The sequence below is a fragment of the Copadichromis virginalis genome, linkage group LG18, assembly GCF_057382275.1.
Source record: "Copadichromis virginalis isolate Kocher_CV1m ecotype Utaka linkage group LG18, C_Virginalis_male_GT1.1, whole genome shotgun sequence".
In the NCBI taxonomy this organism is placed as follows: domain Eukaryota; kingdom Metazoa; phylum Chordata; class Actinopteri; order Cichliformes; family Cichlidae; genus Copadichromis; species Copadichromis virginalis.
The window spans coordinates 1,966,849-2,110,475 of record NC_140635.1 but is presented as its reverse complement, the minus strand read 5'-3'; the positions used below and the strand labels follow the sequence as shown (position 1 = coordinate 2,110,475).

General features: G+C 45.9%; 3 protein-coding genes across 11 annotated transcripts; all 3 read left to right on the top strand.

Annotated features, from left to right (window-relative positions):
- The first annotated feature begins 766 nt into the window (after positions 1-766).
- Positions 767-22,464, top strand: LOC146686886 (uncharacterized). Of its 2 annotated transcripts, XM_085440187.1 has the most exons (4): positions 767-912; positions 2,976-3,082; positions 9,170-9,279; positions 17,768-22,464. In XM_085440187.1, exons 3-4 carry the CDS (start codon positions 9,183-9,185, stop codon positions 21,361-21,363), a joined length of 3,693 nt encoding a protein of 1,230 aa, XP_085296313.1. In that variant the 5' UTR covers positions 767-912; positions 2,976-3,082; positions 9,170-9,182; the 3' UTR covers positions 21,364-22,464. The 2 variants fall into 2 exon arrangements, with proteins under 2 accessions (XP_085296313.1, XP_085296314.1); XM_085440188.1 differs by lacking the exon at positions 2,976-3,082.
- A 204-nt stretch (positions 22,465-22,668) lies between these two features.
- Positions 22,669-24,304, top strand: LOC146686885 (uncharacterized). The gene has a single exon (XM_085439452.1). It carries the CDS (start codon positions 22,669-22,671, stop codon positions 23,932-23,934), a length of 1,266 nt encoding a protein of 421 aa, XP_085295578.1. The 3' UTR covers positions 23,935-24,304.
- A 20,905-nt stretch (positions 24,305-45,209) lies between these two features.
- On the top strand, positions 45,210-143,124 carry dlg1b (discs large MAGUK scaffold protein 1b). Of its 8 annotated transcripts, XM_085440199.1 has the most exons (27): positions 45,210-45,957; positions 49,396-49,527; positions 66,803-66,966; positions 71,309-71,380; positions 105,142-105,306; positions 110,374-110,520; positions 126,340-126,435; positions 127,072-127,125; positions 127,818-127,868; positions 128,864-128,988; positions 129,671-129,840; positions 130,310-130,446; positions 131,443-131,587; positions 133,179-133,308; positions 133,517-133,673; positions 133,895-133,997; positions 134,386-134,500; positions 134,584-134,760; positions 135,154-135,220; positions 137,419-137,515; positions 139,528-139,569; positions 140,679-140,729; positions 140,838-140,939; positions 141,021-141,193; positions 141,286-141,395; positions 141,472-141,563; positions 142,220-143,124. In XM_085440199.1, exons 1-27 carry the CDS (start codon positions 45,939-45,941, stop codon positions 142,324-142,326), a joined length of 3,000 nt encoding a protein of 999 aa, XP_085296325.1. In that variant the 5' UTR covers positions 45,210-45,938; the 3' UTR covers positions 142,327-143,124. The 8 variants fall into 8 exon arrangements, with proteins under 8 accessions (XP_085296325.1, XP_085296331.1, XP_085296332.1 ...); XM_085440205.1 differs by lacking the exon at positions 71,309-71,380 and having other exon boundaries at positions 45,211-45,957; XM_085440206.1 differs by lacking the exon at positions 126,340-126,435 and having other exon boundaries at positions 45,211-45,957.
- The last annotated feature ends 503 nt before the right edge of the window (positions 143,125-143,627 follow it).

Here is a 143,627-nt window from a genome sequence, read left to right as displayed (position 1 = left end):
TATATTTGTTTTTATTATATAGGTTTTTATTTGTTTAAATACTAATGACAATGAAGTGACCAGTGCTGTCAGCGTTGATCTCATCAAAATGACGTTAACCCCATAACCACATTAACGCGGCAAATCTCCGGTAGCTCGTAAACGCGTGAGCACCATGCAGCCCTACGCATGGGGCGATCCACGTCAACTTGCTTACGGATATTTGCCGCGTTAATGCGGTTATGGGGTTAACGTCATTTTGATGAGATCAACGCTGACAGCAATAAATCAACCTCACAAATGTCACAGATCAGTCAGTAGGGCTCCTGAAAAGTCTGTGACACATCTGTGTGAACATCACCAGTTAATTTGGAACACTGGTCCCCTGACACAGAGTAATGTAGTGTACAAACAACCTCTTGCAAAAACAGCTGGCAGAACATAGAAGAGCTCATTGGTCCAGGACTCCACAGTCTATTCACACCTACAGGCTAAAATTCAAGTGTTGCAGCAGCTCAGGATTACAAATAAATCTTCCCTAGTTCAAAATTAAAAAGTTAAAGTTACAAGTCTAAAACAGCAAATACATGTGTGTATATTCATATAAAACTGAACTTTAAATTGAAAAGAGTATGAGAAAGTTTCAAGAATGAGACATGTATATGTATGAACTAAGCATGAATAAATTTAAACTGCAATAATACAGTGTGGGTGCTTAAGCTGTTCTCAAAAGTCTTTTTCTTTCCTTTTTGTAAATCCTGTATAACAAGTGTGACTTGTGGTTCTCCCTGTTTACAGAGGAAGCAGGTCACACATTCCTGAGAAATCAGTCCCTCCTCTCTGTATGTCCTATAAAAGCCAAAGGTGGGCAAAGTTTGTTCCTTACAGAGACGTCAGAGGCAGAACAACCTGAGAGACCAACTCCTGTGTGCAGTGAGTACTGTGGTTACATATTTTATTTGCTTCCTGACTGTAGTTATCTTTTGAATAAACGCTTAATCAGTATTCATATCAAGTCAGTATTTTTTTTCTTATAACAGAAAACAGTTGAAACCTTTAATTTTCTTACTAAAAATCATTTACCTTCATCAGCTTTTTCAAATAATCTCACTTTGTCAAATCACAACAACAGTCACATGACTGTTGTTGTGATTTGACGCTATATAAATAAAATTGAATTGAACCTTCTGTGAATGGTACTCATGGCCACTGAAAACACAACAGAGTCAGCTGTTACTAACTAACTACTACTAACCCAAGTTGCCTACCGATGCATCCATCAGAGCATGAATGTGTGTGTGAATGTTAGTTAAGAAGCACTAGCTAACAGCTGAGGAAAAAGTGCTTGTGCAAATGGGAGTGATTGGATGACTGTACGAGTTCTGTAAAGCGCTTTGAGTGCACATGATAGAGTAGAAAAGTGCTATAAAAGAACCAGTCCATTTTCCATTTATCAAAATCTCATCTTTAAGGTCTCACATTCACAGGCAGAGTTAGACCTAGATCTGCCTTCTAAGTTCTCTGCTGTTTTTCTGCAGTTTGAGCCTGGGAATTTTTCAGTCTTAAAGGAAGCAATCGACCATTTAAGACCTTATAATACTGGTGGATGTCTCTGTCCCACTGCAGCCTTTGCTTAACCGGTCTTTAACATCATGTAGACAGTTATCACAGACCTTTCTCACCCTAAACGAAAATAAGACTGAAGTTATTGTTTGTGGAAGTGATGCCCCTTTGGATAAGTTAACTGATACGCTCGGTCCTCTTGCTTGTCATCACTTCCACACTGTAAGAAATGTCAGAGTGTTTTTAGATAGATCTTCAAATTAGAGAAACAAGTGTCCACAGTTGTCGAAATCAGTTTGTATCAGTTATGTGAAATTGCCAAAGCGAAGCCTCATCTTCCTCCTAAAGACCTAGTAAAACATTTATGACTTCATCACCTCTAGACTGGACTACTGCAATTCTCTCTACTTTGGTCTTTAACACTCATCTCTCCATCACTTGCAGTTCGCCCAAAATGCTGCTGCATGTCTTCCAACAGGTGTTAGAAAGTCTGAACTCATCACTCCAGTTTTAGCAAATTTACACTGGCTCCCTGTAAAATATTGTATTGATTTTAAGATGCTTTTACTTACTTTCGAAGTTTTAAATGATATGGCGAGCAGTTACTTAAGCAAATTCCTCAACATATATAACCGCAATAGAGCACTGAGATCTTAGTACAGCCCAATAAAGGAGATGGGGCCTTCACAGCTGCAGCGCCTAGACTCTGGAACATCTGCCACTCAATATTTGTACTTAAGAGTCTATACAGCGTTTCAAATCACGTTTAAAACTCACTTTTTATGCTGGCTGTTAATTCAAGTTTGAGTTCCATCAGGTTTGTTTTATGTTTGTTTTGTTTTTATGTTAAATATGTTGTCATTGAAGAAACTGTTTTTACCAGAGACCAGACTGCATCAAATTTATTGTTCTGAATATTTCCAGTTTTGTTTTTGGAGGAACTAATAAATCTGCAGGTTTCACCAGAGAAGCTTCTGTAACTGGTCATTAACAGCTCTGTGGGAGTCAAGGTGGTGGAACGATATCGCAGACGTTCAATTTCAGAATTGTTACAAACCAACAGGATACACATGCAGCCCATGCAATAATGTTACTTTAAAATGTTTCCACCTCAAAGGGCCGAGGGAAGCTCAATAGGTGAAATTTTATATGAATCATTTTCTGAAGCAGTTGAAACATAGTAAGAACTGAAATATATTTAAGAACTAATTCAACAATACTTTATAAGTAAATACTTCACACATATAATTTAATTGGTGTTCCTTAAATACAGTCTTAGTAACATGAATAACCTCAACTTGCTCTCACAGATTTATTTGTGTCCATCGTTGTTAGTGCACGTCCATGTTTTCTAACATGTGGAAGGTCCTGAGTGTGAAACCAGCTGCTCTGTTTGTAAATTTCTTTTCTCTGGTTTTCCCTCCTGGTTAAAGCTGCAGCATAAAGCTCAGACTATTTCTGAGAAATCAGAGTTCTTCCTGACCTTCCCAAAGGAACAATAGCTGGTGGAGTGTGTTCCTGTCAGGGACTTCATTCTGCTGTGAGTATGTGGTTTGACTTGTTTTGTTTGTTTTAGATCTTCCTGATTCCTCATTGCTAAGATTTCTTTTTATATTTTTGTTGTGAGTCACAAGGCATTTTCAGGTTATTTCCTGTTCAGACATTTTTTTAATATAATTTGCATATTACGTTCGTACCACAAAACTATATCAGCCAAATGAACTCTGAGCTGTTGTTTTATAAAAGAAATGTCCATCAGCTGTAGAGACGCTGTAGCTTAAACTGCCTGTTGTCATTCTTACAGTTTCAAATACTGTCTCTCTCAATCTCGGTGTGGCTGTAACTCAGGAGGTCACCGACTAATCCGCAGGTCTGCATGCCAAATATTCTTGGGCAACATCAAGTTGCTCTCCAATGCATCCACTGGAGTATGAATGTTAGATAGAAAATACTTGCATAGAAAAAAAGTGCTTGTGCGAGCAGGTGAATGAGACAAGTTGTGCAAAGCACTTTCAGTGCTCAGAATACAAAGTGCTGTATAAGAACCAGTCAGTTGGCAACCTTGTGGTTTAGAAGAATCAGAATCAGAAAGGGTTTTATTGCCAAATGTTGAGCAGGTTTACAACATTAGGAAATTGCTGCGGTGCTTCAGTGCAAACATACTGTCATAAATTACGTTTAAATAGACATGAAAATAAAAATAAGAATAAGAATTAAAAGTGCTAAGTAGATAGATATATACATGATATATACATGAGTGCAGGTGGTGATCAGTGCCAAACATGGAATGATGCAGTGAACACAGCGTAGGGTCATGTGTTAGTGGTGGGAACAGTCATATGGTTATTGTTCATGTGTCCAACAGCAGAGGGAAAGAAACTGTTCTTATGGCGAGAGGTTCTGGTGCGAATGGACCGGAGCCTCCTGCCTGAGGGGAGCAGGTCAAACAGACTGTGTCCAGGGTGAGAAGGGTCAGCTGAGATCCGAGCTGCACGCCGCAATGTCCTGGAGGTGTATAGGTCCTGCAGAGATGGGAGTCTGCAGCCAATCACCTTCTCAGCAGAGCGCACAACACGCTGCAGTCTCTGTTTGTCCCTGATAGTGGCTCCAGCGTACCACACGGTGATGGAGGAGGTGAGGATGGACTCGATGATTGCGGTGTAGAATTGCATCATCGTCCGTGTTGGCAGGTTGAATTTCTTCAGCTGCCTCAGGAAGTACATCCTCTGCTGGGCTTTCTTGATGACGGAGGTGATGGTGGGCTCCCACTTCAGGTCCTGGGTGATGGTGGTACCCAGGAAGCGGAATGAGTCCACAGAGGTGATGGGGGTGTCAGTCAGGATGATGGGGGGGAGTGGAGCTGTGTGCTTCCTGAAGTCCACAATAATCTCCACTGTCTTCTGGGCATTCAGCACCAGGTTGTTGTGGCTGCACCAGGACACCAGACGTTCAACCTCCCTCCTGTAGGCAGACTCGTCCCCGTCAGAGATGAGCCCAATAACGGTGGTGTCATCTGCAAACTTGATTAGCTTGACAGACTGGTGGGTGGAGGTGCAGCAGTTGGTGTACAGGGAGAAGAGCAGAGGAGAAAGAACACAGCCCTGAGGGGAGCTGATGGTCCGGGAGTCCGAGACATTCTTTCCCATCCTCACATGCTGCTTCCTGTCCGTCAGGAAGTCAGTGATCCACCGGCAGATGAATCACTGACTTAGACCACTGAAGCTTCAGCTTTCTGTCTTCTCACCAATGAGAGGAGCAGTGTGAGCGAGAGTGACTCACACTCTCCTTTGATTACATTTACTGGACTATTGTTATATTATTGTGTATGATATGTTCGCATCAGTGTTGAAAAGATATGCACATTATATATTTGTTTTTATTATATAGGTTTTTATTTGTTTAAATACTAATGACAATGAAGTGACCAGTGCTGTCAGCGTTGATCTCGTCAAAATGACGTTAACCCCATAACCACATTAACGCGGCAAATCTCCGGTAGCTCGTAAACGCGTGAGCACCATGCAGCCCTACGCATGGGGCGATCCACGTCAACTTGCTTACGGAGATTTGCCGCGTTAATGCGGTTATGGGGTTAACGTCATTTTGACGAGATCAACGCTGACAGCAATAGTTTATACACCAGAGGGTCTGATTGTTGGGTTTTCTCTGTATTATTCTGGTCTTTAGTGTACAATGTAAAGCACTTTGAAGTAACTGTTGTTGTGATTTCGTGCTATATAAAATAAACTCGATTTCATTAAAAAATATTTAGATTAACAGTTTTCTGGAAATGACCTACTGCCAACGTACGATACTCGTGAAGAAAAACTATACAAAATGTGTTTAGAAGCATTTCAAATGAAGCTTTGCAGTAGCTGTGGATCAATAAAGAGTTTTAATGCCTGAACCTGCAGCTGTTTGCTTTCCAGTGGATCCACAGCTGTGCAGGATCACCATCTACTGATGTAATAAGGTTTTATCTTAATATTGTCGTGGTTTTAGGCAAGGATTCAAGCGACACCTTGTAGAGCACTCAAACTCCGACCTTTATTGTCTACTTCCTGTTTCAGAACCCCCTTTCACAATAAAACAGGTTATACTCAAACAGATTACACCACATCCTCCTTTCGCTGAAAACATCAAACTTACAAGAACATTTACAGCATATATGAAAACTGTACTCTCTTTTTTTTTTTCTTAGAACCTTTCATAGAAACTTTTCTTTCTCTTCAACCTTTTTTCCTTTACTTTTAAACCCATGTTTTTCTTTTTTGTTTTGTTTATTTTCACAAGTCCAGTCTTTGTGGTTTTTTGACAACCCTGCCAGCCCTAGTTCTGACAGGACCTGGGTCTTCTGTCTTAGGAGTCAGAGTTGTAGTCGCCGATAGGTTTGAAGCAGGCAGGGCGTTCTCTGTTGGACTGAGAGGCGTAATTGGGGTTTGTAACTTTGGTGTGGCATCTGGCAATGGCTGGAGGTGATGCCTATTTCTCCTGATGGCTCCTGAAGGGGTCTCGACAATGTATGAGCGGGGTGTGGAGTGAGAGGAGATGACAGTCCCTTCACGCCTAGTGTCTGTAATCCACACTGGTTGTCCCGGTGAGAGTGGAGGAAGTTCTGTCACACGATGTCTCCTGTTGTACGCAACACTGTCCTTCATCACTCTCTCTCTCACTTTTGTCAACACTGTAGCCTTGTTGGGCAGGCTGGGATTGAGCAAAGAAGGAAGCTGGGGAACTGACGTGCGCAGTCTTTGTCCCATTAGTAGTTGCGCAGGGCTATATCCATTAGCCAATGGGGTTGCTCTGTAAGCTAGAAGTGCAAGATATAGATCTTTTGTTTTCTTTAGCAGACTTTTCACAGTTTGGACATGACACTCAGCCTCACCATTGCTTTGTGCAAATCTTGGACTGCTTGTTACATGTCTGAACCCATAAGCTGCTCCAAAGTCTTTGAACTGTTGGCTTGAAAACTGAGGTCCATTGTCACTGTAGAGAAACTCTGGAATCCCATGTCTGGAAAAGATTGATTTTAGATGCACTATAACATCCTCCGATCTTGTGGGAGTAAGTTTGGCTATTTCCACAAATTTAGAGTAGTAGTCCACCAGAAGCACATAGTTGCTGTTGTTAAACGTAAAAAGGTCTGCTCCAACTTTTTGCCATGGTCTCTCAGGGAGTTGGCTTGGCATTAAGGGTTGCAGGAAGCATCTGCAGACAGTTTTAACTCTTTGTTTGGGTCATAGAGTGCAAGAATGGGAGTTGACGTCAGATCGCCTTTCAGCTGATTGAACGCTTTTTGCTGTGCGCAGCTCCAAACCCACTGATTTTTCTTCGAGAGCAGGTCTCTTAGGGGCTTGTCTTTTTCGGCCAGTCCTGGGATGAATTTGCCTAATTGGTTAAGCATCCCGAGAAAGCTGCGCACTTCACTGGCGTTTGACGGCTCTTTCATTGCTGTGATCGCTCTAATTTTGTCTGGGTCTGGCTGTACTCCCTCCGCAGACAAAACGTGTCCGAGGAACTTCACTTCCTGTTTGCTAAGGTCACATTTCTCCAGGTTTAGCGTGACACCGGCCTCTTGGAGTTTATTGAGCACTATGTGCAGCCTGGCGTTGTGCTCCTGCTGATCCTGTCCCCAAATGAGGATGTCATCCATGTGACAAACCACACCTGGCAGCCCATTAAGGATCACTGACATTCTACGCTGAAAATGTTCTGGGGCTGACGCTATTCCAAAGGGAAGTCTGTTAAAGTGGAAGCGCCCAAAGGGTGTAATGAATGTTGTGTAGTGTGCTGACTCTGGTGACAATGGAACCTGCCAGAAGCCTCTGTTTGCATCTAACTTACTGAAGACTTTTGCTCCCGCCAGGGATCCAAGTGTCTGTTCAACCGAAGGCAGGATGTACTTTTCTCTGCACACTGCTTCATTGAGGTGGGTGAGGTCAACACAAATACGCACAGAGTCGTTTTTTGTTGGCACTGGGACCATACCTGCACACCATTCTGTTGGTTCTTCAACTCTGCTGATTACTCCCATGAACTCCATTCTTTCCAGTTCCCGTTTCACCTTTCCTAACAAAGGGATGGGGACCCGTCTTGGTGCGGCCAGGGAAGAAGGCACAGCATTGGGTTTCAACTTAATCGTATAAGGTTGTTGCATTAAACCTAATCCCTGACACAGCTTTGGGTAGTTCTCATTCAACACATTCATGTCAATACTGTCAGCTCTACACACAAGGTTCAGCTTGACACTTGTTGGCCTGCTTAACAGTGCTATGTGCAAATCTTTGATAATGTAGACATTTTCCTGTATTTCCTGTTCACCTTTGCAAATTGTTTCTCTGCTCATACCCAACACATCAAGTGGAGTACCACCTGGACCAAACAATGGTCTATCTGGTTTACATAACTCTGTCTCATTTTGGTTTATGCAGTAATACATCTGGGCTGGGATAACAGAGACGTCAGCTCCTGTGTCCATCTTAAATCTAACTTTGTGGTTTCTGATAGTAAGGTCTGCATACCAAGGATCTGAACCTGCGTCTACAGAACCAAGAAACACGGGTGTACCATCACTTTTCTCTGTTTCTGTCACATGCACAGATTTAACAGATTTACACACTTTACTGAAGTGTCCTCTTTTACCACATGAGTGACATGTTGCATCTTTTGCTGGGCATTGTCCTTTACCATGCGCAGGGGTTTTCCCACACCTGTAGCATGATCTCCCATTTGGTGTTTTGTCCTTTGTTGTGCATTTACGTTCTCTTCGGGGTTTGAATGTTGAATGCCTTTGTTCCCTGTGCTTCGCTGTCACAGCATCTATTTCCATCTTATTTTCCCCTCTGATGTCTGTCTGTTGTTTTTTGATGACTTCAGACTGCCGGGCCTGATTAACCGCTTTCTCCAATGTCAAATCTCTGTCGATTTGAAGTCTCTCCGCTAAGCTGATGTCCCTCAGACCCACGACGAGGCGATCTCTTATTAACTCATCGTGCAGTGCACCATAACTGCAGTTTTCAGCTAAAGCATAAAGTGCGGTGACAAACGAGTCAACAGTCTCATTAGCTTGCTGTGTTCTTTGATTAAAGCGAGCTCTCTCATAGATAATGTTTTTCCTGGGAACAAAGTACGTATCCAAAGTGTCTCTTACAAAGGCAGCAGTACAAAGCAGTATGTCCGATAAAGGTTGCCCTCGGAGGATATCATCTGCTTCATCCCCCATGCAGTAGATGAGTGTGTTCACCTGGTTAGCCTCTGAGCTAAGGTGCAGGTTGCTTGCAAGTCGAAATCTTTCAAACCTCCTTATCCACTTTTCCCATTGCTGTGGCTTTGAGAAATCAAACAGCTCGGGAGGCTGGATGGTGAATGTGGCATTCGGGGGTAAGTTGGCGTTAGCATTATAGCTGCCGTTAGCTTGCTGGTGGGGCGGTGACGTGCGAGGCTGTGTAGCTGTTGCGCTAGCTCCCGTGCAGCATTTTACAACCTACTACACTGTCACTGTCTCACCCAGGAGGTGCCAGGTGGAACTATTCCAGATGTTGTCAGTTATAGTAATGGGTATAAAAACAAACAGCTGGACAGCAGAAGAACCAGAAAAACATCCTCAAAATTTTTCTGTGTTTTCCAGGTTAGACTGAAGAATGGACGGTACATCAGGTGAGATGGAGGTGGCAGCGCTCGGTCGGCCTTTCAGCGTCGGGATGTTGTACGACTGTCGCAGTGACTCGCTCGTCACTGGTAAGAATTCACATGTAAAAATTCTTTATGCATCACAAACTTTCGTTTTTTAAAGCCAGTCGACTGTAGAATAATATATATATAAGTCTGGCCTAAGTCTTCTGTTGATGACGGCAGCAGTCCAGGACTTGAGTTAATTTTCTTTAAGTTCCACAGAAGAATTGGTTACATCAGAGCTTGCCAGGCTTAATCCAAATGCAGTGCAGCCATACGTGAACTTACAGTTGTAGAAGATACGGTATATGTGACTAGGAGCATGGTTTTCTGGAAACAGAAACAGGCAATTCTGTAATCAGTAGAGTCAAAAGTAACTAAGAAACAATCACAACACATCATCTACTCAACACAGAGGTATTTAACAATGTCCACAAGGGGTCACTGTAGACCATAAAGACCATCAGCTGAAGCAGCAGATGTGAGCCCAAACAGGTTCCCATCACTCCAGCCTTTCTGCCAGTAAAAGTAGCCACGCCCCTAACTCCAGTATCAGATACGTGTTATAAAATAATTCACCCGTGGCTACTTTTACTACGGACAATACCTACAACCACGATTACCGACACTAACAAGCTGATCTACAATACAATACTAATAACCAATAAAACAAAGTAATAACAAACCAACAAACACGAAAACACCAGACATTATGATACAGACTTATAGTTTGTTTTTCCTCGGTGCGCCTGCTCGCTGCTGAAGTCAAAGTAAACTTTATTGTCATCTCCGCTACATACAGTCCAGTAGATAGAGAGACGAGACGACGAGGCTCCAGTTACAGCAGTGCAAGTAAACAAACAATATATATAAGAAGAGTAAGAAAATAAATATACACTTTAGGACTCGGGGTAAAGGGATCAATAACAATTTAAAATGTATAATTTATAGTTTGATGATTTAAAGTCTCACACACAACCCGTGGAAAGGGGAGGGGGCCCTGCTGCTTCCAAATAGAGCACATTTCATTCATACTGTTGTAAATCCAAGCTCATTATGGATTAATGATTTGAATCCTGGGTTCAAAGCCATCAGGTGCTCAGTTTAGAAAAAAGAGAAAAGAAGAGGAGGAGAAACGAGCAAAAGATGCAGGTAAGCAGATGTGTGATTGGATAATGGCAGCTCATCCTGAAACAATCAGAATCAGAATACTTTATTAATCCCTAAGCAAATTATGTGAGTTACAGTTGCTCCAAGAAGATATGGTAAAAATAGCAACAGTAACAGACTAAGCTCCAAACAATACATTATGTTACAGATTTTAATATTAATTAGTCATTGTCAGTTGTTGATTTGTCCTGTTCTCATTGTGTGACGAGTTATGATGGCTGTCTGGTAGCTGTTTGCATACTGTAACATTCACAAGAACCAGACGGTTGGGTCTCAGTTTGTCCGTTTATTAGGCACATAAGCAAGCGGGTTGCTAACTCAGGGGAGAGCGCCCTCGTGCTACACCTCTCTTCAGCCTGGCACACACACATAACACCGAACAACCAGGTCCCCCCTCCCCTTCCTCTACACCACCCTCCCTACTTCCTGCAGCACAACCAAACATGAATCTTAAAGGAACAACAACAGTGTGCAGAGATAACCAACATGTCACTGTACAATAACACTTAACCATCATTACACTGCCCCCCCAGCAATAAGTTCCTCATCCCCGAGGGAACGACACAGTCTCTGAGGCGGGGTGGTAGCCTACGTTCCCTCCTTGACCTCCTGAGCCCCTGAGGTGGACGCGGAGCTTCGGGGCTTTGGGGTGAAGAGTCCGAGGGAGGGGAACGCAGCCCCGGTCGGGGGCCCCTCTGAGCAGGGTCATGGACGCTCTGTACACGTCCCTCTGGAAAGGAGGGGAGGGACTGCCCTCTGTAGGGGGCCATCCGGTCTCTGTGCAGCGCTACTATCCTCCCCCTAGGAGGCAACTGCACCCTGTAAACAACTTCCCCCACTCGCTCTAGGACGCTGCAAGGCCCCACCCAGCTGCTATCCAGTTTAGGACACCGTCCCTTCCTCCTCTTTGGGCTGTAGACCCACACCAGCTCCCCAGCACAGAAGTGCCTCCCCTTAGTGGTGATGTCGTAATTCCTCTTTTGGCGCAGGCCTGCCTTCGCCAGCTGCTCTCGGGCGTAGGAATGTGCAGAATCCAGCCGGTCCTGCAGCTTCATTGCGTAGTCCCGGCCCGGTGGTGCCTCTGGCGCGTCCGGGGGCTTCCCAAAAGCCAACTCTGCAGGAGTTCTCAGCTCTCTCCCTAACATGAGCAGGGCAGGCGTACATTGGGTGGAGTCCTGCACTGCCGACCTGTAGGCCATGAGGGTAAGGGGAAGATGGTAATCCCAGTCCCGTTGGTGTTCTGAGGTAAGGATGGCTAGCTGCTGGGCCAGCGTCCTGTTAAACCTTTCCACCAGCCCATCGCTTTGGGGGTGAAGTGGGGTGGTGCGGGTCTTCTTAATCCCAAGGCGTTCGCACATGGCAGCAAAAACCTTGGACTCAAAGTTACGCCCCTGGTCACTGTGGAGGATCTCTGCTGTTCCAAAGCGGCTGAACATCCCCTCCACTAATACATCAGCGACAGTCTCAGCCTCCTGATCTGGGACGGCGTATGCTTCCGGCCACTTGGTAAAATAGTCCATGGCCACAAGAACATAGCGGTTTCCTCTGTCTGTGCGAGGAAATGGGCCCATGACGTCCACAGCTACTCGCTCCATTGGGGCTCCTGCTGGTTGCTGCTGAAGCTGAGCCCGGGACTGGTCCTGTGGCCCTTTGTGTGAGGAACATGCATCACAGCTGCGGCAAAAGTCCTCCACATCCCTCCGCTGTTGACCCCAGTAATAGCTCTGGCGGAGGCGGCGGAGAGTCTTGGAGACCCCAAAGTGGCCGGAGCCAGTGCTCCCATGGCAGGCTTCCAGCACAGCTGACCTCAGCGACCTTGGCACCACAACCTGCCACCTCTCCTCCCCCGTGGCAGGATCCTTCCAGGTACACTCCAACACCCCCTCCTTCAACCTGAGAGCTGCAAACTTGGCCCATAGCCCCCTGGTACAGATGGAAAACCCAGTGACCTCATCCCAAAGGGGTTGCTCCCCCTTCTCCAGCCACTGCAGGACCGGCAGCAGGTCCGTGTCTTGTTCCTGCCATGCCCTCCACTCCGCTGCATCCACCACCAGAAGAGCCCTGCAGGCGAGCTGTGCTGCTCCGTCTATTGTCGTGAGTTCCCGCTTTATTTCCTCTCGCTTCTCACAGTAACGGCAGCCAGCTGCAGCACATGGGCGGCAAGAGAGGGCGTCTACGTTAGAATGGTGCGTCCCTGCTCTGTGCTCCACGGTGAAATTGAAGGCTTGGAGCTCCTCCAGCCAGCGAGCCACCTGTCCCTCTGGCTCCCTGAAAGACATCAGCCACTGAAGGGCAGCATGATCAGTTCTGATAACAAATGCTGTGCCGCACAGGTAGTACTTAAAGTGTCTCACCCCTGCCACCACAGCCAACAGCTCTCGTTGTGTGACACAGTAGCGCCGCTCACTCCTGTTCAGGACCCGGCTGAAGTACGCCACCACCTTCTCCCCTTTCGGCCCAACCTGCGACAACACCGCTCCCAGCCCCACATTACTTGCGTCAGTGTCCAGGACAAAAGGCAGGGTGGGGTCAGGGGGGGCAAGGACTGGGGACTCTGTCAGCGATCTGCGGAGGGTGTCGAACGCCTGCTGACAGTCCTGTGTCCAGATGAAGTCACGGTCCTTCTGCAGCAGGTGGAAGAGTGGTGCGGTTATGGAGGAAAAGCCCTTCACAAACCTCCTGTAATAAGACGCCAGTCCTAGGAAGCTTTTGAGCTGTTTCTGGTCTGCTGGTGTGGGCCACCCGGTAATGGTGTGAATTTTTTCCTCCAAAGTGCTGATGCCCTCACGACCCAGCTTGTGGCCCAGAAACTCCACCTCCCTCCTCATGAAGTGGCACTTGTCGGGATGCAGCTTCAGGCCTGCAGCCGCCACCCTCTCCAACACTTGTCTCAGGGCATCCAGGGCAGCATCAAAGGAGCCCCCGTGCACTAGAAGATCATCCAGGTAAACCAGACACCATTGCCGTGGGACGCCAGCCAGCACACTGTCCATAAGCCTCTCGAAGGTCGCAGGAGCGTTGCAAAGACCAAAGCTCAGGACTTTGAACTGCCATAGTCCCCTGTTAGTGCAGAAGGCTGTCTTCGGTCTGGATTCCGGGGACAGTGGCACCTGCCAGTAGCCACTCCGCAGGTCCAGGGTGGAGAACCAGGAGGACCCGGCTACTAAGTTGAGAGACTCATCAATCCTGGGAAGGGGGTAAGAGTCCTTCTTCGTCACTTTGTTGAGTGGTCTGTAGTCCACACAGAAACGCATCCTAGGACTTTTTTTCTTAGGCACCATCACCACCGCGGAGGCCCACGGGCTATCAGATGGCTCTATGATGCCCGCCTTCATCATTTCACACAACTCTCTGTCCGCAGCCTCCTGATGAGCTAGGGGCAGGCGGCGGGGGCGCACTTTAATAGGCTGGGCATCCCCGGTCTCAATGACGTGCTCTACCAAGTGTGTCAAGCCAACACCACTTTCTTTCAGGGCAAAAATGTCACTAAACTCTTTTAGTACCTGCCATAGACTCTCTTCCTGCTGTGGAGTCAGCCCCTCACAGTTCTTTGACCAGATACTCCTCACTGCTGAGAGCCTCTCCTCCTCCTCCGCCCGCTGTTCTGCTGGCGGGTCTGTAGGGGTCTCTGCGGTGGAGGTGGACGCCGCGGCAGATGCTGTGCAGACCGGGGGAGGAATAAGCGGCACCTTCTTCCCATCAGGGAGTACGAGGAATCCTTTGCCTAAGTCCAGTACACCACCAATGGCTCGTAAAAAATCCAGCCCAAGGATGCAGGCGTCCTGCACGTCAGCCACCCAGGCAGCATAAGACACACCGAGGTCCCCCACCTTGAACTGGAACACTCCCCTCCCTCTCATTGGGGCCAGATCACCGGTCACAGTCTTAAGTTGCACATTAGTCGGTTGCACAGCAGCTCCGGTTGGGACAACATCGGGTCGGACCAGCGTTGCATTGGACCCCGTGTCCAGCAGGGCCGTACAGGACACCCCCGCAATCGTCACTGGAACATGGCAAAAGCCGTCAACCTGGGTCCAGCCCACAGCGATGGCCGCACCGGGTGGAGGTGGTGTGGGGATGTCGTTCTCCCAGGCCCGTGTACTTCCACCTACACGGGCCCGTGGGCGTTTCCCTGAACCGCTGCAAGCTTGGGGCACTGCCTGATGAGGTGTCCGACTTGTCCACATCCCCAACTGCACAGGCCCGCTGGCATCTCCATCTGTTCCACAGGTGCTGACACAGCCCTCACCACGTGTGCATCATCAGCGCCCCCAGAGGATCCTGCAAGCATCTCCCTCTCCAACGCTAGCTCCAGGGCTGCACTGAGTGTGGCCGGCTGAGCAAGCTGAGTTTGCATACGGAGCTCTTTAGGGCTCAGGGCCTGCAGGAACTGGTCCCGAGCTAACTCCGCCTGCACTGATGGTGGCATGCTGTCATACGCCCTCTGGCAAAGGCACTCGACTTCATGGGCCAAAATGCGGAGGGGCTCACCTGGCAATCTGCGTCTGTTGTGGAACTCCGACCTCAGCAGCACTGGTTGGTTATACTGCCCGAAGCGCCTCTGAAGTGCTCCGACCAGAGCATTATAATCTCCCCTCTGCTCCTTGGTCAGCAGCAGCAGGCATGCAGCTGCATCCTCACACGGCACAAAGCTAATTGGAGAGCTTTATGTTCCTCAGACCAGCCAGCTGCAACAGCTAACAGCTCGAACTGTGCGATAAACACTTCCCATGGCGTCTTGCCGCTGAACTTAGGCGTTTTTATATTCGCTGCAGCTTGCTGGGCGCCGCCATGTTTGTTTACATCACGTGACGGCGCGCCAAGCGAGGTCGACTCCTTCCCGCTGGAATCGCGGCCGCTGTGCGAACAGTTCCCGAGCCTAGTCAAACCTGGAGAAAATCCAGCCTCGGCAGACAGCCGCAGCGCCGTTTCCCTCACTCCATGGGCGGGCGCGCGCGGACGAACCTCCCTCTCCTCCCTCTCCTCCGTCTCCTTCTTAATCCTGCCCGGCAACATCCTCGTCTCGTAACGGCAAGCGTCGCCAGCAACAGGGTGTCGGGCGTTCTGGGGTTCTTTTTTCTTTCTTCACTTCTGACACCAATGTAACATTCACAAGAACCAGACGGTTGGGTCTCAGTTTGTCCGTTTATTCGGCACATAAGCAAGCGGGTTGCTAACTCAGGGGAGAGCGCCCTCGTGCTACACCTCTCTTCAGCCTGGCACACACACATAACACCGAACAACCAGGTCCCCCCTCCCCTTCCTCTACACCACCCTCCCTACTTCCTGCAGCACAACCAAACATGAATCTTAAAGGAACAACAACAGTGTGCAGAGATAACCAACATGTCACTGTACAATAACACTTAACCATCGTTACAATACAATGCATACTCTCTCTCTCTTCATATGTGTGTGTGTGTTTCTCTGGTGAAATTCAGTATGGTTCCGACAAAAGTTCTATGTTAACCCTCTGGGGTCCAGGGTATAATTGGCTGTTTTTGACTACTTTTGATTTTACCTCTATATTTCACCTTTAAAATATGTTTTTCTTGCCTTGTTTGGTATCATTGTTTTCAGCACAACCTCAAATATCTGAAATTTGAGTTATTTTTTCATTTTAGTATACTATATTAGCACAGTTGATCTAAACTCAGACAGGAAATTCTAAATCCGAGTAAAAAAAAGTTATATTTTTTACTGTAAAACCCACAAACATGTTTAACGAATCATTTTCATAGCTTGAAATGCAAATAGAAATTGTACATTTCTAAAAAATTATGCACAAGTTTTGCAAACAACAAAGTTATATGGTACTATTTACCTAAAAATGCAGCCAAGACCTCAGGCGTTTTTTATATAACCATTTAAATCTATTTACTGAACAATCAGGTGTGCTGCATCAAAGAAGAAGGCACACAAATTATTTGTGCCAGTCCAAAAAATGTAGTTTGTGTTCAGTATAAGACAGAGGAGAACAGCACAGGCCTAAACCCTGCAGGTCTGACAGCAGGAGGTGCATCAGTCCAGTTTTCCATGTGGGAACAGCGTTTACACTGGAATCTGCCTTTGACGGCTTTTTTAGAGCAAATATGAAATTCAGCAGTCTAACTGACACACAATACAAAACAATAACTACACAACACACTAACTACAGCCTCCAAACACGCTAAACATCACTAATGTCTCACATAGTGATACCCGCTTTCCGTTGTGGGTGTCACTCCTAAAAACTTCCCCTTCTCCCTAAACAACCAACTGGCGCGCCAGAGGGAGTCTTCGCCCAGGGCGCCAAACAGGCTAGAACCGTCACTGTCTGTTGGGACTAACTCCCTTTTGGAGCCTTGTGGCACCCAGAGGAACTGTAGTGTTTAACATTTCCAAGTTTCAGCTCCACAGGTTGCCTCGTGGTTTTAACTGCACCCAGTTGTGTTAAAGTGATCCGGACTGTTCCTTTGTCCTGCTAATTTTTTATTTTTATAATTCTCAAAGAAGGTTCAAACTGAGCCTTCAAACAGAATTAAAACCTGCTGCTTGCTCAAAGTTGTTGGATTCTAGCAGATTAGTGTTTGAAGTCCTGTGGAAACAGCCAAGGTTTTATTATTCCTGCTTCTGACTTCTATTTATGCCTTTTTGTAAAAGAAAAAACAAAACAAAAACAAGCTCTAACTAGCTCCTGTAATCAATGTGCAACTGACAGGGCCTAAAGATAACATAAAGATAAGAACATCTTCCCTGATCCTCATGAGTAAAGTCAGTCACTATTAAAACAAGTTGGCAGCCATGATGCAACACCTGGAAATCCGCTCCAACTCTTAGAGCGCTTTTCCATTTGGAGCTACTCAGGTTGGCTTGAGTCAACTCAGTCTTTACGATTTCATCATTAGCTGGTAATACCTGGTACCAGATACTTTTTTTGTACCAACTGCATGTCACTGATTGGCTGATCAGTGACATGTAGTCTTTTGACAGTGGCGTCACTAAATTAGTTATTAGAACGTTTCCCTCAAGGAAATCCAAACTGCCATTTTTGACATTATTACTGTCATTATCTTAAATACTGAAAACTCAGATGCAGAGCCTGAACTCTTCATCTGGAAGAACTCAGTTAATCTGGTTCATCCAGACAAACAAAATATTTGTGCTTCATTTACTATTTTTATTTCATTTTGGTGAATATCACAAAAAGAGATGAAAAAACACAACAAGGAAAGTCGTGAAAAAATCAACAGCAAAAGTTTGACAAGTTTGCTCATAGAAACACACCACTCTGTTTGTTTATTTTAAAATTCACATTTTTTAAAATCATTTTTTAACATTTATTTTAGAATGTGATTTAATTGATGGAGTCCTGGTAGTACTTTTGTTGCTTCTTCTTTTGCAGGAATGACTCTGTGGGATCGTGATGACCTGATGAAAGATGTTGGAGAAAGACCGCAGGCCTCTAATGATTTTGAAATTGTTGCATCTGAATCAATTTCAGACAAATCTTCAGCTCTGAATGTTGAAGCTTCACTGAAGGCAAGTTTCCTGGGTGGACTGGTTCAGGTTGATGGATCTGCCAAATATCTGAATGATAGTAAATCTTCCAGAAATCAGGCCAGAGTAACACTGAAGTACAAGGCAACCACAAAGTTCCAGGAGCTGTCCATGAAACATCTTGGAAGAGGAAACGTGAAGCATCCATATGTTTTTGATCAAGGCTTAGCAACACATGTAGTCACAGCTATTCTTTATGGAGCACAAGCTTTCTTTGTGTTTGACCGTGAAGTTTCTGAACAGGAAAATCATCAAGATGTTCAGGGCAACTTGAAGGTGATCATCAAGAAGATTCCCTTACTTTCTGTAGAGGGTGAAGGTTCCCTGAAGATGGAAGACAAGGACAAAGAAAGTGTTCATAAATTCTCCTGCAGGTTTTATGGAGACTTCTGTCTTCCAAAACCACCAACAACCTTTCAAGGTGCAGTAGAAGTCTACCAAAGCCTGCCAGGATTACTGGGAGACAAAGCTGTACCAGTGAAGGTCTGGCTGCTGCCACTGACAGCTTTAGATTCTTCTGCTGCTCAACTCGTCCGTCAGATCAGTATAGGATTAGTTCAAGAAGCACAGACAGTCCTGGAGGACTTCAGTGAGCTGGAAATGAGGTCCAATGATGTACTGGGAACCAGCACTGCACAGCAGTTCCCACAGATTGGTAAAAAAATTAAAAGTTTCAAAGAAATGTGCTCTGAGTTCAAGCTGGAATTCCAACAAACTTTGGCCAAGAAGCTTCCATCAATCCGAGGAGGAGGAGAAGAGGAAGCTGAGCTTGCAGAGATCCTGAAGAAGAGACATTCTTCACCTTTCAGCAGCAAAAGCCTGAACGAGTGGATGGACTGTAAAGAGAGAGAAATCTACACTTTAATGTCTTTTACCAGGATGATGAAAAACACCAAAATCATCTCGTCTCAAAATGATCTGTACAAGGAAAGTCTGAGTGCAGAGCATGTTGTGTGTTTTGTTTTCACCTCTCTGGGAAAGGATGAACCGTACCTCTCAGCTTTATCAAGATACTTAAGAGGAAAAACCAAGCCAGACCTTCAAGATCCTCACACTCATGATGTAGAGAAGGAACAATGGTACGCCTCAAAAGAAGTAACAGATGAAATGAGGAGAAAAGCAAAACTCTTCAGTGATTTTGCAGAGGCCAACAAGGAGAACAAGAACATGAAGTTCCTGACAGTGGGGTTAACTAATGAGACACAGGAAGGTTCCAGCATCTACCTTTATGAAGGTGGATTTACTGTCAGTGAGAACTTTGAGCCTCCTTCAAAGCCTGAAACTGTGACAGCAGCTGACATAAACCACAACAGTGTGACACTGAAGATTTCTCCACCCAGATTTGGAGCAGAGAACATCACCTCCTACTCTGTTGAGTACTGTGTCAGTGGAGAGGATGGATGGCAGCAGAAGACAGAAGCAAAGGCTGAAGAAGTCACAGTGAGAGATCTGAAGCCAAACACAGAGTATGTGTTCAGATGCAGAGCAGTGACCTCAGCAGGTGTCGGACCAGCTAATGTAATCAGTGATGCCATTAAAACTTTACCCTGCAGCCCTCCTGGAAAACCTCAAGCTCAGCCATATTCAAGTGAGATATCAGTGAGCTGGGAGAAGCCTGTTGAGCTTGGAGAGGATGTGCAGATATTGAGTTACATGGTGGAGTATTCAAAAACAGATGAAAATGAGGAAGCTCTGCAGTGGAACCAAACAAAGTCAGCAGGTGAAAATGTGATCCTTTCAGGTCTTCAGTCAGAGACAGAATATGCAGTCAGGGTCAGATGTGATTGTGGTTCAACTGGAAGAAGCAAAGAAAGCATCACTGTTAAAGTCTGCACAACATTTAACCGCCTCGCAGAACTTCTCAGGATTAAAAGTGAAAAGCTCAAATCTGATTCCCCCTCAGTTTACAAACTGCCTCTGACAGAAGAACACATGAACATAGATGGATGCAGGAAGTTTAACTTTGGAGAAGAAAGCACGAGGCAGAATCGTACAATAATGCTTTTTGGAGCGACTGGATCAGGAAAGTCCACTCTGATCGATGGGATGATCAACTACATTGTTGGTGTCGAGTGGGAGGACAGTTTCAGGTTTAAATTCATTAATGAGGATCAGCCAACATCACGAGCTCACAGTCAGACCTCTGAAGTCACTGTTTACAAAATCAACCACCAGGATGGATTTAAAATCCCGTTCTCTCTGACCATTGTGGACACTCCAGGCTTTGGAGATACAAGAGGCATAGAAAGAGACAGAGAGATCACAGAGCAGCTACGTAATCTCTTCACTTCCTCACATGGTGTCAGTGAAATCGATGCTGTGTGTTTTGTAGCTCAGGCTGCTTTAGCACGACTCACACCAACACAAAAATATGCGTTTGATTCAGTGCTCTCAATCTTTGGCAAAGATGTGGCAGAAAACATCAGGATCCTGGTGACATTTGCAGACGATCAGAGACCTCCAGTTCTAGAGGCGATCAATGCTGCAGGAGTCCCATGTCCTAAAACAAAAGACGGACTGCCGGCTCACTTCAAATTCAATAATTCAGCCTTGTTTGCAGAAAATAAATCATTTGAAAGAGTCAGCAGGAGTGATGTTGGTAAAGGAGGACGTTTTGATCAGATGTTTTGGGAGATGGGGGCAGAGAGCATAAAGAGCTTTTTTGCTGCTCTGAATCTCATACAAACTAAAAGCTTGACACTGACAAAGGAAGTCCTCAGAGAAAGAAAGCAGCTCCAGATTTCAGTTGAGAATCTGCAGGAGCAGGTGAAACTTGGGTTAGCCAAGCTTGAGGAGATAAAAGAGACGAGGGAAAAACTTAAAGAACATGAAGCAGAGATCAGCAGAAATGAGAACTTTGAATTTGAAGTTCCTGTCAAAAAGCCTGTTCAGGAGGACCTTTCTGGCTCTGGAAACTACAGCACCAACTGTCAGCAGTGTCATTATACCTGTCACTACCCTTGTCCCATACCATATGGTGCAGATAGAAGTAGCTGTGTAGCAATTGGATCAAATGGATATTGTACTCAATGTCCAGGAAAATGTATTTGGAATGTACACTTTAGTCAGACGTACAGATGGCGCTATGAACGTTTTAAAAAAAAAGTAACAAGAAAAGATCTGCAAGAAAAATATCTCAAAGCCACAGGAGAGAAGATGACTGTCCAGAAAGTGATTGATAAACTGAATGCTGAGTATAAAAGTTTGCAGGCTGACGTAGTGAAACTGGTGGAGGAATCTTCCAAGTGTCTGAACAGACTCAAAGAGATAGCACTGAAGCCAAACCCTCTGTCCACTCCAGAGTACATCGACATGCTTATTGAAGGAGAGAAATCTGAGGGCAAAGAAGGCTGGAAGCAACGAGTTGAGTCTCTGATGTTCATGAAAGAAAAAGCAGAGCTCATGGCTAAAATAGAGAAAGGCGAGAAACTCCTTCACTGAACATTCATGTGATCACAAAGAAGAACAAAGAAAAGGTCGAGACCAGTTTGAACTGAGACGATAAAGATCTGAACTCAGTCGATGAAGACAAACAACACGTAAAAAACCTCATATTCACTGTTTGCTGCCTGATAAGATCTCATTTTAAAACTGATTTATCTTTAACATAGAAGTGTGATTATATTTTATTGGACTTTACAATGTTCAACTTTTTACTTTTTACTTTCAGCTTCTTTATATTCTTTAACTTTGATCTAATATTAAGTTTATTTTCTCAGTGACTCCTGATGTTGATGTTTATGGAGTTTTTATTGTGTTGATTTTTATGCTTTTATTTAAAAAGTGTAATTTTACTTTTTGTTTACTTTCCTGTAATTTTTCTGGATTTTTCTGTAATTTAGTTGCTTCATAAAACACAGTAAATGTTTATCAGCTATCAGGGCGCTGCTAGGATCAGAGCTTTGAGGGTGCTGAGCACCCAGAGAGCTGACCAGCCAGGCAACAAACTTTACTCGGAGGAGTTTGAGACTTCGTCCCCGTCTCTGTCAGTCCCTGCATCCTTAAGTGTCTCCAGTTGTCCTGAGTTCCCTCTGTCTGTCTCCTTGGTGCATTTAAACCCCTGTTCCTCCCTGTCCTCGTCGTCTGTTGTCTTCGTCTCCGTTATCAGTCATCATAATTTTACCATCTCTGTGCAAGTCTGCAAATTTCTTTATTAAATCATAAGATTCTTAAATTCATCAAGTCTCTCTGTGCCTCGGTCCTCGTCACAAAACATGACATCACTGTTTTGTACATTTTAACACAATTTAATCCCACATTTTGAAAAGTCTGTAACAAAACCATCAAATCTGATAAAGGTTATTTAAATGCTGCAAAAGAAGAATGGATTGGAATAAAAAAATATACAAATCCTAACCTTAATTACTGGGAGAATAATGAGTGATGCTCACAGTGAGTCAAAAGTAAACTGAGTGCATTTTTGGACAGTGTGACGGAGTCACCCCGTCCCGAGCCGCCGACAGCTGATCTGGGCGCATACACGCACCACCACCATTAGTTTTTACAATTACCGGGGCTGCGCGGCTTTTCGGCGACCGGGCAGATAAACAAAAAGGGGTAGTGATGGGACGTTCTGTATCGAGGCTTCGGAGCGTGTGTCGAGTAATGGAGGGGGCGTTTCCGCGAAGCGCGTATCGAGGCTTGCTTCATTTATGGGAGGAGCTGAAAATGATGACGTCCGAAGCCTCGCTGCCCGGCTGTACCACGTGACTGGTTCATGAAGTGGTTCGAACTTTGCCACGAGCTATGACAGTCACTGTTTACAAAATCAACCACCAGGATAGATTCAAAATCCCGTTCTCTCTGACCATTATTGACACTTCAGGCTTTGGAGATACAAGAGGCATAGAAAGAGACAGAGAGATCACAGAGCAGCTACGTAATCTCTTCTCTGCTCAGCGTGGTGTCACTGACATCGATGCTGTGTGTTTTGTAGCTCAGGCTGCTCAAGTGAGATCCACAACACAGAAATATGTGTTTGATTCAGTGCTCTCAATCTTTGGCAAAGATGTGGCAGAAAACATCAGGGTCCTGGTGACATCTGTAGACGGTCAGCGACCTCCAGTTCTAGACGCAGTAAAAGCTTCAGGTGTCCCATTACCTACAGCTGATGATGGGCTGCCTGTTCACTTCAAATTTAATAATTCAGCCTTGTTTGCACACAACAGATCATCTCAGAATGACGACACTGTTGACGAAGATGAAGAAGAGGAAAACTTTGGTCAGATGTTTTGGGAAATGAGCACAAACAACATGAAGAGTTTTTTTGATTCTGTAGAAGTCACACAAGCAAAAAGCTTGAAACAGACCAACGAGGTCCTCAATCAAAGAAGGCAGCATGAAATAGTAGGACAAGCTTGGTGGAAATTAAGCAGACTGCGGTCAGTCGGGCTTCGGGAGCTAAAAGAGACGACTAAAAAACTAAGAGAGTTTGAGGCGCAGATCAACAAAAATGAGAACGCCGAGTTTGAAGTTACAGTCATGAACCCTAAGCAGGAGGATGCTGGTAATTTCAGTACCAACTGTAAGAAGTGTGAGTTTACATGCCATTATCCCTGTCCTGTGAAAAAGGATGCAGCTGAAAATTGCTGTGCTGCAATGGATTCAAATGGATGCTGCACTGTGTGCCCAAGCAAATGTTCGTGGGAAGAGCATGTCAACGAGAAGAAAAAATGGGAGTATAAAGAGGATACACGGAAACAATCAGTCAGAGAGCTGAAAGAAAGCATCGGTGTCACCGATGATAAGATGACTGCTGAGGCTCTGGTTAAAAAACTGGAAAGTGTATTTTCTGATAAACTGCCTGATGTGACGGAATTGGCGAAAATGTCATGTAAGTGTGAGGACACGCTTAAACAGATAGCACTGAAGCCAGATCCTCTGTCCACCTCAGAATACATCGACATGCTGATCGAGGAAGAGAAATCAGAGGCCAACCCAGGCTGGGAGAAACGAGTGCGGCACCTGCAGGGGATGGGAGCTAAAATACCACAAACATGTGCAATACTGTGATTGGTCAGAAAAACAGAAACAAAAAATCAAATGTGTGCAAGTCTTATTGTTCACATGATTAAGAACAACAAGAATAACGCCAAGTAATTCTCATGCACTCGTAAATATTTACTGCATGGACATAAATGACTAAATGAAGCAGTAGTACTGGTATTAGCAGAGCTGTTGATCATATTAATTTACATAAAAGATCACAAATCCTTAAGTTGTTTTCTTTTTACCTAATTATTGTTCAGAAGATAAGACAAACTGACTGATTGGAGACTTATTTAACTAAATCATGCTGCACCTCTGTGCCTCACATTAATCAGTACATATGATTGTAATTTGTTGAACAAAATCAACTTGAGCGTGGATCAGGATTTTACGATTGTATGAAATCTGATCATTTAATGTTCAAGTTAAATTATTTTCATTTTAAGACTTTCACTCCAATTGTTCTTTCTTAACTGTCAATGATCATTTATAAACTTGACTGCAATGAGAATTAATAACCAATAAATAAATTGCATTATCCTAAAGTGTTATCGTCTGTTTTTGCCTCTAACTGTGAACGTCATTGTTGTGGTAGAAACAGAGGTGGGAGGGTTGTTGTTCGATGTGAAGAAACTGTCTCATTGAAGACCTTTTACACTCTTTTTTTAAATATTTTTGGCCTTTTTCAGCTTTATTTGATAGACACAGTGACGAGACGATAGGAAAGCGGGGGCAGAGAGAGAGGGGGGCAGACATGCGGCAAAGGGCCACAGGTTGGACTTGAACCCGGGCCGGCCGCTCTCAGCCGTATGGCATGTGGTCGCCTGAGTTAAACCGGCGCCCTTTTCACACTCTCACAGACATACATGCCAGCCCTCACGATTTTTCCGGGAGAATCCCGAATTTCAATGCCCCTCCCGAAAATCTCCCGGAGCCTCCATTCTCCCAAAAATGAAAAACCATATCGCAGAATTCATGGCGTCTCAATTCCAGTTTCCAAAAATGGCGGCAGCTATTTAGTTTTAATATTACTCTTATTACTCTTTCTGGTCACAAAATAAACTTTTAACATATTTTCAGGCGAGAATGTAGCTGTGTAAACTTTAAATATCTGAGCCAGCGAGAACAGCAAACTCCCGGCACATCGTTTTCAAACCCCCGCAGTCTTTCGCTACTCGGGTTAAACATGATATATAAGTCACTTTGATAACTTAAAATGTTCTTGTTTGGCTTTTCCAGTGTTTTACTTGTTCGTGAGTAAATCGGTTTGGCTGAGATTAAAGTTATTAGATTAGCTTAGATTAAATAAAGCTTTATAAATCATCGGGTGGGTTCCTCCGGGATTTTCACACAGCTGAATAAACGTCAAACACAAAACTGATTAAACAGAAGTGTGAGACGGTCGAGAATCTACGCCAGCGTCCGGTTATATTTTAGATAGCGAGGAGCAGACAGCCGAGTTTCACTCCACCGAGACAGCTCGTGACGTAATTCTGAAGGCGAGATCATCACAGTCGCTCACTTCCAGCCTGGCTTTCGGAGGACCCGGCCCACTTAAAATTATTTCTTTAAAGTAAGTTAAAGTAAATAAACACTGTAAAATTGTGTCTGTAAGGTCGGGGGGGGGGTCCCATTCCACTGCAGGGCAACCTGCATGTGGCGAATAAAGCTTTGATTGATTATAATTCCACTATTCATTCACTCTCACATTCTCACACACTGGTGGAGGCAGCTACAGTTGTAGCCCTGGGGTAGACTGACAGATCGTGCCATCGGCCCCTCTGGCCAACACCAGTAGGCGGTAGGTTGCCCAAGGACACAACACAATGACCAGGACAGAGCCCGGGGATCGAACCGGCGACCTTCCGGTTACAGATGCGCTTAGAGACTGTATCACTGTTCCTCCGCCGCGATCCACTCTGACTATTTTCTGAAGGATTTGCTAGATTGTTTGGAGGATGTTAAGGCATGTATGGCATTAAACTTTCTTAACCTAAATGAACAGAAAACAGAGGTGATTGTGTTTGGTCCCTGTGACCACTGCGACTTTGGCCCCTTAGAAATTTATTTAAAAAAAAAAAAAACCTTTCGCGAGGAACCTACGAGTGATTTTTGACTCTAATCTAACGTTTGATAAACAGATTAATGCTGTAATCAAGACCAGGTTCTTTCATCTTTAGCTACTTGTTAAAGTGAAGCCATTTCTCTGTTTTAGAGACTTTGAGAGAGCTATCCACGTCTTCATTTCATCTTTGCCTCGACTACTGTAATAGTCTTTACTCTGGTGTTAGTGTCATCAGTTAGCCACCTGCAGCTGGTCCAAAACGCTGCAGCACGGTTACTAACTGGCACATGCAAGCGAGAGAACACATCTCCCATACTGGCATCATTACACTGGCTGCCAATTAGCTTTAGAATTAATTTTAAGATTTTATTATTTGTTTTTAAGGCGTTGCACGGGTTAGCACCCTCATACCTTTCGGATCTTTTAAATTGTACACTCCTACAAGATCACTGAGGTCTGTGGATCAAATGCTCCAGGCTGTCCTGAGGTCCAGATTAAAGCACAGAGGAGATCGGGCCTTTGCTATAACTGCTCCTAAACTGTGGAACAAACTGCCCCTTCACATCAGGACCTCCCCAACACTGGACACTTTTAAAACCTGTCTGAAAACACACTTTTACTCCATGACTTTTAAATCAGAATGAGTTTGTATTCTGCATCTTAAGGTCAAAGGTCACTCTTTCGAGGATGCCAATGTTCACATTTTGGACAGAGAGGACAGATGGTTTGAAAGAGGAGTGAAAGAAGCCATCTATGTCCACTGTGAGCGACCATCTTTGAACAGAGGCGGGGTTTACGACACCAACTCTCTGCCATCTATAATCCAGTTTTGAGATCCTTCCCAGACGCCTTAACGCCCACTCACATCCTGGGCCATCTGATCTCAGGAAATCACATGATAGGGTGGGGCCAGGTTTCACAATGAACACACCCGAAACTCTGGCTGATTGGGACCCACACCCAGTTTCCCACCTTGGCTCAGGCGATTAGAGGATCATCAGGGGGTCCTTTTGTCCCTCTGTGGGGGGAAACTCCCACTAGGTTTATATCTGGGACTCCCCACCATTTGACCTTAGAACTGAAGAAGCTTCTCGGATGAGAGGTGAAACGTCTTCAAGTAACTTAAAGAAGTCCAGACGCTTTGCAAGCTCCTTTGACCATGTCTCCCTATGTTTTTGTTTCTTTTGATCATCTTAATTGTCAGCACCTTGGTCAACATTTGTCGTTGTTGACTTACTCCCAGGTTTTGTTGTATTCTGTCTTTTGATGTTGACTGCGGCCTGTCTCTTTTAATTTAAATATTATTAAAATGTGAGTCGTGCCGACTTGTCTGCTTTTTTCCCCCCATTCTTTTTTGTCATTTCTTCACATCACTGATCTTTTAAATGAGTGTAACAGTACCTTAGACTTCCTAAGGATATCATCTGATGTGATGTCCATGAAAGCAGACACCCACGAATCCACAAAAATCACCGTATAAAAAAAACACTTGAAAGACAGCAAATATTTTACGTATTTTTTGCTGTAGTTTTGCTTTTGGACCAGCAGAGGGTGCTCTTGAATACAAATCCTCTGTTGGTCTGTGAGTTACCTGACCGCATCGATAGAACTGTAGCTGTAGAGTACAAGGACGCAGGATGCTACAACTCTCCAACCACAAAGACTCACCTGATGATATATCTGATAATATCATAGATCCCTGCAGGTGATGCACAGAAACACTCCAAAGCCAGCAGCTCAAACAGAAAGAGTCCTGGAAAATCATCAGTCTGTGTTTGGCTTGTGTCTCTAAAGCCATATGGATGTTTTTCCCCATACAACATAAATATAAGAATTAAGCATGAAACCAGGTTAAAAAAAAAAAAGCAGTAAGTATCATAAAGGTTTTATAAAACCATAACAGTCGGTGGCTGTGTTTCCATCAGTCAGCATAACGGGCACGTTGTACACGTCCTCATATGAAGCGACAGGAGGTCAGGACGTCTTCAGGCGTCCCAGATGCTGACTGAAGGTCTTTCTGCCTCTTTCAGGCTTTTTCATGTTATTCTGAAACCAGAATTATAGCAGAAGTGTTCATTAAAAGTTAGTAAAACTCTGGATCCTCAGATTGTGATGTTTCAGCTCAGTTTATAAAAAAATGTAACCTAAAAATGTAAAACTTACTTTAATTATGTGAATTAATTAAGACCTGTAGGAATCTAACCAACCTAGCTAATTACCTCCTGGTTATTATAATAACTTCCATCACTCTATACATTGTAATCAGAGACAGTACATTATCTAATGGATTTAAGGTACAGAGAAATGTAAATGTAAGACATCCAACCATCAAACAACACATGCTGCTCATGTCTGAACGAACAGGTAAAGACTTTGACCTCCATTCAGAGGTCAAAGTAGGTAAAAAGTCTGATTCGGATCACTCAGCTGCACAAAGGACGAGGTCAGAGGTCAAAATATTTCAATAAAATACATTTTTGCTTAGTGCAAGGGCAGAAATAACAGAGCTCCTAAACGCAAGCTAACACTGACTCATTGCATTAACTGTATATGGCTGAGCTTGAAATAACAACACATTCATTATTTATAACCAATGTTTCAAGGTCAAATTAATCACAGCTGTTTACTTTGTTAAACAACACAACTCGTTTCATTGAAAACACCTTTTTCATTCACAATAAAATAATATCTTCATACCGTCATCCTGTGTCCAGCTGCTCTCCTGCTGCTACATCTGCTCGTTTCATTCATCCAAATAAAGTTGATCGATCACCAGCAGACTTGCAGCCTGACTGTGTGGCTCCCCCTGGTGTATATACTATATGTATATGTATATATATATATATATATATAATGTTCTTCCTCTACACCCCCCCCCCAATTTTTGCACATGTCGAGGAGCGTGTCAGGCTACATTTCACTGTGTGTTATACTTGTATAACTATGCATGTGACAAATAATAAAGAACCTTGAACCTTGAACCTTGGTGGTTGTGTCCTCAAACAACCACCGGGAGTTTATACCTGCTGCTGACCCGTCCCCTTTCATTAAGGTCACAGTTTCGTGTCACCTCGCAGGTTTTCTCCCACTTTAGCTGATGAGGGTGATACGATACTGATGGATCAATGAGGCAAAAATGTGAACTGACAGCGTTTGATTAATGTGGCAGAAAATCAGGTGAACGAGACGCTTTTGAGTAAATCGCTGACAGCAGAGCTCGATGCTGCAGTACAGTTAATATTAATCATGTATCCTGCTGTCTGGAGACAGTTTGGAGGATTTGAAGAATCACAGTTGGAAGATATTTTTTAAACTGAAATTTTAAAGCTATATTTAAATCGTTTGTTCCTGCAAACCTGTGAAAAATCAAAGGTTTTAAACGCTGAGCAGCTTTTTGTCCTTGAAGCCGTCACATTTAAAAACATCCAGGAACAGCTCGAGTTTGTGGAAGTTGACCTGATGACCTGCTGGTTGGTGTGAGCTGTGAGTCATGGTGCTGATCTGGGTCCTGGTCCTGGGGTTTGGTGGTTTTTGGTCCCGACCTTCTGTTTTAAATTCATATTTTTAACGTGCCCTCCACAGATGATCCGTACGGTCTGAGACTCACCTGCAGGTCCATCAGATGGTTTCGTTCCTCGTGTCTCTGCAGTCTGTGTTCTTCTCTCACTCTTCACAAACATCTTCTGAGCCGAGCGTCCTGAAACTGCCCGACGCTTCAGCGTAACAACATCGGTGTAGTCTGAGGATTAAGGCTGGTGACGTTACCGTCGCTGGGACTGAAGTTTATTTTAAGCTGTTTCTTTTTTCTTCTCCTTCATATCTCTGAAGTCTGTTTGTGTTTGTGAGCCTTCCTGGAGCAGCAGAGGGAGCTCGGAGCCTCCACGTCTCCTCCGGCCTGCAGGCCTGAACTTTATTAAATTGCTGTTATTTGGTGCAGGAATTTCCTGCGATATCACCCAGTTTCCCAGACCTGGATTCAGACTGGTCCCAGACCAAAGGAAGTTCACTGAGGATGTCCGAGGTAAAAAGACTTCTGCCTCTGAAACAGGTTTAAATGTTTACGTGCTGGATTCGCAGAAATCAGCTGAATGAGATGAAATTCAAACCCGCTGCACGGCACAGAAATAAAATCTAATGAATCAGGTTCAATGATGGAAACAGAACTAAACTGATGAAAGATGGAAACGAGGATTCAAACTTGTAAAACTAGACTCAAGTTTAGATCTTTAGAATCAAATCTGGTTTCTTTTAAAAGTGAAATCAAACATGTTTATACTTCTGTCTCCAAACAGTTTGTAAAGTTGTGAACGTGTTGTTGTTTCAAACACTCAAAGCAGAAACTGATCCTCTTCTTCCTGCACGAGCAGATAATGACCGACAAACAAAACGCCGCCATCGCCACACAGCTGCCTGACCCCCACGCCCCGCGGTGTGACAAAGGTTTGTGGTGTTCAGGTGACAATGGGATTAACGGACGATGCTCTCAGCGAATCTGCAGCCCTGGCGAGAGAGACACAGAGAGCGAGCGAGCATGGTGATTCTAGGCGGCTGTTCGTGTCGTCAGCGGTGACAAAAGCGTCGTTGTTGATGCTCCAACACGCTGACACAGCGATCAGCTGACACAGGCAGGGCTTGTTTAACAACACACACTCCATACCCACGACGCACACACAAAATCAAATCATTCGTATAACGGGCCAGTGTTGGTTTAGAATGTGTTGATTCATCTGAACCACAATGGTACAACAGTGTGTGTGTGTGTGTGTGTGTGTGTGTGTGTTCACACTGAAATTTACTTTCAAAACAAATAACTTAATAATAAAAATGAATAATGACAATGAACAGCAGTGGAGGAGACATTCAGGCAGTAAATGCAGTAATACCACAATATAGAAAATACTCCAGTACAGATAAAAGTCCTGCATTAATGTGACTGTATGTTACTGCTGAACATGTTGCAGGTCGTTCTCCTTGTTTAATAATCAAAGTGTTTTTATTGAGTTTTCAGAAAGCATATCATTTATACAAAAAAAAAGCTCGAACTCAAGTCCTACAACACAGTGTAAGACAAAACTATACCCAGACAGAGAAAGGAGAAAGGAAAGAAAAAAAAAAGACTTTTTCACAAAGTCCCGAACCTGGAAATATCTAAAGTAATTAGTCTTGGAGGAGATTCCATAGTCGTCCTCCAGTTGAGCAGCAGACATAAAAGTACCATTTTTAAAAAGATGTTTGACACATTCCACCCCAGCCCTATGCCATTCCCTAAAGGCTGTTCCCCCAAGGGCTGGGGGAAACAAGTGATTTCCATAGATGGGAGCAGATAGGAGGGCGGTTCTGTTTTTAAAATGTGATCTGAATTGAGTCCAAATTTTCAGAGAATTAGATACCACCGGGTTGTTTGTGTAAAGACGTTTGCTCAAGGGTAGAGGAGCGCAGACCAGAGAGCGCAGGGACACTGGGCTAGAGACATACCTTTCCATATGAACCCATATTGGGGTTTCATCCTCATCTAACTCTTTGACCCAAAATAACAACTTATGTATATTAGCAGCAAAATAATAGTGCATATAGTTCGGCAGAGCCAGGCCTCCCTCTTCTTTCTGTCTCTCAAGAAACTCCCTTCTTATCCTGGGGACTGTTTTTTTCCAAATAAAGGCAGACGTACATTTGTTCAATTTTACTTTGTCCAGTGCAACTTTAAAGTTATAGTCCAGTAAATCTTTATACTTACTAGTTACAGTAACCCCTAAATATGTGAATCTATCGTTCTCCTTGTAAACGCACTGTTGTGTGCTCTGATTTACAGCCTCAGGTTCAATATTTACACATTCTCATCTAACTAAAGTAAATGCAGTGCAGCACAAACTGAATTTATTCCTCAGGCCGAGTCAATAAAAGTTACTTTCACTCACAGAACTTGAGTAAATGTACTTGTAGTGTTATTACAGTGAGCTCAATGAAAATCCAAACTATGTAGAGCTGATGGGTTTTGGTCAACCCTGAGGTCACAGTCACAGCGAGGGGTGCGTTCGTTTCCTGACACTGGGATGTCTGTATGACACGTCCAGCTGCCTGCTCATAATAAAGTGATGAAGAGAGTGAAACTAGCAAAGCTGAACTGAAAACTGCAACTAAACCTGCTGAAAAGCCCTCTGCAAACCCACTGCACCTGCTACACACCAGAGAAACAAACGATGATAACTGTGATGCAGTGACGACGTGATGAAGCTGTTTCCCGCAGACTCCTCTGTATCATAATTCATTAAAATGATAAACTATCATCAGCCTGCCCAAACTCAGCAGCTGCCTCGCGTTTCTGCGCATGCGTGTAAGAATTATAACCGATCTCATTAAGTGGAAGCGCGTCTGTGCAAATGCTTTGATTGTTTTGCCACTAGCACCCGGCATGCAATGCGCGAAAGTCACGTGGTCTGTGCAGCTACCGTTCAAACCGTTCAAACCTCAGGGAATTATCCACAGTGCGCATGTGTAGAAAATTCAAAAACCGCTCCTCCGCTCTTTTTGACACGCTCCAGCCTTTGCTAACGGGACAGTGGCCACCAGGCACGTGCAGAGTGGGGGGGCTAGAGGGGCTTGAGCACCCGCCCCTTTCCTGATGGGTGCCCAAAGTGCCCTTTTGTTGAGGCAACTTTTTAAAAAAAAATTATTATTTTTTTTTATGTGTGTGTGCGTGCGGAGTCCTGTCTGTGCCCCTCAACAATAATATTTAACTATTAATCACAGTTTTGCTAAATAAAAGGATCTGGCTTGCATCAGTCACATGATCACATTTAACCAATGATCGCCCTCGACGGCAGAACGCGCTGGTTACGAGCCGGGAACGAGCTCACAAAGAGCACGCGCATTTTTAGCGTTCCGGAGCTGTAGGAGAAACACAAGTTAACTCAGAGACACAGACTGATGCGACACAACCAGTAAGTAGGTGCACAGCGTACACTGTAGTGTGTAGCACCCAGGAGTATTAGCTTATTACGTACACGTTGGTAAGCTGTCTTGTTGCAACTGACGAACTGAAACAAATGAGCGTGCTGTGTGTGCAACAGCGCGACAAACATTACCTGTCCTTTTATTAACTGCACAGGTAGTGCTGGTCATAGCTGCTGGCTACCTGTGTAAGGCTGTCATGGGTCTGTAGCTCTGTCACCGTTTCAGGGAACATATTTAGTTTTAAAGTATTTAGAAACATATTTAGTTTTAAAGTAAGTGTCTGGGCATTTCCTGCCTTTCTGGAGGGATTATATTTCACTAAAAAACGATCTAATATGCATGTCCACATAATAATTATTATAATTATAATATATTAAAAACACACGCTGTATTTTAAAGAACATACATTAAGAAGTAGATTATATTAGATTTATATTTTAAATAAGACAAAATTTGGATGTTACAGCAGTAAAATGATTGTATCTCTACAGTTTAAACATGTAATAAGCTTTGCCCTGCACAGAGTGGATAGTGAAACAAATGCAATCATCATAAATACATTATTTCATATTTATTACTTCCCCCTCCTCTTTGCTTTATTATTGTAGCTCTAGTAATAAATAATAATAAAAAAAGATTCTGGATCAGCACCGAGATGCCCATAGTATATACAGTATTCTGAAGAAGGTCTAAAATGTCACTGTGTGTGTGTGCATGTGTGTGTTTTATGTATATGGATTATTTTAAATTATTACTCGTGATATAACATTGTCCAGACATGCCTGGTAAGGACATGAGGAGGAAACAGCAGGAGCTGTGTGAGGCTACTAAAGGCAGGGCTATAACATTTTTCTGTCATCATTTTATTATAGATTAAGTGCTGGAGTTGTTAGGTGTGGATAATTAGATTATAGTTTATTGCAATAGCAAGTTGTGCCTTGTTCTCACATAGACAGCAAGTGGAGAGTGATATATGAAATGATGGAAGGAAGAAGAGAAGCAAAGAGTGATTCACAGGCAGAGCCTAAATTATTTCTCACAGTTTTTTGTGTCCTTATGGTTCCAAGCGCTGTCACCAATCTTTGCATTTTGTTATTATCTCATGACACTTGTTTAATCAGCTACCATCTCTCCTGTGGACTTTTTAATGTCTACAGTCTCAGATTAACACAGCCCCGCCCTTCCCATATTAGATTCTTGATGAATGTGTGTTGTTGTTATTCAGCCTGGTTCAAGGTGCCCCTTTTTAACTTTGAGCACCCGCCCCTTTAAACCTCTCTGCACGGCCCTGGTGGCCACGCCCACAAATTAAACGTAGTGCAGAGCGGTTATATGGGATCAGAATGATGCCGCCTTAAAATGAAGCTGAAAAAAATATTGAAACTGAAAAAAAAATGTAACTGAAATAAATGTACTGAAAAATCTTGTATTGAAAGTGAAAAAAATTGATAGTGAAAAACGATTAATTGAAACTGTAATTTTTTTGTTTTCGCTTACAATATTTTTTTCCAGTTTCAATATTTTTTTCAGTTTCATTTTAAGGTGGCGTCGTTCTGATCTCATATAACCGCAAGTAGGCTAGTTTTCAGAGACCGCTAACATACTGCCACAAGAGGGCAGCACGCTCCAACATGGACATAACCAGAAACACTTACGGGAGAATCATGTGACAGGGAAGCACGTGATATAACTACACCATGACATCATTGTACACGCCTGTGCTCCACAGCCAGTTGAATCAAATAAAAACTGTTTCAAAGTTTTGGCAGCTTTGTCCCAAAGTAAAGTTTAAACATTAGAAAAGAAGCTGACAATAAACCAGTGATCTGAGAAGTAATGAAGACTGTTTAAAATTTCAGCTCAGCTAACAGGTACTGGCACAAGATGGCGCTGCACATGTTCTCACAACTGATTTTAAAGACTTTTTGAAATCCAGCTTCACAAACAGCGAAATCTGTGACAGTTTTGAGAGCAGGCTGGTAAAAGTTTACCCGTATATATGTTTCATGCCCACTTTAATATATTTCAATGATAAGAAGCAAAGCATAGTCCCGGGCATTTCTTCTCTCCAGTCTTTGAATATTTAAAGACATTTGCACAGCAGCAGTGAAACAGGCGCTCCTCACCAACCACATCATCTCTGAAGCATCCAGCTCGATGTTGAGGAGCCAACGCTGTCCTGCTGCTGCTTCCAATCACATTTCATTCTTCATTTCTTTATGTTTTTACCAACAGTTATTTGTTGATTTAACCATTAAACTCCAACAAATCTTCACAGCATTTCCTCATCATCAAAGTTCATCTGTGGCTTAAATCTGCTGTCAAATATCAGACGGGCTGTGTTTGACTCATTCTGTAGCCCTGAGTCACTGATGGGGTTCTTCTTAATTCTAATTCAGGCTTTTTATTGATTCATCACCTCGTGCAAAGTTTCTTCTATTAGGATTATTTGTTGTGAAAATATAAGTGAAAATATGTAACCATGTCATGTAACAACATGTTTTTATGTTATGAGTAAAGGCGATGGCGTGATGATGTAAGTGGGAGCCAGACTGGCGGCATCAGTGATTATCAGGAGTGTCTGAGCTGCATGCTGTGTGCGTATTTGTATTACTCATGGTGTTAGCACTTCACTTTCATTTGAGAACAAAATGTATCCATGATGTAAAAATGTCATATAAAATATTTCAGTTTAAACTTTGGTGTTGAAATCTCCAGGAGATGAATGTAAGTCAACGTGTCGTCCTCAGAGGTGCTGAAACCCTGTGTGTGTGTGTGTGTGTGTGTGTGTGTGTGTGTGTGTGTGTGTGTGTGTGTGTGTGTGTGTGTGTGTGTGCGCGCGCCAGGCTCAGGCTGCCAAAGTCCCGATTTATGCCAAGATTAATTATGAGCATGTTGTCCAGATCGGGATGAAAACTGACATGACATGTGCAGTAATCACATTACAGTTCACACACGGCTGTGTGTGGTGCAGATGGGAGGATAAATCCTGCTCGCCACATGTTTTACACGAAGCATCTGAGCCACCGCCGCTGAAGGTCTGAAGGCTCGTATGTGTTTCAGTCGTGGTGTCGAACTGAGAACATTCCTGCAAACATGCAGGAGGAAAAGGCTTCATGTCCTTCACAGAGGAGATGAGGATATTTTCCCCTCTACATCCATCCTAAACATTCACACAGCGTTCAGAGAGATGTGTAGTTGCTGGAGGGAGCATTTTATTAAGTGTGCAGCTGCTCATTTCCATACAAAGTCAGTCCAAAACCAGTTTGAAGTGGAACATGAACTACAGCTCCTGATTTACCCATGTCGGTCCTGTCGTAAGTCAAAATCAGTATTTTTGTACATTCCTCTGAGTTTTTTACAACAGTATTTTCATTTGTTGTCATTTGTGTTTGATAAAAATGGCTTTGCTTTTGTTTCTCTGTGTTTGAAGTCATCAGGAACTCATCCTAATAACCCGTCACATGATCGCTGTAAGGCTGCAGTGGAACATTTCACAAGCTTATTGATCATCTTCCCAGAGTGGAAAATATTCCATTGATTACTCTGATGATGCTGTGCTGTTTCTTTCTGATCCACTTCACACCTCTCTTTGATCCCTCATGTATACATTTCCAGACACTCACAGACATCTTGACTCTATCTCATCTACACATATTCATAATATATCAAGGAAACTCGACCAGAAACGGTTTAAATCAAGTTCATACTATGAATGACAAACATATTTTTAAGCATCCATCCATCCATCTTCATCCGCTTTATCCGAGGCCGGGTCGCAGCAGCCTAAGCAGAGAGGCCCAGACCTCCCTCTCCCCAGCCACCTCCTCCAGCTTATCCGGGGGAATACCAAGGCATTCCCAGGCCAGCCGAGAGATATAATCTCTCCAGCGTGTCCTGGGTCTGCCCCGGGGCCTCCTCCCGGTGGGACATGCCTGGAACACCTCTCCCAGGAGGCGCCCAGGGGGCATCCTTGTCAGATGCCCGAACCACCTCAGCTGGCTCCTTTCGATGTGGAGCAGCAGCTGCTCTACTCTGAGCCCCTCCCGGATGGCCGAACTCCTCACCCTATCTCTAAGGGAGAGGCCAGCCACCCTTCGGAGGAAGCTCATTTCTGCCGCTTGTATCCGCGATCTCGTTCTTTCGGTCACTACCCACAGCTCGTGCCCATAGGTGAGGGTAGGGACGTAGATCGACCGGTAAATTGAGAGCTTCGCTTTTACACTCAGCTCCCTCTTCACCACGACGGACCGGTGCAGCATCCGCATTACTGCAGCTGCAGCCCCAATCCGTCTGTCGATCTCCGGCTCCCTTCTCCCATCACTCGCGAACAAGACCCCGAGATACTTGAACTCCTCCACTTGGGGCAGGAACTCATCCCCGACCCGGATGAGAATCTTTTTAAGCAAAGATTCTTTAAAAATGTCTCATTATCTGCTGTCGTGGTTTCTCACCATTAGATCGTTTAACTTAAAACAAGATCCTGTTATAAGCTTCAAGAATACTGGGCTGACATTACAGGTGAACTGGGGAAAATCTTCCACGTTGATATAGAGATGGACCCTTTGTCCCTGATTCTAGGTCTTCCAAGTGACCGCCTAAAAGCGGCGGCCAACAAAAGATTGTATAACACTCTAACATTTGCAGCCAGGAAAAATATCCTCTTACAATGGATCAACGATAGGACTCCCACTGTCTGTGGCTGGCGCAAAATAGTTTTTGAACTGATTCCTCTGGAATACCTCACACACGTTATACACCACAGTGTGGGTCAGTTCTATGGGATGTGGCACCCCTTTTTGGACTATATTGGACCGGACCTTTCCGCTATCTTATTCAAAGGACTACTACACACGTGATCACCACCCGGGCGCTGTAAGACTGACTCACCACCTCTTGTATGTTATATTTTGTATCTTGTATTATGCCTTATTTAAGAGCTGTTGTGTACGTTTTGTGTTTGTACTGTTTTGTTGTTCTGTGTCTACTGTCGAGACACTGTCGTGTTAAAGGAAAATCTGCAATAAAAACAATGATGAAAAAAAAAAAACTTAAAACAAGATTATGTGGCTTCACATCACAGTGCTGCACCTCCACATGTTCGGACTTTTCCTGTATTTTTCAAAATCTGAAAGAAACATTCAAAATCAACAAACTTTGCACTATAAAAAATTACATCTACTTAATCATCAGACTGGCTGGAGGTTGATTTTTCGTCATTTGATGAATCAGATAAGAGTTTGTTTCATGTCTGAGGCTCGCCCTGGTTTCTGGATGCCTGGGAAAGTGACACGTTCCTGTAACGAGGTTCTCAGCAGCCACCTGAGCTCAGACGTTTGCTTTGGATCCCTGGACATGGACTTTAATCACTGAAAAATGATTATGGAAGCAAACAGATGTGTGTTTTTATACACATCAGTAATGTTATGGTCGTATTTGTGGAGGATCCTGAAACAAACTATGCAGAAGTGATGCTCTGGGTGACGACTTTGAGATATCAGAAGTGGACTTAGTGCTGCTCAGTGTTGTAAACATCAGGTCATCACAGGTGATTCATCGGCTTCTGCTGCTGCTTGAAAGAAAAATGTGATGATGATGAAGAAGACTGTACAGTAACAGTGTAGTCCAGAGGATATGATTCACGGTTCCTCTGCTCTCTAACGTCATTAACAATAAGCTGACCCAAAGTCATGGGCGCTGAGGATAAGTCATATTATAGAAATCAAAGAGAGGAACCTGGTTTGAGTCGAGGCAGACGGGAAACAGATCTTCAAAAAAAAGTGAAAATTTATGGAAATGAAATGAACTCCTGCAGATCGTATCATCGCCTCGCTGACAGGAACATCTGCTGTGTAAAAATCAACACAAACAACGTTACGTCAGTTTAACATGGAGCAGCTCAGAAATGATGGACAGGCACAAATCAGCATCAACAAAGGAGGGAAACACACCTGCAGCCTGTTTCCTCCACTGTCTGCAGTTTCATTTTCTCTGACCTTCTTCACTGTTTCAGCTTCTTTATTCTTTAAACTGAACTTTAATCTCAGCGAGTCAGAACAAAAATGCAACCAGAGCCGGAAATCACTTCTACCCACTACAGAACAACATTTATAAACTTCTCATTTCTGATGTTTTCATATGATACAGACTTTAATTTGGTTAATGGTCAGCCTGCAAACTGAAGTATCCACACCAGGGGGCGCTGCAGAGAGAGAGGTTAACCAGGTGCAGGTGTTAACTTTCACTGCTACAAGGACACTGATCCATAAGAAGCGCAACTTTTTATCTTCAGTACATGTTATAAGCTTTTTATTATTATTTGCAATACAAGGAATAAAAGTGATGCAGTCAAAATGAAATGATGTCTTTTGTCCAGTGATCGTGGAGTTTGTTAATCTGCTGTTATAATCAGCTCTACAGTTCTGCTGGAGATTATTTCTAACTGATAAGAACGTCTAAAAGTCGCATTAGATAAGGTTCCAGAGAAATGAATATTTATTTATTTTAAATGTTTTTAAATATTTAGTTTGATTTAGAAACACGAACTAACAGCTGCTGGTTTTACTGAGTCAAAGACAGACTTTGCTTTGTTTAAAGAAAGAAATCTTTGTGTGGATCTTTCCCTCTGCTGCAGTAAAGAAACCTTACACTGAGTTTTAAACGAACATATTAAATATAATATAAAATTATAAACATATCCTACCTTAGCTCAATTTAAACGGTTATATGGCAGCAAACAGGCCTGCTGGGCCACAGTCCTGGATCACAAACACAAAACAATCTCAGCCGTCTGTCCCCCAGCGCATCATTTTTCAACGTCAGTGTTAATGTAAGAGAGACGAAACCTTTTATTATCCCGGACCAAACACCTCTAAGAAAACTAAGTAAAATGTGGAAGTGATGACGCAGTGAGATCAAAACAGTGATTTTAGTTTAAACTAAACAGTTCAAAAGTGAAACCAAACAACAATGATCCAAAAGATGCTGGATGATAACCCTCCATGTCCAAGTGCTCCAAAAGCACAAAGTGTTGTTATGTGACCTCATCGTTGCTGCTCCTGTGAACTCTGAACATCATTTCTGACCAAGCTGGAAACACGAGTGTTCAGACAGGCTGGTATCCAATTAGCATCTCCAGAGACAGATACACGCAGAGACTTTCAGGAGATGTTTGCAGAAAACTCAGCGACTGCTTTGTTTCTGTTTGGACGGCTTTTGTTCCCTCATCAGAGCTGATGCAACGTTTGCTCCAATTTTATCATCGTCACTGTTTATAGTTCAGAAGACGACTGTGCTAGAGGGCCGTGAAGATGTGCACAACAACCAATAACTGGCTGGACAGATGCACAAAACGACCGTAAATTTCAGGTCTTATTAACAAACGAGCAGACATAAATACTGAGCTGCTCTCAGGATGGCAAATAATCATTTTGGAAGTTTCTCAGATATGTCAGGGCGTTGTTTGAAGGTTACAACATGATTTAACCCAAAACATCTGTTTTAACCCTGGTTGGGTCATTTTGAGCAGCTAAAACAAACCAACAGGGTGAAAGTGGAAGTAAAAAAGGAAAAATGAGCCACAGGCTCATTGTGTGGACTTTGTGTCTCGCTCTGATATGTGCTGTTATTGTATTTATTGGTGGTCAGTAACGTCGTGGCTGTGGGTCAGAGCGCACAATGAGACACAAAAAACATCTAAAAGGATGTAAAAATAAAATTACCAGAAGAGGCTCAGGAACCCTGCAGCTCATTCATAATGAAGGACGCTGTTAGAATAACGTGACTCCCACATCAGAATCACGTGATCTGCTCCTCTCTTCATCACAACAGTCTGAAGGTATCGGACCACGAGTCTCTCTGATTGGCTGGAGATCAGCAGCTTCTTTGGTTTCGGGTCATCGCTCCGTCTCGTCGTGTTTGAGGCGTGTGGATTGGCGGTGAGAGCACAGCGGGCTCTCCTTCTGTACTTTCATACGGCGAGCCCGGGACTCACGGCGAGGTCATTCATTAAACATGACCGTCTAAAAATAAAGGCCTCCTCCTTTCACCAGAACGGCGCTCTTTAATCTGGGCCAGAGCTTCGAGTAGTTTGCATCAGCACACGAGAGGCGACACGAGAGACAAAGAGAGACAAAGAGGGATGTTTCACAGCGGGAGGCGGAGGAGGAGGAGGGCGCTTCATCTTCACAGTGACCGGCCGCTGGATTTGTACTTCAATGGGGACGCAGCGCGACCTCTGACCTTACTGTGTGGAAATCAAAGGCTTAAATTCATTTTGTTTCTCAGCACACAGCAGAGGATTCATTACAGCACGTTGATGTTGGCACATGAAAGAAAACCTGGATTTACAGCAGACGTGTTCATTATTCAGCTGTCGGCTCTGTTTTCAGTCTTTATGCTGAAACATCTTAAATACCTGCTGAGGACTAAATCAGACCAAATCAGACCAAATCAGACTCAATCAGACTAAATCAGACTAAATCAGACCAAATCAGACTAAATCAGACCAAATCAGACTAAATCAGACTCAATCAGACTAAATCAGACCAAATCAGACCAAATCAGACCAAATCAGACTCAATCAGACTAAATCAGATGCTCACAGAGGGAAAATCTTTGTGTATTTCACTTAATGACAAACTGCTTTCCCTTTACTTAAAAACATGTTTGCATGATAACAGATGGAGGTCCGTGAGAGAGCGCAAACTTCCACAACACCAGCGGTCCCACCGGCAGCGTCATCGGGACTGTCAGGATCCTGTAATCAGCACAAATACTGTAAAATGCATTTGTGGCAAAAATGCACCTGAGTCCAGTTTCAGGTTGGGGCTGCTGCCCAGGGCCGTGACACAGAACTCTGGGGCCATGGTCACAGAGTCTCTGTGGGCCCCCTTCACCTCATTCATCCAGCTGTGCGGACAGCTGCACTGATTATTAGGACATGAACTGTTAACTGCTGACAGATCTGTAGCATGTCCATGAGTCTCAGCACATTTTGACCTCCTCTGTTTTTACCATAGAGCCGTTCACAGCTTAACCACGGTTACACGTGTTTTACTTGGATTATTGAGCTGAAGAATGAATTCTTTTCTTTGTTTTCATTGAATTTTTTATGATTCCTGTGAGATAAAAAGCTCTAAAAATGTGAAGTCTGTTTTCTAAACCTTTCCTAACACTCAGTCCTCATCCTTCCCATCAGCCTCAGAGCAACCTTCACTGTCCCTGCTTCCATCATCCTGCAGCACTCAGACATCCAGATCATCACGGCACATCAGAATAACTGTAAACAGGGACATCTCAGGCCCTCCAAGGTATGGAGGCCCATCTCCACCACCACTTCCCCTGCCAGTGGCGGACTCCCTCAGGTGTCGGTGCATTGGTGGTTCTTTGTGTCTGGGGATGGGTGTCCGGGTACACACCGGCTCACTCTGCTTATCGGGGCCTGGAGCCTGGGGCTCGCTCGGGCCACTTCGGAGGTGGGGTGCCCCCGGCCTCTCGGCCTGGGGCTCGGTCACTGGCACAGCTGGCTGCCGGCGGAGCTCACGGGCGCGTCACTGCAACCCCCCCTGGCTTCTGCTCCGCGGCTGCTGAGTGAGCCCTCATCTGGGACTCTCCTCAGCTCTTTCCGGGACAGTGGCGCAGCTGCCCCTCTGTTGGTCTTCCTTGGTCTCTTGTGTTCTGGGGGCCTCTGGATGTCTGGAGTTTTGATCTCCTCCATACCTGCTTCATGCCCTGGAGGACGGGGCTGTGGCCCCCCCACACCCTCTAGCAGATCATTACATGAAGGAACCTTTTAAAAACAAGCGCGTCCATGCTCACAGGTGTACACACGGGTGATCACACCCACAAACTACACCCTTTTTGGCTCCTACCTCAAAGCACACTGTGTTCTGTTGATCTTATGTGCTGCACAATAATGTTTAACATTTAGTATTTACTGTCATATTCCCATATATCATTGTGATGTTGTTTATTCTATTGCTCTTGTTCTTTGCTTGTTTTCTTTTTTCTTTCTCAGCAGGTGATCCAGGTTTTGTTGGTTTTTGCATTTTATCCCCGTCCCTCTTCCTCGCTCTTTTTCTTTCCCTCTTTCTTTCTCCTCTTTCTTTTCCCCAGTCAAGTCTGTCCCGTGTTCAGCAAATGAAAATAAAATAAACAGTAAAAGGTGAATCATTTGGTCCATTTGGTAAAGTAAATCCGTTGGGCATCTTTCTTTACCTTTAGACAATAATTCTGATGAAAAAGAGCCAAACGGGACAGGCAAAAAATAAATAACTGTAAACAATGTCATTATCTTTATATGGAGTGAACTTTAAATATGTATCCAGATATTTTTATGTTTCTGAAACCGTAGCAGCAGAGTTCCCGCGCTGTGGGCGAGCAGGTGTATCTGCAGCGATGTGATTGATGTTTTTTATTGTTTCTGGGACGATATCGAACCCACGAGTTGCAGACGTCACACGGAGCAGAGTGATGGTCCTGCAGATGTAAGCTGCTGATTCACTGATGCAGAGAGTGTACACGGGTACGCCAGTGTGCTGCCTGTGCTTCATCACAGTGAACTAAAGCTAAGGAAACACATGTGACTCCCTGCACACATTCCTCTTTGCTTCTTATTGAATCAGGAAGTGCTGTCGCTGTGATGTTAAATGTCCCGTTACCTCAGAGCAGGTCTGGAGACAGTGAAGCTGAAGGCTGCCTGATGTCAGCAGATCTCACAGCTGCTGATAGCCAGACCATCCTTAGCCTGTTCGCTGTTCTTTCTTCAGAAAGCCTTCCATCACGTTGCCTTCTCTCCTTTCTCCCTTTTCTCTTTTGATGCTCTCTTTGGGAAAGCCGTGACTCACAGTGTCCATTAGCACTCAGAGAATAAATGAGCTGTGCTGTAAAGGTCAGTGTGAGTGCGGTGCAGTAAGCCACTGTATGAGCTCAAAGTGGGGTCAGCCTGATGCGTTCAGGTTATTTAGGACAAATTACTGAGAAATAAAATAATACAAACAACAGCAAAGTGGGACTTACACTTGACCTCCTCGCCACTGACGCTACAACCACATTAAATATGGACGTAACCCTCTCGGCGTCGTCCACCGGGTTGTTTTGGCAGCTGCCGTGTTGTTTGTTTGGACTCAGCAGTGATCGTGTTTGGATCACTGCTGCTGCTGAGCGCCGTGTCAACACCTGCAGTTCCTCTAACGTCCACCAGAGGCTCCAACAGTGAGTCCGCATGGAGTCATGTTAAAAACTTAGAGCAGAAATAAACGTGTTTACAGCCTGATACAAAACGGTTTCAGTACTTCCGCTTCGTAACACCTGTACTGCCATAACTCACCTGTTTAAATTGTATTAAGTCATAAACCTGCATTGTTGGGGGCGTGGTCTCTTTGATTGACAGCTGGATGGCGACACAGGCTTCACCTCAGCTCACCCCTGACCTGGACCTGTGGACTGTGTTTGGGCAGTTGGAGCATCCATCCACTGTTTTAACAGCTTCATCAGCTGCGGGAGGGTGGAGCCCGTCCCATCATGTGAAGCACAGGCTGGCTAACGGAGCCTGATGGGGTTGTTAACATGTATGTAAGTGAGCGCACATGTTAGGGAGAACATGCCATCTGCACACAGCATCCATTCATCCTTCTTCTCTGAACTCAGTGAGAACTGAGTGAAACACAGAAGCCTGAAGCAGCCGCTGCAGATGCTTCAGGCTCTCTGAGCATCAGTGAGTTCACAGATGCAGGTAAATGGGTCGTCCAATAAGAAGCTGCCCAAACCAAGGTGTGCCACGCCTTCAGAGACTCGTGCTAATACAGGAGTGGCTCGATGGACAAAACGCCAGTTTTACCAGGTTATAATTAAACCTTGAACACAAAGGAGACACAGTGAGAGTCCTCGGGGCGTTTTGAATTCTCGCCTCTTATTTCAGCTGATTTATTTTTAATCCTTCCTATGATCTACATTTTCTTTATCTCATTGTTTTCCACGTGTGTTTGTTTTCGTTTCTATTTGGTTTAAATAAAAACAGAAGCCTGACTTTGTGTTTTCATCCATCTGTCCCGCTTTCACCTCCATCTCCTGTCACCTCTCTCTGCTTTCCTCAACTTTCACTCCTCTTCCTTCCTCTCACTTTCCCCCCCTTCACAAAGTTTATCCCCCCCGCTGCCTCTTCCCTGCCTCCTTCCCTCCTCCCTGACCCTCCTCTTCCTCCTCCTTGGCCTTGTAGGTGAGCTGCATGATTGGGCGGCAGGTCGGAGGGGTAGGCTTTTGGAAATCACATGGTTTACGTTTCCAGCTCCCTGAGTCGCCATTTTGGAGGAAAGTTTGGGAATTTGTAGACCTGGGGAGGTGCTGGAGAGGGAGAGGAGAAGGAGAAGAAGAAGAAAAGAGGAAAAAGGAGGGAGGAGGGATTTCACAGAAGTTTGACACGAGTGCACGTCGCAGGCGGGGACACGGCGGAGCGGTGCGGACCAGTGCGGACCAGTGCGGGATAAGTGAGTGTAGGTGTGCCACCAGCCTGGCTTTGAAGTTTTTTTTTTATTTCTGGACGAACCCGCAGAGCTCCGGAGCCGCTCCTCCTCCACCCAGCAGCAGCGGGCAGCTCATGCATGCGCCGCCTGCACAGCAGCGGGTGTTTCCCGGACTTTGGCACACTGCAGGTCCCGCTCGGTCCGAGCCAGATCTGCACTTTTCGGAGCCAGCTCCAGAGTCAGCCTGCGCGGTGCACGCCGGCGCACACAGCCTCTCCGGCGGGGAACTACATCTGTGAGAGTCGGCAGCTCAGCGGAGCTTCACTTGTTAGCGGGACTGCTGGCTGAGCCGTCCCCGGAGGCTCGCTGTTGTTGTGCCAGTCTGCCCCCCGACGCTCCGTCCGGAGGGCTTTTGGCTCGGAGGGATTTTCTTCAGCCCTGACTTGGAGCGGTGACAGCGGCGGGTTTATCCGGCGGAACCGCGAACAAAAACCGTCCTGTGTGAGGACTGCATGCGGCTGAGGCGGATCTAGCCGAGCCAGACCACCACCATGCCAGTGAGAAAGAAAGGTAAGCCGCTTTCACTTCACATATTAACTAGCAAGCTAGCAGGCTAGCCGTTCAAACTCCGGCTGCTCCTTCGTTTTTAAAGACACACAGGACTCGAACAAACACGGGACACGCAGCGGCTCACACGCCACACGAGCCGAACACGGCCCACACGGCTCGCTTTGGCCCTGCTGAGCTGAGCGGAGCCGTGCCAAGTCAGGTGAAGTCAGTTAAAGTAGGAGCTAGCCGGTTAGCCACTGCTGCTAACCAAGTTGTAAATGGGGCACCTTGTGTGGATAACTAAAAATAAACTCTAATATGAATAAAATATTCACCTCGTCCTCAGCAGTCAGCGCGCGATTTAGGAATATAATGAACTGTAAAAATTTAGAAAAATATTCTGAGTTAGTTTACACGTTATTAACCGTGTATAACTGTACTGTTATCCCGGGAAAAATAAAGATTGTGCCCGGGGCGGTGGAGGCAGTGAGTTAAAGAAAAGCCACTTATTTAAGTCAATGAAAGATTCACCTCGTTCCCAGCGCTAAGTGCACATTTCATGAACTAGATGAACTGTAAAAATTTAGAAAAATGTTCTCATTTAGTGAACTCATTCATAAGTACGGAGACCTCCACTTTAATCCCAGGAAAAATAAAGATAATTTCAAAAGCCTTGCAAATGGTGCGTCAAATGCCTCCTAATTATCCATAGTAATTATGTTTAGCCTCCCTCAGTATGAAAAGACAAGAAACATTTTAATGATCGTTTTTTTTCTGCAAACTGCAAAAACAAACCTAAACTGTGCCATCAGTGTGGATGAGTCACTGCACAAAGTATTCAGTGTTTCAGTGATTGCAGTTCAGGTACAGCCCAGTCTGAGCTCAGGTGGGCTGCACCAGCAAAACCACTGCAGTTTAAAAAACGTTGCTTTTATTCAGTGTAAAAGCCTGAACTACGAAGACATCACTGCTGTATTTGTCCCTCTGCATTAAAAACCTTCACCGGTGGAGATTTTCTAACCAAACAGCAGCATTTTGTGCCTTTAACAAATATTTAAATATAGAAATATTAAATCCACACACACCCACTCCTGAGTGAAACGACACGGACATAAAACGTGTGTTTTATTGGAAAGTGTGAGCTGTTAATCACTGTCTTGAATAGGACCGTGTCCATTCTGGTCCTCGGGCCACATATTTGACAAACCTCATGCAGCTGAAGGACATCAGCTGATACTTAAATGAAGTCTTTTAAAGTTGGCAGCTTCCATTGTAGCTCACACCACATAACGTACCAGCGTTCACCATCGTGTATTTAAGCTCCACGTTTTAGCGCTCACAGCGACGCGCGCAGATATGTTGATCTGGGTCAAACCTCAAAGACCGACACTAACGGAGAGAATTTAATTTAAAGCTGTTAATTGGCTGAGGTAATTTTCTGCTGTTTAGAAACTGACATGTGGGCTGTGAGGTCAGCTGTGAGGTCAGCTGTGAGGTCAGCGTATCAGGCTGAAGCATCAGGTCAGCTGAGGGTTTGTAGGCCGTCACAATCTGTCTCAAACTTTCACTTCCTAATAAACCAGAAGACGGAGGAGTGTGATATTAAATGTCTTCTGCGCTGTGACACAAATCGCCTGGTTTATGTTTTATGTTGTATTTCAAGTTCATACTTTCAATTAATGTGGCTTTTAAAATGAGATCTGTGGCTTTCCACCTCAGCTACAGTGTTACACCTTCTAACTCGGGCGTGTGTGCAGGTTTTCAGCAGCCCTTGAAAAGCTTTATTTCTTAAAGCTCTCGACCATAAAGTTATTAAAGTTGGTGTCTTTGATTCGAGAGGTCTTCATTCAGTGAAACATTCGCTCTGAGCTTGAGTTAGACAGTTTTTGGCGCTTTGTGAACGTAGACTTGGTTCCTTCCTGGATGTTATCAGTGAACAGGACCCCGAGGCTTTGTGTTTCGGGCAGTTTAATGCTGGCAGAGTCTCTGAGACACACTTTGGCAGATATCAGGATCGTTACAGACACTCGAACATTCGTGAGCGAGGGGACATTTATCGACATCGTGTTTCTTTCATCACGTCACTTTCGTGATGGCTGAATGTTCAAACGCGTATCGATAAAACCGCTCAGTCACACAGGCCTGGAGACGGGAAAAATAGTATTCCTAAACTGACCAATCCAACGTGACGAAGCAACCACAACCATGTTTCCGGTGCAGCGTCCTCTCTGTGACCGACTGCGACACCAGCAGCCTGCCGCCAGCACTTCCAGCTCCACGTTGTTTTATGGTTTTGATGGTTTTATGTCTTAGTCGGAGTTTTCTCTGCTGGTTCCAGCGTGAGCCGAAGGATTCAGGCTTCTTGCCTAAATTAGGCTTGAAACAACAATAATGAAACCAAGACCAGAAGCAGGACGCAGCGAACTGCCAATTCATCTAAATCAGTGCTGACGGAGGCGAGAGGCCCAATGCGCCGCCTCCTCGGGCTTTGTGTGTTTTATTTACAGGCGAGACTCACAGCCAATCAGCAGCAGGCATGAATCAAAGTGAGAGAGCAGGTTAATGATGGTAGAAACAACAATGTGATGGTAAATGTGTCGCTGTGTGCATAACTGTCCAGGAAGCTGTCTGTGTGAGGTTCTTCTGTCCTGTAAATGATCCAGTTAATTAGAAGTCGTAAGAGTCACATGACATCGCTCAACAATAACGACCTCGGTAGATTCCTTCGGGTTCTGACTTCCTGAAACTCTGCGCCGAGCCGACGCTCTCGCTGCCGTGCTGCAGTCACGCACTGACCTTTATTTAAAGCTGATTCACCAACAAGTAAACCAGCAGAAATGTGACCATCCAACAGGGTTACAGTCAAAGTCCTGAATCTTCTCCACGTCCAGCTGCAGCGATGTTACGCTGTTTGCATGTCTGTGATCGATCGGTGTTATTGGACGATGATCTGCATTAAAATGATGTTTAGTTGAAGCCTCGAATTTAAAACAAAGCTCTGAATGAAGCCTTCGGGTCATGATTTGAGGCGACTTTCTATTTACTACTTTCAGCTTAATCATTTTATCAGATTTGCTTTGGTCTGAATGTGACTGTCAGCAGCAGACATGTAGTAAATCTGTCCTTAATGCTTCCCTCTGAGCCGAGCCTGATACTCTGACCTTTATACTTATCCGCTGGGGAGAGGCCTCTTTAACTCATTTATACTCCTTTAAAACCTGCCCGCAGTCTTAAATGCATGCATGTTTGGATTTTTAAAGTATTATTTCCCTCTCCCGGTGCGTGCTGGCTGCCAGTGCAGCTCAGCGTTTCAGCACAGAGGGATTATTTGTGCCCGTCTGACGGTTTGAAGCAGCCCTCTGCTGCCATCTTGTCTCAGATCAGTCCTCGTTAGTCGCTGAGCCTCGGCTCTGTCGTATCCCCGGCTCACCTCTCTCGCTGCTTCCTCCTGTTGTACAGACGCACAGCGAGCGCTGCAGCTGCTGGAGCAGTACCGGGCCAAGCTGAACCACACCGAGGACCGGCAGCTCCGACACTCCATCCAGAGGGTCATCGACATCTTCCAGAGCAATCTCTTCCAGGCTCTCATAGGTACGGTCGCCTCTCTGACCACAGAACACCTCACACGGTTACCACACATCCTGGAAACAGGACGTCTCTAGTCCTGGAACATAACCCTGGAAAATAAGGACCTGGCCTGATAAAGGTTTCACATCACAAGAAGCAGTCTTTGTACTTCAGCAGTTTGTCACAATCTTGACATGAGAACACTGAGCTTATCTGTAGGTGACACAACCACAGAGTTATTTAACCCTTTAAGCCCATCGAAGCGCGCACGCTCCCATTTGTGTACACAGCACATAAGCTAGCGCAATCATTTTTTTTTTTTTTTTTTTGCATATGAAACCGGAGGAGTTGTACTTGCATAACATGCATTCAACTTGTCCCAGGTCGCAGTTTCCTTTTACATATGGCTTTGCAAAAATCGCATAAAAAGCGCTTGTGACATCAAAAACATCACAATCCAGAAGCGCGCTGCTGATCCCATCAGCTGTTCATTGTTTTTTTTTTGGTTTATTTTGATGCACATGCTGTTTTTCTTTTTTCTTTGCAAATTGTGCACAATAATGTTCATTTTAGTTTTTGCTGCAGTTTATAAAAATGAGTTTGCCTCAAAAATGAAACTGAAGATGCTCAAAATAAATTTCCTGTTGTTGGAAACTATTTTGTGCAACGTTTGCATTTACAGGTTTGAGGGATAAACCTCTGAAGTTTCTGTAAGGACAACGATTTTCAATTTTGTTGTAGTTTATTGCACTTTTTTGCAATTTATCTAGTTACTGGTGGACTTAATCGTTACATCTTATTAAAATTTCCGATATAACGGTTGTAGTAATGTATAACATTACTCCCAAAAATGTCTCTACAGCATCTAAAAATATTAAGATGAGCTCTGGTGGACCTGGGTCTATGGTGGGCTTCCAAACCTGGGAAGAGTTTTGGGGTATTTTTGGTATTTCTTGTTCACATGTTGTGTAAAAATGTGTGTTTACATCATGGATCTGAAGATGTTTCAGTGTCTGTTTGCCATCTGATGTGTCATCAATCCTTTAATATTATTGTTGTCATTATTATGATGATGATGTTATGGAGGCACTTTTGCCACGTTCATTGTCCTCCTCAGTGTCAGAGCTGTTTGATGAGTCACGCTGAGGTTTCCACTAACAAAGAGCTTTTAAAGGATTTGTTGTTTTGTGTTTTATTAAGTGAACAAATATCAAACAGCTGAGTCGGTCTGTGAGGACCTGACATCATGTCTCTGTATGTTTTTGGCGGCGCAGACCGTTATTGACGGTGACGTTTCCCTGAGCTCTGATTCAGCTCTGCGGGTGAAAGTCAGAGACAGAACGACACGGACGGGAGGAGAAAAGCAACAATGCAGATCAGTGTTGGGTCCTCGCAGCATCGTTTGCACATGTGCAGCTCGTTCGTGTCCAAGTCAGCTGGCCTGCAGTTAAATGAACGCGCTGCGGCCGCTCGCTGAGGAAAGTAGATCCAAAACATTACACACGAATGAAATGTGAGCCACACATGAACAGCATCCCTCACACACCGCGTCTGATTGGACCGCTCTGACCACGTCCACGTAACCGGAGTTGATTTTTGAGCTCTAATGTGGAGAAAACCACTAATTAAATCCTTTATTTAAAGTCAAATATCACATGATAATTATCACTGAAGCGATAATGTGCTTCCACCTGCAGGTGACCTCTGACCTCGTCACATTTGTGGGTCTGTAGGGTAGAAACGGCCTCGTGACTCGTGGCTGCCTCTGCTGTGAGGCGTCACAGTGGGGCGAGAGGCCGTGAAGTTTGTGTTCGTGTGCAGAGCTGTTTTCTGTAGACTCGCACAGTTTTACTGGATCAGGGTCATCATATATCAGCTCTGCATTGTTGCTAATTTACCACCTTAACAAGCCGACCTGCAACAATTTAGCTGCGACTAAACCCTGAAAACTGAGTGCAGTCTGAGACGTGTCCACATTCATTTCATCCTGACATTATGCAAAGCGATGAAATCAAACAGACTGATACTGCACTGAAACCTTGTCGGCTGATAAGATGTTTATGCTTATTGTGTCATCAGCTTTGTGCTGATACATCTTCAACTGTGTGATGAAGAGCTTAACTGTGTGATGAAGAGCTTAACGACTGATTTCAGTCCTCTGATGACCCGTGTGAAAGAATCGCGGTGACATCGTCGCTTTTGGCTCCAAAACAATAACTCTCTGTGCTGCGGGAACATTTTTTATTTTTTGTTACAAAACTCGTATTTTGCTTCGTTTGAAAGGCACCTCTGTCCATCACAGAGCCGCTCCTTCACCTCTCCCAAAAAGTCCACGTGCACTCGTGGTTCAGTTTGGCTCGAGATGATGAAAATAGCCTTTGATTAAAAAAAGAAAATCCGTGTAGAGCGAAAGCTGTGAAATGTGCCCGACTCCCTGCGTCCTGCCCTCAGGGTCACCTGGGTTCCCTCTAATTTTCGAGGAGATCCTGTTAAACTAAACCAAACCTGCTTTTTGTCCGTCGGTTTTCCACGGAGTCACACTCTGAGCCAACTCGGCCGGAGCAGCAGGAGCTCAGCTCTGAGTGACCGAGCCCAGACACACAACACAGATCACAGTTAATACAACGTGGGTTTGGTTCTTGAGCAGCTTCTGTTCGCAGTCCGAACATCAAAGTTTAGATTGACCGTGTCACACCGACGCCTCCTCCGTCCATCCAGCATGGATGAACCCAAAGTGTCACGTCTTTCACAGGGACGCCAGGTTGACGTGACTCACGAGCTTCACATAATCAGCTGTCAGGCTGTGATAATGAGACGGCTGAGCTCCTAACGAGCTCCTGGCCGTGGACGTGTTTCTCCACAGTGCACCAGCGTGTCGGCCTCTGCTGTGAATATCGATTAGTTTTTCCTGCAGACGGTCGTTTCATTGAGAAAAACAACAAATCTGTTATTTAACTGTTCGCCTCTCCTCTGTAATTACGGCGAAGCAGAAGTCGCCCTGCAGGTTTGCAGATGTCTGCGTTTCTCTGATGTTCTGCCAGCGTCATGTTTCTCTGATTGGCTGTCGCCTCGCTGCCGGCTAACGGGACTCTCCGAGTAAACGCAGAAGCAGCTGCAGGGTTAACGGACGCCGAGCAGCAGGAATGTGGTCCGATGTGTTTGAGTTTCCCAGGAACGACTCGCTGAAAGACTCAAACACTGAGTGTGTTTGTGCCCCGGGACTCGGCAACAACAGGAAGTCTTTCTGGACGTTCGCTTTAACTTTTTAAACTTTCAGGCTTCGGTGCTGCCTTTCTGTCGGCTCACACGGCTCTGAGTGGGCAGGAGCAAGCTGTTTGTAGAGGTCACCCTCAGTGTCCTGCTGCTGCATCAGTTTGGACAGCACTTTCACCTCCTTATCATAAAGCAGCAGACAAAAGCGTTCAGTTTGAAGCCGAGCATCACCATCTTTGTGTCACGAGGAAAGAAAACTGTCACAGATTAGTCTATCGTTCCTCCTCCGTGTTTCCTCCTTTCATCAGCAGGAAGCTGAAATGCTGTCGTGTGATTGGTGTAAATATTCCTCAAGTATAATTCGAGCACGGCGGCTCGTTTCCCTCAGTCCTGCGTGTCCTGCAGCGCCGCTCTGTCTTCATCACTAATACATGAGTGGAGATCATCACTGGCCTGGATCCTGCCTTCCTGCGTCCTCCGCCTGCACGTTTGCTCTGCAGCTTACAGCCGAGTCACGCCATGCTCACGACTTTCTCATTCAGTGGGTGGAGGTGGTCTCGTCGCTGCTGGGTGCTCAACGTGCGATCACCTCCAGCTCCTCTGAGGATGTTTGTGTTCAGGTGTGAAGCAGAGGCCGAGTCTGTGGTCGTGGTTTCAGTCTGAAAAGGGTGGAGTCCCTGCTCCAGGGCGGGGATGAGCTGCTGCCTCAGGTAGAGGCGGGTTGGTGGATGCTCTCCTGATCCGCTGTGATTAAGACAGAGCTGAGTGTGAAGGCAGAGGTGCTGATTTCCTGGTCGATGTTCCTAAAGAGGAGGAAATAATGGCCGGTGTTAGAGGCAGAAATGAGCTCGTGTTCTTAGAGAGATGAGCTGAACAGGAGCCTGTTAAGGTGGACTGACAGAGATCATGTGTCCTGTATGTCGCTCTGCACGTCCAGAGGAGCTGGAAGATGTGGCTGATTAGATGATGTTTGAGTCTTTATGGCATCAGAAGAGTTTTCCTCGTCTTCATGTGTCTCGTTTGAAACCCGCCTCATCTTGTGATGAACTCCAGCTCCTCCGTCATGCAGCTGGGGGTCCTCGTTCTGGTCGGTGTAGCGGCTCACCAACCAGTGCCTGCTGCAGGCAGAGAAGAAGAGAGGGTAATGGTCCCAGTCCAAGGTGGAGCTGAGCACGCCCAACCATGGAGCGAGACTCTGAAGAGGAACCTGAATCACATCGAGGATCAACCAACCAGAGACCGGCTGAGACTGCTGGGACAGGCAAACACTAGACAGGAAGTGCAGGGCTAGAATGACTAAGGGCTGAACTTTCAAAATAAGAGTAAGGAGATGACATCATTCTGTTGCTTGGATATAAAAATAGGAAGTGAAATGTAAACTGTGGTAGACGATGGCTGGACGAGCAGCCCGAGTAAAGTCTGTTTTTACGAAACATCTTTTTTAAATTTATTAATTTACAGTATGAGAATACAAAACTTTAGGTCAGCATGGAAGACATACACAGTCTCAACATTAGTATCTACTTACATCATGGTAATATTTAATTGTTCAGTACAAAAGGACTACACAATAAATTTTTCCCAGAGCTTCTTGAATTTCTCAAGCTCAAGTCTAAGGACAAAAGTAAGTCTTTCCATTCCAAAAATTTCTTCCACTATCCCAAACCACTGGGCCCGAGTTGGAGGGTCAGCCTTTAGCCATCTTCGGGTTTTGGCCTTTCTGCTGCTAGCCAAAAGTATTTTCAATAAATAATTATCTTTATGTGGAAGCGCCGTAGGTAAATTGCCAAGATACAACGTATCAAATGAATAGTCTATTTTTATCCCGACTATTTTGTGGCCACCTCCCCCCAATATGGCTGGATCCTTGGGCAGGCCCAGAAGACATGACAATGGTTTGCCATGGGGGTACCACAACCTCTCCAACATAGGCCCTGGCTCTGTGAGTCTGTTTGCCGAGCTGTGAATTTAGGAGTGATAAAAAATATCACAACATTTTTCCAACCAAACTCTCTTAAGGACCTTGAATTTGCAGTGGTAGCCTGAGACTCACATATTCCCCACCAGCTGTCCTCTGATATTTGTGAGCCTGATTCTCTCTCCCAGTTTTGCTTAATATACAACGTAGAGTGATTTTTAGAGGCTTGTATACTTCCGTATATTTTTGAGACCAACTTTTTAGAGTACTTTTTTTTGTATGCCTCTTGAAAGATATGAATTAGGTTGTATTCGTTTTCATCTCTGAATAGTAACGTCTTGTTGTAATAGTCTCTAACTTGCAAGTATCTATAGAAGTCATGCTTTGCCAGTCCGTATGTATCTGAAATAGTTTTATAGCTTTGAAATCCCCCGTTTGTTGCTAGTGAACAAAAAGAAGTAATTCCTCTCAGTTTAAAGGTTCTGTTTAAAGGTCCCATCCAGCCTGGCAGGCACAAACTCCGGGTCATAAGCTATCCAATTCAAGGTCCTAGCCTGTTCTTCTATTTGTAGTTTCCTCACTACCCTGAACCGTAGTTTCAGGGTGAACTGGGTCAAATGGTTCAAATTTTTGTAAAAATTTTCAGCTTGGTTTTTATTTCCTAAAAGAGACTGTAATGGGAAGTCTAATTGAGTAATTTCCATGGTTTTCCATTTAGCTTCATGATTCGGGGAACACCAGTTTACCAGGGGTTTCAGTTGTGCAGCATAATAGTAATCTTGTAAGCACGGCAAAGCTCTCCCTCCCTTCTCTTTTTTCAGTTGCAACGTTCTGTACTGGACCCTCGGTCTTCTGCTGTTCCAGATGAACCGTGAGATCCATCTATCCCATTCGTCAAATTGTTTTTGGGGTATCTCCGGGGCAGTGACTGGAAGAGAGAGAGAATTTGTGGCAGAATGTTCATTTTAATTATTTCTATTCTATTACTCATATCCATGGGGAGGAGAGACCACCGAGTCAGATCTTTGTTGAGGGGCCATAATTGATTTCATAGAGTTTAGACATTTTATGAAACATCTTATCTGTGACACAAAGTGAGCTGCTGAGTATTTGAGGATTAAACCTGTGACGTGTTTTTGTTAGTCCTCCGTCACACTTCCTCTAATCTTAGCTCTTTGTTTTGGCTCATAGAAATAATTCCTGCCGGCTTTCTCCACACTCACGGGTCTTTGTGGGGTCTTGGTCACGCACACAAGCACCAAAGGTTTCCACATATTCAAGTCTGTGTTATCGTACTTCAAAGGAAATTAATTAATTTTTTCTTATTTATGGTAAAAATGTGATTCCTGCTGCAGTAAACGAAGCCCTGCTTTGAGTGATTAAAATATTTCCCGCTGATTGTCCTGTTGGGGGAACGCCGACGTTTCCCCCGACGACGGCTCGGTTTTGATCTGGTTTGAGATCGATAAGCTCGGAGCCGAACGGATGGCGTGTTGCTGACAGACGTTCTCCGTCTCCGCTCTTTATCTTCATCAGATTATGGCAGCTGCAGCTTATTAATGTTGATTCTCCGAGTTTCATGCAAAGCGCCTGTTTAATGAGCTTTCTGCAAGCCGCACTGATCAAAGTTAATTTGTAATTTTAAAGACAAAACATTTTGTTTGGAGAAGTCTTCACCACTGAGACCATCGTGCAAAAATAATTGGACCCAGCTGTATTCATTACGTTTCTTTCTGACTGACATTAATATTTAGGTGGTGTGGAAGGATACTGGTGTAGTAGATGCGTAGAAAAACGTCGAGTCAGTTTATATCAGGACAAAAGCCTCAAATCCTGGTTTTAATCGTTTTAATAGTTTGTTTTTTAGTATTTATTTATCTATTTATGTGTGTTTTATGAAGGGGGCTGTGAAGAGTTCCTTTTGGGACATCGGGGCTGACGTGAGATGCTCTGTGGGTCGGTGTGTGTCTGTGTTTTGTCCATCTTTCCTCTGATTGGCTGCCCCTCGTAAACAAAGCATTTGAAGAGCGGGTTGGTGGGGCGACTTAAAGGGGTCGTCACCTGTTCATTTGCAGCTTCATATTTGTCTTCTTGGACACTCCTAGGGTAGCTTTGCATGTTTGTCTTATACTGGGCAGCCAATCAGTTCATCCCTACATTTAAGCTAACTTTATTCTCATTGGCTGCCCCTCGTAAGAATGTGGATGGGGCTTCTGAGGTGAGCTTTGCTCGTACTTTCACTCGCCTCATCATTAGAAGCTTGAACATTCCCACGAGAACAGCAGATACGTGACGGGAAGACGAGAAAACTGCGTCGACAAAAGGCTGCAGCTTTGCTCAGCGCATGAATCCCAGTATAGAAGACGTACGCCTGCGGTTTTAAATTACAGCGGCTCGAGCAGAATTATAACCCGGTATGATCTTATAATCCACAGAGAGGTCAAATGCTAGATCAGGAGCTGCAGTGTTGGATTAACACTCTCTGTGCTGCTGAATGAGTTTTCTAACGTGGCTCTTTACAGGGAATTTCCTCAACTTATAAATAAATAAATGAGTGGAGAACAATGGGGCGGGTGGTGGGGGGCACGGGGATGTCTGGCAGGGAGTTTTGGGTCCTGTGCAGGGAAGGATCTCACTAACCGACCCCCACTGAAGACCTGCAGGCATCACGTCCTCCACAGACAGAGTTGTACTTCCTCTTTGGGACGTCTAGACCAAAATACTTCATTTTGCTCTACAAGGGCCTGATATCCACTTCCAAGGACATTATGCTGCCACTGTGCTATCAAAATTTAAAACCAATGTCCTCATATGTGGATCTCAGGTAATTCTTTGTTTTGACATTCATCAGGTCCCAATCAGCCCAAATAGCAAAGGAAAAATAAATATGCATGCCATGAACGAGTTCGGGTCTTAGGAGGTTAAAGCTCTGTCATCCACAGCAGCGAGTGAGTTTGGACCGAGTCGAAGCTGCTGCAAAGAGGTGCGTTTGATTCATAACACAGCACAAAGGAAACGAGCAAGAAAATAAGTCAGTTTGTCCGGATTGTTTTGCTAATCTTCAGAAGGAAAATAGTCATTGCATGTAGCAGTCATGTTTGTGGAAGTAACGTTAGCATGTGTCACGTGACCTCGGCATCATACAGACTTCCTGTGACGTCGTCTGTGCAGCGCGATGAGGAAACCTCGTGTTAATGAATAAAACTACCGCCGTGGGTTTCAGTCGTTCTCCACTCTTCACGCCGTTTCCCGTTTTCCTGCGGTGCTTTAGCATCGGTCAGAGAATCGGCTCCACCTGCCGTTTGCCTTCATCAACCAATCACCTCTCATTCAAGCAGCTGCGGGCCAATGAAACGAGTGCCTGCATTTGAGCTGGAGTTTACATTTAGAAGCTGAACTCTGCCGTCGTGACTCATGACTTTAAGTAATAATCACCTTCATCCGTCTGACTGACGCTGCCGAGCTTCTTCCCAAACTCCTTCCTCTGGCTCTGCGTGCCCGAGGCCTGGGCGTGTTTGTCACGCTCACCCTGACGTCCCAGCATCCCTGATGAAAAATAGATTTCTGCCACACAGTTTTCCAATCTGCCAACCCCCCCTTCACCAAAAGGAGACGTGTGCAGCAGGCCGAGCATGGTGTAATCCCTCTGTGGACACGACGATTACCCCCGTCCATAATCCACCCCCCACCCCCGCCGCCGCTGATTTGCAGAGAGCGCGAGCCGCCAGCTTCAGTCTGTTTTCCTTCTCATTCTTTCTGTTCAGACCGGCTTGATTCCTCTGTCAGAAACAGATGGCGTCCCGCGAATCTTTTCAATTTAATAAATCAACATCGGGTTTTCAGCCCAGAAGATTTGGATGTTATTCTGCCGCTCTGAACTCGGCTGCTTTTGGCTGCCCCAGAATTTAGGTTTCTAGCGCTGAAGGTCAAAACTGCGACTCATAATTATTATAATTAAACCAAGATATTCCTGCCTCAAAGGCTCAGGTGGAAGGAAAAGCATCCAACTTGTGTCACGTTATAAGATGTAAACTGTGGATTTTCTGAGTATTTCACAAACTGGAAAATGGAGCTTTGACAGACCAAAACTAAAGTAACTTAACCTACCAACCACTGTAGGTGAACCATGACAGTAGGACGGGGCAGCGAGATGTGCTGTAGTTTTTTAAAGTCACTCGGACTCTAACATCAACATCACGTTCCCAACAACACTGCACAGAGTTTTGTTTCCTGGACTTTGAGTGGAAACATTTTAAATGCATCTTCTGTGTTTTATAACTGATGTGAGTTAACCCTTTAAGACCTTAAGAGCTTATCTTTATATTCTTTATATTCTTACATGCTGTGGAGCCATTTGTGGGAGTATTTTAAGTAGCTATACAGCAACACAACCGTTATAGCCCAAATTTTGATAATATGTCTGCATTAAGTCTATAATAACTACATAAATTGCAAGAAAGAGCAATAAACTACAGAAAAGTTAAAATCTTTTTTTTGTTTTGGTTTTTTTACACATATATTTCTATTTAGAGAAATTTTATCCCTCAAAACTGTAAATACAAAAAAGTTGCACAAAATAGTTTCTAACAACAGCAAGTTTATTTTGAGTGTTTTCATAGTTTTATTTTTGAGATACACCAATTTTTATAGACTGCAGGAAAAATAAATATTATAATGCAAATTTGCCAAAAAACAGCAACACAAATAAACTATTTCCAGCAGCGCAATGTGAGTTCTAAGCATCCCAGAAAATCATGAAGTCAACATGAGTTTTAAAAACACCAGTACAGGCTTATAAGGCCTCGAAGGTTAAAAAAACTGCGTCACTTCCGGTTCAGCCAGGTCATGGCGGACATGGGATAGTTCGGGCTGACGTCTGTTCCAACGTAGGAAATGTTTTGAACAGCTGATCGGATCAGCAAAGCGTGTTTCTGGAGTATGTTTTTGTTGCTAGAAGGGCTTTTTATGCTGTTTTTGCAAAGCTATATGTGGAAGGAAACCGTGACCGAGGACAAGCTGATGGCATAAGATGTAAGTACAACTCCTCCGGTTTCATATGCAACAAAATTTATTGCACTAGCTTACGTGGTTGCAGAGCTACCGGGATTTAAAAATAGTTACACAAAACGGAGCGTGCTGCTCCGACCGGCTTTAAAGGGTTAATGTTGGTTTGCTTTCATCTTTGCATTGATGATATTTTAGGTTCCCTCCAGGAAAAAGTGTTTATACGTTTGGTTTGATGTGCTGCTGTTTGTTAGCAGGAATAATGGAAACGATCGGAGTCATTGATCCGGGAATGTTTGGACAGATTGTGCCGTAGCAGGATTTGGCAACATCGGAGACCTGGTGTCCTCGCAGATGCAAAACAGCCTGAAATACGAAATGTTTGTACAACTTTGAGTGAATGTGGAGCTGCTGAGCTGCTCCCGATCGCGTCATTGGAAACACAAAGGAAACGTTTGCATCACCTCTCAGTTTATTGTGTGATAATTCTGCCCCTCCTTTGTTAAAGCCGTGAGGACCACACACTGAACACAGGAAATCTCCACGTCTTCATCTCCTCACACAGCTGCACATTTAACGTGTACGGTCACGTCTGTGAGTGCGTGAGTTTGTCCAAACCACGCCTTTATCGAAACCAGCTCGAGTCTGCTCAAGGATCCAGGCTCCTCTGATTGTGGTTGTTGTTGTTTGTGATTTGGGGAATAATTATGACGATGATGATGAAGCTTTATTTGTCACTTGCAGTTGCCTGCAGTGAAATCGGACCTCTTCAAACCAAACGTACATCACACAAACATCACGTCGGGTAGACGGGTCAGAACAGGTAGCATCAAGAAACACAATGAAATGTTCAACACAACAAATTCTGACTGAAGCTGTGATAATTCAGCAGGTTTAGGAGGCCTCGGGCTGCACAGAGACGTGGGAATAACACGGCGCCGGCTTCTGAAGACATGACGATATGTTGAGTCAGATCAGTTTTAAGTGAAGCTTTTGATGTTGCATTTATAATCTGGACCTCTGCGATCCTCCCGACGTCACTCACAGAGGCCGCGGTCAGCGAGTCAGAGTTCATGGGATGAAGCACACGAACACCCAACGACGTTATTCGGAGCATCGTTATGAAACATGAATCTGATTATTTCTCCTCAAAATCGAGCCCAGTTTCATCCTCTGGAAGCTGAGTGTTGTCGTTCCACTTGTAGCTGCACCGTGGTCACGAGGCAGCGCTCTTATTCTGAAACTACAGGAAGGTGTTTGTGAAATGTGAGTGTGGAGGTGCGTTTCTGTGTGCGATGGGAGAAACGAGTAGACGCACAGATTCACATCACGATGTAACATGCTCGCAGTGTCATGTTCAGGCTTGTGAAACAGGTTGTTGTGGGTCGTTTTAAGAGTCGTGGTGTCGTTCCTGCAATCAGGAAACTTTTATGTGGCGTGTTTACTGTGCGTGGAACAGCTGAGAGACGCTCGCACACTGAACTACACGTTTGACGTGAGTCGTGTTTCACACACGTCCTCACACGTGCACGGCTTTGACTTTCAGCTGAGCAGCAAACCTGTTTGTTAGGCAGATGTGTGACACATTAAAGGAAAAACACCTGCCCACTCCACTGACACTGAGTGTTCGTATCACAGACAGGCTCAAACCCCAAAATGTTTGTATGTTTATCAGTAAACACGAGCGGCTGCAGGGAGAACAAAGGGATTTCTCATGACGTTAAAGGTGAAACACATACGAGTGAGTTTTCAGGAGCACCTGAGACAAACAGTTTGACTCCAGCGATCAGTCGTCGTCAGTATTTCATCAGGTTGATCTAATGTTTATTTTCTCGTGTTTCTCTTTCTGCTGTGACAAAGCCGACCCTGCATCGACTCTAAATCTCTCTGTGACTGCATGTTGGTCTGCGGCTGTTTCCGGGCTCAGTGAGATTCATAAACCTGGAGATGGTTTAAAGCGCAGCTTTGGCGAGAAGGTTGCGAGGAAGGCGAGCGATGCCGTGACCAACAGCGGCGGCTGAGAGACTCGTGTAAACGTTTCCTTTGTTCTTCGTCGTTTTCAAAAAGACTTTCCAGCGTTCTGCTTTTGTTTGTAGTCGTCGGTGGGATTTAGATTAATCCGCGTCTGATCTGCACTGCTGACCTCTGCGAGCTCTGGGTGTGGCCAGTTCATGCCGCTGCAGTGTGGTCGTGCTGATGGCGACTGCAGTCTAAACAGGCGTGGTCTTTTCTTAGAGCGGACAACAGACGCTGCTGTGTCCGACTCGCTCTAACTGGCTAATGTGATCACAGTCACTGGGCCAGTTATCTGTCAGCTGGTTTTAATTAAATCCCAGTCCTGCAGGTCAGAAATGAGAGCTGAAGACGTCTGAGGAAACGTCCCACTGTGGATCTCAGACCTGTGGATTATGCACCGCGTACACGATTTATTAAACCTGATTAATAGATCAGTTTTTGCATTTAGGCCGATGATGTGCTGCTCTGCTTCCCAGTCACCCAGAGTTCCTCTGCCGTCCTGCAGCCGTCGAGCATTTTGGTCTCGGTCAATAATTAAATGTGGAGAGAAAGTCTCGGGTAAAAACAAAACTAAGCATCATCTTTGTGGTTAAGCTGCTCGGGTTTGAAAAGTTTCATGTTTGACTGAAATCAGGGAGTCTCTGCTGTGTTTTACTCTTTTATTTAAAGTAATGATTTGGTGTTTGAATTCTGAACCTTTCTTTGATTCCTGCTTTTAAAAAATCCCAGATTGCTGCCGTGTTTCCAGCTTCAGGGTCTCTGCGGTTCCTTCGTCTTGCAGACTGTTTGACAGCCTCTGCTGTGACCGCAGAGGCTGTCAAACACAAAGCTCTAAGTTGGGAAGCAGCTCGCTGGTTTCACTGTAAAACGATCTCCGAGTCTCCCACAATTCCACAGAGGTCTCTCTGTTATTGGGCATCAATTCAGCGCCGTGTTTAAGGTCGTTCCCCGAGGACAGACGGACTGACAGCAGGGAAACCAGCGCTCTCACGGTCAGGTGACCCCGGATCCTTTCATTTACTCGGGCTCAGTTTGCACTGCTTAAGTTTAAAGAATAAAAAAGCTGCATTAAACCCTTCAGTGAAAGAAGCAGCTTAAGCTGGTTTGAAGTGCAGGTCAGTGTGTGCTCTCGATTAGACCTGTTAGTCTCCTCAGTTTAACAGTTTGGTTCATTTACAGAAGTCTGGAAACTAAATACTCAGTGAACATCCGTGTATTCAGTGACGTGACCTCGATTACTTCTGGCTGTTAAATTGTCGCACGCTCTCGACCACTTTGTTGGACTATATAAACCAGCTCTTCTCCTGCTGTGTGCGTTTGCTTCCACTAACCTCTGCCCACCAAAGCCATGTTCACCAGAGAAGTCTTTGAAAGAGTCCCGAAGGTAAATATTTGGTGTTTGGAGCATAACTGTCAGGAAAAAGTGTTTTAAAACCATTTTTGAGACATAATCAGAAACTTTTAAAAGAATTTTCCCTGAAAATCTGATCAGTGACTGCACATGCTGTTTACATCCCGGGACCAATGAAATTAAAGTTGCTGAGTGTGTGCTGCATGTCACAGCCTCTAGGGGGCGCTGGCTGGGAAAACAAAAGCAGACTTGACATTGAGCATCATTTCTGGTTTTTATTTCTCGTCATTCGTCTCCACATTTCATCGTTTAATCCTCTAGCCTGCTCATGGTGACCTCCACCTCCCTGTAATCCAACTTTGTCTTTCTATCTGTGTCTGTATTTGTTTAAATCTACGCTTTGTGCAGCATCTGGTCTCTGCAGGAGGAACTGCAACATGCTGCACACAGTGATGCAGGCCGGCGTTAAAATGTTATGATATCCTTCACTTTGTCGTCTTTAAAGGAACGGTCAGTAAATGTTATTTAGGTTAATAGAAAAAGTGAGTATGCTCATAAAAACAGATGCAACAGCATGTAGTTAAATCTGCCATTAAACTAATGCATCCACTAACAACTTATAATGAATCTGTTAAAAACACCGTCATGTTCCTCAGTCAGACTGGAATACCTCAGCCTGGAGGAACACAGTGCTACGGCCTCTCCCAGAGGAAAGAAAGCTGGATTTTTATCAGCCGGCAGTCTGCTGACATCGACTGGTGGAGGTTTTATCCTCTAACTTTAACTTCTCTCATTTCCAGCTCATGATTTTGATTCTTGAACTTGAGCTTTGCATGATTTTTTCCGCTAAGAATAATCCTTCTTTGTCTCAGTTCATTCCTCCTCCGACTGAAACAAGCTCCCTCTGCTCCACTCTGTGAGGAGGTGCACATCTGCTGCACTCTTCAGGATTATTTCACTCATCAATAACTTCTGTGTATTGGTCTGTTATCTTGTAACGATGTAACCTACCCCGGTGTTGATGCCGGTGTGTGGTGGTCGCGTCCTGGTGGTTTAGAAACAAACCAAACGCTGCAGCTTCGTCCCTCTGGCGTCCTTGCTGTTTGTCGTGGTTTCCTCACATCCTTTCTGATAGTTCCCAAGAATTACTGAGCAGGCCCGTCACAGGCGCTGCGTTGAGACGACGTGTAGTTATTCTTCCAGGGAGGTGTCGGCCTGCGGCTAATGACGTGTCCGCAGCGTGGATTTATCACAGAGTGTCAATCGCACAGCTTATGACTGTGGGGCTCAGTATCAGCAGATATCCAAAGCTAAAGTGTCTGTACGCTAGCTGAGCTTAAAGTCTGGATGGATCTCCACCGTCAAGTCTTTCACTAAGTGCCAAAGGTGTCACTGGTAAAACAGTCAGTGGGCTTCACCCTGTGGGGTCATGAGTGTGGGAGCCTGATGGGATCCAGCTGCTGCTGAGACTCTTCAGTTCGGGGCCAGGATGCTGCAGACGAACAGAGTTCACACAGTTGTGGAAACAAAGAGGCGACTTTGTATTTTTAGTTCTTGCATCAGCTTCTGCGCTGATATCTGAGGCTATTTTCAGTCATCAAAGGCTTTTACAGAAGCTGCAGTCAGAGAAAATCACAGCGCTCTCCTGCACTGATGTTGGCTCCATGTTGTTCTCAGTCATGTGACCGACCGGCCCACGAAGCACACCTGATGATAAATGTGATAATTCAGGCCGGTTCAGGGTGAGTCTGCAGGTTAGAGACGTTGCAGCTCCACGTGGCACTGCTGGTAGCCATGGTAGAGGCTTTTATTATGAAAGAGCAGAGCATAGGAAGCCCCTGAGTGCTCAGAAAGAACGTAGTTTAGTTTGGACTGTTACAAAGCAGATAACACCGTCATTAAAGGCTGCAGAGGCAAAGAGCCCAGAGGCTGAGAAAACAGTGGGCAGGTTGAAAGAATAAAAGTTTTGATGTTTGTCTGTGAAAAGCAGTCGTGTTTCTTTGTGCTGGGAAAGCAGAGAAAGGTCTGTGGGGGTGGGTCAGGATGCAGGTGGGTTGCAGTGGGTAAGATGGCGAGCAGAGCTGGAAGTTTGAAGGTGATCCGCTGCCTGTCGACAGGCGACGGTCTGCAGAGGTGGAGCCGGAGCAGCTTTTATTTGATTGGTTCGGATTGTAAATGTGGACCCAATGAAAGTTTCCAGTGGGTGTAAAAGTAGGAGACTTTATGGCGGAGCGGCTTTTTGTTTTATTTATAGCACTCGATGTGCCAAAGCTCCAAAATAGAGGCTGTAAAGCCTCCAGGAGCCCGGAGGATGTTTGGGATTCCTCATTAGTCATGATTCTGCTTCCTCGGATCGATCCAGGCGCTGCACTCGTTTTACATTTTTACTGAGCTCGGTACTTTCTGAGGTCGTTAGAAATCTGTGTGGAAAGGGTTAACAGGCAGCGAGACGCCGCTGCGGGCTGACGGCGGGGAGTGCCAGAGATTTAAAGGCCAGTGGTCATCCCGAGGAGCTGTTGAAGTGGTGATCTGACGGTTTAGGGGGAAACATCTGTGCCGGCTGGGCGGTCAGCTGCCACGGCGAGCCAAAGAAAGCCCGCTTATTTTAGATCCGCTCGCTGTGAGCGCGTTTCGGGATGTAAAAAAAGCTCGCTGGATGCGGCTGCCAGGGCGAAGCTTTTTATAATAACAGCCTACTGTAAACATCTGAACGTGGAGTCATGATATCAATCACGCCGTCCCTCGCTGTTAGTCCCTCGCTGCAGCAGTTTGACCTGCTGAGCTCAAACCGAGGAGGTCAAAGCTTCATTATTTGAGCGACGTGCTTCAGCTTGTGGCCTCATCAGGAACGTCTGCATATAATAAAACAACCAATCATAAGCATCCATACAGTGTGGCAGAAGCATGTACGGCTGAGTATGATAGCTCAGGTTAAAGTCAGCCATCGTCCCTGGAGACGATTCATAGTTCTTTAAAAACAGGACAGACCTGCTCGAACACTCACAGAGATGCAGGTGCTTTATTTTGAAAAGCTCTGCTTTAAAACTCCTGATCTGTCTGATTCTTTTACTCCTGCTTTAACAGTGAAATGAGTCACTGTGCAGGAAGATTTCCATCTGAGATTCAGTGTTTTTTGTTTGCTTTATTCTTCATTTCTCTGAATGTGACAGGTGTGTATCAGGTGACTCACCTGTGGAAACCTGATCCTGACCTATAAATGAAAGCGTGAGCAGCATTTCTTTAATCTGTTTTAAAAGTTTTTAATGACAGAGGAAAACCTCAAAACGTGTCACGTGCTGTACTTTTACTGAACGTTAATGTCGGCCTGATGAAGCCGTTTCCTGTGTGTCGCCTCCGCCTCGAACAAAACCCGCGGTCGTGACACCGACGAGTGTCAGGTCGGTGTTTGTCCTCCACTCTGGCCTCCCTCGCCTGCTCCGTGAGCTCTGAGCTCAGCGAATTAGATTTTTAAGTGAAGAAATACTCAAATCTAAAATGTTTTATGAGACGGGAACCTTTCACTTCTTATCAAAGCTTTTATTGTGAAAAATTAGTAATGGAAACTGATCAGATTTCAGCTTAATTCTGATTAAATAAAATGTATTTCTACTCTAATTACACCTGCGACCTGCGCCAGGGAGAGCAAAGGACGTGCAAGCTGTTAGACAGGAAATGACAAAATAGACGGAGCCTTCAAAATAAGAGCGAGGGAGGAGTCTACCAGTCAAAGACAAATAAAATAAATGAAGCTGAAAACGACTCCATTACCAATTGCGTGTCTCTCTGTGTCCTCGCAGATATCCAGGAGTTTTACGAAGTGACCTTATTGGACAGTCAGAGATGGGTGGAGTCTTCCAAGGGGGCGGACCCCATGGCGCCCGTCAACCTATGGGACTTCTCCAGCCTTCAAAGTACAACGGTGACCTCGGACACGCTGCCCAGCCTTAGCACCAGCATCGAGGTAAGAACTCCAGCTGCTGACAGCTGCCGCTCCGCCTGTCAGGACAGGAAGTGCCACCAACACTCGGGTTCTTTTTCCTGCTTCCTGCTGCTCTGTAGCAGAGACGCCGACCGTTGGTTAAAAATAGAAAACGGTAAAAATAGATCAAACCTTTCAGACCTCGCAGGATGAAAAATGAAGCTGCATTTGATTTGCAAAGCAGCTCGATGGACAAACTGACGCCATCTGTTCCCCGCTCGCACTAAACGAGGAAAAGCAGGATTCCCGCCAGCGCCGGCTCCTCGACGGGTACAAACGGGTCGAACTCCTGGTCACAGCGTGTTTGGTTTGATTAGTTTGGGCTGATGAGCAACTCGTTTCACTGCAGCAATAATATTTCTGCTTGGAGCCTCATTAAGTGTCGGTTTTCTTCCTTCAAAAGAAAATTCACAAAAACTGTGATGAGACTGTTTTATCCAGAACGTTAAAATTACAGGAGCTGAAATACATTTTTGTGCTTCTGATTTCCAAAACCCTGAAACGCATAAATGCATCTTTAGCTCACGCTACGCTGAGCGGTTGTGGTCGGTCGTCTCCTAAAGGCCAAGAAAACCCCTCAGTCAGTGTGTGGATGCCATCTGTTATCACTCCTCCTGCTCTTATTTTGAAATAAGAGCTGGATCTTCCTGTCTTGTTTACCAGTTACAGCAGCCATGTCTTGGTATTTCCTGGCAGTGACAGAAACAGTCATCACTCATACATGAGAGATTTAAAAATAGAGAATGACACGGTGGTGTTTTGGCGTTCGTAACTGGAGAAGCCAAAATGAAACCTTTTCTTTCCTGTTTACTTTTCTGGGCTTTTTTAAAATATAGACGTAACCACAGTGATGTCACCCTTTGGTTTTGTCCTCAGTCTTAGCAGTTTGGCTGCCACCATGTTGGTTTGTTTGGAGCCAGTAGTGAACATCTAGGTAGTTAAATGCTCAGTTATCTGGTAATGCTAGCAAGCATGCATTCAGAGACATGGAGTGGTGCTAATTAATGCTAACATCCAATTTAAATTGTTACATTTCATTAAATCTGGAAGTCAGACTTCTTGGACGGTCTGTTAGTGCCGTAACCTCACTGTTGGTCAGATGATGTCATTAAAACAGTCCAGAATACCAGCTCAAGCCTGGGCGCCAGCTAGCAGCTACAACCACCTGTGTCGCCATTCACCTGTCAAAGAGGCCACGCCCCTGAAACTACAAACTGTAAACCCTTAAACGGCTCTGGAGACCAAAGCGGTTTCTGTATCCGGCTGTGAACTTTTTATTTAAAAAGTCTGTGGGAACTCACTCGCTGCCGGAGCCTCTGGTGGACATTGGAGGAACTGCAGGTTTTCTTTTGATCATAAATTAAATGTTAACTTAATTTTTCATGTTTCAAATGAACTTTTAGTAATTATGTTCTGCAGAATTCGTTCGGCAGCACTTTCCTAGTTTGTGCTGTTTTTAACATTTGGCATTTCTTCTTAGCTGCTCTCACATGTTAACTAAAAACATGTAATCACTGCGCCATCTGGTGGTACAAATTGGTATTGAACAAAATGAAAGTCGCGATTCAGCCTGAGCTTCTGTTTCACGCTGTGCACAGGTGTGTTGGACATAAATCTGGAGCGGCGTTTCTTCACCTTGAGTTTAAATGATGTTAAAACAGAAACTCTACCAAAGTGCTTTTAAATGTTTGACTGGGTCTGATTTTCAGCCATGAGAGCAACTGTTCAGTTTCTCTCTGCTGTACGTGACCGTGCGCCTCCGCAGCAGCTTTGAGCTAAAACACGACGTTTGTGTTGGAGGACACGATGGCGTCAGATGTCCTTCACTAGTCCACAGGACAGTGATGATGATGATGAAGATTTAGATCAGCAGCCTGAGGAAGAACAAACTTCATGAGTTGTGCAGTTAAAGCGAGGAAAGTGAAAATGAGACGAGTGATGTTTCCTTCTGCAACGACAGTCAAGCGTGTGAGCGCTCGTGGAGGTTCACTCCCCTGCCGAGGTGGAGATCATCCAAAGTTATTAAAGGCGGAGCTGCTGGTTTCAGTGTGTGTGTGTGTGTGTGTGTGTGTGGGCGCGTGTGTGTGTGTGTGAAGGGAAAGCAAAGATCAACTGTTTCCCATCTAAACTGTCATCAGTTACACTTCATCACCATCTGGCAGTTTGGTTACGTCAGTAATTTATTGATTGTTTGGTTATAAAACGACCAGAAAACATTAAAACTGATCCCTCGTTAGTCCCTGAATCAAAGCGAACGCATTAATGTTCGAAAATCCAAACGACGTTCAGTTTCAGGGAAAAAACAAACGATTGTTGTTGTCTGATGTTTTTAAACACGCATCTCAACAAGAAAACAAACAGAAATAATGTTGAACATCAAACTGTTATTGATTGGAAATCCACAGATTTAAGTTACTTTCTATAATATAAGAAGAACAAATCTCCTCCAGTTTCCAGTTTTGTGCTGATCTGATGTAAACCTTTGTGAGGACGTTTAAACTTCTCACTTGAAAAACAGTCCGAGGTCACCGACGCTGAGATTTCACTCTCGTGTTGATCTCACAGTTGATCAAAGACATCATTGATCAGTTTATTATTGGAGTTATTTTACCTGCAGAATGAATCTGTGTGTGTGCAGACCTGCTGCTCAACCCTCAAACTACAACTTGGTTTATTCCAGATGTTGTGAAGTTCCAGAGTCAATGCAGCACATCAACAGTCTGTAACAAACATCAGAAATACAACAGAGCAGCTCGATAAAATGTAACGTCACAGAACAGAAGATAAAATCGCACAAAACCAAATCAAATGGGACAAAAAGTCAAATAAAATAAAGACTCGCTGAAAGTAGAACTCATGGAAAATGTTCAGTTTAGTAGAAAAAGTGACTCTGCAGGTAAAACGGGGGGAAAAAGACAGAGTGAAAGTGGTGACTGATGTTTTAGTTTTCTGACGTCTTATAATTTGAAACAATCGATTGATTATTGGTAAAAGTGAGAGATTAATGCCAGCGATCTCCATCAGTCTGCACGCTTCACATGCTTTTAAAGTTATTTTCAGTAAAGTTTCTGTTTTCTCTTCCTGAAAAACGAGAGCAGAGGCGGCAGGTTGTTTGTTTGGTGCTTTAAATCCCGAGACCTCGGTGTTTGTGCGTCTGCGGCACAAACACGTCTCCAAGATGTGATTCGCGACGTTGTGGTGAACGCCAACATGTGAAACGTGAAAGCCGGCGATTCTGTTAGTGAAACGAAAACGGAGCAGTCTGCCTCCTCTGCTTCTTTCATTCGCTCTAATCCCGTGTTTTCATAATAGCAGATGGGATCAGCCAGAAATTGGAGTATAATCCAGAAAATGTTATTTTGTGTCTTTGTTTTTTTGGGAGGGGGTTAAAGCTAAAGTCTGCAGAGGTTGCCGTGGCAAACAGCTGGAGTCTGGATGTAATGCATCATTATTCCCGTGCTGTGCACTCGGGCAGGTGGACGGAGACGTTCATCCGCTCGCGGCTGGCCTGAGGTTAGCGTTCAGGGTTGCGGGGCAGCTGATGCACGCTCAGGATTTACTCTGACGCTCGCTATGTGAGTGAGCGGCACATCCAGGTTAAGTGGAGGTTACGGTTCTCATCCGATGGAGCTGGCCAACCGTTCCTCTCTTCAGGCAAAGCTAAGCCTGCACTTCCTGAGTGAGGCATCGGGCTTCTCGCTTTGAGGAAGACAAAGGAAAATGTCTGAATTTAAAAATGACACGAGAAGCTTCTCCAGAACGTCTTTCACCTGCTTGTCTGTTTGCTCCCGCCTGATCCAGTCCGTTTGTTGTGTGAGGAGCTTTTCCAGAGCCGGACTGAGCTCGTTCATCCTGGTTTTTCAGTCCTGTGCTTTCAGCTGTCCAGGACCCGGGTTTGGGTCACATGGGTGTAAAGGTGAGCTGGTTGTTTGACCAGGCGATCAGTACTCCATCTGTATCCTCTGGAGCCAATAAACTGGCTCCTTATTTTCAGAACAGGTCGAACGTGACAGCCATAATGACCCCGGGAGTTTTCTGCCAGCCACCATAACACGCTGCTGCAGGTGGGGACTCGTGTCAGTGAGAGCACAGCTGGTTGGGTTTCAGTCCTTTGCAGATGCATGAACGGAGGCAAACATGCGTCAGTGTGAGGTGGACATATTTCAGCAGTCAGAGATGGAGGGCGGGACGTACGCATCATGTTTAGATCGGAGCACAAACCTGACGTTGGCTGAGATGTTTCAACCTGCTGTGTTGTTTGATTGAATGCTTTTCTTCTTCTTTCCTCTTTTTCCCGACTGTAAATGCTCATGCTCCCCCGTAGGACTCCCCCCTCCTAAACGAAATCCTCCACACGTTGGCGCAGGCCAAGCGCCCGCCTGGCCGTGACGGACAAGTAAGTACTGCCTGCTGTTGGTGGGAGGGGCTGTCGGTGTCGTCCACCTTCGCCGCATGTCCCATCCAGTCCTCGTGTGCTTTTTTTGGGCCATCGGAGGGGTGGGGGTCAGGGGTCAGGTTCGCCCAGACGGCCTCAACGTGTCGCTTTGAGTCGTTCTGATCTGAGTTTGGATGAAAGTGGAACCAGAGCTGAAGTCTGAGGGTTGTTTTTAACACTGATCAATAAAACAAACTCGCAGCTCTCACCGAGGAGCCGTGGCTTTATGGTCGGCGTGTGAGCTGAACTCTGACCTGACGCTGCGCTCCTCCAGTTTTCATCCTCCATCTTCACGTCTGGTCTCAGTGTTTAAATATTTCTGTCAGCAGGAACGCGGCGGCACGTCGAGGCTGTCTGTGCTGTGTTCAGGGGTCGTGGGTTCATCGTGCTTCATTCGTTTTGGTTCATGTTGTCGGGTCTGAACGGTACACCTCCGGTCCTCAGAGCTGCACACACACACACACTAACACACAGCTGTCACTGATGTGGTAAAAACTTTATTAACTGATTTACACGAACGACTTTTCGTCGAGTGAGTCTTCAGTCGTTTAGAGTTTACGCATCGAATCAGGTGTGACGAGCTTTTCTTTTCACGCTGTGACCATAAATGGAAAACGAGACACCATGTTTCACATGAAAACATCACAGCTAGCTAATAGATGCATGTGAGCTGTTATTCTGCAGTTATGAGCTTTGAGAACAGTTGGTGCTCAAAGGCTTCACTTTACTGGAACAACAAACCTAAAATGTAACCAGTGTTTCCAAAACAAGCTGTAAATCAAAGTTAAAGTGATATTAAAATCATTTAAAGTGTTAAACGTGGATTAAAACTGGCCGAGGGTCTCAAACTGAAGCCAGATGAAATAGATTCATTTACCCACAGCACAATAGAAACACAGTAGATTTAATAGAGCTGTTCACAGCAGCAGTAAATGTGTTTAAGAACATTTTACTGATGCTTTTAATCTCTTTAAATGATGCAGATTAAAAATTCACTTTAAGCTCAGGATACGGCAGCAGAAGTTTGTTCGTTAGCGCCGTGCAGATGTTAGTTCCTGATTTCAGCTCTGCAGCACGGTTTCATTTACATTCAAGTCCAAATGAATCTGAAATTGAAGTGAAACTCTTCGATCAGTTCATGTTTATTGTTTTTGATTGAATTTCACTTCCTTATTTTATCCAAACTGAGCAAATAGACGTTCAAACTTCACTCAATTCATGTCAGCATGTCTCAGATATCAGCTGATAAAAAGTAGTGTTTGAAATGGGTCAACTTTACATTTTGAGCTGTTAGTGAGAGAGTCTGTTAAAAAACACCGGGTATGACCCTGCAGCCAGGCTGAGAGCCTGCCTGCTCCTGACCCCTGAGTCTGCATGTGTGGAGCTTTTATTGTGAAGGAGCCTTGCGAGGCCTCCCCCGGACAGACTGGAGCTGTACTGGCGTTCAGCACCTTCGTGGTGGTGGTTCGTGTGGATTTCAGTTCAGGTTTCCGTGAGGCTTCGGTCCTGCGCCGCCTCTTCAGGCTCCTGTGTGTCTCGTGCTGCTTTCAAATACCATCCTCATGTGTTTCTCAGTGTTGTACGTTTCTGAGCGTCGCAGCTCGTCCGGGGGACTTTCTGACCTCACATTGCTGTGACCCACTTATGCAAAATCTACCTGCGAAGCTTCGTCCATAAGCAAACATTATTCACCACAAGGCAGCAGCGGCTCAGAGCCTCGGCCTGGAAAGAGTTAATAATTCACACAACATGAAGCTGTGGTCTGAGGCTGCTGCTGCTCAGTGAGTCAAACCATCTATCAAGGCTCAGCTCCCTTTTTATCCCACATTGTTTCACTGTCGTCAGGCTGCAGGTGGAGAACACCTGCTGACAGGTGAGGCTTCTCAGCTGCAGTGGAAACAGACTGTATAAAACAGATGGACGTAGCGTCGTCACCTGTTTGTTAGTGAAGTCACTGAAGGGTACTGTATGCTCATTGGTGAATGACTTTCAGTCACAAGTTGTTAGCCAATGAGCATCTCCCTCTTTGTCTTTTTTTACAAACTCTAATGGGAACAACACAATCAACACTGTTGCGTTTAATGACACCTGAAAGCAGCGACTGAGACCATGAACTCATCAGGATCAGATGATCAGGCTGGAGGGTCAGAGGAGGCGCCACCTGCTGGACATTCAGAAGAATGCACTGGCTTCATTTTGCACAGCTGGAAACTGCATCCATCTTTTATTTACAGTCTGTAGTCGGAACCCACAGAGCCACAGCATCATCGCAGGAAGAGGCGGAGACTTGGACACGGACGAACTGTGAACGCGTCCTGTAAGATGCTCATCGACCAATTAAAAAACCTGCTGTGTACCTGGTGAGCAGGTGGTGAACAAGTAGTGTTTCAGAGGCGCTCACATCATCTCGACTTTACCTGAAATGTTTCCACAGTGCTGAAGCTGCTTGGGCAGCCGTGCAGAGAGCAGAACAACCAGCAAAGCTTTTCACTCTGACTTTAACTGATAACGCTCGTGATGTGTGACGACCACGGCGCTGTGAGCGGTTTGAGATGTCCACACCTGAGGCAGGTGCTGCTTCTCTGCAGCTTCTCTGCAGGGTTAAACTGTTCTTTTCATGTTACTGTGAAACAAAAGTCCAGTGCTAAACACAGTTGTGGGTCACAGCAGCTCGATAAAGGTTTTTTAAACTTTTCTGCAGTGAATTATCAGAAACGGGTCAAACATGCAGGCATGCTTCTCCCTGCTGCTGCGCGCAGACGTTAAACTGCTGCAGCTCATTTAAACTCCGATCGATCGCTCTGATGCTCTCAGCTGCTTGGAGAACAAGTACAAAAGCACTAATAACTATTTCTCTTCAGGGCAAACGAGCTCATCACTTTAATGTAAAGCCCGGCAAACTGTGGAAAACGCCACTCGCATCACTTCCTGTTCTGTGTTAATGTCGAGGTGTGAAACACGCCATATGATGATGATGACACGCATGAGACGCGACGCAGCTACATGACGGATTCATGGAGCTGTGAAAGATTCCCACCTGCCAAACGCCCACGCTGCCCCATCTCCTCCTCCCCCTGCTCCTGCTGAGAGGGACACTGCTCCTCCTCCTCCACCTCCACGAGCATTTGGCGTTGAGTCATACATGTCATCAGCAGCAGTTAGCGTGTTTTCAAACCTCAAGAGGAAAAGCCGAGGCACAGTCTGACTCAGACAAGATGAGTTTGTGGTCTATTATTGAGTAGGACGTCACAGCGCTTCAGGGACACTTTAAAACACACTGATGGTTACAGCGCAGCCACCAGTCCGTAATCCAGTTAGCCGATTGATAGAAAAATTACTCATGAATCCTTTTTATGTAAAAATGTCAGACATACTGCTGTTTCAGCTGTTTGTTTAATGTAGAAAATATCAGGGAATAGTCACATATCATATCAGTCACTATTTCACATGATTATTTGAAGAAATAACTGTTTTATTCTATCAAGTTGAAATTTATCTATAATCAAGTCTTTTTAGAGTCATGTTGCACTTGTAATAAAACAGTATTATTCACTGGTAAGTACAAACTAATTTCAGCCCAGATCGTCATCTGCAGATATCATTCATGCCTGAGTGCTCAGAACCTGCCATTTAGAACCTGCAGGGGAGAAAAATAATAATTGTAATGATTTCAATCACATGACATTTACGTCATATTTGCATCAAAACTGTTTTGGTTTTGGTTAAAAGTACAATACCTGATGGCAAATGTAATTACTGAAAGGTAAAAATACTTGACTCAGTTCTTTATTACAGAATAAATTAATATTTTAATTAGTGTAAATTTATAATATGATAAATAATTAACTACATAATTTAAGCTGCTCCAAAATGTATTATTTAATGTCTTTGTTTATTTTTTTAAGTGTTAATAAATACGCTGGTCTGCAATTACGCAATCATTACAGTACAGGTATTTAGTGTTGCATTCAGATACACTCTGAAACTATTTTTCCAGTCAAAACGCGTTTGATTGATCGGTTTAAAGTGAAAACTTGACTGGATAAAATTATATTAATAATTTCTATCTCCTGTAACCTCGCTAACAAACAATACAATACACTGGTTTTAATAGTCCCGTGTTAATCTTTTAACCTCATAACTTGGAGGGAGTGGGTTTTTCCCAAAGCGCCTGAACGCAGCTTGTGTGTGTGGAGGAGCCGGGTTCGCTGAGCGCTGCTCCTGCTGAGCTCCGGATACGGTATGAAGGAGGACCGGGGGAGGGATGAGGTGGCTCTCCGGTGAGCGCACTCTCTCTCTTGGGCAGATTTATGACCGCAGTCGGTCGGTTTGTGAGTGAATGTGAAGCATTTATGAAGAGTGGCGCCTCGCTGGAGTTCGCTCAGCAGGAAGGACGGACGGAGATGAGATGCTGATGTTCCCGGGCTTCACTCCCGGCTCGGAACGATGGACTGCATTTGTATTGTCACCACAAAGGTAACGCTTGAAGAAAGCTCATAAAATACCGACACACGCACACACTGGAGGGCGAGTTTAGTTAAGAGTGAGTCGGTGTTAAATTCGGCTTTCATTACATCATTCAAACGGCTTTTTAATTAGGTGAAAATTCACTTTTTTCAAGGGTCCGCGCCTCATTCCCGCCGTTGGTCCCCATTAAAACAGCACCGCTGATGAAGTGGTTAGTATCGATTTGTGACGATACATTTATAAAAGTGAGATTTCGACCAAAAATAGTGCTACCTCCTAATAGGTGGTATGTTGTCATTAATTGTGAGTCGATGGTCAATTCGGCTAGTATATTATAATAAAGACGACTTTTTATTCAGTAAAAAACTTACTTTTCTGAAGGGTTCGCGCCTCATTCCAGCCTGTTATACCCATTAAAGCAGCATCGCTAATGAACGGAGGTTGGTAACCGGTTTGGATGATATGAAGCGATGATTGTAGGGAAAGTAAAACCATTCATTTTACTGTATCATTGCCGAATTGAAGAAAAGTCGATGGACATATACAGCCCCAAGCCTTTTATTCTTACTCATCGGTTTCTTTTCTAAAAAATAAGGATTAGAAATAAATTTGACTTTTCCTAATGCGAGTTTGGCGTGACATTTTCTTTGCTCTTTATCTTATTGTATGGTCTTTACCTTACAATATAACACACCTTAAGGCAACAGTTGTTGTGATTTGAGGCTATATGGATTAAATTTAATTGAAATTTTCACGCCTTTGGTTTATTAAGCCTCTTCTCTTTTTAAAGTCATACTTATTTTTGGGATTCAGTTCAATCCATTTATTGATTACTGATCAGGATAGTTACCAGCTGACTGTTTTCACTTTATGCTGGCAGTGTGTGGGGTCTGACTTTGAACTGAACACAGGCTTCTTGGTGTTTTTAGAGCTGTGAATGAAATTTGAAAGCATCCGGAACATATTGACATTTTGATTGTTCATTTTTATCACATTATTAACATGTAATAATGTGACAGAGCTAATAATGCTGCGTGTGATCTGCTCTCTGCTTCCTGTGGCGTCACTGTAGTTGCTGAACGAGACAGAGCTGATTTTTGCGCTTTCACGTTTTTTTTTCCACACCAGTTGGAAGTCTGGAGCCGTCACCTTACTGAAGCTATTTTGAGCTCTTTGTGTTCCTGGACAGTCTGTAAGTTGTAGTTTCGTAGGTCAGGGAAAGATTGATAACTGAACATTGTCTGTTGAGATCCATGGAGCGTTTTAAATTCATTATGAGTGTTTTTAGGTGACACATGTCTACCTGTGTCCTTGAGCATCATGGTCAACCTGAAGAATCCCAGGTTTACTCCGTGATGCACTTTCTCTTTGTGTCATAGTGTTTGGTTGTTTTATCGGGTTTATAAAAGCTACTAGGGCAAAAACATTTATTCAGTTATTTATTGGTACTTTCAAACTGTAAAAAAAAAACCTTTATGATGTTGTTTTAAACAACAAGCATGAGTTTAAAAACCAAACGTGAACCATGACGTTCAATAACAGAACATATCGCTGCATGTATCTGGTTATGATGACGACTTCTCAACCTGTCGTGTGATTTAAGGTTTGGGTGGCCTGCAGCAGTGGTGCTGGTGTTTCCTGAAGTTCAGATTTGGCTTTTTGAGGGACTGTCAGACTTCAGCCAGTCGCCATCTTTGTGCGCTGAAGTTGCTGCTCCTATCCTGGAAGTTCAGAAATAAGTTTCAGGTTCAGCGCGTATCCATGACTTGAGCTTCTCGAGGTGAAACGGTCTAATGGGGGTTTTAAAACATCTGCTGTAAAGGTGACAGAGGACAGGAAGATGTTGTAGAAATGAGAGAGACGCCTCTAAAACCAACGATAGAGCAGAAATGAAAGCAATAAAACAGAAGCTGAGGTTAGAACAGGAGGTCGGGTCAGTGTCCATGTTCTGTCTGTGGGAAGCGTTAAAGGAGCAACTTTGTCCTGAAAGATGAGTTTCAGTCTCTTAAATGTGTTTGCTGGGCTGAATCGTTAGTGGCTGTATGTAAACGAGGTTAACGTCCCGATGCGGCGTCTCCAGCTGGTCTGGGATCAGTGTCCCTGCAGGCCGTCATCTCTTCTCTGAAATCCCATTTCTGTGATCCGTGTCTCTCCTCTGATCTGAACCCCCGCTGCCTCGTCCTTAAAAACTCCCTCCGTGTGACATTAAACTTAAAGGACATTTTTCTCCCTGCACCCGCTGAGCACTGATGAAGAGTCCTCAGTGGATTTGAACCAGCAACCTCCGTGTTCCTGTTGGTTTCAGGCGTCTCCTCCCCGCACAGGAAAGGTGTCAGAGCCTCAGGTGTGTGTTTGTAGGGCAGCGCCTCGGCGTTGGCGCTATTTTCAGCTCCTTATTAACGACGAGCTGCAGCTCGGTGATTCAGCAGGACAAAGCACAGTCGGCTCGGTCTAAATACAGGAACACCAACAGATCAGCACTCGAGGAACACCTGAGGACACGGCTACAGGACGCACGCTGCCCGGGTGACTAAATATGTTACTTAAGAACCAAAACCAGCGTTTACAGTTTGAAATATGGTGAAAATTATCCACAGAGACCAAAACTGATGTGGGTTCAGCCTGTAAACATTTCAATGTAGGAACTGAGTCACTGCTGGAGCCTCCGATTGGAGGTCGGTGCTCGGATCAGAACCTGGCCGGGAGTTCAGGTCCTGGTGGCTCATCACTGATAGAAAGTTTGCTGGTTTCAGGCAGTTGTGTTTTTAGATGTTTCACGAGGACCTGTTGTTGTTCCTGGCCCCTCTTAGAGCTGCTTTGCATGATCCACAATTCAAAACAATCCTTCTTTGTCTTCCTCCAGGCCTCGATGCAGCCCCTCAGTTCATCCAGCCTGATTAGCTTTGATTAGGTTTGAACACCTAGTGGGAGTGGTGGCTGTATCCCCTCTCTGTGACATCATTCAGGTCCAAGAGTAGAAAAAACCCTGATAAACTGAGAGCTTTAGAGCAGTCTGACGCCTGATCATTGGAACACAACGTGAATGACAGGAAATGAGGAAAATAAAACATCTTTTTTGTTTATAAAGAGATGCAAAAAATGACATAAATTGATTGATGTGTATAAAATCTCTCTGCTGTGTTTCTCGCCACGCTGAAACCAGCAGTGCAGGCGCTTTCACGCAGATTCAGACACTTCCTGTCAGAAGTCTATTTATGTCGACGTCCTCACCCCCCGGAGCGAAAATTCAAGCACGAGATGATGTTTAATTTAATTATGACTCTGTGACAGGACGCGGCGTTTCAGCGTCTCCGTTACGGTGCAGTCATGTCCTGTTACTGTCCATTTCCTTGTTGATGTGAGTCTGTGCGTCCTCACAGCTCTAACACAGCACTGAACCTGTAACGAGTGTGTGGGTGGGAAAGAAGTTATCCAATCACAAATCAGCTCGTTACTGTGGGTTTAAACACGGAGTCGTCCTCACAAACGCAGAAACATTCAGAGCCGCAGTCTGCTGCAGCCGGAGGTCGGAGGTCAAATCGACCGTCTCCACTCCTTCCAGAAAACAACCGCAGTAGCAAGGGCTGATGGGAAGGCTGATCGGCCGCTACCTGCAGAGAAGCGTAACGAGCTCGTGCTGTCGGACTGTTGATGCTTCGATCAGCAGCTCGCCGCTGCGCCTGGAAACAGCCGCCTGAATTATTGATGATGGTTACGGGCAGAGCGAGGAGAGTGAACCTGCGAGCACGAAGAGTTAGAAACATGGAATCATTCCTAGATTGACTTTTGTCTGTTGGTCGTTACCTTTGTTTTTACCTGTGTTCAACTTAAAATACTTTAATTTACTTTCATTTAAAGCTTTTTATGACCTTGATGGCATTTTGTTATTTAGGTTTTCACGAGTTTACTCGACAGTTTTCTCTGATTTGATATATACTTAATGCTTAATGTCGTCAATAACATTCATACTTTTAAAGTTTGCATTTTTAATTTATTACTTTTTTGCTAAATAATTTTAATACTAAAGTAATTTTATATTTATTTTAATAACTTTATATATCTGGTATTTTTTTATATGTAAGTTCTTTTAAAGTATAATTTCATTTTAATACTGTCTTAAGTACTTTCAGAGCCCGTATTGCAGTACTTCATGGCCCAGAGATGAACACCTGCATTGAAGCTATTAGTGATGATTATGTGCATAAACTACATCCTGAGCTGCTCGGAAACACTAAACCTTCTGACCCCAAACCTTTATCGGTAAAGCCGGTCACATGACTCTCTGCGGTCACATCTGTCGCACGGTCGTGAGATGCGGTTTATTTTCTCTTTGCTGTAGTTTGACAGGACGGCAGCAAATATCCACACAGATGTGCTGATGTTCAAGCGATGCCCGGAGGAGGAAACAAACCCTCGATGAAAGCCCTGCGACAGACTGGCGACCTGTCCAGGGTGTACCCCGCCTCTCGCCCTATGACAGCTGGGATAGGCTCCAGCACCGCCCGCGACCCTGGACAGGATAAGCGGAAGCGAATGGATAAAGTTGAGGAGTTGTAAAGTGTTTTGTCTGGTGTCAATTATATCGTCAGTTATATCGTTATCGCAAATTTTCAAATGTATATCGTGATAAATATTTTTGGTCCTATCGCCCTGCTCTACTGGTTTCACCTGTTCTGCTCTAAGCTGGTGGTGTTAACCCAGCAGATAAACCGCGCGACACGTCGTGTCGAGTCCAGCTGTGGCGGCCGAAGCTCGGCACAGGAAGCTCAACAGCTATCTCTCCCCTCGCTGTAACGGCGCTCCTGCTGTGAGTGACGTCGAGGCGCCGTGAGGAATTTTTAATGGCTGTGTTTGCACTGCAAGAGGCTGATGGGCCCTGAAGGAGGACACAAGCCGAGAGGAGCAGCCATGCAGTTTAATAAGACACACACACACACACACACGCACGCGCATGCGCACACACACACACACACACACACACTCACACACTCAGCAAGCTGCCAGCAGTCTGCAGGGAGGTGAGGAGAACAGAAGGAGAGGTTGGAGAGGAGGAGGAACAGAGAGGATGCTGGGAAGCGTGGGCAGGGCACTGAGATGAAAACAGAGGCAGAAGACTGGCTCTCACTTCTGTTTGCTTTCTGTGCGCTCTGACCCTTGACCTCTGCTGATGATGCCATAATCGCGTGGCACCACTGGGAGTTAAATTGGCAGGTTTCTTAAGAAGCTTCTCTGTGAGTGAGTGGAAGGTTCACACTGACGCTGTTTAATAAACGAATCTTCAGGTCAACATTTTAATTTGTCTGTTGTTTCAGTCTGTGGCTGGATACCTGCAGAGCACCTGGCCTCATTCAGGACTGTGTCCAACCCTAAAAACAGCTGTGCGACACATTTATCGCAAAACTTCAAGTATAAGGTGTCATCTTTTTAAGAAAATGTGTAGCTTTCATTCTGTTACTGTTACACACTGGAGCTGATGCCTCACGCCTCCATACTGCTGCAGGGGGTTGAATAGTTTTGAAAGGCGTCTGGTAACACAGGTGTGTGTTGGCTGTTTGAGTCGGTTTCTTCTGTTGCTGTTTAACTGATCAACTTTCTGTGTGCTGACTCTAAAAACGTTTTGTGTAAAATCAGACTGTATATAACATTTGTTATGTTTAGTTGTTTATGAATCCTTACTAAGATGATATGACAGTGCCTGAAAATAATTTGCTTTATTGGCAGCTACTCGTCTTATGCTCTGCTCGACTCGGATCAGCCGATTGCTGTTTGTGACGTTGCTGACAGGGACGTTGCCCCCTGGTGGACAAACTCACAGCATTGGACTGGGAAAGGTGCAAGCTATCCACCTGTCAGTGCTGCAGGGCAGGTGGACCAAAAGTCACGAGCTTGACTGGGATCACAGCAACGAGGTGTTTGTTTTGGTTTAACCACACCACCCCTGACACCATCCGCTGGGCTGGGGCACCCAGATTCACCTCATCCTGCCAGATGTTGTTCAGGTTGTTTCAGACGTGACCTCCGCTGGTTGTGTTACTCCGGGCATCAGTGCTGACTCTACCCTCTGTCACCAAAGACAGAAGCTGGGCATTTGTGGATTTTCAGTTTAAATTCTCACTTGGTTAATGTTGTGCTATCCACCCACCACTCAGTCGTTTACACATAGCAATGAGTGATATCGCCTGCTTTGAGTAGTGGACATAAGGTGATATCAGCTATCTGCTAAAAAGCCATTCATTCACATAACGAGACAAAAAGGCTGCAACAGCATCAGATTTTATTTTAAAAATCTATTTTTGTCAGTTTTTCTGTTCCTGTGTGAAACTTTGCTGTTTTCTCTCTGATGAACAGACGGAAGTCAAACAGATGATAAACACCCGTCATTAACTGTGACGTTTGTGGGTCGCTGTCATCCACGTCTTTTATCACTTTGATGGAAATAATCTCTATTCTTCTAATTTATTCTCACGAGTCTGCGGCACTTTCTCTGGATCTCTGTGTTTCTCTGCTTCAGTCGAGTTTCTGCTTCTCGTCTCCGTCGTGTTGAAGTCTTCATTAGGCTGTGGTTAAACATGCTGTTATTGTGCTTAAGAGCTTGATGCTTTGCTCTGCAGGCGTTTTTACAGCAGAGGAAGATTTCCTCCTCCTCCTCCTCTCTGATCCTCTGCTCCCCCCGGGCTTCCCCCCTCTTTCCCCCTCTCCCTCCATTTGTATGCATGCTGATGGAGAATCTCTGTGGTTTCCCTGCATATTAAACCGAGCTGTCATATCTCTGCTGCGCTGAATAATAGATTTTCCCTCTTTGTTTTAGAGAGAGGGAAAGATGAAGGAATAGAGAAGGATGAAAACACAGAGAGCAGAAGGAAAAGAAATGTGCAATATGTTAACATGATTCATTTCCATTATTAAACAGATCCTTTTATAGTAGCAAAATCACAGGACAAATGTTGAATTTGGAGAGTAAATGTTTGATTAAAGCCACAGAGCTGCAGCTGTTCCCTTCATAACCACAAGAAAGGAGGAGGAAAATTAATCAAGTAATCGTTTGACTTATTTATGGCTCCAAAATGGAAAATTAATCACTTGGTCCAGTCTTTCCAGTGTGAGGTCTTTGATTTGTGCTTGATTTCTGTTATTTGGGCAAAGAAGGACATTTTAAGGGTGAGCTAACTTTTAGACCAAAAGAACTAACAGATTAATCAAAAACTCTTCGGCCAAACTTAATTTTTACCAGCTGTGGTTGGTAGACACTGCAAAATCTCTTAATGCTCTCTGCAAATGTATTTTTTCAAATGAAGGAGAATCAATCATAAGAACTAAATATACTACACTGTAAGTAAAGTAAACAAGCTCTACTTCAGTCTGCTTTTAATATATTTGGAGCTAATGCACTCAGACACGTTATAATAAATAAGCTTCGTATGAATAGATTTTTGTTAATGTTGGATCTGTAGAAGAATATATTTTGTTCCTGTGCCCCATACACCGCACGGCTGCATGAAAACGGGCTCCGCCGTCACTCAAACAATAAAAACACTAGAACTAAAGTAGAAGCACAACTATGTGACGTCTTCAGGTTTCTTGTTTGATTCATTTTATGTGAAAAAAAAAGTTCCGTAACAGAAACGTGTTTAGGAAGCTAGGTTTATGTTGTTCGTTTTTTAAATTAAACTGAAGTCAGTTTTATGTATGCAGCACCAAATCACACCAGCAGTCGCCTGAGGTTGCTTTATATACTGTGAGGACCTGACAATGCTGTTAAAAACATGACATGCACGCTGTTTTGAGAGACAGCTGTGGGGTTTTTGTTAAATGTCAGTGCCCCATACACCGCACAGTCGCACACTCTGGTTGTATTAACATTTGTTGTCAGTTCTTGGGTTTCCTTTCATTAAAGTGTATTTTTAGGTTGCAGCAGACTGATAAATGCAGGCACTGATGAGCAGAACTCAGTTAATGTTGGTAGATAAATTAAATTGGAAGTGCATGACAAATTAGTGAAAACATTTGCTTCAAATGGCAGGAAGCAGAGATTCCTTCCTGTGCGGAGCAGGGAGGAGATTTTCGGTGATAAGAGTCCCGCGGGGATCAGAGATCGTGATGTTGGACGGCAGGAGGACCCGAGCTGCAGACTCCGAGGGGAATCGCCTCTCAGTGCAGTCTGGTAGTTTGTCTTTGTTTTCACGCCGCCTCTGACTCTCTCAGTGTTTGTCGCGGCCGCTGTCGAAACAGGAAGTGGCGGCCTTATTGACTCACTCCAGGGCTTTCCCATAGAGAGCAGATCACAGAGCTCCGGCTTCCTTTGCCTGCACTGCGCTGAAAGATTTTCCAGCTGCCACTTTCTCCGAGCCTCGGCCTCGCTGCGTGTCTGCAGCCCGAGCTGATCTCAGGTCAGACTTCTCCCTACCTGAGTCTCTCCTGCAGCTGTGTGACACCTGGAGGACTTCCTGTGGTCCGTTCAGTCTGCTAATTATGGTCGTTGAGTTAAACTTCAGTTATTATTCGACGAGAATGGATTGGCGTCTGCTTTATATTCTTTTGGGTTTGACCTGCTGGTCAGACAGAAAGTGAAACAATGAGGTCACTGCGTGGAAACGGTGGACGACTGGAGACGATAATCACGGACTCCTGGGCTGCTAAAGCTTTCAAAGCTGTTGGGCAATTATTACAATTATGGTTTTGTCAGTTTCTTTAAATAACGGTGAGAAATCAGGTGATTGAACAAAGTAGAACTGCAGCTAATCTGCCCGCTGTGTTCCCGGCCTCCTTAATTTCACTGTGACGTCTTCAGTTGTTGACCTGCACAGTTACAGGAGAAGAATTAAAAGCATAAACATTTAAAACTTTAAAGTTTCTTTACAGGCTTTAAAGAGTCTTTATAGTCATGCTTTTAGGTAAAAACGAAACGTTGCAGATCCAGAATAATCTTTATTATAATTATGTGATAATCTGGAGCAGCTGCTGGTTTTGTCTTCACACGGTCCTCTGACGTCTGTTATTTACGCAACATCTTGACTGTAAACCGATTGAAAGTATTTGGCTTCATAAAAAGATGACGTGGGTGTCTTTAATGGAATTGTCGATGATCTCACTGGGAAGCTAAACATTGGCTTCTTTTTTCAGGAATAAATCCGCTTTAGAAAACTCTTCTGTCTGCGATTGTTTATGCTGATTTACTTTTGTCTCCTCAGGTTTGCTCAGATGATTCAGACTTGTTTGACTACAAAGTCTTTGACTCACCACAGCAGACTTCTAGAGTTTAGCGGGTTGGTCATCACGGACCGCTCGCAGGAAACGTCTCTGATTTGTTCTTATCTGTAAATGATTCCAGTTTATCTTCTTCCTCCTGTGTGCTCGGGTTTTGACAGACATGGGAAAATCCGTCTCACTGACGTCCTTGGACCAGGAAGTGTTTCCAGATGTTAGATGTGAACTTCATTATAAGTGTCGCTGTTTGCTTTTTAACATGTTACGGGCATAACTGTTAAACGTGCGTGGAGCTGATTGATAATCTTTACTGATCAGCTGGATTACAGTGAATAATGCATATGTTTAGATTTGACGTCACAAACACGAGTGAGCGTGTTTGATGTGTTTATTGTTGCTTCGCTGCTTGTTGACCACAAATGGACCCAATCGATCGTTTGATAATTAAGGACGTGTTTTTAAAGCAGTACTTCTTGCGGCTTTACTGCAATCTAAACTAAAAATAGTTTGGGTTGGCGGCGTTTCATGATCAATATTTATTGGTGCACTAATGCAGAGGTGTTTTGTGTGCACGTGTGACCCGACGGCCAGTAACTTCAGGTTGGTTTGCACATCTGTTCTCTGGAGAGAGCTGAGGAGTCTTCATTTTAAAACCTGCCTCTCTCTGCTGCAGCGTGGGAGCACAGAGGATTGTGGGTAGGGAGTGGCGCTGAGCCGCTGCAGATACGACAGGGACGCTAAGATGCGACCTCGAATGGCTCCGACGTCCCCCCCTCCTCCTCCCTCGCCTCAGGGCGACTCCTCGCCATCTGGGTCGGCACAGGCACAAGAAGTCACTGCCAAACTGTCATTTGGGACAAAAACACTCACAGGCAGACGTCTTAGAAACACTGAACGAGGGGGCGTGGCCTCTGAGGTACAGGTGAGACAGAAAACCTGGATGGTGATCGTAGTTTATGAGCGGATGAAACACGGCACTTTGTTGGAGTTTGTCTTGGAGGAATAAGGAGAACACAGGAAGCTTCACAGGAAGTTATCAAACGTGTGGACTTTTATTTATGAAGGAGCACGTCGGCCCCAACGCCATCAGCTGTCATTGGATGATTATTGGTCAGCTGATACGTGGGGAGTACGTGTTTTTCATCTATAATTAGTTTGTGTGCTTTCAGTGCATATTAAATTATTAACAGTGTGTTATCTCTGATACTTCTGGGAAATGAAGGCTGGATCACGCTGTGCGAAAGCTTTCCATTCAGTTTGGTGCATCAGTGTCTGTTCAGCTGCAGCGCAGGAAAGGAAACTTTGGTGTGGCTGAGGCTGTGCTGCCCCCTGCTGCTGGTCTGTGGCGGTGCTCGTTTCCTGCACATTGATCGGTCTGTTCCAGCCGGTGTTTAAAGTTGGCAGAGATTTGTAAGATTTCAGTCCTGGTTGCTTAGCACCAGCCGCTGCCAGCAGCTCTTATTAATATATTTGGGGGGTTTAATGTTTGTGGTTGAGGACTACGAACAAAAACAGTGAGCACACAGCGCAGCAACGATCTTCTCCTGTTTATTCTCGGGGTCGTCTGCTGGCAGAAGATCAGCTGATCGGTGAGGTTTGTCATTTGTTCTGATCTGAGATCTGCTGGAGTCGTGTTTTAGGAGTGTTCAGGTGTTCAGCTCTCCGTTTCTCAGTGTGTTTGACAAAAACGAAGCCCTCGGCTGCTGTCAGCTGGTCTCCTCTGGACCGTGAGGTCGGCTGGTTTCGTCTTTCTTTGGTGGATTTTGGATGTTTGGGATCTTCAGCAGGTTGTTTGGTTAGCTCGGAGCGTCCTCACTCTGACAGAGGAGCACATCTCTCTGTTTGGATGGTTTCATTCAGCTCTAATTGAGGTCCAGCAGGGGGCGCCACCTCTACAGCTGTTCACCTGACTGTGCAGGTCAGATACAGGCAGCAGTTTGTTCTGACTGGAACTGATAAAAAGTTTAATTTACAGATTTTGTTTTTCATGTGGCATGACTATGTGTGCCTTATGTAAACCCAAAGTCTTAGTCAAACCAGCTGTGTGTGAACAGCTGCAAACACCTGGATCAGACTTTTCTGTAGTTTTGTTTCAGAGTTTAGCTTCTCTAATCAACATCACCAGTTTTAATGAACTGATGAATGTGCAGACATGTGAAGACCATCTCTGAGTTTAGGGCTTTTGATTGGTCAAAATGAGGATTTATACACATGTAACTTTGAGTGAAATGTTTCCTTATTGAAGTTCCAACAAATCAGTTTTCAAAGAGCTTTGAAAGGTGAAACATCTGCTGCGGCCAGCGATGAGAAGAAAGCCGTGAACCCCACAGCTCGCTGTTGTTTCTGTTTCCGTATTTTTATCGTGTCGAGTGTACGGCGTCTGCCGTAATGAGAGCTGAAGGCGTGAAGCAGCAGCTGAGATCACAGGTGTGCGGAGGTGAGCTGCTGGATCGGGCTGTAGGTCGCTGGGTTGCACGGCTGACCTGAGGTTTGCATGAAGCTTCTGTGAGAAACTGGGAAGAATATCTGTGTTTGCAGGTGTTATGTTACCTGTTTCTTTATTTATTTTTACTAAAATACTTCAAGATAAATTCCTGAAGAAAATACATTTTTATTCCAGCCCAAAAGGAGACAAATGTGCAACTTAAGTAGAACATAGATCAGCTGGAAATGTTGATATCTGCCACCACTAGGGGGAGCTGTCCTGCAGCAGGCATTCACCTGACTCAGGTGTTGCTGCAGGTTTGATCGGGTCTTTTGTTTCCTGACTGATTTCCAGCTGGCGTTTCAGAGGGCTCGTTTGTTTTGCAGGCGTCTAAAATGCCTCCCACTCTTCTGTTTTTTTGTTTGTTTGTTTGTTTAAAAAAATAAATTAAAGCAACACTCACGTTATTTTAACACCTGTATTCCAGGAAATTGGCCTAAAACCAGCATGAACAGCAGCGATGGAGCCTGTTATACTCCTGTTTTCTGTCTGAACTCCCTGAGAGGACTGAGACTACCTGATCCCGCTCACGTGCTCCTGAAACGACCCTGCGTCTCTCTGCAAGCTCCTCGGTGTGGCGGCCGGTCGCCGAGTGGCGTGTAAAAAGCAGCAAGGTCGCTGTCACTGCACACGCTCAGTCTGCTCTCCCGTCTCTGAGCATGTGCAGGCTTCTTGTTTGTCTGCACGTGTGCGAGCCTGACTCAGACTTCCATAACAAGGCGCTCAGACAGACGCACGCCCAGATGGAAGCTGATTGGTTGAAGTGTCTAAAGTGTAATGAGAGCCTGAGCGTCTTGCTCCAGTCTGTCTGTGCTCGGTTTAAGGCGTCTGAATCAAGCGCCGTGATTGGTGTGTGTCTTTTTTTCTTTTTGAAGGGCAGTAAGTTTGGTGACCTGAGTCCTAAAACTACACTACCCATGATCCTCAGTCACTGCTAAACCTGGGTCCAGTGTGATGGTAGTAAAGCACAGTTCACCCAGTCTGAAGCCTGAACTTGATGGTTGTTATTATCTTTAAAAACATCTTGTGATTATTGAACTTTTTAGTGGGGAGCGATGTTTCAGTCGAGTTGGACTTAAGAAGCCGGGGTGGGATCGACTCGTCAGCAGAAAGGCGAAGCCGAGGAGCTCCTGCCTCCAGCAGCAGCACAAGCTCTCTCTGAACAGCTGAAAATAATACAGAGGTCATCGATGAGTAAACGGACTTCTCCTCTGCACACTGCTGTTTGTGGTAACCGCTCACTACCCATGATCCTTAGCTGCTGTTGGGGGATTGGGTTTGGATGATGCGCTGCTGGTTTTCAGGTTGCAGGTACTGGGACTTGGGAGCTGTGTCTGCTGTTCTTTAGGCCCGCAGCTGTGGGATAAACAAGTTTTATTTGGATGTTTTGAGTCGTTTACCAGAAATATTGGAGCTCAAACTGTTGGTGGATTTATTGATTGGACACTAAATGGAAAATAATGTTAAACTAAATGAATATTTTCAGTATTGATGAAGTAAAATAATGAAAAACTCAAAAACTATTTGCCGACTCCAGCCTGTAAAATTACAAATGTAAACATTTAAAGCTGATGTCTTTTGTAGTTTCCTGATGTGGGCTGAGTGATTGATTTTAGAAATAATCAACAGATTAGTCGTCAATAAGCCCGATCGGCTCATTCCTCTGATGTGAAGCAGCTTCCTCAGAATCTGGTTTAATGGTACAGAGCTCCTTTCGTCTCACTTCTCACATTTTCTCTCTTCACCCTGAATGACTAACACACACCGAGGAGGCGAGCGGCAGACAGTGGGTGGACGTGTGTCTGAGAGTGTGCGCGTGTGTGTGTGCGTGTGTGTGTGTGTGTGCGTGCGCGCAAGAGTGTGAGAGACGGAGATAAAGCGGCAGATTTCGGGTGGAGCAGAAGGTACAGAGTGAATCCGACCGACTGTCTGTTTGTCTTTCTGTGCTGGTTCTTAATTGGAGCGTTACTCTGCAACACACACACACACACACACACACACACACACACACACACACACACACACACGATGAGATTGGGGGGGTTGTTTATGTTGATGTATTCAAGATTCTCTTCGGTATCAACATATTTTAGAAGAGACCAAGAAAGGAAGTGACTTAAACAGAAAGCCCCTCAGACGTGCTGCAGTCACAAACACGTCGCTGCTGTTACAGGAGGAATAAAGGGTTAATAGGAGGCTTAATTGATTAGAATTAAGGCTTTTGAGAAGTGGAACGAAAATCATACATGATTCCAAACATTTTTTACAAATAAATAACTGCAAAGTGGGGTGTGCGTAATTATTCAGCCCCCTGAGTCAATACTTTGTAGAATCAGCTTTTGCTGCAGTTCCAGCTGCCAGTCTTTCAGGGTCTGTCTCTACCAGCTTTGCACATCTACAGACTGAATCTTTGCCCATTCTTCTTTGAAACAGCTCCAGCTCAGTCAGATTAGATGGACGGCGTTTGTGAACAGCAGTTTTCAGATCTTGCCACAGATTCTGGATTGGATTTAGATCTGGACTTTGACTGGGCCGTTCTAACACATGGATATGTTTTGTTTTAAACCATCCCATTGTTGCCCTGGCTTTATGTTCAGGGTCGTTGTCCTGCTGGAAGCTGAACCTCCGCCCCTGTCTCAAGTCTTTCGCAGACTCCAAGAGGTTTTCTTCCTGTATTTGGCTCCATCCATCTTCCCATCAACTCTGACCAGCTTCCCTGTCCCTGCTGAAGAGAAGCCCCCCCAGAGCATGATGCTGCCACCACCATATCTGACAGTGGGGATGGTGTGTTCAGAGTGATGTGCAGTGTTAGTTTTCCACACATAGCGTTTTGCATTTTGGTCTCATCTGAGCAGAGCAGCTTCTTCCACATGTTTGCTGTGTCCCCACATGGCTTGTGGCAAACTGCAAACGGGACTTCTTATGGTTTCCTGTTAACAATGGCTTTCTTCTTGCCACTCTTCCATAAAGGCCAACTTTGTGCAGTGCACAACTAATAGTTGTCCTATGGACAGATTCCCCCACCTGAGCTGTAGATCTCTGCAGCTCGTCCAGAGTCACCATGGGCCTCTCGGCTGCATTTCTGATCAGCGCTCTCCTTGTTCGGCCTGTGAGTTTAGGTGGACAGCCTTGTCTTGGTAGGTTTACAGTTGTGCCATACTCCTTCCATTTCTGAATGAAGGCTTGAACAGTGCTCCGTGGGATGTTCAAGGCTTGGGAAATCTTTTTGTAGCCTAAGCCTGCTTTAAATTTCTCAATAACTTTATCCCTGACCTGTCTGCTGTGTTCTTTGGACTTCATGGTGTTGTTGCTCCCAATATTCTCTTAGACAACCTCTGAGGCCGTCACAGAGCAGCTGTATTTGTACTGACATTAGATTACACACAGGTGACTCTATTTAGTCATTAGCACTCATCAGGCAACGTCTATGTGCAACTGACTGCACTCAGACCAAAGGGGCTGAATAATTACGCACACCCCACTTTGCAGTTATTGATTTGTAAAAAATGTTTGGAGTCATGTGTGATTTCGTTCCACTTCTCACGTGTGCACCACTTTGTGTTGGTCTTTCACCTGGAATTCCAATAACATTGATTCATGTTTGTGGCTGTAATGTGACAAAATGTGGGAAACTTCAAGGGGGCCGAATACTTTTGCAATCCACTGTAACTTGTGCGTTGTGGTTTCAGAGCTGATGGGAGACGCACAAAAGCTCGTGATCCCGCCACGTGCTCAGATCCTCCTGAACTGTAACCAGAGACTAAACGAGAATCAAAGGACACAAACGGCAGTCTGCACTGATGCTGCCAAACCTCCTACTGTAATATCAGTTAAAGCGTTAGGTAATGTTAGTCACAGTGTTTAAATTGTTAAACATTATTAAACATGTACTGTGTCAGCCAACATCAGCAGCAGCTTTACTGCAGAAACCAGCTAATGTTCACAAATCAGGTTAAAAAGCTGCTATTTTTATTTTTCCTGATTTAGTGGTGATGAGGGTCGATGTGTTTACAAAGAGACTCAGTGTCTGAGACTAGTTTCTACATTTCTGCCATTAGTTTTAAGTTATTAACGAGGTTGAAGGACCTGGTTTATGTCGGTTGCTGTTTTTGTTGTAGCTCGTCTGTAGTGAGATGACGTGTGATTCAGTCAGATGATTAATGAATATTAAAAATACGAATAAACGGTGATCAGTGAAACTTTAGAGCAGTTATATCAACTTTACTGTCCAGAACTGGTGCAAAGAAACAAAAACCAGCCGAGCAGTAAAAGTGACGAAAGTTAAAAGTCGTTGTCATGAAATGAATTTAACACTGTCGCGCTAAACGACAGGAGAGAGAGAGAAATAAAAATGATCCGGGCTGATCGGATGGTTCGTCTTCCGTTTGCTCGTTCCCGTCAGATTTCCATGAAACGTGGGGCTTAGTCCGTCCTGGAAGAGACTTTTGGACAGATGTGGATCCAGGATCGTTTTCTTCATCAGAAGCACGGGCTAATGCTCTCAGCAGGAAGTTGTGCCCCCTGGTGGCTGTTAGAAAGGCGGCAGGTTTGAGGCATCTGTGCGCCCGTTCACTTTTCAAACCCGGAAGCTTCGTCCATCTTTTATGTAACGCCGCCGTCAGCCCAGCCGACCAATCGCCTGTCGTATCTTCTTCTTCGCTGTCAGATTAAAACGCACCTCTCTGATGGAGGGAGCGCTCGCTGCTGTGTGTGGGCTCGCTCTTCCTCCTCAGTGTCCTCCTCTTCCTCCTCTCCTCCACATCACTGACTCTGTCCTACATCACTCTACCTTCCCTGAGGATACACCCCCACTCTCTCTCTCTCTCGCTCTCTCTCTCTCTCTCTCTCGCTCTCGCTCTCTCTCTCGTTCAACCCTCCTCGTTTCCGATGAGTCATGTGACCAACCTCTCTCGCCTCCCCCCGCTCCCCAGAGACCAATCACACCCCCACAGAGGGACGCTTTACGAACACACAGCAGCCCTCGCTCTCTCTCGTCATCATCGCGGGAGAGAGAGAGAGAAAGATAGAGGAGGAAAACAAGCGTGAGGACGAGGGAGAGAGGAGTCCGGGCGAGCGCCTGAGAGGAGGTCAAGAGGGAGAGGAAAACATTCAACCAGCAGAAGAAGAAGAAGGAGGAGGGGTCAGCAGGGAGGAGGAGGGGGAGGTTCTCCCTGAATGAAGGAAGAGCTCTGGGAGTCGTTTCCTCCCCGCCGTGATGGAGCGATGCGAGGAATGAGGGCGGATGGTGAGAGCAGGGAGCAGCAGCAGCAGCAGCAGTGGAGGAGGTGGAGAGGCAGGAGGTGGAGGCGGAGGAGGAGGAGGTGCTGCTGGGGGAGCCGCAGCCGGAGGCGGACGGCGCGGGAGGAGCCGGCAGCGCTCCCGGAGGAGGCGGCTGTCGGCAAACTGCCCCGGCGTCGACAAGATGTCCCCCAGCAAGAAGGTGGAGTGCTTCTCGCCCATGCTGTGCCACTGCAAGGTGGCCTGCACCAACAGCACCATCTCCCTCATGTTCGGCTGCAAGGTGGGTGTAGGAGGGGGCGGGGTCGTCGGTGAAGTGGGGTCACGGCGAGGGGGCTGGGTTGGTTTGTGGTAGGTTAAAAAGTAGAAACCCAAAATAAAGTTTGAGGAAAAGTCTCCCGATCATCGTTAAATGACGCCAGAACGTCACAAGTTACAAAAACGAGTTCGGAGAAATGTTTCTGAACGCTCGGCGACGAATCCTCCTGCAGACGCCGAGCTGCTCAACGTCTGAACGCGAAAGCCTGCCAGGCGGGTCACATGACTGTCGTTTACCAGTTAACTACGATTTCTTTTGCTGTTTTGTTGTTTTGTTTTTGTTGACTGTCTAAATCTTTGTGAATCTTGAAAAGCACCGAATTTATGATTCTAAAAACAAAACCTCAGGTTGGGTCGTCGAGCCGACCCCCAAACGATCCTCGGCTGAGTTTAATACAGTTGAAGATGTCCCGTCTTTGAGCAGCGGCTTCAACGGAAGGTAAACATTTTCATCCCAACAAAACTGAAACTGATCCCAGGTTCAGTGCAGATTTTTAAACTCGTTGGGAATCGCTGTCCTCACGTTTGCATCAGCAGAGGCCAGATTGGCCCTGATCAGGTCATCCTGATCCAGTCAGAGCGATAAGTGCTGAGACTTCAGCGTTTCATCATGGGATCACAGGATTTGTCCGTTTATTTCCAGAAATAAGAAACGAACAGAAACTACACGACGTTTTTGATGACGATGGTCGCCGTGCTGGATGAGGAGAATTTAACCTTTTTATGTCACACCTCCATGGTCGTTCTGGGCGTTATAAATCAGGAGGCGCTGGCCAGCAATGATTTCTGGGTAAAAAATTTAAAACCATGAGCGGCGCTGTTCGTGGTTCTGACTACATTTCAGTGTCACTGAGCTACAGCAGCGAAAATCTTTCCTCTGGAAGAAAAACGTCAGCTCTCCGTTTGTTCATCGGTCTTTCTGGCGCACTCGTCCGTCTGCTAGGATGCTGCGGGCGTCTCGTAGGTAGCATCAGTTTTATAATGCTCGCCGTACACGATGCCGTCTTTCATCTCCAGCTCCGGAAACACACTCTTAGATTTCCCATAATCCACCTCCACAGCTGCATTTGTGAGGATTCTTCAGGGTTGTGTTTTAAATGGATGAAAACGAAATGATTTCCTATTTAAATCAAACACTTTGTTGCATTTAAACGTCAGCGTGATTTCAAACACAGGATAAAGTTGCTGTATGTGTGTATTTATGCTGTTTACACTTCAGTGCATGTACACGTGTGGAGTAATCAGAGTAAATCGAGCTCATCTTCATTGAGATGGAGCTCCAAAGCTTGATGATGTGCCGTCAGGTTCCTCGGTGACGAGCTGGTATTAAATGAAAGTGTTTACACCGGCCTGCTGAAGAGTGCAGCCCAGATTATTCTGATCTTTAAAATGAGCCGGCGGTCTCACAGAGAAGTCGTTAACATTTGCTCCTGTGATAAAATGGAATAAATCTTTGATGGTGATCATCGCCGCTGCAGTCACACGGGTCTAAATTTACTTCTACAACTCAAACCAATCAGTAGCTGCTGATGTTTTCTTACATAAAGCTGTGCAGGAGCAGCGATGGCTGGACTGTGAGCGTAATCAGAAGTGTGTGGGTGAGACAGTAAAGCTGCAGGGCACGTTGTCAAACGCACACTCAGACGAGCTGCGAATCACAACCCTGAAAACGATGAACATATAAACCTGCTCCTGCTGTGTCCTCCCGCTCTGCTCCTGTCAGGCGACAGCTGAGGGGGAAATAACCCGTGTTCGCTGGCTGTCACCGAGCGGCTGTGTTTACCGTTGTGACCTGACGCCATGCCATTGGCCGCCCGAGCTGCCCGTCGCGCCCCGCTCTCCGTACCGTCCAATCGGAGGCTGGGTTTGAAGCGTCGCTGAGGCGCGATTGGCTGGCGGGGAGCGTCAGCGGCAGGCTGGAGGGCACGTGCGTGTGTGGTCATGTGCTGTGCAGGGAAACGCCAGCGAACCGAAAGCTCGCTCCCTCGTGAGCTCTGCTGTCAGCCGAGAGACGTCAGGGCACGGCGTGCACACAGAGACTCTGCAGAACTCATGAAATATTCACACGTTTTAACAGATTTACTGTCTCAGTACTGAAGAAAAAACCCATAAATGCACAAATATGGAGACAAATGAACCTGAAAAGGATCCAAAGTAAAGACGCACTTACAGTTAACAGATTTCATCATGTTGCTTTCTGTTCACCACCTCTGCATGTTTGACTTTGATCAATCTGTAGAAGCCAAGAAAGTTTCCCACGAGCTGCACGGTTACAGAGGTGATATCACGACTGCAACAATAAAACAGAACCTTCAGGGAGTAAAATTATGATAATTATGACGTCATGTCAGAGAGTAGACGGAGTATTTGAATTACAATGATCATGGCAGCGTGGTGGCCTCACAGCAGGCAGTCCAGAGAGATGCCAGTCAGGTCTCTGGGAGCGAGTTTGTGCATGATCTCTGCATTTATTACAAACTGTAGTGTTGTGAGAATAAGGCAGAGTAACTACGCAGTTTAATGTCTCAGTGGGGATTACACTCTGGAGATCACTGATTGGAGGAGACAGATCAGGTGTCTTTTTAAACTCAGCCAGTCGTCAGAGGGGCACCAGCAGACCCGAGGATGTACAAAGTGATCGTATAAACTACTTTAACAACCTTTCATTTAAAGAACTTGCTGTGAGCAGCTTCACACGTCTTCAGAAAAACAATAAATCTGTTTTTCCACGTTTCAAATCATGTTTTAGTAAATTTGGATTAAACTTATTATGACAAACAAGTTAATTCAGGAAGATGTCCCGATTTAAACCCCAGTTGCTCTTTAATGCTCCATGTGTATGAGATGGGGTGTCTTTAAACCTGTGGTGGCTCAGCCTCTCCTGATCGTGTCCGCCGGCCTGGTTTGGAGGTTTGATCTTGCTCGGCTGTTTCCTGTTGTGCGGCTGTGTCTGAGCGTCTTTGAGGAAACGATGAGCGTAAAAACTTTGCTGTTCAACAAACGGCTCCATTTTTCATGTCTCGCAGCTCGTTTCCGTAATTGCTCTTCTCTTCGTGCCGGCCCTTGAACGACCCCTCTTAATGTGATTTCTGTGTAAGTGAGCAACACGTCACAGTCGTCCTCCTTTACTTGATTCTACTCCGAGGCTTCAGATGTCTCTGTTGGTCAGATCAAGTCGACTTCTTCCAACGATCTGGCATGAAATTACAGCCGAGGAAAACAAAGAAGGAATTCTTTACTGAAGCGGGAAAAACTGTAAGATTTTCTCTTGATTTGAGATGCTCAGACTACTGAAGCCCGGATTAGCTTCACAGGAAGTTTAAAGGAGACGGCTCACCCCAAAAGCTCTCATTTTCCATCTGCCCTGTTGAGCCGTTGTTTTTCCTGAGTGTTTTGAACTAAATCAAGTGCTTAAACTCGGAAAACTTGCACCGATTCTCAGCTGGAAAACATGGATTGGCAGCTCCAGGTTGTTGAACTTAACTCAAAGTCTTTTTCTCTTGATGAAAACCAGAGTTGGAGATTGGCAGACGGATTGGTAGTGAGGGCTCAGCTGTTGATCTGCAGGTGGACTGATGTTCCTGTCCTCGCCTGTGACCACGAGGTGGTGGTGACTGAAAGGTGGTCCGACCGATAACGCGATGTTTTCTGAATGGGATGTTTTTAACGTTCCTAAGAGCATCTGATTGTTCTGGAAACTCTTTTAACCAAACTCTCGGAGCTCATTGATCCCAACCCTTCGTCTCTTTAAAGTTGGTGCTTTTAATTTGGCGGTGTCCTCCCGTTTATGACCTGACTGGCTCTCAGGTGATGTCACAGCAGAAGTAGGGGAAGCTATTCAGACTCAGAGCAGCGTCTGTCCCAGTTGACCTCTTGGCCCTCTGGGCTTTGATTGGGCAATAACCCATCGCCTGGAGGAGGAGGGGGAGGGGTTTGTGGTATCATGTGGAGCAGCGTGTTGACCTCTGAGCTGTGGTTCAGGAGCCGCTCGGATTACTCCCGTGTGGATCAGGGTTTGATTGGAATCTGGTGTTAATCTGTCGGGATCGGGATGCTCATAAATCAGGAGCTTAGACGTTCACACGGAGACGGTCGGAGTGCGAGCTGCCGCCGCCGCCGACACTTCTGCTCTGCTCACAGAGCTAGACTCACAGACTAGTCTTAATTAAGTCCCATTGCTCGGCTGCCATCGACCGCTCTCACAGCCACTCACTCGATACATTGTGCCGGAAGTTATCAATCATTGTGGCGTCGAGTATTTAGGGAGCTGCTGTCTTTTTCTGAACCCATTTTCAGACTTTTGAACGGCCGTCTCTCCGGGTTTGTGAGATCATCTCGATTCACAGATCAGACCGACGGCTGTCAGATTCAAACGAGAGCGACGTATGAGGACCTTCTGCTCTTCACAGAGCGCATATTAATGAGCTCATTTCACATGTTATTAATAAAGCTGGAAGAAGAGACGAATTTAAAATTCCAGCCCTGAAAAACTGCAGATTTAGAGTCTGGAGCCTCAGGCCCGTCGATACACTGCACCAGTTTAACGTCTGTGGCACAGACGAGCAGGAACAAGACCAGGACCTGGATGTTTTTAGCATCGCTCACTGGAGGAAACTTCAAAAAGTTCAGGTGAACTTTACAGAGTTGTCACCCTGTGGGTCAGACGCTGCTTGAAACCAGTTACAGCTCATGAACACTGTGGTTTTTACCATCTCGTGTCGTCGCAGGCTTGTTTAATTTAGTCATCTCACTTTGATCACACAGCCCTGTGGGTCCTGATGAAGGGCCTGAATCACAGAGCTTCTCTTTGGCCTATCAGTGACTGTAACATGTAGATTGCAGCCAAACAGTGTACCTAATAAACTGTCCTTTGAGTTTTTACCTCACTCGTGTAGAAAGCATGTTTAAAAGCTAAATAAATGGGCAGTAAATCTGATCTCAGACCAGCAGCGTGTGCTTAGCGTGTTTTTCTGTTCTGCTCTGCGGCTTTTAACGACACAAACAGCAAAGTCCTCCAGTTAGGTGGTGGTGAGTGAGTCCTCCGTCGGTTGTTTCTATCTTTCTCTTTGCATTCCTCTTCATCACCCCCTGAATCATCCAGCAGCCCTCCTCCTCCTCTTCGTCCTGAACATCCTGCTACATCCTCTCTGCGGTGATGCTCCTATTTATAGCAGCTTTTGGCAGGCAGGAGTCGGCGCTGTGCCGCCTCCTCCTCCTCGACAGCTCTCAGAGAAATGAGGAGGAGGAGGAGGAGAGGAGGAAGCTCTCTTCATGCAGAGAGTGTCATCAGTGGAAACCTCCCCGTTGCCTCCCACGTCCACACTTCCATTTGTGCCGCGGTCCACGGTGAGTGGGCTCGGCGTCTCGCTGATGGACCCTCTGACGTTACGCCGCATCGCTGCTTCAAACCTTTATTTCTCTTTGAATGTGGCCCATGTGGGCCCGGGCAGAGGGATTCGAACCTGTGACCTGATGCTTGGTTTGCGTGTGAGCGTCGCAGCGCTTCGATCTGCTTGCAGCTGCCTGATGCTTCGCCGACTGCCGCTTCACATCCAGCTCGAACATGCAGCTACCTGGATGATTAACCAGAGCAGAAGCTTCTCGTGTTCAGTCACAGGTCAGGTCAGAGCAGCGCCTGCAGTGGAAACTGAATCTTTGACCAATAAAACAAAAAAACAACCCTGATGATGACTTTAAAATGTTTGTAGGAGAGATGGCTGAAAACTATGAATAATTAGTAACTAAACTTTAACCTCGGAGTCGAGCTGTGGCGACCTTTAGACTCCCCGTGCTGCTCTCTGCCAGATAGTTTATATGTAAGCTGACAGGTTTCACACACAGCTGTGGTTTCAGTGGATTACAGTCTGTGGATGGAGCAGGCTCTGAAAAAGGTAACAGGATCGATGATCAGCGTTTCTGAGGACAGGAAGAGCCGTTAGCGTTTGTGTTTTCTAAGCAGAGAAAACACAAACGCTCACTCTGCTGGATTCTCACTGTTTGCTGGTGTAACTCGACTTGATGACTGTTAACAACGAGAAAATCGGCGGCACTGTCGTGCAGACTTTACATGCTTATAGTTCACAGCTCTAACGGAGAGATTTTCTTATTTTAGGTTTAGGAATCTCGCTGAACCCACTCAAAAACAAAAGCCTGTTTCCTGCCAGGACGAGTGATGAGTAACCTCGCTGTTCCTCGAGTGCTGCGGCGCCTTGGTGAAGCCTTCGATCTGAGCTGCAGAGGAGCGTTTCTCTACGCTGACCTCAGCTGCTGCCGCCCTCACTTTTATCTGCTCTTCAGCACCATATGCCCCGACAGCGGCGGCGGGCGACCCGACCTCGCCTTAGCTGCAAGTCATCGCGTCCCCTGGGCTCCTGGTCATGTGACCTGGCCCCTTCCGTCCGGTCCCTTCCCAGCTGTCTCAGCTGATTTTTCAGTTCTGTGCAGGAAGCAGGAGGCTGAAGATGCTGAACCGTCAGCGGTGCTTCCCCTCGGTCACGTAATCTGTGTTAATCTGTGGAGGGAATCCCAGCAGTTACTCCAGTAATTAAAGCAGGAATTAATCAGCCCGCACACCAGCGTTCAGCTTCACTTCCTGCTTTCAAATACTCAAACGACATAATCAGGCCACAGCGCTACAGAGCGCGCTCACCACGATGTGTTTTCCTTCTCTGGCTTCGCTGAGCCCAATGCGATCAATCGGGCTGAGAGGTCACACGAAGCGGTTATCAACTGGATAAGTTGCCCGGGGTTTATCCTAGCTGTGGAGGAGTCGGAGATTACAGCAGATACTCCGTTAAGTGAAAGTTCAGACGCGTGTGAGACGGTTTAATTCTTCCAGCTGAAGCTCTGATTACAAATATCTGATATCAGGTCAGTTCCAGGATCACACATGAAGCAAAACCACACAAGAGAAAGCTGGAGTAAAGTTGCTTCTGAGAGTCTGTAGGATGTGGTTCCACACCTGCTCATCTGTTACCATAACAACATAATGTTCTCTGGAGCAGGTTCGGTTTCCATGGTGAAAACACTTCTTCGTGGACATGTTCGCCTTATTGTTCGCGCGACTGTTGACCTCGCAAGCAGCTGCTGTCACAGAAGCTCATGAAAATGTAAATCTAAAAGTTTTCATCTCAGCGGTGGTCTCCCGTCGCCGGGGTTCCGGCTGTTCGGGGACGTAGGTACAGAGGCCGTGCAGCTGTAGGTGATCGGTGGACGTTCTGCAGAAGCAGAGTCAGACGATGTGATTGGCAGCATGCGATTAACACGAGTCTCGTCCAGCTGCACGGTAATCATGCACCCGTGAAATTATTCCTCCTCTTAATCGAGGTTATCTGCGTTTCAGATTTCTGCAGCGAATCATTATTTTTAATGATTAACTGAAGTGAAAGTGTTCATATTAGTGATGATCTTCAGGCTGAAGCAGCAAGATTCAGTTTTACTGTGAGGTGTGACAGCAAACCGTCATCTGAAGAGAGGTCAAAAACACGTCAACAGACATGTTTGAGTTACAGCACGAGGCCTGCTCGCCGCTCAGCGTAACGTTTGTACCGCTGACCTGAAACCGTGCAGAGCCCAAAACAGTAAAAAGTTACTAATAAGTTAAAACCTTTTAGCTTGTGAAGGTCATGTCTGTATGATGTGCTGGCTGTAAGTCATAAGTGAGCAAACTAAAGTGACCCAGAAAGACTGATCCAAACACTGGGTGACAGTTCCTCTAATGACCACTAGAGGCTCCAGCAGAAATAAAGATGTTTACAGCCTGGTCTCTGGAGCTGACGCCTCCCTCATCACTGTATTCATAAGCAGCCAGGCTGTGCAGGTTTAGAAGAGTTGAGCTAATCCACTTATTTATCCACTTATTCTGAAGTTTACACAGGTTTGTTTTAAATATAGTCCTTCGAGCGACCTTACTCTGAACCTTCAGAGCTTCAGCACGTCGACGGGTGACTCATGGCGGCATCATCCATGTTTTCAGTGGACGAGGAGAAAACTGTTTCGTTTCCATAGAATAAGCTACAGTGGTCGTGACATCACACACAGTCCTCTGTGTGGTGCTGTCATTAACAGCTGAGCGGTGTCTTGCATTGTTTAGCAGTTAAAGCAGGCGTGGAGGCAGAAATCGCAGCTTCAGTTTGATAAAATAACAGAGAGGTTTGGTGGAAGCAGTCAAGAGTGCTGAACACGACTCGGAGACAGAAACTACTCCAGTGTTTTTCCAGGACGATCATCTCAGACTGGACAGTTCGAGCTCCTTCTCACGGCCGGATGTCTGAGCTTCCTGAGCTTCCTGCGACCTTCCTCTGTGTTTGTCCCAGCTGGGCTAATCATGTGTCTCTCCTCTCAGACCGGCTTCATGATGCAGAGATCGGAGCTCTGTGGGGACCACGCCATCTGCTGCTAGTTTTTGCATCTTTGTTTTGGTCTTCCTCTGATCAGAATTGTGTGTCCTGCCATCCTCAGCCTGTGTGTGACAGTGAGAGAAAAGCTGACGCCTCCACAGCCGGTTCCTCCATAAAGAGCCAGCAGTCAGGTTAGGTCAGCATCAGACTCCATGTCTGTGCAGATCCGACTGCTGCCGACGCAGCCTCGACCTCATTTCCATTTGGACTTCCTGCTGGATCTGAGAAACATCAGCTCACAGTCAGGCTTCCTGCAGCCTCACAGACCTACACGGGTTTTGTAACAGCAGCTCAGCTGTAATTCAGCCAGTCTGACAGGATGAAGGTGTGATGGAGGCACCTGCACCGACATCAGGGGGACTGCTGTAGTTTGAAACATGAATCTGACGATGCTGCTGAGAGCTGCATCAGAGACATTTCAAATGAGACTGAGGTTTTTGAAGAATGTGATGGCACTCAGCAGCTGGAAGTCATGGTGTGGATGTTTTAGACCAGGCCGTGTTGACACCAGAGTTTTGGTGCTGTTATGAAGTTGAAATGAGTCGCTGTGCCTCAGACTTGTTCAGATTCACACTCTACATCTGTGGGTGTCGTCTGCGTGCCGCTGCCGCCTCTGTGCCAGCTGTCGTCGTCCTTCTTGAATTCACCAAACGCTGGCCGGCTGGCGCCTCTCAGCCTGATGAACGGAGGTGTTGCCCTTCGCGCTGTTTGCTGGCTCTGCGCCGGTCAGCAGAGGGATCGGGAGGACGGAGGCGTTAAAGGTTCAGGCCCTCAGCGATGATGGGAGGTCTGCAGTTTGAGGCGCTGCTCGTCCAACAGCTCAGCTTCTGACCTGCCGGCTGATCCGGCCCACAGCCAATCAGGCGTGGGATAATCCCGTTCAGCCGCAGCTTAGCATCTCTTTGAAGTTGCTGCTGAAAGTTTCCGAGGTTCTTAGAGCGCCGTCAGGGTTTCACCAATCTGCCTCACGGCAAAACCTCCGACTGCAGCAAAGCAGGATCAGTGTTTGAGACCCTGATCGAGAAAAAGCCAAAACACTGGAGCCAACACCCGGCTCTGAAATCATCCCGAGATCCTGTCAGCACGTTATAAATGTACTCAGGTTACTCCTGATTTTTTCCCCCCCCCTTTTTAATCCATTAAAGTTGAATAATTCCCCCTCTTTAAAATCCCTGAGTGAAAACAGCCCCTGAAAGCCGAGGATTTCCTCAGAAACACTCACAAACCCCCATTTCTCCGACTCTGAAGCAGGCAGAATGAAAACCAGCAGAGAGCTCAAACCCTTGGATTTTCTCTGCATTATTCTCTTTGCTCCGATATTAAAACCAAACAATAAGACTTTGACGCTGAGAAATGCCGATCCAGCTGTGAGTGAAGAGGATGTAAGCGTTGGAGTAGCTCGGCAGTTATAAAGAAACTGTTTAGTGTTACAGCACAAATGAAACTGTGGCTAAACTGTGATCATACGTGTCTGTTTGTGTCATGTGACCTGAAAGCCTCGTCCAACGCGCTTCCTGTGCTGCTGTGTGTATACGAGCCTAACCAAGACACTGCCCGGCGTCGGTAACCCTCCAAAGCTGCGCTGGTGTTGTCTCCATTCATCAGCCACACTCATCATTATGTTGGAGCTGAGCACAGTTTGACTTTCTTTAGAACTGAAACAAACACTGTTTTAGTCTCTGAGGTCGGGATTCACACGTATCGAGTCTTTTAAATCGACTTCTGTTGGTCTCACTCTCATTTCTGAATTTAGTTCTTGTCCTTTGGGGCTCGTTTAACGCTCCTCGTGTTCAATTAGAAACACTCGCATTTTTCTTTTCAGACTCCTCAAAGACTCTTCGAAGTGTTGAGATGAAATAATAATAAAAACGCGCTGATGTTTCTTTAGCCGAGCCTCAGATGGTGGACTGAGTGTTTTTACTTTCGCAGCACTTACTGGAGCTGCATTAACTTCTATTTTCCTGAGCGTGGGCGAGCTGCCTGCATGTTCTCACAGTTTGTCTCAGCTGTTTAATTCTCAGTGGACTGGAGACGAATTTAGTCCATAAAAGTGTTTCTTAAAGTCAGGCCGACACAGACGGAAGGTTGCAACAATGTTACCACTGCCCTCAGATCGAGCAACGTGATTGGCTGCTGAAGCGTTTAAGTCCGTAGCTCCTTCACTGGGTTTTTTTTTTCTTTTTTTAATAGGGAAAAGAAAGACTTACTTTCATAAAGAAACTTTATGATTTTAGGAAACAAATAAATCCTGCGATCTTAGTTTTTGGTTGAAATGTTTTCAGTCGGTTGAATTCCTGTTACACCTCCGTGATGTTCAGGTTTCTGATGTCCTCCTCCCGCTCAGCGAGTTGGCGCTCTGAAAAGTGCCCATCACTCGGTTTGGTTACGTAACCGCGTCTGTGCAGGACCGTCGAGTCGTTCACCTGTCACACTGAGCGTCTCTCCTCCCAAAGCCAGAAAACAGATGAGTAAGACTGGAGAGCTCTGACTCATCAAGATGTGAAGGCTGCCGATCAACGGACGAGGCCGCCGAGGAGGACTTCTGCTCTTTTTCCATTTATATCCTTGTTTTTATTTTATAAACTACACCGACTGGAGCTCTGACCACAACAGAGACCCAAGCTGTGATTGGATGTTTGTTGGAGAGGTGCACTCTGGGACTTGAGTTTCTTCTCTTGCACAGGTTTTCTTCACCTGCACCGATGATTCAGTCACAAGGGTTTGGTGCTGACGAGCAGTGAGTCACCTCCTTTTGTTGAGAAAAGCAGTCAGAGGATCAGAGTAGGATTATCCTTTAAATGGACTGGTTCTTATATAGCACTTCTCTACTCTGAGCACTCAAAGCGCTTTATACAACTAATTCATTCACCCATTCACACAAGCACTTCCAAGCTTAAGTATCTAACATTCACACACATTCACACTCTGATGGCTGCATCGGAGAGCAACATGGGTTAGTATCTTGCCCAAGTATATTTGGCATGCAGACTGGAGCAGCCTGGGATCGAACCACCGACCTTCCGGTTAGTGGCTGATCGGCTCTGCCACGCTGGCGTTCTTTCTGAATTCCTTCCTGGGAATAACAAACTCACTTGGTGACACCTCCAGCTCACCAAGGCCAATCAGAGCCCCCAGAATTTTGGCTCTGTGGACCCGTGGGTCACATTACTGACCAAAAACTGCCCGTTTAGAAAGCTGAAACACAGAAAAGCAGGTTAGCTCATGTTTGGGTTTAAAATTTATTACAAAAAAGGTTTTAAATATGAGGTCTCTGCTGGTTTGTTTGTCTTTTATCGCTTTGTTTTCCCTTCTTTACGTTGAGGTTTTTGTTTTGTTAGTTTGTTGCGTTTTCTTCTCTGTAAATAATGAACCCGTAATTACTGATTCTCACCACATGGTGGAGCCGCCTGCACTGTTGTTGTGCTCGAGTGGAGAGTTTCATGAAGATGTGTCGTGTATAATCGTGACAGCTGCTCCTCCCCGAGCCTGATTCTTTTGGTGGTTCTTCCTCCCCGCTGTCGCTGCTCATAGCGGTTCAACTCATTGAACTAGAGTTGTTGTCACATTGCTGTTGGCCCCGTTTTGCTGATTTTTGTGTTTTCCTGTTGCAGAAGTACAGGCACCACGATGAGGACTCGTCCCCCCAGGACCAGAGCTCCCCCCAGCTGACGGAGGAGGCGGGGGGCCCAGAGCTGGTCCAGGTAGCAGAGAAGAACCTTTCCCTGATCGAGAATGTGCACGGCTACGTCACCCACGCTCACATCTCACCGATGAAGGTAGGAGATGGCATTGTCTCAGCCTCCCGTCTCTCTCATTGGTCCAAACGGCGACTTTACTGGCTTCTCTTTCAAACAGTCAGCGAGCCACAGCCTTCATTTCAGACGTCCGTCACAGTCAGATCATTGATGAGCGGTGCATCATTATGTTCTGTAGCTGCAGCAAATAAAAAGCTTGCTCTCAGTTTCAGTGAAAACCTGCTTCTGGAGGTTTTTAATGTAATGTTTTTAAGTCCAACGGTCCTTCTGAAAAGACCTGGCTGAGCCAACATTCAGGCAAAATCCAAGATTTCAGCTCATAAAATATTCATGTAACGGGAACGTTTCATGGTGCACGAACGAGCCTGATATTCTGACCAGAGTTTGTTAAAATGCCAGTGAAGTTAAATGTTTTCATGTGTTTCTCATCTCTTTACATTTGTTTCCTGATGGCGACTTTTCGTGTTTATGTGTGCACACCAATCAGAGTCGCCGCATTCCACTTTAATCAGTCGATCAATCGACGAAGCAGGTTTTTGTCATAAAATGAGTATAAATGTCTTAATCTTAATCTGTTTTAGACACACACACACACACACACACACACACACACACACACACACACACACACACACACACACACACACACACACACACACACGTGTGGAGGATGAGGCTTGTTGCTTGTATGTGTTGCATCATGTGACCCATTAAAATGCTGACGCTGCTCTGAAGCTCACACCTGTTTCCTGTCATCGCGCCATCACACACCTTTCAAATTCCTCTGGTCCACGTTTCAGTGTTACAGCTGCAGCAGGTAAAAGTCCAGGTGAGATCACCGCATGGTATTGTGGGCGGAGCCTGAGAATTCCCCCTGAGGTAAACCTACAGGATTAGATGTTTGGGGTCTCGATGTTGAGGCCGTCCAGGAGTTCCCGCTAGTGGACGCTTCCTAAAGTTTTCCATGAACAGAATCAAAGCTGTGCGATCATAAATGTGAAAGGACAGAAATTCTGTCAAACATGGATTCATCCAGCTCCTGATGTTTCATCCAAACATTGAGAGGGAAGTAGCAGCCCTGGCTGCTGGAACGCCCTGTTAGAGCTTCCTACTAGTTTCCCGGATTTTCCCAGTCTGAAAATAATTTAGGTGACTCAAACGCTTCAGGACAAAAGCACGAGCTGATATTTAAACACTTTCCTCGTGTGATGTGAGCAGCTTCTCTCACAGCCGGGCCTCGGTTTGGAAACCAGATCGCGCTCGGTCTGTTTCTCGCCGTCCTGGAAGCTCGACCAGGGGAATTTGGCGTGCTCCCAGTCACGTGACTCTGCCTCCTGTTCGTGCTGCTTCTGTCAGCGCCCGCTGTGTTTGTGTCTGTCGCCGCTCGGGCCTCCACGTTACTCTCATAACGACTGTGTGTGCCGTTAAAGGAGCATTTCACCAACTCCACACGTCCACGTTAATGTGTGTGCCCATCGTCTGTGGAGAAGAGCTGTCACGGTGCATTATGGGAAGTGTAGGATCCAGTGTTTTTGTAGCTTGGCCGATTAATTAGGGACAAGTGGACAGTATTTAGAAAGATGCTTTTTTCTGACGAGCTGTTAAAGTAAGACTGAAAATCTCTTTAACGCTTTCAAAACGTTTGAAATTATCTTTAAGTTTGTAAAAATAAAATGGATACAGAAAATAACCTTCAGTTTAAGCCGTTCTTGACAAAGAAGGTGATGAATTATAAATAGTCATTAAAATGACTTTTTCTTCCCACGTTTGATGAATAAATCGTTTAATAAAAGATCAGTTTAAATAAAAACCAAAGGCTGTTTCGGTGAGATGTCGCTGTATTTCCAGCTGATTGTCACATAAATGTGTTTCCTCATCAGTGTGCAGCGGCGCCAGAGAACAAACGGAAAGGCCTCCTGCCTGAAATCTGCCTCCATGTTTCGTGCTCAGAGCTGATTAATCCGATCTCCGATTAGCTGAGATGTGATATTTCACGGAGGTTTGACCCGTTTCACGCTGCACTGCTCGTGGTAACGGAGAACATGGGATCAGATCAAAGCTGGGTGGCTGTGACTCGCAGATGGAGCTCTGCTGCCATCGTGTGGAGATCAGATCATCTGCAGCACGAGGCCAAAGCGCCCTCACAGAGGGTGTTGATGCCGCACCAGGTGGATCTAACCCGACTTTCTTTGAGGCTTCAGTCTCTTATTTAAACCTTATTTAACAGAAATCTCAAAAATGTCTCTAATTTCTTTTTAATGTCTCATGCTTTAAATATGAGACCTGTATGAAATCTGTAGGTGACTGCCTCCCAGTGTTTGTGAAGGGTATTACATCATAAATCACATGAACGAGGGAAATGAAAACAAAGTCATGTTTTATAATCTCTCTTAATATAGAAAGATTTGTTTCGAGATCTGTCAGATTTTTGATGCTTTGTTCTTTGAAACAGAATAAAAAGCTCGTTAATTTTAAAGATAAGGCACGTCCACATAGTTCAGACAGCGGCTGACATAATTATGTCAAAGTAACGCTTAACATCGGCGTCCACAGCGTCAAAACTGGGAACCTGCTCGTGCTGAAAACACGGCTCACGCCAACACAGGTTCACGTGAACATCTGGAACTCCTGGAATAAAAATGCACCACAGTAAATGTGGAGAGCTGAGAGGAGCACTGTGTTTGGTGTAAAGATTTGAGATGATGTGAGAAGAAACTCCTCTAAACTTTGTTTCTATGCAGGAAACAATTACCGTTAAAAAGAAAAGGAAAGAAAAAACAGCCGAACACGAAACAGTCGAGCTGCAAACGGTTCAAACGCTCCGTCGATCGAAGGGAAGGACGCGCATTCTCACATCTGACCAGCCAAACTCGCTGAAACAGTCGGACCAGCGTCAGATAAGCCTCAGAGAGCAGAAGGCATGAATAAAAAACTCTGTTCACGTGAGTCCATCGTGGTCCGAGGGTTGGAGAAAGATCCGCTCAGTGCAGACGATAAAGTTTTAGTTGATCTAAAGAGAGAAACTGATCTCGATGAGGCTTTTTTGGGCCAGATGTTAAACACTGGATGAGGAGAATGAAGTCAAAGCTGTTTTGGTTTGTGTGTGAGCTAACGTCGGCCTCTGGGCTGCAGTTCTGTGGTGTAGTTGGAGGTTTATTGTGATGTGTTGTAGCCTTCACCTGTTCACTGTGTGTGTCCCCCTGTTGTATGTGGTTTTCCACACGTGTGTTGCAGCAGCGTTCACGCCTGATTCGGACTTGTGTGTTCGGTCCTGACAGTGTGACGGACTCGTCTCTGAGAGGGTTCAGCCTGCCGTCCAGTAAAAGCCTCAAAGTAACAGAAATGAACCAAAAAGTGCTGCAGAATCAATCAAGTCATAAATGTTTGACCCATTTTTGTTTCTACTGAATAAATCGACATGAATAAAAAAGACAAACCTCAGCAGGCTCATTGATCACTGATCTTCTCCTGACCTGTGGTCACGCCGTTAACCATCAAAGCTCCTCCTCCTCTTTGTCCTCCTCATCAGTTTATCGCTCGCTCACCTGTGAACGCTCAGGTTTCTGTGATTCCTCTCCCTCAGATTTCTTCTTAAAGCAGATCTGACCTCATTTGTAATGATGTTCAGACTCTGATGATATTCTGTTATTCTTCTCGTCAGGTCTCATCTACAGATTCAAACCATCGAGGCGCTCTGTGTGCGTAAACATCGGTATGCGAGATGATGTCCAGTTCTGAGTTTAACTCTGGCGAGATGTTCAAATCGTCCCTTTTAACAATAATTTTTCTTTGTTTGGTGGAAATTAACCAAAAATTCAATAAATAGAATCAGTTATCAGCCTAGAGTTGTATATTTGCTGCAGCTCATCGAGAGTTTGTCATGAATATTAAGATAAAAATAATACGGCTTATTCTCTGTATTAGCAGCCAGGCTTTAAGTGCCTAAAGTCCCTCAGTCTCTCAGCTGGGCCCAACTGTCTAAAAGCACTAAATTGTCTTTAGGCAGTGACTTCTGATTGGTCGGGGTTAGCCAAAGATAGTAGCGTGCATGAAAACATCCCGTTTTACAGCATTAACCTTTCAGGCTGGTGAAAAATCGAAACAGCAAAGCATTGCAATATTTTGTGTACAGTCTGAATACTACAAACGAGAGGGCAACCTCTCTGCAAACAGTGGCAGTCTGACTCTGACTGCACTCGTTGTCAAAGGTTTGCAAATGAGTGCATCTACTTTACAAACGCAGACAGCCGGTTGGCATCAGTCTGAGTCTGTCAGGCAGCTGCAGGCATCCTGCTTAGATTCATGTAGAACAGACAAACTCGTGTAACAACTACATGTGAACCTCTGTGTGGACAGACGGCAACAGAGATGTGATTTTCTATGATTTCTCACAGTAAATTGTTGGTTAAGGTTAAACTGACTGTGCTACGTTCATTGTGTCCATGTCTGTCAGTCTCATTTTGCAGTGAGAACCATTATGCTGTTAGATGAAGTTATTGTAGTGGAGTCTGCCTTACAGTCTAAAGGACCTGCAGGTGACTGTTGCTGTGATTTGGCGCCGTATAAATAAATAAAACTGAATTGACAAAGTTTAACTTCAGTTTAAAATAGTGATAAATCACAGTATGTTTTTGCACAATAGTACAAATTGTTCAGAAAATGTTAAATTGCAGTAACATCACATGATGGGGTGAATCTGCCCTCTGACAGGAAGTGGACTCAGAGGAAGTTGATGTAAATTACAGAGTGTCGGTTTGAATCTGTAGATGAACGAAGGTAAAAGGTCCTGCTGACCGAAAGTCTTGGATCAGGTCTCGCATGTGTGCGGCCCCCGGGGGTGGAGGTGTCTGCGACTATCGTTAAAGCAGAAAGGTGGTGGAGACGAGTGCACTAGCCAATCAGAGGGAACCATGTTTGTCTGTCCAGTGTTTGCTGTGTTGTTTTGGTCGTTCAGTGTAGAAACATGTCACCTTCATCCGTACGGAGACGCCTCCCTGAGCGCTCCTCCGTGTCTGTCTGTCTGTGACGCTCCTCCTGCCGTGTCTGAGCGAGCCGCCGTGTCTCCTCCTCTGCTCCTCTGTCCTTTAGGTAGCGTCTCTGGAGTGCATCTTTGACGGCTCAACTTTAGGACAGCATCACCCGGAGCTCCCCTCCCCTACGTCCTCCACTCTCTACCCCCACGGAGATGAAAGCCCCCTCCCCTCCTGCTCCTCCAACCCTTACCCCCCGATCCAGGTAAACCCCCACCCCTCACCTTCCCATCCCGCCAGGTTGTTTTCTTGGTACTGCTGTATTATTTCACATCGCCATCATGTTTCACACCTATCTGAAGCACGACGTGCTCTGATTACAAATGATTTGCTCTGTGGTAAAAACTCACATGTTTAAACTGTAATAAATTAGCATTTTTAGGGGCGTGGCCTCTTTGGCTGACAGGTGGATGGTGACACAGGCGGCTGTAGCTGCTAGCTCTGTGCGTGTTTGTGCTGTGGGAGTGTTTTGGAGCGTGTTTAGTGACATTAGCTGACAGTAATATGGCTGCTGTGAGGTTAGTGTACCGACAGGCCGTCCAAGAAGTCTGAGCGCGAGCGCTGGGGAACTGTTAGGATTGTATTTGGAGGTTACTGAGCGTCAGTGAGCCGGTGTCTGTGTGATGCACCCGTACAGCTTGCTAACATGCTAATTCTGGTGTTTAACCCTGCCATAGAACCAAGTCTGCCAGAGCTTACTTTATATTTTTACATGCTGTGGAGCCATTTGTGGGAGCATTTCAAGTTGCTATACATCAATACAACTGTTATAGCCCAAATTTTAGTAATATGTCTGCATTAAGTCCACAGTAACTACATAAATTGCAAAAAAGTGCAATACACATATTTTACACATATTTCTACTTAGAGAAATTTAAGAAGCTTATCCCTCAAAACTTTAAATACAGAAAAGTTGCAAAAAATAGTTTACAGCAACAGCAAATTTATTTTGAGTGTCTTTATCGTTCTATTTTTTAGATACACCAATTTTTATATACTGCAGAAAAAACAAAATTAAATATTATAATGCAAATTTGCAAAGAAAACAGCAGGTGCATCAAAATAAACTATTTAAAGCAGTGCAATTTCTGTTCTAAGCATCCCAGCAACTATTCAGAAAAGCATGAAGTCCAGCATGACTTTTTAAAACACCAGTATAGGCTTATAAGGCCCATAAGTAAATAAAAAAAACCCAAAAAACTACATTTCGGTTTCGGCCAGGAGATGGCGGACATGCGATAGTTCGCGCTGACGTCTATTCCAACCTAGGAAGTGTTACAAACAGCTCATCAGCAAAGCGTGTTTCTGGAATATTATGTTTTTGTTACTGCGGTTTTTATGTAATTTTTGCAAAGCTTTATGTGGAAGGAAACCGTGACCGAGGACAAGCTGATGGCATCAGATGTAAGTACAACTCCTCCGGTTTCATATGCAAAAAAAAAAAAATTATTGAGCTAGGTACGTGGTTCTGGTTCTACAGGGATTTAAAAATAGTTACCAAAACGTAGCGTGCTGCTCCGACCGGCTTTAAAGGGTTAAAGGGTGATGGTGTAATAGCTGACTGTCTCAGTGACTCAGTGCAGATGAAGTCCTGCATGTTTTGAGTCACACAAGTGATCTCAGGCCGTTTTCTCACCTGTGGGTCGTTTGCTCTGCTCTGATCCGGTCGATGAGTTTGTAAACCTGTAGCTTTGACTGCGGTTCGGTTTGTTTTCAATCACACCTGCACAAACGACCCGCACCAAGCTCTAACCCGAGGTCGATTTAAAAGGACTAAACATCGTCTTCAGCGTGGAGACGTTTCTGTTTTCAGTGTGTGCATTAACAGGTATTCATTCTACAAGCTCACACCTGTGAATCTGTAAGTCTTCATGTCGCACATGCAAAGAGCCGCACACATCTCGACTCCTCACTGGTTGCTGTGGTACGTTTGGTGGTGAAGCTGGAGCTGAGAGTGAAATGTGCAGAGTGCAGGAAACGTGAGCAACGGTAGACCAAACCGCAAACTTGGCTGTGTGCACAACTTATCTGTAGTGAAGTTTGAGGGTCTTGCAAACTGCAGGAGTTTCCTGTGTTGGCAGGCGTGCCGATGAGTCAGCAGCAGGTCTCTGTTCGATTCCCGCTGACCCGCAGCTTTACTGAATGTCACTGATTTGTTTTCCACATGTTTTACCTGCAACTGTCCAAAGATAAAGAACAGAGGTGGGGGGGTTCTGGCCCTGATCCGTGCAGCTGTTTGTGCCTCAGACTCTTCAGCACCTCCAACACTCTTTGGAGGAATCTCTTCATCCAGCTCTTCATTGTTTCTTAAACGTTTGATCTGCAGCGGCCGCCCTGCCTGACGTCAGCAGGTGGATGCTATCTCCACCGCCTCCACGGCGATAACGCAGCAAATGGACTGTCACATCCCACAAAGACGGCGAGGGCCGCGAGGACGTACTGTACGCCCCTGTGTTTATTGTCCCTTTCATTTTTTTTTTCATCTCGTTTTCTCCACCTCTCACTCGACTTGCTGTCCTCAGCAGCGCCATGGCAACACAGGAGATGAATGTCGACAAAGAAAATCCAGACGGCAGGAAAATGGAGGAGGAGGAGGAGGAGGGGTGAACCTGCACGGAAGGACAAGGAACGATTTAGTGAGGCTTTCAGTAACACTGTGAGGGGGTGATGATAAAATGGAGAGCTGCCCTCCTCTTCGTCCCCAACAGAAAGATTTACAGCTGCTCTCAAGTATATTTAGCAGCAGAGCTCATGAAACGAGGGCTCCTTCGTCTCCGCTGCACGTCGGTCCGGGGAGGACGGGCCAGCTCTATTTAAAGCTTTATGAAGTTTCAGGGAAACCGTTCAATGTCGGTGCGGACGTCTTCATGAGCGGGAAACTCGTGGATGGCGGGGAAAACGTGTTCATTTAAGCATTTATGATAGGCTCGTACACTGTAAGAAGAAACACGAGTGGCCGATCTCACAGCAGACAGAAACTTACATGAGTTTAAAGTTTATGTGCCAGGTTTTCTTCTTCATCACATCAGTGAGATAATTTATTAATTTATTTAAAAAAATGCATTTCTAACATGTTTTACTGAGGTTTTCTCTCCTGAAACTAAGGTTTCTGCTGCAAACAGGCTTCAATGTTTCCCTTAAACACTATGTTCTGCATCTGGACCAAACGTGCTCCTCCTTTTGCCCCGTTTGTACCGATTCAGTTTTCAGGAACTTTGGTTCATTAGTTTTCGTGTAATCGAGAAACGGTGAAAGTGTGCAACAAACTGAGTAACAAAGAAAAATCCAAACCTCGGTACAACTCAGAGTCTTGACCTCAGAACTTCTACTCAACATATTTACTCTTAAATTCATCTTAAGATCAAATAAATGTGAAGCTTTTGACTCATCGCTCTCTTCTCTTTGTATAAAATGAAGTTTGGTCTTTGGGGTTCATCCACAGCCTGGTTTAAAGGACACGGTGGCCTCAGGTCATCAGGATCAGCTGCTACGTAAAGCGGGGTGTCATCATCGTACAGGTGTGTTTCCTCTGGCTTATGGATCAGGTAACTGTTTGAAAGGCGTGTCCTGGGCAGAGCCTGGTGGGACACCATGTCAGAGGTTTAGTGTCTGTAAGAGAAGCTTTTAATCACTGTTTTCATCAGTGACCTCAGGCCCAACACGGCGCTTACAGCAGAAAACCTTTAAAGGACTAAAATTGAGACAAACATGATTCACCAGAAAGTCTTGTTTTATTAAGAATATGACCACAACTTTAGACTCTTGATATCAATCTAGTAAACATTATACAAATTAAAGCTGTTTGACAGTTTTAAATGCAGTATATGCACCATACTTTAATAAGAAAACATTTATTTCGTTTGGACAAAAGGAAGCAGGCGAGCAGGTGGATAAAACCAGACTGACATTTTGGCCCAGCCTTCAGACTAGCACCACTTACATACGGATATATTTTTTTAGCAGGCAGTAAAGAACGAAGAGCTGACGTAGAGTGATGTGACTCTGATGCTGACGGTGCATGTTAATGAAACGGACACTTTGCTTCATCATGTGACAGACTTGGACTCATCTGTACTTCCTGTTCTCAGGTTTATGACCTTAAAAGGAAAATGTACAAAATCACGTAATGAAGTGAAAATTGCAGAATAATAACAGCCATTTAAAAACAAATGATGAGTGCAGGTTACAGCTGCGTGTTATAAATCATAGTTTTTAATCTATAACATTTAAATGACTAAAGAAAAATGTTGTATTCTAGATTTATCAAAATTATATCAATGCTGCGCTACAGAAATAAAAAGTGGTCTCCTTGAGACGTGCAGACGTCCATTGATCTCTGATGTTCCTGTGGGCCGGATTTGGACCCTGGGTGGCCTGTTTCTGGCCCCAGCACCACATGTTTGCCACCATTGCTCTAAATGAACTCACTGTGCTGTCGTGACCGCCACTCCTGTGATCTCCACACCGGGAAAACTCGGAGTCTTCCCTGCTGACTCATTTTCGGAGTCTGAAGTAGGACAAAGGTCAGCTGGACCAACCCCGCTGAGAGGGAGGAGGAGGAGGAGGAAGACTGTGTGAGGTTTCCAGACTGCAGAGAGAAGAGATCAGAGGACCAACTTCCTCCCTGCCTGCGCTCTCTTTAAGCGCGCACACACACACACACGCGCACACACGCACACACACACACACACACACACACACGCACACACACACGCACGCACGCACGCACGCGCGCACACACACACGCTCTCTCTCTCGCTCGTCCTCTCGTCAGCCCTGCAGTCTGCTGTTGCTGTCTGCTCCACACAGACGGAGGCTCGCCGACCGGCTGCCGAGCGATGCTCTCTCACCCCGTCGCCACGTTAATCCCCCCCCAGAGGCTCCGCGCTTTCTCCCCCCGTCACCCCCGCGCCACGACGAGCGTTTATCCCCGCTGACAGGAAGAGGACGACCGCGGTTCGGCTCATCTCCCGGTCACCTCCGTCGGCTCCTCTGCAGCCTCCCTGTTTGTGTCTGAGAGGAAGAAGACGAGGAGGTGGGGTGGGGGGGGGGGGGGGGACCCAAGGTGGAGTGAAGCCCCCTCCCATCGTCTGTTCTCCAGCCAGCACCACCTCTGCCACCCCGCAGCCTGCAGCAGGAGCGAGGAGGCGCAGAGGAGGCGACACACCACCTTCAGCGCAGCAGCAGTGGCGGCATCAACATGCTCAACTCTGTGTGGTACGCCAAAAAGATGGGCCGCCGCATCATGGGCACCCTGAGGAGAACCAAGCGGCTCCACCGGCGCCTACTGGTAGGTCGCCCCCCCCTCCTCCAGCTCCTCCACCTCCCACCTATGAGGAAAATAAATCCTCCCAAAGGTTAGGAGGTAGGGGGAGGTGCTGCAGCGTGCAGCGTGACTCATTTCCTAGCACGTGTGTTCATACGGTCATGCACTCCCCCGTGTGTGTGTGTGGTGAACGTATTGATCGGGCCGTCTGCTGCGTGACGCTGCTGGCTGATGTGTAAAAGTTGCAACAGGAGATCTGCTGCTGCTGCGTCATGTGTCGGCTCGCGCACAAACGCTCACATCTGGTCCAGAAACGCTCTCGATCCGCATCCAGCAGATTTACGTCGTGATAAAGAACATGCGGCAGCGCGTGTGTGTGTCACTGAGGTGATTTGTTGATATGGCTGCAGCGGCCGTGAGCGGGTTTTTACATTAACGTGTCGTCTCAATGTGTGAATGTTCCAGAGCTGTGCTTTGAATCTGACGGCGAGGACGAGGTGGCGCTCGGAGTCTCGGGGGTCCGTGTTGGTGTCGTACCTGTGCAGGTTTCCCTGACCCGCTCTCTGCCTCTGTGTGGCTACGCTGAACAGGTTTACCTGCATAAACAGCAGCATCATGTTCTGGGCAGATGTGAGGAACCCCTGCAGTAGCACATGCCTTCCCTGGCGTTGCCTAGCAACCTCTAGGCTCCTGACACACAGCGCTACCCGACCACCTCCCCCCGTTTACTGACACACACACACACTCATACGTTAACATACATGCTCGTCTGCAGCTGTATTTTTATCACAGCGAGGTTGTAACGGGTGGCGTCATGGTTACAGCGGGCTATGACGCGACGCCTGGACGATGTGGAAGGCGTTTTCGGTGGCAACGAACCAGCTGAGGATCGTTTAGCAGCTAAAGAGGCGATAATTCCCCTCAGGTGCTTTCACGCCTCCCGAGTCGGATCATATGTTGATGTTCAGTTTATTCGTGCTGCCTCCGGGTGGAGGATCAGACTCTGTTACAAACGGGAACACGCTGGACTTCCCAGGGACGCACTGATCCAACTTTTCCATCTCTGATACCGTTCCTACGACACCTGACAACGTAGCATCGTTAATATTACTCTGTAATCCTCACTGTGAGAAAGAGACTGGAAGTCATCCTTTTATTTTCCAGTAAAACGCTGAGCAGTGGGTGAAATGTTTGCCACTGTGGGCTCTGTCCACAGGCCGATTCACCTGTGACCCAAATATCTCATCAGTGTCTGCTTCATCGTTCCTGCTGTTCTCATCGTCACATCAGGAGGTCCTGGCAGGATTCAACTCTTAAACATGTTAACATGAGTCTGAAGTCAGACTCGTGGTCATTGTGGGTTAGCATTGTTCTTCGACTACACACAGAAAGGAATGATGTGAAATGCACAGGTGTGGTTCTTCAGGGGGCGAGCAGCACATCATCGGTGCGTAGTCCGAATGCTGATTGGCTGAAATGTTGTCATGAGGTTGGTGACATAAAGTTGTGGAAATGGTAGACTGAGATAAACCACTTACAGATGGACGTGTGAGTTTAGTTATAATTAGGTAAATGAAGTCAGCGGACAACATTTTCATGGAAAATAATACGAGTGGTGATAATCCAGCTGTTGACACGAACGTCACAGCCCAACAATCACGCCGACGAGCGAGCTCACAGCTGGAATCAAACCTCGGGTAGTTTTGTAGTTTCAGAGCTGATTGTGACGACTCCTGGATCAGAGGCCACGCAGGAGGTGAGATGAGGACTGGAGCTGATGATGGGAAAGTTTGATTGTTTATAGTTTGTGAGTCATGGTGAGATTGCAGCTGTCAGACGATCATTAGCTGCTTTTCTTCAGAGAGAGATATGACACCCAGCAGGCAAACAGAGCTAAAAGCACCATTAATGACTGTTGTACATGAGCACAGTGTGAGGAAAGAGTAATAATGTGACGTGATGACTGAAGTGCTGTGTTTGGTGCGGGGCTGTTGAAATGCACGGTTTAATTTACCCCGAGCAGCAGACGTTACTTTGTTTGGCAGGCGAACCTGATGCAGGTCTGTGTTCATGTCAAAGTTACTCTAATTACATCCAGACATCACCGAAGTCCAAATCTTTCATCTTTCATTCTGACAGTTGAACTGTTAAATGGAAGATTTTACTGTCAGATCCAAAGTGACTCTCCTGGGTGGGTTGGTAGTTCTACTCCTCTGTTCCCTCGTGGGTTGTTTAGTGTTCGGGCAGAGCAGTCCAGACGTGACTCGGAGCTCTGATTCATGGCTGTAATCTGTTTCCTGTCCCGTCAGGTGTGACTCATGTCAACACAATTCTTTCATCTGTAATAAAACGATCAGCGTTGCTGCTTTAGCAGGTGTAACAATTAAGTTTAACATCCATGAAAACAGAATTTATTCAATTTAACGGAGTTAGAAGTTAACAGGAAGTACGCTCGCTAGTTTCCACCTAAACATGTTGTGCTACGTGATTGCTAGCGACACAGCTATGTTAGCATAACTTTAGCACAGTGAAGCTGGAGGATGAACGCCAACTTTTTTCCACTCATTAAAAGTTAACGTGAGGGATTCTGGTGGTTTGGGACAAATGAAATCGCATAGCAGGATGCTGTACACCGGGCAAACTTCAGTCAGGGGAACAACTGAGATAATCCATCCACAATACGAGGTTAGTTATTAATATACTGCAACAACATGGGAACAGAGCAGCTGCGAGAGAATTCAGCATTAATGAATCAATGTTACGGAAGTGGAGGAAGCGCGGTTTTTCGCTTTCCCCTTATTTTAAAAGTGCTTCATCTCTTTGCTGTGACTGTCAATCGCCATAATTTGCAGATGATAATGGTTTTAGCCGCTGCGATGCTTTCGATCAAAACAGGCGCAATTTGATGACATCATCAACATGCGCTATCGCGATAGAGCGGTATAGTCAAAATCTCTATCGTTGGCCAAATTTATATGGTTTCTATCGTTTCCATCGCCCACCCCTAGTTGAAGGTAAACCCTAACAACATGGGGTCAGCTACTTCAGTGATAACGCTGCAATCACCCATAAAACGGGGTTCTTCTCAGTCGTTGCCAAATATTTGCTAACGGGGGATTGTGGTGGTGTTGGGATTCTCTGATTCTCAAACTGAACCAACCTGAACAGAATTGAAATGATTTCGTTCTGAAGTAATTTTCTGGAATTTCAGTAAGCACGATTGACCCACCTGTAGTTAAGTCCGTGAATCTGTTTTAACTCACTGAACACAAATCTGCGGATTTTTTCTCTCTTAGTTTTTATAAAGAAAAGCAAACAGCAGAAATCGTGACAGAAATATCTCACATCCTCTGGCTGCTGCTGTTATGGAGTAACACAAACAGGCCGGAAACTATCGCTATATGCAGATGATGTCGTTTTGTAAAAGCACAAAATCAAATGGATCATTCCTAAAGCTGGTCGTAAAAGGCCTCCACGGTTCTGCTGATAACCTGCTGTGTTCCTGCAGTTTCCTGTGAAATGAGGTAGAGCTGGGCGATAGAACGATATGTGTTGCGAAATAACTTTTTCTCGATAGAAAAATTAAACTATTGCGATAGGCCTCATCTCTCGTCCTCTTAAAAAAAACAAAAAAAACCCAGCCAATCCAAATTAAGTAACGCAGAGCCGAACCAATCACAGCCGCAGCGTCACGTCACGTGACTTATTACGTACAGCACAAGTCCCAAGCCGGTGTTCTGACAAACCATCCTACTTTGGCAAAACATGCTACCGTAAGTAGTTTATGCACATTTCTGCTGTCACAGAGCAATTCCAGCATCAATTTAAGTAGGTATGACGGTTTGCCACCCAACTTTGCCCATCAGAGTATGCTTGTTGCTCATATGCATACAGCCAGAATGGTTTTCCACTTCATTTTACCCGTTAAAGTATGCTTGTAGGTAACATTCACAAAGGTAGGTTGGTTTGGCAGTTAATTTTACCGGTCAGAGTATTTTTCTAGCTAATATTCACAAAGGTAGGACAATTTGCCACTGAATTTCGTGTTGTGCGCAGAAACAACGCGTAGGATGGTTTGCCAGGTAGGATGGATTCACTGGCGCCGCACGTATTTGTTTGGCAAGCAGCCAGCCGCCGTGCCGCCCGGGTAATGGAGGAAATGAGCGTGCCGACTAGAGAAAAATCAACTGAGAGCGTGACCGAAGGTTACCGAAGATAAAACAGATGATGGTTCCAACGCCGGAGAGATTGTCGAGTGGAAGAGCCACAGAAGTTCCGTAGTGTGAAGGTATTTCTGCTATTTCAAGTCTGACAAAAACAGAGCAGCTGCACTGTAAATGTGCCGAACGCAAGTCTGGAAATACAATAAAGCGGTGCAGCTCAGTCTCTGACTGGAAGCGCTAATTCGTCATTTGGCTTTTGTCAGAATAAAGTAACTGTTAAAACTGTTTGAAAAGCTCAGCTATACAACAAGGACAGATTGAGAATTTCCTTTTAGTTCTCAGTTTATTTGATATTGACAAAAGTTAGTCAGTTTTGTCTGTTCTTCTGTAAACAAACTAAGATTATTTTTAGAATTAATATTTTGTTTCTAAGTGGAATTGACAATTTAGTCTGTTTCGTTTGTTCTATTTTGAAACTTAAACGCTTTAGCGGCTGCCTTTGTGTAGTTTGCAATATTTGCCTTTATTTATCTGAAAAAGTCTCATGTTCCTTAAGTACATCTACCCTGTTGAACTTATTATGGGAAATAAATATTTAAATAAAAACAAGCTGCTGATTATTTCACATTTTACTTGTGAGCAACGGCACATTTAAATCTTACAAATATAGTTATTTGGCTTATATCGTGATAGATATCGTTATCGCCTGAAATGAAAAAAACATATCGTGATATAGTAATAATAATAATAATGGATTGGATTTATATGGCGCTTTTCAAGGTAACCAAAGCGCTTTACAATACCACTATTCATTCACTCTCACATTCACACACTGGTGGAGGCAGCTACAGGTGTAGCCACAGCTGCCCTGGGGCAGACTGACAGAAGCGAGGCTGCCATATCGCGCCATCGGCCCCTCTGGCCACCACCAGTAGGCAAGTAGGGTAAAGTGTCTTGCCCAAGGACACAACGACCAGGACAGAGAGCCCAGGGATCGAACCGGCGACCTTCCGGTTACAGATGCGATTCCCAACCCCCTGAGCCACGGTCGCCCAATATGAAAAAATCTTATATCGCCCAGCTCTAAAATGGGGCCACTTTCGGTTTCTGTGATGTGGATAAAGATGTTTGCACTGTTCACACCTTCAGCCAGACTTTTATTTTGGAGGCCGGGTGTTGTGTTCTCACACCTGAGATTAATATTTTCTTTAGTGTTGGAGAACGGATGGCGAGAGAAGCTTTAGTCTGTATAAACCACTTTCCCTGCAGCAGACTTCAGAGCTCCTGCTGCATAAATTTGCACATTAACGAGGAAGGAGGAAGACTACTTAGGTTAATCCTCCACAGCTCCTTTACATGACTAAAACCACCCATGTTGTGTAGAACAAGCAGTGCCATTGAAAAGCTGTTGGTATTTGTGAATCGCTGGTTTGTTTACAGTGCAGCCGTGTGCTGACGTGAGTGGCCTGTAGGTGGAGCTGCAGACACACAGCAGCAGTTTAATCCTAATCTCCAGCAGATCCTTGGTGCTTCTCCTCGGCCCTCACCGTGGAGTCGTGATGTGGCTGTAAACGCTGGGTGATGAAGGAGCAGAGAGATGAGCCCTGATGTGTTTGTTTACTGTGACACACTCGGTGCGTCGACTTTCTGCTGTTTGTGAATCATGTGGCTCAGCCTCCATGACGGCGTCGTATGAGCAGATTTACACCAGTAGAAAGTCGAGGTGTCTCTCCATCGTCGTAAATGAAGGTGAGGCGTTCGGGGACTGTGGGGAGAACACACTGTTGGCTCTGGCCGCTCGGCTATTTTACATCCATTTACGAAATCAAACCTCCGTCCAATGAACCCCACGCCGCCTCCTGTGCGATGGTTATTCTGTCGTATAATTAATTTGTCTGTTCACAACGAGCCTGAATGCTCTGAGTCCATATAATGAACCATCTGCCACAACAGGAAGTGCGTTCATAGCTTTGAGTTTTGGTACAGACTTGATTATTTTCAGTGAAACGCAGTTTTTGGATGTTGGTGTGGAAATGTCAGAGTATATGATGTGCAGGTATAAGTGTGAGATTTCAGTGTTAAACGTCTCTATCTGCTGCAGCTCGTTCTCCTCATGCACACTCAGGAAATCCCAGGAAACAAAATCTGCATTTATGATTTCTGAGCCAAGATCTTTTGTTTATGTAGCTTTGGGACAGTTTGGCATTTTTAAAAGTGTTTCCAACATAATCTGTGGGCAGTTTCAACAATATTTTGCTAAATGTGAATAATTTATCACCTCACTTGGAGGAAAACACAGTGTCAGAGCGACGTTCCTGCAGAGCTGCACCTGTAACCAGGCCGTGGAGGTCTGATGGAGTATATATCCACCAGGAGCGTCCACGCTGCTGTCACGGTGCAGATTTTATTTAAGTGAAAAGAGAGAAGGCCTGCATGTTTTTCACCTCCAGCTTCAGGTGGAGCTCTGTGGAGACGCAGCAGCCTGTGAGGATCGTCGGGTTTTTCTCTACAGCAGAGGCTTAAAGCGGCTTCCTGCCCGCCTGCCGCTAACCGGGAGTCCTCGTCGCACTCCCCCCTCGCTGCTGACACGCACGCCGCTGTGTCTGAATCCGGGGGCAGCATCGATTATTCATGCAGCGAGTGGAGCTGCCCGTCACCCCCCCTCGCGCTGACATGTGCCTCGCTCGCTGGAGCCGATTAATTGGCAGGAGAACGAGAGAAGACGAGAGGGAGGGTGTCACAGAGAAAGAGCAGCCGGCAGGGAGGGGTGAGCCGGGAGAGAAGAGAGGGAGTGTTACTGCGCTGTGGTGCCGGAGGTGGAGTAACACGGCAGAGTTTGGAAGTATCGCCGTCTCGTCGTAGGCGTTGGACATTCTGGACTCGAAGGAAGCATCTTTCATTTACTCTTTATCCTCCTCCCCCAGCTCCTCCTCCTCCGTTTGGGAAGATGACCACTCATTACCTGCAGCAGGACTTCCTGTCTAAAGCTGTGAACGGCGAGAAGAAGCTGCCGCGGGTCAACGCCAGCTTACAAGAGTCCATCGCCCACCTGCACCCTCTGCAGAGGCAGCACGCCATCGAGCTCCACCGACAGCAGCAGCAACAGTCGTTCAATCACCCGCAGGTCCAGGCGTCGCTGTCGACCTTCACCGCCTGCACCGTGCCAGCGTCCTGTCGAGCTCGCAGTCGGTTCCTCAACCTGCGGGACAGTGTGAAGAAAAGCCCGACCAAGAGTACGGCCAAAGTCCTCAAGAGCGCCAGGAAGGAGATCTCCTGGGTGCCCTTCGCTTACAGCAAGGTAGCGACATCATGTGACCTGTTCAGAGATTTTTACTTTTTCCACTGCGGGAACTAGAACTTTGTCGATTGAGCGCCGTACGTTTAAAGAAGTAAAAGATCGCTTTGTTAGAAAGGAGAGTGGGAGCTAAAGGCTGTTCCACAGAAACGAGCAGCCGACGGTGGGCGGGTGAATGGATGGAGGTTGTTCCCCTTTAACCACTGATTGATTTCTAAAGGACACACAGATTGTAGCACAGAGTCAGATCAACAAGTGCTGATGTTTGTAGAGTTTCAGTAAAATCAGCTGAGACTAAAAACTACAGTCAGGTTTCAGGAGACTCAGTGTCAGAGTCTTTATATGAAACAGACTAAAACCTGCTGCTGCTCAAAACTCCTGTTTGCTGTGGTGAGTTCAAGGTCACATCGGAGAACTGGCTGTTTTGGTGATGGTGGTTGTGGTGACACGCAGAGCAGTTTGTACAGTGTTGTAGCAGGAGTGTGTGTGAATGAGACCTGCGGTCGGTCAGATCGAGTTACTACACGGAGAATCGATGGACTCTGTCCACGTGTGACAGCCACATCACCCTGCCATCACATTTAAATCCATACTTAAACACTCTCCAGCTGCTCGTCTTGTTTACGACCGAATACATGAGCAATGGTGTGATCCACGTGTTTTGGTTGGGGATTCATCTGCTGCACATTTCAAGCTCCCATCTTTAAGTGGTGGTCTGTGGTCACACCGTCGCTACGTTATGGCTTCATCACCGATTCGGTCCAAAGCGTCTGTGGCTCCTCCCACCAGCGGACATTCAGATCCATGTTATGGATGCAGTGAGCTAAGAAAAAACTGCAGCTACACTTTTAACGAGGGGCTCGAGTGGGGGGGGGTTGTTTGATCTGTGTGGCTTCGCTGGTACACTGAAGACTAAAGTGACACACGTGCCTCATTTACTGAAAGCAGGACATAGATTCTCTGTAATAAACCAGCAGGGGGAGACTCCTCTGACCTCTGACCTTGGTTAAGACTCCGCTGATGAGTTCATGGTTTCAGGCTCCAGTTTTGTGTCCTGTTGAATAAAACGCGGTGCTCGTGTTGGAGATGAAGGACCATTAAAGTTAAAAGGACTAAAACGGGACATTCAGGGCGGGGCTACCATGTCATTGACTGAAGGTCAAGATGGTGAAAATGGTCAGTTTGAGGCCGTCCATCTTTTATATACAGACTGCGATGATAAGTTTGGGGTCGTGTGGAAAAGATGTCATCAGGTAAAATCATCAACTGTAAAAGTCTCTGAGAGAAAAATTAAAAATACTAATTGTGTAATTTTATAAACTCCAGGTGGGCTCAGCTGTGTTAATGATATTTACATGAAGGACTGATGTTATGTCAGTGGTGTAAGTTCATCGGGGTCAAACATCAGCTTGGAAACCTGATCGGTCAATAAATCGATTGACGTATTGGGCGTCTGATTGGTTTTGGTTGTTGTTATGGATTTGATGGTGTATCGTCGATCGCTCTCTGATAGATGAAATCATAACCTCTGCCCTCTCTGTGTCGCTGCATTTGTTAAACCAGTTTTGTGTCTTTTGGGAGTAATTAAGCCTCGTTGTCAGCAGCTTTCTGGCGAGCGGAGCCGCAGAAGTAGGGCTGGCGGATCAATGCGGTCGATGTGCGGGGCTAATTTTAGCGGCTGTTGGTTTTCCACGGGCTCCGGGTTCTGCTGCTGCAGCACAACAATTAAGCCTCTTGGAAACGCAGCGGCGCTTCCTGCCAGCAGCTTCACGAGGTCCTGCTGTTGCATAACAGAGGTCACAGCGGTGAGGGCCGCCGCTCGCTCCTCTGTGATGTTTCATGTGCACGCAGGGGTGTTAAATTACACGTAGACGTGAAAGAAAATCTTTGACTGAAACAGGAAACAGAAAAAAGATCTAAAAAATCCTTTTTTAATTCATTTAATTCACGTGCATCACACACATTTATGGGTTGTGTCTGAACAGTTTACAAAGGTTTTATTTTGTGTATTTTCATTCTTAGTAGATGAATAAACAGCAGCATGGCTGCAGTAGAAAGACGATCCACTCTTTTAAAGGCTGTTTGTTTCTCGAGCTGAAACAAACGAGTGGAGCTGCTGCCGGTGTGGCGTTCATGGGCAGATTGTGCGGAGGCTGCTGCTGTCGGGGAGCGCTGGTGCTAGTTAAAGTTAGCTTGTTCTGCAGTGTTCAGGTCAAAAACACATCCGTCAGATGCTGTAGTTCCCCAGCAGCACGTAGCATTGCAACGAGACATCTGACGTCTAATACGCAGCATGTGATTGGCCAGCTGCTGGCTCGTTCAGACCAGTGATGATGTTTCCACTAAAACCAGTTACCAAGTTCACCTTTGAATCAAATGCCGAGTGGGCCCATCATGAAATGAAGAGGCTGCTGTGGAGTGAAAAACACGGCCTGAAGGCGACGCTGGTTACGCTCGACAGCATTGTGAGAACAATAGAACCACAATAGAAACGCGTTCAGCAAAAAGTGTCGCCAGACTGAGTCGGAGCTGAAACTCGACAGCAGCGAGGACGATGCTATCGTAGTTTTAATGTGGAGCAAAGAGGCGTGTCTTAATTTGTTCAGGTACATTTATTTAACGTTGTTTGCAGATATTTACTTGTAAACCTGCCAGCTGATCGTGTTATTGGAGCTGAATGAAATCGGTCCTCGAGCTCTTCGTTTGATTTTTGGGAGTTGAAGGTGAAACGATCAGTGACGTCATGGTGAACATGTGGGTGTGCGGTTTGAGCGCTTCTTTAGCGTCAGTAGAAACTCGGACGTGAGGTCGCAGATACAGCTGTGACCTTTGACCTTTGAGGGTCTGTGCCAATGTCATCACTGGCTGTCGGGGTTAAAGCTCCCAGATTGAAATATCCGCTGCTTTTCAGTAATGACATAAAGGACATCGGCCCCCTGCTGAAGCTGTACCGAGGGACTGAGGATTTACCACACACACACACACACACACACACACACACACACACACACACACACACACACACGAGAGATGGCTTTAATCCTCAGAACAGCAGATGGGCGAGTTTGACACATCAGGATCGTCAGGTGTCACTCACACAGTGACCTCCTGTGATTGGCCGACCTCTCTGACACTTGGCGGTCCTTCTCTGTCAAACTCCTCCCATCTGGCACCTCGGCTCGACCTAAACGAACGCCCCCTATCAGTCAGCATGCACATACACATATACATCCTCTCCTCCTCCTTCACCGGCTGTTCATCTGTGTCTAACCTTTGACCCCTCACCATGCTATTGTTCAGCAGGCCGAGGCCGCCCCGCCTTCCTCACCCATAATCCCCGTGATCCCAATCTTGCCAATCCCAGCCGAGACCACCGCCATCCCTCCAACGTCACAGGTCTCCTTTTTTTGTTCCTTTTTGACTTTCCTCCTCTCCTTCTTCTCTGCTCGATCCCTCCATCCCTCCCTCCTTCCATCCTCACTTCCCTCCTCTCTCATTTGGCTCTGCGGCTTTCTGTCGAGTTCGGTTTTCAGTGTCGGCCGTCCAGCTGTGGCGCTGATGAAGTGAGCAGATTAGAGATAGAAACAGCGGGAGGAATGCCACGCTCCCCCCGTTTGACTTTTCAGAGCCCATCTGTCTCCTCCCGGGCGAGCGAGCGAGAGTCAGAGTAGACGAGGAAGACGAGGTGAAGGAGCAGCTTCTCCCCTCCTGCACGACTGGATTTGATTGATTTTCTTGATTTGTTTCTTCATTTAAGGCTTCATGCTTCAGAACTGCATCTTCTGCAGCGTGAAGCGCCACCATGTACGTACCGCTCGTGCTCGCTAATCTGTGCTCAAATCCTCGGGCTTCCCGTTTTAGCATCATGAGGAGAGTTAGTCTTTTAGCAGCTGCGCGGCGGCCGACCCGGGCGCAGCGTGGGGTGTGATCGGAGGGGTGGAGGTTCAGGGGGGTTTCTTTATTGTGAGGGTGTTTGTAGGGTGGAGATGTTTTTCCTCTGTGATGTTCTGACGTGTCTCCTCGTCTCTGCAGGCCAATCCTCCGCCTGTGGTGGTCAACGCAGACAGCCTGGACACACCTCCATACGTGAGTGCTGCTCATTTCTGAATGGATGCATGAGTGATGGATAGATTGGAAGATGATGACAGATGCATGAAGGCATGATACCTGTGTTGATGATGGGTGGATAGGTGGGTGGGTAGATCCACAGACAATGGCTAGGATGCAGGACTCTGTGGATCTGCAGATGTTTGGTAACTCCATCTTCACCGTCGGTCCAGCTGGAGCCTCACCTGCCTAGCACTGGACCCGTCTTTATTAAATTGATGTTTGCCTCCCGTGGACTCCGGCCGCTGTCAGCATGGCGTCGCTTCAGTTTCACCTGACGGGGAGAAATATTGGAAGAAGCATCTGCTTCGCTCTCCTCTCCCCACATCAGTTCAGAGTTCAGTGCTGCAGCACGTTTCTGTTAATTGGACGGTTTAAAGGAAATGTGTTAGATCAGAGTCGGTGAGTGGAGCCTGCAGGAGCTGTGGGCAGACGGCTGCATCGCACGAACCTTGAACTTCAGGCTTAAGAGGAGGAAATAAAAACTCTTCAGTTCTCCGAGGTTAGACGTGAGCCTGAGGAGCAGGAGGAGGCTCAGTTGAACCCTGGACTCAGTGAAGTGTTTCTAATGAAGTACAGTAGAGTCTGTGTTCTACTAACGTGTTTGCTTCCTATAAACTGCTGCTGGGAGGAGCCGACAGGTGAGCTGATACCTGTGTGTGTGTTTGCAGGTGAACGGGACGGAGGCTGATTATGAGTACGAGGAGATCACGCTGGAGCGGGTAAGCTGCCTTTACTGTTTACTTCCCTGTGAGTGACGGCCGTGCTGCTCGCCGCGAGAGCCGCCGTAACTCCGTCGCGTCTTTACGAGCCACATAAACGAGCCGCGGTCTATGACTCGCAGGACGGGCGACCCGCCGTCTGATGCTCTCTGTTTGACTTTGAGGCGCTGCTTTCATGGACCTCCGCTGCCTGCACCAAACCTCCCGACCGTCTGAGATTTCGGGGGAAACGAGGACGTAACGAATGAACCAGATTCTGTTAAACAAAGCAAAAGTTTCTGATCCTCTCACACAAACAGTTTCTCTTTAATCAGCTCTGTTTTAATCCTCCTCGCTGCCTCTGGTATTATCCTCCACATTGTTACCGTCTTCCTCCTTTTGTTCTTGTCCTAATTTTGCTCCTTTAAGTGCAAATTATTAGCACAGCTTTAAAAAAGTCTCACAGGGTCTGCCTGTCGTTCTGTCTGCGGTCTAACCGGCCTCGTGTTGTTTTTATCATCACAAACTGAATCTGATGCCCGTCCACAGCAGTGGACACGCCGGACGCCCACCGCGGCAGGAACCAGCCATTCTACACAATAACTGCACATTTATAAAAGTTCAGTGCAGAACGGCATGCTGGGTAATTACAGCAGTGTATTTGAACCAGTGAAGGTAAAAACAAAATGTTTAACAGCGCCTCGGAGCCGGTGCACGCTCTCGGGTTCTGGATGTTTGCTGACGTTATCTGATTGGTGCAAACTCGTGCCGGGGGATTCGCGTAGCGGTACCTGCAGACGTGTTCATGCTTCGTTGTTCCAGCTGTCACTTCTGCTCCTCTTGGCTGCGGTTCGAGGTTTTCCAACACGGCGTCAAACTTCAGTCGTCACTGCTCAGCAGCATCGTCGCTCACCTGGAAGGCTTTTATTGTGAAACGCTGGCAGGAAGTGTGAATCCTGAGCATGCTCACAGACTCGGATCGTTATCATTACTACTGTGATCACTGTGGTTTCCAGGGAAACTCGGGGCTGGGCTTCAGCATCGCAGGCGGCACCGACAACCCTCACATCGGTGAAGACCCCAGCATCTTCATCACCAAGGTGATCCCTGGAGGAGCGGCGGCGCAGGATGGACGGCTCAGGTGAGGCAGCAGGAAACTGTTGGTTGGTGAAGGAGGTGTGACTGATGTCTGAGCGGCTCCTTCTATTTTTGATCCCTCTGTCACCTCATTAGAGGAGGGCTCAGATTTTCTTTTAAACTGAAAACCAGCATCTCCTACAACACCCAGAATGCTTTGCAGCAGTTCCTTCCAGGCTGCCGCTTTAGAGCGTAGCTGCTGTGGAGGACAGGCTGTTAAGCTGATCAGGGAGCAGTTAGTGGGACAGAGGGAACAACGTGTGACTCACACAGGTTTCTAACACTAACCTTTCTAAGATCACAAACTTTATGAGCTTTCACTTTTTACCGGCTCAGCTTGAAGCTGGCCTGACGGATTCAGCCTCGTATAAAAACATGTAGAGAGAGAAGGACCTCTGTCCCTCGGTCTGCGTGGTGGTGTCCTCACAGCCGGACCCCCGCTGTGCCCTGCAGCCTTTCATGGCTCATTCATAATGCAGAAAGTCTGTCACACCTGATCCAGGTGATGATGATGAGGACGAAGAGTACGGTCTCAGGTTTCCTTTAAACTGTTTGTAAGTTTGGATCCGTAGTTTGACTCTACTTCCTGCTTTAGCTCCAATAAATGAAAGAAAAGCTGTGACATCATCAGTTTCTATTGAAGCAGGTGACCTGACTGACAGCGCGGTGTTCACGCTCTGTTTCAGGGTCAATGACGTCATCCTGAGAGTCAACGAGGTGGATGTTCGGGACGTGACCCACAGCCGAGCCGTGGAGGCGCTGAAGGAGGCGGGATCTCTGGTCCGACTCTACGTCCGCAGGAGGAAACCCGTCTCGGAGAAAGTGATGGAGATCAAGCTGGTGAAAGGACCCAAAGGTAGCGTGAAGGCTTAAACTGTGCCTGCGCTCAGATCCGGCGCCCTGTCTGAGCGCAGGCTCATTATTAAACCTGTGAGTGTTCCTAATGTTTTGGCTCACGGCTGCAGCTCTGCGCAGATGGCGTGGATGTGTGCCGGCCGTGTTGCTGGATTGTCTCCGCTTGCTGAGGAGCTTTAGTGAAATCCCCGCGGGCCTCATGATTATTCAGACGAGGAGCCCGGCTCAAGAACAAAGCCTCGGTTTCCACGGAAACATCCTGAAATATGCTTCTGTGCATTTATGTGTCCTGATTCGTTCCCGTGTTAAACCAGCAGCGGCGCGTTTCGTGGTGTGGTTGTTATTTAAAGTTTGTCCCTGTGAAGGACGCTCAGGCGTCGGAGCTAGACTCCAGAGTTTGAGGGTTTTTACCCAGAATGCTTTTCCCGTCTCATCACCCTGCACCCTCCTTCTGGTTCTTTGTGTTGCAGGTCTCGGCTTCAGTATAGCGGGCGGCGTGGGGAACCAGCACATCCCCGGCGACAACAGCATCTACGTCACCAAGATCATCGAAGGCGGAGCGGCTCATAAAGACGGGCGGCTGCAGATTGGAGACAAACTGCTGGCTGTAAGGATCAAACACGAGAAATCACATCAGACGAATTATTTATTTACACCACGGCTACAAACTAAAAGAGTAAACACGAGAAAGTCAAACAGAGTTACAAACATTCAGTGCAATAAAATAATTAAGAAAAGCTCTGATGAGATTATTTATGAGACCTAATAAAGACTCAAATTTGAAACCAGTAAAATTTGAAATAATAATTAAGACAAACTTAAACTTATGACATGAAGTAACTGCAGGAAAGAAATAATAGAAGTAAAGACGACTAAAAGTAGAAAAATATAAATAAAAAACAAAAATAGACCCGTAAAAAAAAATCAATAGACACACAAGACAGAATACTGTATTTGAAAAAAGAAGCACAATTAGAAATTAATTAAAATAACAATAAAAACATAAAATGGGCAGATTAAAGGAAAGAGCTGGAAGTTAACATAAAATAAATAAAATATTTAAAAAAAATTTAATTAAAACCTTTTAAATAATCAATAAACCAAAAGGAACTGTTAATGTTAATTAAAACCAATAAAGCCTGATTTAAATAATAAAAATAAAACAAACAAATTACATTATTTTAAAAAAGGAAAAAAATGAGACTAATAAAAGTTAAATATAATAAAAGCAGGTTAAAGGTCAGCGAGTTAATAAAATAAATTAAAATAAAGTAAAATATTTCTGATAAACAACCAACACGTGTATAGAAACAGGTTTCAGTGCTAACGAACAAATAAAGTTTTAGATCTGCAGTAAAAACAGGAAGTTGCTGAGTAGACGGTGAAGAACGAGCACCATGAATATTTCTGAGGTTTTAACAATAAGATAAAGTTTCACCCTTATAACATTTTATAATTATAAACGTATAAAATGTTTCATTAAGGGAAGACGCGCTGAATCTGCGGTGCAGGCGCACCTCACCACAAACTACCAAACAGCAGACCTTCAGAATAAAAGCACAGGCGTGTCTGACCGCTCCTCTCTTGGTGTGTCCGCGTTCAGGTGAACAGCTCCTGCCTGGAGGAGGTGAGCCACGAACACGCCGTCACTGCCTTGAAAAACACTCCCGACGTGGTCTACTTGAAAGTGGCTAAACCCAACAGTGTCTTCATGAACGACAGCTTCGCTCCGCCCGACCTCACCAACTGTGAGTGCAAACACACACACCTGTGACCTCACCACTAAAGTTTGCTTCTGTGTTTGCAGCTGAAGAGAGAAACGTTTTGATGCTGCGGTCGCGTTTCAGTTTGTTCTGGGTTCAGGCTTCCAGAAACAGTTGGAAAACCCATAGTTGAAAACTTCCCTGGACTTTTTATCCTGAATTGTTTTCCGTTTTAAGATCTTCCAGATAAATGAGGTCTCACATAAATCAGCTGACCTGGTTTTGAGTTAAAGGTTTCCCTGTGTGATTGTCGGTTTTCTGGAGTCCCGGCTGAAGGCTTGTTGGTTTGTCTTGAACACTGCGGTGGATTTTTGCTCTGACGTCGAGCAGATTAGGTGGTCCTGGCTCATGTGGTCAGGATGACATCCGACCCTGAGCCGGTGTGGACCGCCGCAGTCTCTGATGATCAAGTGGGGCGGGGATTCGTCAAACGACACGCCTCAAAGTGCAGACGAGGCCGGTTCCTTTAAAACATTTCTCTCTGAACCGGCAGCTTTAGCAGGGATGAAGACGGCCCAGCTCTGAACCTTGTTTTTACATCTCTCACTTCGCTGCAAATTACAGGAAGCGCTCTGAAACTGTAATACTGCAGGACAAACCTGCATCCCGGAGACTCGAAGCTGGCACCGAGCTGTTGAGGAGATGCCAAAGAAGGAAACACCCCTCAGAGATGCTGCGCGTCAGGCTCCTCGGCTATAGAGACCGAGGAGCTCCAAGCAGCTGTGGAGGATCCGGAGCCGAGGAGAGACTGATGGGAACGCACAGGAAGACACGGAGGCTGCAGGAAGTGTTGCACGTTATAATCTGAGTAATCATCATGAGTTGACATCCTTAAATCTAACACAGACTCTGAGCCGAGCAGGCTGGTGCTGGTTTGAAGCCAAACGAGGAACGAGCACAAAATATCCGATCCCGAGTCGCGGAAGAACGATGTTTGGCAGCTCGGCTCTCACAAACGCCACCAGGTGCCTCAACTCATCCATGTGAAACACAGACTCCCTAAAACCGAGTGCTTCCTACAGCCTTGTGCTGACAGCTATGATTATATCTGAAGTTTGGGCCACAGTCGATCAGCTGTTCAGCTTCTGAGTTTGTGTCTAAACCGAGTCGTGGACCAACGACGCCCTTCGTCTCCTGCAGTGGCAGGAAAACCATCGCTCTGTTAATTATGCAGGGGGGGAGTGTCCTGTTCGTAGAGAGAACAGTTTCCGATCAGACGAACATCAAACTTTCAAATGTTTTTAAAAATGGAGACGAATGGAAACTATTTTCAGGTTTCATCCTCTCGGTGCTGCTGTCACAGATCATAATAAACTGACTGCGTGTTCGTCGTCTCTGTCATCGCTCTGATGCTGCGGTTACAGCTGATCCTCAGCAGAAATGTGACAGGGTTGAGTTGGGAGGTGGTTGTTTCTCACTCACCGGTGTCGTTTACGACCCCCCTCGACGGCTGCCGGCCTCGGCCAATCAGGTGGTTACAGGGGCCGGACAGGCGAGCAGATGCAGCAGCTCAGCGTCAGACACACAGCGGCTGTGATCAGACTGGTTTTAATGGTCTTCTCTCTTTCTCTTCCAGCGTACTCCCAGCGCATGGAGAACCATATCAGCCCCCCCAACTTCCTGGGTCAGCCCGTCCCTCCGCCAGCATCCTCGGGGCGTTACTCCCCGACCCCGAAGAGCACGCTGGGAGACGACGACGTCACCCGGTGAGAACAGAAACACTGTGCACGCGCACGCCTGCACTGAAACGTTTCAGTGTTTTTGTAGCTGAACCACAGCTGCTGCGCCCTCTGCTGGTGCACACCTGCAGTTACGCCCTCCACCCTCCCGTCATAACACACACCTGCAGAGTCTGAGTGGGACCCTGCTCACATGACTTCAGATGATTGACGGCTGCAGTGCTTTTTCCTGCAGGGAGCCGAGGAAGGTGGTGCTTCACAGAGGAGCGACGGGACTAGGCTTCAACATCGTGGGCGGGGAGGACGGCGAGGGGATCTTCATCTCCTTCATCCTCGCCGGAGGACCTGCTGACCTCAGCGGAGAGCTGAGGAAAGGAGACCGACTCGTCTCCGTACGTAACAACGCGTTAAACTCTGAGATCAACAACTTAAACCAGAGTGTCTGTCTGAGTCAGTGATGAGTCGCTGCCGGTCGCTCGCCACACGCAGGCAAACACGCGGTTGACTTTCAAATTAAAAGCTGCACCTTTAGAGAAGTGCTGGATCAGACTGAGCCGCTCGTTTCCCCGATTGAGTCGTCGTTCCGCGTCTGACATTGTTTTTGTGTTTTCAGGTGAACGGCGTGGACCTCCGTAACGCCACCCACGAACAGGCCGCCGCCGCCCTGAAGAACGCCGGGCAGACAGTGACCATCGTCGCCCACTACAGACCAGAAGGTGGGACAGCAGCACGCACCTGCAGGATCACATGACTCCAGCAGCAGCTTAAATAAAAATAACTACATTTAAGTATATTTACAGTCGGGTGTGAGCAGGAAAGGGAACAAATCCTCTGCATTTAGCAGCTGGTATCAGAATATTTGGCTGTTTGATTATTTTCACTTTAAAATGATTGATTATTAATCCAGCTGTTCACAGATGTTTCAGCTCTGATCTCTGTGGGAAACTGAAACCAGCAGTTATCTCTGATTTTACCAGAGAAACAGTCCAGTTTAAAAAGTTTCAGATTCTGTTTGGCTTCATAAAAATCTTCTGTAGAGACTCTAACGTGTTTCTGTAATTTCCTGTGACCTCTGACCCCTGGATGGCCTCTGTGTCTGCTCAGAGTACAGCCGGTTTGAGGCAAAGATCCACGACCTGAGGGAGCAGATGATGAATAGCAGCATCAGCTCGGGCTCTGGGTCTCTGCGGACGAGTCAGAAGAGGTCGTTGTACGTCAGGTAGGCCTAAAGCGTGGAAGGCGCTCGCGTGCTGACGTCCTGTGTTCTGTTTTTAATCGGTTTGTTTGTCGTTCGTGTTTTAGAGCTCTGTTCGACTACGATAAGACGAGAGACTCCGGTCTGCCGAGTCAGGGCCTGAACTTTAAGTTCGGAGACATCCTTCACGTGGTGAACGCCTCCGACGACGAGTGGTGGCAGGCGAGGCAGCTGACGGCACAGGGAGAGGTGGAGGAGGTGGGGGTCATCCCCAGCAAGAGACGGTCAGTCCCAGTTACATCTGCTCCACCAATCAGGATTCAGAGCTCGAGAGGACGTTTGGCTGGAGTTTGTAACTTTATTTAAACAAACATCCGGGTCGCACCTGTACAGGTGTCACTGCGACGAACGAGAGCTTCACAGTGACGCTCTGAACATTTACCAGGTGACCTCCGAGGGTAAAGGCAGAGTTAGACTGTAAGGTCAGGATGTCGTCAGAGACTCGAAAGGCAAAACCTTCCAGTTTCTGGAGGAACGCTCGCGGAGTGGCGGCAAGCTGCCGACTCACTCGATTTGCCCTCGAGCTCTGAGGCGGAGCTCATCGCGAGTATCTGACAGATTCATGCATAAAGTCTGGTTCCCTTGTGATCTCTGCTGACCTTTGACCTTTCCCACAGGGTGGAGAAGAAGGAGAGGGCGAGGTTAAAGACGGTGAAGTTTAACGCCAAGTCTCGGGACAGAGGGGTGAGTGACGGCGTAGACGGTCCCTGGAGTCAGAAACGTGTTTTAGTTCCAGTAACTTTATTTACACACAAAGACGTTTTTCTGTTCTTTGTATTTAAGCTGTAAAACATTTTTTATTGCTTTTATTGTCTGTTTGATTTCTGCGTCTTTAAAGATGCTCAGTTTTCCAGACTCGACCTGATAGAACGAGTCGGACTTGTTTAGACTTCAGTGACTCGTCCCATCTGATGCTCTCAGGATCAGCCGACTTTATTTTCCCCGCAGTGACGTGTAACGTGCAGGTTAGTGAAGCCATGCGCGGTGTTACCTTCGTACAGGCGGTTGAAGTGCACGCGTGTTTGGGCCGTTGTGACAGACTTCAGTCTGTTAGCTAACGACTCAGTTTTAGGGTTTTCATCAGTTACCGGACGTTACTGGATAAGTCCGTCTGCACCGCCCGCCTTTTTTGAAACCCGGCAGTGAGGGAAATGGCTGCCCGCGGCGCCCGCCACCTCGAGTGTGACGGGTGCTTGTTTTTCTGACCTTCCCCGAGCGTCGGCGTGTCGCACTTTAAACTGCACCAGATTCATTCGTGTGAAGGTGAAACGTGTTTGAATAAAGTCGGCTGATTCTGAGCTGGTTGATGACACGTTTCAGGTGTTTGGCGCCAGCTGTGTGCATCATGTGACCTCTGTGTGTTTGAGCCACAGCCACCTGATCTCCACCTACTAATGAGTGTTTGACTAATGTTGAAGCAGCCGGCCGTTTAACAGCATGACGATCTCTGAGGCGTTTCTTCTTCTTCACCAAATCGCAGCAGCGCCTCCCCCTCCCTCCCCCGCCACCTTTAAACCGTGTGCCGCTTTAATACGTGTCTCCACGGCGTTGCTCGCCAGCCGCCACGCTAACACGGCAGACTGAGGGCGGGGAGGCAAACCGTAGAACGTGCATGGTGCCCGCGGTCTGCTCCCCGCCTCTTCGCGAAACGCTTGACATTGACGTCTGCTGCTCTCAAACCTTCCTCCTCCTCCTCACCACTCACCCTCCTCACCCTGTTTTCCGTCTCCTGCTCTGTAACATCAAAGTGCAGCATGTGAGCTAATGATGTCACAGGTCCCGCCTCCTGCTGATGAACGACACGCAGCGGTTCAAATGTCTGCTTGTTCTTCTCGTTGAGCCATTAAACCCATTTATAGTTGAACTAATCAATAACTTGAACACAGACCTTTTTAGGCCCTTTCAGCTCCTGGTTTTGGTTTTGTGTCATCGCACAAGCCTGAATGAACCCACTGAGACCAAGCTGTTACCATAGTAACAGACGGTTAAAGGAAAAGGGACACGACTCTGTTCTGTGTTTGGCTTCTATTTATACATAAATGTAGGTTTAGCGTTCGTAGCCTCAACTAATCAATATTTGCAGCCATGAGGTGGTGGAGACCAACAATGGAGCTGAAAGAAGGTGGATGCCGGACTCAGACGACTGCAGCTGCCGGCGCTTTTTAAATAAACCTAATATTTGTTGGTTGGTTGCCATGACATCAGCCGATATCGTTTTGTTATAGCCTCACATCTGGATGAGTTTATTTTAAATATCAGTGTTAACCCCACAGTAACCTTTACAGCCTGACTGGTGACGTCACGCTTTCATTTACACTTCAAGACAAACGAAATGCAAAAGCTTGAAGCTAAATTTAAGCTTCAGAAGTCCAAATGAAGAAACCACGTAAAGCTGAGAAGGCCTCTGAGCCCGACCCGCGGGACGTTTGTAATCCTGGGGTTTGTAGCACCAGTGTTTCCTCAGTGCTACACGAAGGAACATAAATGCTCTGTGGAACGACTTTTCCTGATGCACTTGAAGGCATCGCATCAGCACCATCTTTGAGCCGATTCGCCGAAATAACCAAACGGCTTCTCCCAGCTTGTCGCTGCTGTGTCTCTGCATGTCGTCAGCATGTTCACCTTCATCCTCCTCCTCCTCTCCGACTGACGCTGCCTTCACTGTCGGCGTGTGAAGCGGGGCGTCAGAGCAGGTTGCGTTCAGGGTCGGGGCCTCTGTGTCCGAGTGTTTTAGTTTAAACTTTGTGATTTTTGTGTTTAATGTTGAAACTGTGAGCCGGTCAGACGCAGACTCAGACACCCATCACACCCCCTCATCTCCCTCTCTTCCTCCTCTGTTTTTGTTTTACTCCATCACCCCTCCTCCTCCTCTTCCTCAGCAGTCTCTCAATGACAAGCGTAAAAAGAACCTCTTTTCCCGAAAGTTTCCGTTCTACAAGAGCAAAGAGGCGAGCGAGCAGGAGACCAGCGATGTCGACCGTAAGTACAAGCGCGGGGAGGCGGGGCGGGCGGGGCGGGCGGTCTGAAAGGAGGTTGGCCGGCGACAGGAAGAGAGATCAGGTGGCGACGGCGTGCTGAGCGCGCGCTGGTCGTCACCGCTGCAGGGCGTGGCCGCGGTCGTGCGATCTGATTAGAAGCAGTTTCTAAAACCTGAAACCAGAGCCAACATGGCCGCCCTGCAGCGGCGCCCCGGCGGCGTTCCCTCTGCTCTCTCAGTCTGTCGCTCTGTCAGTAACTGTGTCTGTGGTTGTTTTCCCTCCTTCCTTCACTCGGCTCTGCTGCTGCAGGACAACAGCGAGGACGTGCTGTCCAAAGGACACAGTAAGTCTCTCCCCAACACCCCCTCCCCCAAAACTCCCATCAGCCTCTTCGGTCTCCACCAGTGTCCTCCCGAGAGCTCCACTAAATAACCAGAGCGTACAGACGCCGCTCGCTCTACAAGCGAGTTTATGAGTTGTGAGCACGAGCATCCTTCCATCCTAAAACCTCTGGGGGCGGAGCTTTACGCCGCCCGATTTGTATTTGAGGTTTATTCTACTGGTTGTTTGTTTTGAATTAAAAGCAGCTTCGTGTTTTAGAGCAGACGACTTTATTTTGTTTGTTTTGTGAAGTAAAATCAGACGAAGCATCAACGACTCCTGATCAGCCTTTGATCAAAGTGATTATTCAGATTTTAAATGATGTTCATAAAACTGCATATGGGACCAAAACTATCAAATAAAACTCAGAAAACCACAAAAACCAGTCAAACACGTAACAGAGAACCAGCAGGTTCAAAGTTCCCGACTGACAGGAGCTCTGATCCGGATCAGTTTGTTATATTTCATCCAGAACATGAAGATAAAATCTCAGTTTTTCTTATGTCAGTGTGTCGAGTGTCAGTGAAGGCTGCTGTCGGCAGGCCCGGATCAGCGCGTTTAGTTTTGATGCCGTAAAAGACGCTAAACTGAAGAGTCTGATGATGGTTCCTGGTGGAGTCTGAGACCCCTCCCCCTCCTCTTCCTCACCACAGACCCTCGTGGATCCTTCAGGCCGGCGCTCTTCACTCTGGCCACGAGTTTCCGCTCTTCATCTCTCACGAGACCTTTGTTTTTCTGTTTCATGGCAAACGTGTACAAGTTACAGGAAGCTCTAAAAGCTGAACACGGCGACCGACACGAGCAGATCTGAAGCCGAGCCGCTCGCTCAGTCATCGGGAAATAAACCCGCCCACAAACACGGCTGATCGATAAACCAGGGAACATTTTTAGTTTTGGTTAAATTACAGTTTAAAATGTGTGTATTCAGGTCTTGGTGGTGTTTCCAGATGTTTCCAGATGTTTCCAGATGTTTGTCCAGCTGACGATCTAAAGAAAACGTTTAATATCCCAGAAAAAATCTGATTTTATTTTCTTATCTGAATATGATCATCAGCGAGCTGAAAACACAGACTGTATATAAAGGAGGAAAGCGTCTTAAAGCTGCGTTCTTTTTAATGGCCAGCAGGGGGCGATGCTGTCCTGGTGAGTTTGTGGTCTCAGTCTTTAGTTTTAAGTCTTACTGAGTTAAAAACGGGATATTTATTTAGTTAATTTTGGTCTAAGTAAAATGTTTAAAAGGTGATGGAGGGGAAGTCGCTGCCCACTGAGTGCGCCGTGTCCCTCAGTTCCCTCCCTGGTTCAGCCTAAATCGCTCTGCTCGAAGCAAACGGATGATGTCACGGTGGCTGCTTCCATCGTTTATATACAGTCTGGTTTTATCCACATCGCCCAGTTTTCAGAGTCGAGTCTTTGAACGTGAAGCAGTTATATTTGGATCTGAGGTCAGGGAAGACTCCTGGAAGTTTGGGAAATGTTTTAAATGTGTCCATTATTGGGCTGAAAAGAGTCGGACGGTGGTTGTTGCTGTGATTGATCTGCCGCCTCGAGTCCCCCTGCGTGATCACGGCTCGGGGCAAAGCATTGTGGGACGGCGATGTGACCTGTCGTGTCCTGTTTGTGTTGTGATTCCAGAACACGTGACGTCTAACGCCAGCGATAGTGAGAGTAGCTACCGTAAGTGCCGCTCGATGACTCGCAGGAAACACTAACGATCGGCGCGACCTGTCACTGAACCCGCTAACTCCCTCACTGACGCCGTTAACAAGCACAGACTGCCGATTGGCCAGTAACAGCATGACCTCACACCCTCACAGTCTGCCCCTCCCCCCGCTGCTGCATGGACGCTGCCGCCTCGCAGAGAGCGACTCTTTCAGCCACACCGCACACCGAGCATGTCGGCACAGTTCACTGATTTCATGAAGCCACTATAAAAATATTTCACCTTAAAACTGGAAACCAGAAACGCACAGCATCACCTGTAACCCAGCGAGCGCTGCAGACTCGGGTGATGTTGTGAGAGCACTGTTATGAACCATTAACGGTTAAAAACGAGCTCAGCGAGCAAACCCGATCAGAGATAAAGGCTCCTTTAAACATGGAATCGGATCAATCTGAAGCAGCACAGCAGTGGGAGTGAAAGCCCGCAGGCTGAGCTGTGACTGCAGCAGAAAACCTCCGATACCCCGAAAATAAAGATGAGGCACAGGTGTAGAACGCCAGGCCTCGAGGTGTCCTGCAGGTTTTAGGTATCACCTGAATCCAGTGATTACTTCATGACCAGGCCTCTGGAGAACTTCAAGACATGTTGAGGAGGTCATTCAGCCATTTAGATCAGCTGTGATGGATCAAGGACACGTCTGAAACCTGCAGGACTCCGGCTCTCTGGGCCTGGAGTTCCCCGCCACTGATGTAAGGTGACCGCGGCTCACACAGCTCAGATTAAACAAGCATGAGTATGTGAGGAGTCGCGGCGTTTGTGCATGCTGAAAATTGGATCGTGAGCTGTTAGACGTGCAGACGTCAAAGTCGGCGTCGTCTCCGATTCCAGAGCCGTAACTGAAACTGTTTAAACGCTTTCTGCTCCCGTCGCCGTTCTCTAACGGGAGAATTTTAGTTCCTGAGCACACTGATGTAATCCCGCAGGTTCAGACTCCGCCTACTAACCAACCTCAGTAGATCCCATCCTCCCTCCTCTCCTCCGTCTCTCCTCCTCTTCACCTTCATCACACCTCACTCCCGTCTGAGCTCCGGACGCTGAAACTAACCGACCTCTGTGTCTCCAGGTGGGCAGGAGGAGTACGTGCTGTCCTACGAGCCCGTCGTTCAGCAGGAAGGTGAGACATCTGTGTTCGCTTAGCTTTCTTTTTTTAAAGTAATCTGATTACCACAGGCAGCACTCAGGTGTTCCTGCATATTCGACATGCTTCGATTCTGTCCCACAGTGAACTACACCCGCCCCGTCATCATCCTCGGCCCCATGAAGGACCGCATCAACGACGACCTGATCTCAGAGTTCCCCGACAAGTTCGGATCCTGCGTCCCTCGTAAGTCCGCCGAACGCCTGTAAACAGAGGCTGCGTTGTACGCTCGTGTCACCTGATGTTTAATGCTGACCCCGCCCGCAGACACGACCCGGCCGAAGCGGGACTACGAGGTGGACGGCAGAGACTATCACTTCGTGATCTCCAGAGAGCAGATGGAGAAGGACATCCAGGACCACAAGTTCATCGAGGCGGGGCAATACAACAACCACCTGTACGGGACCAGCGTGCAGTCGGTCCGGGAGGTGGCGGAGAAGGTAATGGCGACACGCCCCTTTGACCTTTAACCCCGCTCTGACCTCATTCAAGCGGCGGCGTGTGGTTTGAGATGTTCTCCTGCTGTTTTCAGGGCAAACACTGCATCCTGGACGTGTCAGGTAACGCCATCAAGAGACTCCAGCTGGCTCAGCTCCACCCCATCGCCATCTTCATCAAACCCAAATCTGTGGAGAACATCATGTGAGTCACTTCACAGGAAACGCCTCCACTCAGTTCTCCCACACGAGCGTGAAGGTGACGTGGTTTTTCTCTGCAGGGAGATGAACAAGCGTCTGACGGAGGAGCAGGGCAAGAAGACCTTCGACCGAGCGAACAAGCTGGAGCAGGAGTTCACCGAGCATTTCACAGGTGAGTGCCCTGGCTCCACCCGCCTCAGCTCAGGTGATTCTCCACCCGCGCCGTCGAAACCACGTTACAGTCTCGCATGTGGTTCCTCTCTGCCCCCTGCTGGTCACGTGCTGGAGCTGCACCTCAACATTAGTGCAGCAGACGGGAGGAAATGACGAGTCTTTGTTTGAGACGTGACGTTTTAAATTTGGCTGATCTCCTCTTCGAGGTCGTGTCCTCGTGCACCTCTGCGAGCGTGCATCCTGATGGAAGTTCCTCACGCAGACTGGCGCTATACCACCCTGCCGGGACCTTTAATAACGAGCAGAAATGGCGCCGCCTTATCAGAGAGCAGGAAGTCCGAGAAATGAGCTCGAAGGATCGATCAGCCAGGTTTAAATATGTTTGTAGTTTTATTTTTATGGGCGGAGCTTTTAAACTTCGAGATGAAAGGAGTGTTTTGATTGGTTTCAGACACAAGCAGCGCTCTGACACGTCCACAGCACTAATGACATCACAGCTGATGCAACAAGAGGCACCAATCATAACTTTATTTACAAACATTTAAAAACGATAATAAACGTCAGCGGAGTCGGGATGAGTGATGTACAGGTGGGCTGTGCCCGTCTTTGATGATGTCACGCGCTCGCCGCTGACTCTGCTCTGTGTGTGTGCAGCCATCGTGCAGGGCGACACGCTGGAGGAGATCTACGACCAGGTGAAGCAGATCATCGAGGAGCAGTCGGGTCCCTTCATCTGGGTTCAGTCCAAGGAGAAGTTATGAAGACGGCCGCTCCTCCTCCTCGTTTTGACGGACGAGTCGACCTGCAGACGTCCCCTCCCCCACGCCTCACCCTCCACTCGCCCCATCAGCGACGCAGCGGCCGACCCGAGTTCAGTTTAGCTTCTTTTCTTTCTTTTTTTGCCTGATAAGACTTCATGTTTGGGTTTCCTGACCAGCAGAGCAAAGCACACAGGAAGTTTGATGACATCACACTCACCGCGGTACAGCTCCTTAATGTTTAAGGGAGGAGAACTTTAGAGGAGACGAGGAAGGTACCTGGAAGTGACGAGAAGAAACGTACGAAGTGGATTTTATGTTTAGTTTTTTCTTTGTGGGTTTTTTTTCCCCTTTTTTTGTCTTGTAAGGTAAGCTGGTGGGCGGAGTTTCAGTCTCAGGCAGCGTCTGTCGGTCCGGAGGAGGCGGAGACACAAAAAGCAAAACTTTGCACGTTTGAGCTTTAACAGCATGTCAGTTAATCCTGTTTATTTTCCCATCAGCCCCGTCGCCTCACGTCTGATGTCACCGCTTTTCTCTTCTGCTCGTTTTTTAGACTCTACTCACGTTTCGTTTGTTTTTTATTTTCGCTCCTCGCTGCTGCTGGATGTTCGTCAGGACGCTGCGAGGTTCCTGCTCTGCTGCTAGAGGGCGCCGCAAGGCTTAACGAAGGAAAACGACAGTTTCTTTACTTTGTTTTTAGAGGAAACGGTTTTAACATTTATAATTTTCTGTCAATGAGAAAGAATCTGACAGATTTTCTGATTTCAGGGATGAAAAAATAAAAGCTCTGATGTTTCTGCAGACGTCGAATCGTTCCTCACCAAACCACCGAGACAAAGAGACAGAAAAATATAAATATTTTTATAGATGAAAATAAGCTGAGTGCAATCATCAAAAATTATAAATCATATCTATAAAAAATATTTTATTCATTAACGTGTTTAATTTCACTAAAACACCAAATGCAAGACAGAAATTTCCAAATATGTTTATTTTATTACCAGAAAAATCTCAATATTAGAAATAACAAAAGAATCTAATAAAATCAAACTATTTTAATTTACTAAAGAAAATTATCTCAGAATTTTATGAAACTGATTATGCCAAATATGGTTTATGATAAAATCTAATTTAAGATAATTAAATATTAAAATCAAGAAAAATGCTACAAACATTTTCCGCCTGTTAGAAAAACTGCTCATAATTAATAAAAAACAGATTTTTATGAAAGATCCAGAACAGCAAGGAAAAAATAATCTAATACAAAAAGAATTTGAATCACCAGAAAATGCAAAACAAATTAA

What these genes read in the sequence shown, in the direction of transcription:
- LOC146686886 (XM_085440188.1), top strand. Translation starts at nt 9,183, where the DNA reads ATGGACGGTACATCAGGTGAGATGGAGGTGGCAGCGCTCGGTCGGCCT. An exon ending in CAGTGACTCGCTCGTCACTG is followed by an intron (nt 9,280 to 17,767) that starts GTAAGAATTCAC and finishes CTTCTTTTGCAG; the next exon opens with GAATGACTCTGTGGGATCGT.
- dlg1b (XM_085440199.1), top strand. An exon ending in AGGAGATCACGCTGGAGCGG is followed by an intron (nt 127,869 to 128,863) that starts GTAAGCTGCCTT and finishes TGTGGTTTCCAG; the next exon opens with GGAAACTCGGGGCTGGGCTT. An exon ending in AAGAGGTCGTTGTACGTCAG is followed by an intron (nt 134,501 to 134,583) that starts GTAGGCCTAAAG and finishes TTCGTGTTTTAG; the next exon opens with AGCTCTGTTCGACTACGATA.
- LOC146686885 (XM_085439452.1), top strand. Translation starts at nt 22,669, where the DNA reads ATGACAGTCACTGTTTACAAAATCAACCACCAGGATAGATTCAAAATC.